Raw genomic sequence first — 119859 nt, forward strand, 5'->3', positions numbered from 1 at the left:
CCTCACCACAGCAACAACCCAAGCCGCTGCAGTGACAACACCAGATCCTTAATCTGTTGTGCCACAGGAGAACTCTGTGGCATGGAATTTTAAAAAAATTAATGGATTTCAATTTTTATAGTGGTTTTAGGTTAATAGAAAAATTGAATGAGAGTGCAGAGAGTCCCCATATACCTCCCCCCGAATCAGTTTCCCGCATTATTAACATCTTGCATTACTGTGATACATTTTTGTTACAATTGGCAAATGAATAGTAATACAAGATTATCAACTAAAATTCATAGTTTACACGCACTCTCTGTGTTATAGAGTTCTTTGAACTTTTTTTCACTTTTAAAAATTGGGGTGGGAGTTCCTGTCGTGGCTCAGTGGTTAACGAATCCGACTAGGAACCATGAGGTTGCGGGTTCGATCCCTGGCCTCGCTCAGTGGGTTAAGGATCTGGCGTTGCCGTGACCTGTGGTGTAGGTCGAAGATGTGGCTTGGATCTGGCGTGGCTGTGGCTGTGGCATAGGCCGGCGACTACAGCTCCGATTAGACCCCTAGCCTGGGAACCTCCATATGCCGCAGGAGGGGCCCTAGAAAAGGCAAAAAGACCAAAAAAAAAAAAAAAATTGCAGTGAAATAGAAAACTAAAATTTACTATTTCAAACATTTTTAAAGTGTATGATTCAGTGGGCAGTGTGTACTCTTGTATGTGGCTTCTGTCACTTCTTTTTTTATGAGATTCATCTACAGAGTTGGGGGGAGTTGTAGCTCAGTCTCATTGCTGTTTGGTGTTCTGTTATAATATGAAAGCACAGCAATGTATTTATCCACTCAACTGTCCATTGACATTTGGGTTTTCTGTGTTGGGTGATGATGAGACCTGCTGTTGTGAAATTCTTGCACATATTTGGTATGCATTTCTGCTGTGTATAGACTTAATGAGTGGAAATGCTAGGTCATTACTAACCATGCTAGCCTAGGCATGGTTTAGTGCTAGTAGAGTCTAGCTATGAACACTTTTCCAGAGTAGTTGAACCAATTCTTACTTCTGCCAGCTGTGACTGAGGGTTCCGATTGCTTCTTCTGCTCACCACCTCTGGATTATTTTTTTTTTTCTTCACCACTGGATTATTTTTTTTTTCTTCAGCTAAGATAGTAGAAGAGACAATTTATTGTACACGTGTTACATTCAGTCACAACTGAGAACAGAACTAGTCCAGAATGGGCATTTCTGTTGTGGCACAGTGGTTAACGAATCTGACTAGGAACCATGAGGTTGCAGGTTTGATCCTTGGCCTAACTTAGTGGGTTAAGGATCCGGTGTAGGTCGCAGATGTGGCTTGGATCCCTCGGTTGCTGTGGCTCTGGCATAGGCTGGTGGCCACGGCTCCGATTAGACCCCTCGCCTGGGAATCTCCACATGCCGCGAGAGCAGCCCTAGAAAAAGCAAAAAGACAAAAAAACAAACAAACAAAAAAAAAACAAAAAACAAAAAACTAGTCCGGAATGTCACAGGTCCAGAGCAAAGAACCAAAAGGAACTGTTTTTTTATGAGCAGGGTGGGTCTCAAAGATGGTCTAGGTGATCAGAATGGCAATGGCATTGAGTAAGTTCTAGACAGTAGGCATGGAGTGCAACAAATTGTACCAGTACCTCTGGCCTCTGGCTTTCCTTGTTTCTGTTCCTGTGGCTTCCACGGGTGTACAAGCTCACTTGGACCTCTGCCTCATCTTTCTTCTTTGCTCTTCAGCCTGTGAGTTTGTTTTTTACTCCGCTTTGCTCTCATGGCATTAAGGTTCTCAGAAGATGGTGACAAGGCTGCCAGCACCACTGGATTATTTTTAATCTTTTTCATTTCAGTTCATTTTGGAGTGTGTGTTGACTCCTCCTTAAAACCCCTCAATATTCCCCTTAGATTTCAGGATACAAACCAAATTCCTTTGAGACTCAAAGTTTTCAGCAGTAACTCTTGCCTGCCTCCCTGGTTCTGTTTGCCACCATGTCCTGCCTGACCCCTTCTCCAAATGTTAATCTATTTGCTTGAAACGTGCGGCCTACCCTGTGTTCTCTGAGCAACTCCTGATCCTCATTTTATACCCTGCTCAGCTGTCACCATACTGGTTGGGTTCTGAGTCCCTTCTCTGAGATCCCACAAGCCCTGTACTGCCCTCCTTGACAGCGCCTGTCATGCTGTTTCCCCCCTTAGACTCTGTGTTCCTTGAAGGTCAAGGCAGCCTCTGTTTTCGTTTTTTTGTTTGTTTGTTTTTTTTTTTTTTTCAGATCTCTAGTCTTTAGTACAGGGACTGACACAGAGCATGTATTCAGAGAAAGATTTTTTTTGGGGAGTTCTTGCTGTGGCTCAGCAGTAACGAACCTGACTGGTATCCATGAGGACTCGGGTTCAATCCCTGGCCTTGCTCAGTGGGTTAAGGATCCAGCATTGCAGTGAGCTGTGGTATAGATCGAAGATGTGGCTTGGATCCTGCATTGCTATGGCTGTGGTGTAGGCCTGTGGAGTTGTCATAGCAGTGGCTGGGTTTCTGTTGTGGCACAGGCTTGGTCCCTGGCCCAGGAACTTCCACCTGCTGCAGGAGTGGCCAAAAAAAAATTAATAATAATAATAAAATTAAATTAAATTAAAAATTAAAAAAAAGGAAAGAAAAGAAAAAGATTTGTTAACTCAATCAGTGTTCACAAGTGAGAATACTAACCTGTGTAAGAGCTTTGTGAAGACTGCTTTGGGCATTTTCCTGCATTGGTTTTATGGAAATTGCAAATAATAACCCTTACAGTTAAAATTTATTGAGTAACTACTATGCCCTCAGCTTGCCCAAATGGATGATGTCACCTCCCTGCCCAAAAACCTTCCCTCTGGGTTGTCCCCCTAGCCAGAACCCAGGGAATCTTCAGACTCCTTCTCTCATTTAACTGCTACCAAACTCTCAAGATTCTACCGCCTACGTACCTCTTGAGTCTGACCCCTTCTCTCCATCACCGTGGCACTTCCTGGAGAAGACTCTCAGTGCAACTTCCCACCTGGACTTTAGCAGGAACCTCCTACCTGATCTCGCTGACTCTAGCTAGTGTTCTCCAAGAGAACTTTCTGCGATGATGGAAAAGTTCTGTGTCTGTGCTAGCCAATAGGTAGCCACATGTGGCTACTGAGCATTTGAAGTGGCTGGTGCAACTGAAACACTGAATTTTTAATTCTATTTAATATTTATTTGTTTGTTTCTTTGCTGCATCTACAGCATATGGAAGTTCCTGAGCCAGGGATTAGATCTAAGCCGCAGCTTTGACCTACGCCACAGCTGCAGCAATGCCAGATCCTTAACCTGCTGCACCACAGGAGGAACTTCAATTTTATTTAATTTTAAATTTGAGTAGCCACATGTGGTTAGTGGCTACTGTATTGGACAGCACAGTTCCCCACCCCATCCCTTCAATCCATGCTCCACCCAAGTGAACTTTCTGAAATTGCAAGCCATATCCCTACGTAAAATCCCTTAGTACTGCTTTCTTAAGACATTCAAAACCAAACTCAAACTCCTTAGCTCAGCATGTGAGCCAGTTCCTACCCACTTCTCTTACCTAATTTCCCACTTGTTCCTCCCTTTCACGCATCTTTCCCACCACTGAGAAGGAAGCTCTTAGAATTCTTCTAGTTTTCTGCCTCTGTGCATTCAGACACTGAGCTCCAGGTTCACCTCCTCTGGGGTGTCCTGACCACCCACTTTGGTTTAAATTTTCCTTCTTCGGGCATAGCTCTCTCATGGCACAAACACCACAGTGCCATTTTGCTTTGGTTTCATTTGCCCTCTCTGGATTATGCACAACTTGAAGCAGACTATGTTCTTAGTCACCCAATCTTTATTATGGTGCCTGTCAAATAGTGGATGTCCAACCATATTCTTTTGAGTGTAAATTATGCTCAAACAGCCACTGTTTAAGGAGGAAATTTAAAGCAGTGAATAAGACAGAACTGGCCCTCAGAGAGGAGCCTGAAAACAAGTGAGCAAACAGATGAATGAGATCATTGCAGACCCAGATTGTGCTGAAAATCCTCTTTGTCCTCCACATCCACCACCACCCCCTTCTCCACCCTGCTCTAGGCACTGGGAGGCTTATCTCTGCAGACTATGTCAATGGGCTCCCTCATCCGTTGGCTACTTGTTGGTTGCAGTCAGTGGGAGGCATTGGCATGAGATGGGAGGGTGGGAGGAGATTGAGGTTAGGGTATTTTTTCTCTAGTCCCTGCCATGAGAGGCCACAGCTCCTGCCAGGCAACTCCCTTCTTCTTACAATTTCTGTCTCTCTGGGTTCCAGGAACAGATCCTTCCTCTTGTCCCTTCAGGCCCAAGAGAGTAAGGGCTCTTTTCTGTTACTAGTCATATGGTACCACACTACCCTGTGTTGGTTTCTCTATACCTTATCCACACTTTTGTAAATATTCCCTTTATTAAATTCTCCTCAGTGATTCAATTTGAGTGGATCTTAATTCTTGCAAGGGCCCTGAATGATAAACTGGTCCTCCGCAAATTTCTACTGCGCCATCATTAGAGTATCCACCTTTCCCCTAAGCTGTTTCCCTTAAGGTCACAGGATGGCTGCTTCAGTTCTGGCCATCATATCCAGACATGACAAGGGCCAGAGGGACAAGAATGTATCTCTTGTCATATATCCTTTATTTATTTATTTATTTAGCTTTTTAGGGCTGCACCTATGGAAGCTCCCAGGCTAGGGGTCGAATCGGAGCCATAGCTGCCAGCCTATGCCACAGGAACAGCAATGAGGGATCCTTGCTGTGTCCGCAACCTATACTGCAGCTCAGGGAAATAGCAGATCCTTAACCCACTGAGCAAGGGCAGGGATCGAATCCGCAACCTCATGGTTCCTAGTCGGATTCGTTAACCACTGCGCCACGACGGGAACTCCCTGGATTCATTTCTGATGTGTCACAATGGGAAGTCCTTATCATGTATCCCTTTTAAGAGAGAGGAAACCTTTCCCAAATGCTGGTTCAGATCTCTCCTACGTAACATTGGCCAGAATCATGCCACAGATCCATGTTTAATCCAATCACCAGCAAGGTACCTGGGGCCACAAAGACTGGTTCAGACTAGCCAGGACCCACTCCCTGAGGTCAGCCTTCTCCCAAAGCACATACCTCTGGCAAGGAAGATGGAGGATACCTGGACAAAACTGAGGTGGGGAAGGGTGGTGGGAAGGAGGAAAAGTCAAGGTGGTGGGAATGGCTATTGGGTGTCTACAAGGGGTAGAGCAGTTGGAAAGGGAGTTTTAGGTTGATCGAGTGGCCTGTTCCTGGCTGATGGTGATAGGTCTGGATGAGGCCACCTCTTTGGCAGAGACTATGAGAGGACGTCCAAGAGCACTTGGCTGACACAGCAGGGTCCTCAGAGACCCTACTATGATGAGAGGACAAGAACGTTGGTTGTCAGCAAACCTGTGTTTACATAGAAAAGGACATCTCAAATTTGAAAACAGAACAGTCCCCTGAGCTGCTGAACATGACCTTCAGTAGGCCAAATATCTCCCTGCAAGGCTCTTTTCACAATTCACTGGCTTGGTAAACATTTCCCCAGCAATAAACACAACTGCCAAGATGAGCAGAAATAGCCAAATTCTGATATCTAACATGGGTCTAAATTAATGATATTTGATGCTGTTGAAGGAAGAAGAGAGAAAGTAAGAGGAGGGTCTGCCTTTATTTATACTGCCTTCTATCTAGGGCACCTCTGGGATAATCCCTCTCCACCCCACTTCTCCGGGCAGTGCCCCAGGGTCTGCATCCTCCCTGCCCTTCCCCACCCATCAAGACATGGAGTTCTCTTGTCCCAATCCTGTAGAGCTCCCTCTGCTGAGAGCAGCTACAGAAACTGCTCTCTGCTGATTATAGCAGGGGAGCTGGATTGTGGAGAGAGGTGCTGTGACCTCTTGAGGGAACCAGAAGTCTTTGAGATTGCAAGAGGTTGGGGATTTCTGGCGATCACGGCCATATGGTCGGTAGTGAGACCTAGTCCAGGCACTGACCCTGGACAAAAGTGAAGAAAAGTGAAGGTAACTTAAGGTAGGATATCTGAGCTGGGCCAGGCTTTTTTTTTTTTTTTTTTTTTTTTTTTTTTTTTTTTTTTGTCTTTTTAGGGCCACACCCAGGGCATATGGAGGTTCCCAGGCTAGGGGTCCAATCAGAGCTGTAGCCACCATCCTATGCCACAGCCACAGCAACGCCAGATCCGAGCTGCATCTGTGACCTACACCACAGCTCACAGCAACGCCAGATCCTTAAGCCAAGGCCAGGGATCAAACCCGCAACCTCATTGTTCTTTGTCGAATTCGCTAACCACTGAGCCATGACGGGAATTCCCGAGATGAGCTTCTTAAGGCAGGACTGTGCCTAACTGCTTGTCTTCTGGCAGCAAAATGAGTAGCACTCAGCCAGTGAGTGCTGAAAAAAGGATCTGGACTTGGTGTGGGGGATGAGGAGTTGGATTCCATTTAGCTGACCATCTTGGACTTGATGCCCTGCCTACCATGAAGACCCATAATCTCACAAGGCCTCTGCCATTTCAAACTCGGTATATTTTCCTATTTGGGGGTTTAACATGTTTCCATTCATTTATTTAACAAATATTCACTTAGCATCCACAGTGTGCTAGTGTGCCTTTTTTTTTTTTTCAGTCTTTTTGCCTTTTCGAGGGCTGCTCCTGCGGCAGAGGTTCCCAGGCTAGGGGTCGAATCGGAGCTGTAGCCGCCAGCCTACGCCACAGCCACAGCAACTCGGGATCCAAGCCGCATCTGTGGCCTACACCACAGCTCGTGGCAATGCCAGATCCTTAACCCACTGAACAAGTCCAGGGATCAAACCTGTAACCTCATGGTTCCTAGTTGGATTCGCTAACCACTGAGCCATTATGGGAACTCCTAGTGTGCCTTTTTTTTTTTTTTTTTTTTTTTTTTTTTTGCTTTTTAGGGCTGCACATGTTGCTAGCCCTGGGCTGCTGCATTGTTCCCGTTGATTTCTCTAAAGCTTGAACCTTAAGCAATTCACAAATTTCCTTTATTAAATTCTGCTCAGTGACTCCATTTGAGGAGGCCCTCTGTTTCCTGCAGGAATTGAACCTGACAAATACAGGGAAGGACTTGCCTGGTGTGACTCAGGCAGCTCTTGTGCCTGGAGAGGAATGGGCTGAGGAAGGGGAGTAACAGGGGTGGAGGTCAGAGAGGTAAGGGGAGCCCCATCTGGAAAGGCTTTGCCTGCTATTGGAAGGACTGTTTCCTCTGAGATTCTTCAAAAACTTCCTCCTGAAAACTTCAGCTTGGGGAGAGGATGGCATCTCTTCCTCAGCTAGGATCTAGGAGGGCAAATGGGGCACATTCTTTCCCAGGGTGTCCCTCAGCCAGGAAGCCTCCAGCCAACAAGGTGCGAGCGTTAGCTCCCAGCCGGGTGAGGTGGCACAGCCTCCTCTGATGATGCCTGCCTCCTCCTGGGCTCTCTCCAGGTGCTCCCTGGTCAGCAAGTCCTCAGTACCAGCATAGGGTCGTCTGGAGATAAAACTAGCCTCCCGTGGTGGTGCCAATGGTGGAATTTTTAGCACAGGGGAAGACCAGTGGGAAGCTTTTAGACACGAGTAACTTCTTAGGATTCTGTCCAACCTGTCTAGGCCTCTTAGAACTGCCTCAAGTGCTGAGATTTAATTACTCAGAGAGTGCTGCTGGGTAATCCTCTCGGGCCTGCAGGGTTTTGTTATAATTTTTTTAGTTGCCAACCCCTACATTCAACTCCTACTAGAAGAGAAAGATGAGGGGAGGAGAAGGTGAGGAGGAGGAGGTAAAGGATGAGATGGGGAGATGGTGACGATATTGAGTCATGTAACAGATGTTCTATGGTGAACTTCATTGGCTTCAGGAACAACTGGATCTAGGTATTCAATGTCTTCAATTCTTGCCCTCTCTCCCTCCCCTCATCTCCTGATTCTTCTTTCTTCTAATGAGTTGTCTTGAAAAATGGCCACTGGTAGGTCCAGAATTATTTTTCTAGCCAGCTTAGCCACCCTTGGTAGGCTTGGTAGAAAGAGAACTTCTTTTCCAGCAATTTCACTAAAACCCCTGTAGGGCTCTCACTGGCTTGGCCTGAATCATGTGCCAGCCTGGTAGCCTGGGGCCAGGTGAGCTCCACTAAACCTATTGACCTAGAGTAGGGTAGGGTAGTCCTCAAAGGACCATGGGCATAGTGTTTCCTAAGAAGAGAGGATGAGTGTGGGGCACACAAAACCTTTTACGTGTTTACGGTCACTGAGGTAACCATATAATTTATTGCCCAAGCCAGGACTCTTTTGAGAGTGAAAGAAGGCACTTTTAATTGCTATACCAAGACAACAGGTTAGACCAAGACTATCCTGGGAAAGGATATCTAAGAGCCAGGGAGCCAGGGGCTGCCTCATCTGAGCCCTGGATCCTACAAACCAAATCTCTCTGGCTCCTTGGACACAGGTAGGAGAAGGGAAGGTGCTCAGGGCTCAGATCTCAGGTGGGGTGATGGGTGGCTTGGTGGGGTGAGGACACCTTGGTAAACAAGTCCCAGTTCTCTATCTCCATTCAAACTCCACTTTTCTCAAACTGCCTCCCCTCACCCTCCCTCTCCCACCCTTTGTTCAAGTTATACCCCCTCCTTGCACCAGAGATACCCTTCCTGCCCTCCTCATCCTCTAGGACCCTTCTCTAGCCTTCCTCTCTCCCTCCGGGACCTCAGCCTTCTCACAGCTCCTGTAGCATTTCCAGATTCAGCATCAGCTCTTGCTTGGGCATGGTTCCTGCTTCCACCATGGGGCAGGAGATTTGCTGTGGGCCTTGCTATCTCCCCATTCCCCTCGCCACATAGCCCTCAGCACTACTGACCAAAGACTCCAGGCTGGATCCCTCTGCTGGGCCAGGACCCTTACTTGTCTCTCTCCCTCCAGCCCAGAGCCCTCTCCTTTCTGCACTGCCCATCCTTCCTCTGTGTTCCTGGTATTGATCTCTAGGAAATCCTAGCCAAAGAGTCTCTCACGCAAAGGCATGCAAACTTTGACCCAGGATTGGCTGTTTGGCTCTAGGCCAAGGTCCTCTAACCTCTCGCCTGTCTCCCCCTTTCTCTTCCCTGTGCTCCTGAGGGCCCCCTTATGTCTTGGGGGCTGTGAAATGCAGGGCTTGGTGCTGAGAAATGCAGTGCCTCCTGTAACCCCAGTGCACCAGGCCCCTGTCCAAGAAGATGGGGAGTTGGGCAGCCCTGACCCAGGGGCTGAGCCTGTCAACCTTTGGCCTTCTGGGACTTTCCTGATAGTCTGGGACAATAAATCATGGAGGGAAGAGCCCTGACCGAGAAGCAAGAGGCTAGATCTGGGCTCTGCTTTCCCTGGTCATGTGTCCTTGGGCTTTCTTTCTGGCATCAGTCTCTCCAGCTGAGAAGTGGGAGAGGAATTAGCTAATTCTAACTGATTCTCTGGGAGCAAGAAACCTTTGAGAATTTGAGGGAAACAATGCGTCTTCCGCCAAGAGAAGGAGTTTTCTGGGTCTTGGTTAGGTGCCCCGCAGATGGTCTTCTAGCTCTGATGAGCAGGCTGCTGTGGTTCTCCAGAGCTCTAGGGCATTGGTGGGGACTCTGAGAGTCTAGGGAGAGATTGGGCTGCAGAGCAGGGTGATGGATCTGGGAATGCCTTGTTCCCCAGTTCCTTGCCACAGCTTCCACACCGATTCTTTACATTCTTTGTGGCTCTAGCTCCAACTGTGATTGAAGGACAGACACAGACCTCTCTTGGGTACCACAATGCTTCTCAGACTGAGCCAGAGATGCAAAGGTGAAATGAATGGAAGGATGCTGGACAGAATGGAAGCCCATCATTCCTTGTCTCCTACCTGTTCTGTTGCCTAAATTCCACCATTATAGCATCAGCGCTTTGTGTTCAACATCACCCTGGTCATGTGCCCCATTCATAATACAGCTGGATTAACCCATTTGCCAGTTATTAGCAGTTTCCCGCAGTGGGTTTTCTGTGTTGCTTGGAGGAAGGGGTGACAGGCTGGATCAGGGTCCTAGCAAGGGACAGATATCCTGAGAATTACCATGGAGAAGTGCTGGAAACAGACCAGGAAAAACTTAAATTGCTATGGAAAGGATCGAGGCAGACTTCTTAGAGAGGCAGTGATATTTTAACTGAGACAAAGGTGGGGTGATTAGAAGTAGCAGTGGGCATTCCTAGTAGATTCTGCTAAAGATTCTGGTTTCTTTTATTTTTCTTTTTTTTGTCTTTTTAGGGCCACACCTGTGGCATATGGAAGTTCCCACGCTAGGGGTTGAATCAGAGCTGTAGCTGCTGGCCTACACTGCAGCCACAGCAATGCAGGATCTGAGCCATGTCTGTGACTTACACCACAGCTCACGGCAATACCAGATCCTTAACCCACTGAGCGAGGCCAGGGATCGAACCCACATCCTCATGGATACTGCTCAGATTCTTAACCTGCTGAGCCACCACAGGAACTCTCTAAAGATTCTGGTTTCTATTCAGATGGGAGCTACTGAAGAGACGAGGTGGCGATGAAATGAGATTTTTGCATTTTTTGAAAAGACCACATGCCACAGGATGGAGAAGGGAGATGGTACCCAGGCTTGGAGGCTGGGAGCAATGATGGGAGCCTGGATGAGGATGTGGCAGTGTCGCTGGACAGACATGAAAGTGGAGAAATGTGTCCTTTACCCCTTTAGTCTACTCTCAGCACAGTAGTCAGTAGTCTTCCTTGATTCAGACTCTACAATGTCTCTATCTCAAAGGAAGTCCCATGTTTCTCAGCAAGGTGCTCCCTGAACCTGGGACAGGACTGTCCCTCACTCATCCCACTCAACTCCAGGACAATTCACCAGTCATGAGACACTGCACATTTCCAGTGCTCCTAGTACTGCTCCCTCCCTCAAGGACCACTGTGTAGGGCCTTTGAACTTGCTGTTCCTTCTGCCAGGTAGTCTTCTTCCAGATATCTGTGTCCCTTGATTGTTGCTCTCACCCTCCTGCCTGGGTTGGGTGTCATTTTCTCAATGAGGTCCTCCCCAAGCAGCCTGTGTTGAATTGCAGTCTGCCCCCACATGATTTCTACCCCTTCTCTGCCTTATTTTTCTCTATAGCACTTTTCACTCTCTGAGATTCTGTAGATAGTTTCTGTCCTCACCTCCCACTCCTCTTGCCCTACAATATAAACCAAGGTGAGCAGGAGGTTGTCAGTTTTGTTCACCTCTATGTCAATTGCCAGCAGAACAGTGTCTGGGACATTGTTGGTAAATATTATTTTGTACAATGCATGAGGTGGCATCTGATTGGAATGGGAGATGAGGGGATAGGATGAGGCTCTCTTTTCTGACCTGGGCCATCAGCTGGTGGTGCCACTCTAGGGAGGCCGGGTGATGTGGTTAGTTGGGGACACGTTGAGCTAAACACGCAAATGAAACTTTGTCTCTCCCAACTTCCTACATCAGGAAGGCTCGACAGGGGCCGGGACAGCGTTGGAGGCAGCTGGCCCGGCGACCTGGGGGGCACTGGGCTGCGTGTCCAGCTATAGGCATAGACCAAAAATACAGACACACTCAGGCACCCGCTTGTTTGCAAAAGCCCAGCTCCGCACGCAAACCTGGACCTTTTGCACCCATCCAACGAGGCTTCCGCCGCTCCTCTCGCTCCATGTCTACCCCCACGCTCCGTTAGAGACTGGCCCTTTAAGAGCCCCGCCTCCGACTCCCCTCCCCACCCCCCTCGCGTGACTGTATCGGACCGAGCCTGGCCAGGGAGTTGGGCGTCTGGGTGGCTGCGCGGGCCTCCGGGCCCTTCTCACGCAACTCCTGGGCACCGCGCCCCCGGCCAGGTGGGGCGGGGATGGGCCGCGTGACCTCTGCCCCCTGGAGGGATGTATCAGACACAGGCACGCTAGCCTGGGGAGGCATCGGCACGGGACTCCCTCCCTCTTTGGTCCTGGGGCCCCCTCTCTTGCCCGGCCCTCCCTCGCCGCCCAATTTCTCAGCGATGCCAAAGCGCGAGCAACCCGGGAACCTCAAGGGCCCGTGGGTCCTGGCTGGAAGTGCCCTTGGTTTGCAGCATTCCAAAGTGGCCCTAGAGGCAGCTCAACGTGTCCCCGCTAGTGCGCGCTCAGTGAGATTGCACATTCTCAGTCCATTCCTACCGCTCTGTCAGGGAGCACAGACTTCTGCTAGTGGCCCAGTCTCTGGGGACTTTAGGAGAAGGGGCCAGCCCATCGGCGCCTCGGCCTTCCGGTCCTGGCGACCTCGGGGCTGGGGTCGCCACGCTTCTCACGCGAGCCAGAAATCAATAACCCAGGTTAGGAAGTCATCAGCCGGCAGCTCCACCCCTGCCTGTGTGGCCCTTGCTGCTAGAGAGAGGGAAGCATTTACATGCCCAGTGTTCAGTGAGTGCAAAAATCAGGGTGAGGGGTCGTCTTGCCCGGGGCTGGGGCCACCCCATCACCCAATAGCCTCTCTTTTGGGCTATCCTGGGACTTCTGAAAACCCCTGCTCAGCAGGGCTCTGCAGCTGTTCATGGGGTACCTTGGAACTGGGGGTCCCAGGTGTCTGTAGCCCTCACCTTCCTAAGTGCCAGCACTTGAATGAGGCATCCCCCTGGTGTGTTCTTATCTATGTCCCTGTGTCCTTCCCCACGCTCCCCCCTCCATCCTGGGAAGACCGTCCCCCCCAACCCCAGGCTGCCCCTCCCTCTGTCCCATCCCAGAGCTCCAGGGGGCGTGGCCACACGCAAAAGCTGCCTATAAAGGTGGCAGTGCCTTCATCCTCACTCTGAAGGTGACAGTTCCTTGGGGCCTTCCTTGATCTTCTTTGGGGTCCCTGGCTCCAGAAACCACCCTTCCTAGCTCAGCTCTGCAGCCCTCAGAGCCGCAGGTGAGTGCTGGGGGCCTTAGGCTTGACCCTTCCCTCCCCCAAAAGGAAAATTTTGATACCTTCCTGTCTTCCTAGGTAGCCACCAGTCCAGCACCTCAAGAAAGGAGGCTAATAGTATCCCTAGTGAGGAGGCAGTCTGGCTCCCTCCCTAAGTGGGGAAACTGAGGCCAGGGGAAGGGCAGAGCTTACCCAAGGTCCCACAGTCAGTACCAGAACTCTAGATGTAGGTGCTCCCCTCAGGACTCTGGCTCCATCTCCCACTGACCACCTGAATGTCTTGGGGCTTCTCCATGAGGGCTACCTGGGAGGCTGGATAAGGAAACAGGTGTGGGAAGCTGGAAACAAGTGTAGCCAATCTTCAGGCTGTGTGAGGGGTGGGGGGCTTCTCCTGGGTGGTCAGGGTGGATGGAGGGGGCAGGGTGGGTTCCTACCAGCTGTACCCTGCCTTATTTAAAAGCTACCCCTGTCTGGCACCACCCTCCCAAGGCATAGCTTGTCAGGGCTGAGATGTGCTGGCCAGACAAGGGAGGCTGATCTGAGTGGGAGTGCTGGACCCTGCCCAGGGACCCTCTCTGTTCCATTGCCTGTCTTCTCTATCCTCTGCTGTGGGCAGGCAGTGTGAGAGACTGCCAGCTGCAGAAAGCTGGACCCTGAAAACTCAGCAGTAACATTTCTTTTTGCCTCCTATCACCTTACTAAGGCTAGGGGTCTTTGAGGCACCGGGGGTGCAGAAGGGAACACCATGGCACACTGAAGCCTAACGATGTCCCCATTTCACTCAGGGAGTGGGACAGAAGTGTGCTTTGGAATTTAGCTCCTCCAGGAAGCCTCCTAGACAGAGGCTGTAGCAGTTGAGGTAGGAACCACACAACCTCCCCATCCTGGGTGGCTTTTCTGTGGGGAAACCTCACTAGTCAGATGGTATAGTTTCCCAGGTTAGGTCTGGGTTTTCTTTTCTCTGAGATCCAGCTGGTCACCCTGAATCAGAGATCACATCCCACCTCCTCTCTCAGATGAGGCGACTGGAGCCCAGAAGGGTAAAATGACCCGCCCAAGGCCACATCCTAGAGCCTGGAACACTGGTGTTCTGACCTCCAGTCCAGGGCACCGGAAAGATGCCCCAGTCAGAGCCTCCTGCTTGGAGAGAATAGTCCATGAATTTGTATAACTTTTCTAGACCAAACCTAGAGACAAAATAGTGTCTTAGCATCTGTGATGTTCAGATCCATTCCTAATTTTCTGCATTCCAATCTGGAGTTTGCTTGTAGCCTTTGCCTAGTGGGAGCCTTTCATTTATTCTCAGCTCTCTAGTGATTGGCAAATGGGGGAGGCCCAGACTATTCATTCATTGAAAACTGAACCCAATGAAAACCCTGGCATGGAATTCTGTGACCAGGAGCCTCAATCTGGCTGGCATCTAGCTGCTTTTAAACTGTGGGTCAGTTGAACTCAGAGAACTGGGACTAAGGGCATTATGGCTTAGACAATAAGTAAGGGGGTAGTCCCCTGTCCCTTCTCTACCCTGCCCCAGAGTCTGGCAGGATTCCCAGATCCTGGGTTCGAGGAGTAGAGAACTAAGGGTCCTGGGAAAATTCCTTTTCATCAACTGATCTGACCACACTTCAAAGGGAGGTACCTATGGCAGGAATTGGAAACTTCCCCGGGAACTTTCCCAAAGAGAGCTGAGCCCCAGCTCAGTCTGTGTGCTGGGTGCCTTTAGCCAAGTCAGTGTCCCCTTGGAGGTCAGTTTCCCCACATGTGAAATGAGGCTGAGGAGTGAATGATCCCAAGTGTTTTCCGCAAGTGTGGTGGATAATACTCAAGGGGAATTGGATGATACACACCGATTATGTGTTAATTTTAATATATGTTAGGGGAAAAAGATCAAATCTGTTCTTTCACACAGCTATTATTATTAGGAATGATGCTAAGTGGGTGGATTTAAAGTTGATTTTAGAAAAATATGAAGTAAATAATAGTATAAATGCTTTATGGAAATCACAGACTGACATAGATCAGTGCAGCAGTTAAGTAGATGTTCTCAATTTAGGCAATTTGGGTTGGAATTTGGATTCTATACTTCCTGGCTGTGTGACCTTGGGCAAGTTACTTACCTTCTCTGAGCCTCCCTGCAGCCTACCACATATGCTGTGGCCAGAACTGAATGAAGAATGATTGCAATTCTTGGCACACAGTGGCAGTTCAACAAGCAGCTTCTCCCACCTCCTCCCCTTCATGCCCAGTGAGCAGTTCTGGATAAAGTTTTCCTTTCCCTTGATGAGCATGATAACACATTAGGACATTGCCTCCTCCCATCTCCCCTTTTGATGTTTTGACCTTTTCGTCTTGTCCCACCTCTCAGCAGCCACCTTGGAATCTCTACGCCGATCATGTTCTCTGTGTTTGGACTCCCCATCCCCATCTCAGCCACAGAGCTGCTCCTGGCCTCTGCCATCTTCTGCCTTGTATTCTGGGTGGTCAGGACCTGGCAGCCTCAGGTCCCCAAAGGCCTGAAGAGTCCACCAGGGCCCTGGGGCTGGCCGCTGCTCGGGCACGTGCTGACCTTGGGCAAGAGCCCACACCTGGCCCTGGCGAGGCTGAGCCAGCGCTATGGAGATGTGCTGCAGATCCGCATTGGCTGCACCCCTGTGCTGGTGCTCAGCGGCCTGGACACCATCCGGCAGGCCCTGGTGCGGCAGGGCGACGATTTCAAGGGACGGCCCGACCTCTACAGCTTCACTCTGATCTCTAATGGCCAGAGCATGACCTTCAACCCAGACTCTGGACCAGTGTGGGCCGCCCGTCGGCGCCTGGCCCAGAAGGCTCTTAACACCTTCTCCATTGCCTCAGACCCAGCTTCCTCCTCCTCCTGCTACCTGGAGGATCATGTGAGCAAGGAGGCCGAGTGCCTCCTTGGCAAGTTCCAGGAGCTGATGGCAGGGCCTGGGCACTTCGATCCCTACAAGTATGTACTGGTGTCAGTAGCCAATGTCATCTGTGCCATATGCTTTGGTCAGCGCTATGATCATGACAACCCAGAGCTGCTTAGCCTTATCAACCTGAGTAATGAGTTCGGGGAGGTGACTGCAGCTGGGAACCCAGCCGACTTCATCCCTATCCTCCGTTACCTGCCCAACACGTCCCTGGATCTCTTCAAGGACCTGAATCAGAAGTTCTACATCTTCATGCAAAAGATGGTCAGGGAACACTATAAAATCTTTGAGAAGGTAACCCTGGGGTGAGGCACCAAGTGGGTGGGTAGGGAGCAGGTAGGGCCAGGGGTCAGGAAGTCAGAGACAACTAGAACAGTATAGGGTTTGGCAGGCTCTCATGGGCTTTCACCCTAGGCTTTTGAAGCCAATAGTAGAGGGGACTCCATCCTTGGCAGGGAAAGAGAACTTTTTCTTGACCAGCCCTTCTAACTTCAGACAGCAATATTTCCTGAATAGCCAGCCCATGCAGGACCCTAGGCCAATTGTTGTGGGGACCAGGAAGAGTTAAAGAGTTAGTCTTCTGGCCTCATGGGAGAGAAAAGGGTAGAGAGTGTGTTGGGGTGATGATGGTACTAGAGTCTATGACCGATGTCCCCTGAGTTGGGGCTGCAAGTATTGTGAGTCAGGAGAGAGCCTTGGAGAGGCAAGAGTAGTTGGAAGCGCAGCTTGGAGGTGGGAGTGGTCCCCTCTTGAATGAAGGTGCTAGGGATGGTGAGGGACCGGTCCTGAATGGAGAGGCAGGTCTGGGTTTGGGGTCTTGCTCATCTGTGAGGCTTGCTTACCCAGGGGCGCATCCGGGACATCACAGACAGCCTGATTGAGCACTGTCAGGACAAGAGGATGGACGAGAATGCCAATATCCAGCTGTCGGATGAGAAGATTGTGAACATTGTCATAGACCTCTTTGGAGCTGGTATGAGCTACTCCGTTGTGCCCTTCCTGTGCCCAGCTGCCCTGACCCACCAAACACCTAACGTCTCTCTCTCTCTTGGCTAGGGTTTGACACAGTCACAACCGCCATCTCCTGGAGCCTCATGTACCTGGTGACAAATCCCAGCATCCAGAGAAAGATCCAGGAGGAGCTGGGTAAGTGGTAGCTTCCTTCAGTGCTCAAGGCAGGGGGCCTGGCCAGGGTCTGAGCGGCCCCTTCATCTGTCTGTCCTCTGCGTTCTGCAGACACGGTGATCGGCCAGGCGCGGCGGCCCCGGCTCTCCGACAGACCCCAGCTGCCCTATATGGAGGCCTTCATCCTGGAGCTCTTCCGACACACCTCCTTCGTTCCCTTCACCATCCCTCACAGGTGAGGCCCCATGGATCTGCTGCTGTCTGAAACAGGGCTTAATGCCAGTCCATATACCTGATCAGGGCAGTGGGAGGGACATGGTACGGGGGATGGGGGGATCTCCTTGTGGCCCCGAGCCTAAACGAGCTTCCTCTCTCCTCAGTACCACAAGAGACACAAGTCTGAATGGCTTTTACATCCCCAAGGGGCGTTGTGTCTTTGTGAACCAGTGGCAGATCAACCATGACCAGTAAGTTGAGAGTGGACAGGGGAAACTCCACCCTCTCCTGAGCTTCAGACTCTTGCTGTCCCTGGGCCAGTTGCCAAAACCCTGTTCTTTTGGGCTGGAGCTCAGCCCACATGATGGTTCTGAGCCCCGAAGCTGCCACTTTAGCTGCCTCTCTCCAATCACAGGAAGCTGTGGGATGACCCCTCTGTGTTCCGGCCAGAACGGTTTCTCACTGCCGATGGCACCATCAACAAGGCACTGGGTGAAAAGGTGATCCTGTTCGGCTTGGGCAAGCGGAAGTGCATCGGTGAAACCATTGCCCGCTTGGAGGTCTTTCTCTTCCTGGCCATCCTGCTGCAGCAGGTGGAGTTCCGCGTGACCCCTGGTGTGAAGGTGGACATGACCCCCATCTACGGGCTGACCATGAAGCATGCCCACTGCGAGCATGTCCAGATGCATGTGCGCTCTTAGGCGGTGGAGAGCCCTGCAACCTAGACTTTCTCCTGCCTGTCTGGGCAGCCAGGCCAGGGGACTGACCTGCGGGACCTGAGCTTTAGCCCAAAGCCCACAGATACTGTCTGGCTGATTTTTTACTGTCTGGGCTACAGGCAAGCCTGAGGGATCATACCCGTCCCCCACCCTGGACTCATCCCTCTGCATGCTGACCACAGGTAGCAGGGGCCACCTGGGAACTGATGGAGCCTTCCGAAGTTGTGCTTAAGCTAGGAGGTCTAGGAGCATTAGGGGGTCCCCAGGCCTTCAGAAAGGAGCTCTCTGGAGGCCCCTGGGCCCTGTAGCTGGCTGGTTCTCTGTGGGGGCTGACTGGCTTGAGAGATGTCCTGCCACACCAGGACCTATGCAATCTCTTTGACAATTAGGAGCTGCCAAGAGTGGGGGTGGGGGGGAGGTGAGGCAGTCCAGGATACTGGCACAAGGTGGTCTCCCCGCTTAAACAAGGATGAGCAACCAAATCACAAGAGTCTGGAATACTGTACCTGTGGGATCACCTTCCTCTTTGCAGGCAGGAACAGGGCTGCCTCCTGGCCTCGTAAGGCCCCTGCTCCTGTCTAGGATGGGCTGAGGACTATGTGTCTAAGAGGAGCAGAGAGCAGAGGGAGTGCCCAAATTCAGGCGCCAGGACCATGTCAGGAAGGAGGACAGCAATTCAATTGCCTTCAACTGGGTCTCCTTCTCTACGCCATGTCCTTTTAAAATGTTAGCATGCAAAGAGTGTTTTCTTTTAGCCTGTATTGTACTTGTATGTTTGCATTTATCACATATAAAAGCTTTAGAACAGTTTATTGAGTGCAATGGAGAAAATTCTAACCCAAGTATCCAGAAAAGTGTAAGAAACATCCACCTGAGCTAAATAAAGATACTATCCAGAAGTCCCGTAGGTGGAGATTTTTTGAATCGTGAGGGAAGCCACTCCCATCTACATGCCCACTTTGAGCCCAGTTCTGTTGGGTTTTACTGTGGGAGGACGAAGGGGAAGAGGCAGAGGTGAAGTGGTGAAACTGCTTTCAGGCTACTCACAGTCTGGCTGGGGCACAGGCTATCACTTCACTGCCTTCCTTCTTCTCTAACTGATCACATGTTGATGAAGAGCATTCTCTGGACCAGGCTCTGGGGGGATAAAGTGAATAAAACACTGTCTGCCTTCAAGAGCCTCCTAAGCTGGTTGGGGGGAACTAGCTCATTAAGACATCGTCCAATTCATTGTGATCAGGGCTGTACCAGACAGATGCATGCGGAGGGTGAGGCCCAGAGGCAGAGCAGGCTGGGAAGGTGAGGGAGTGTGCGCTGGGAGAGGTTACCAGGTCTTGGGGATATCTGCGTGGTGCCCTCCTTGATGAATGGAAGGCACTCTTATTTGGGTCTCACAGCATTAGATGCTCAAGTTCAGCAGGTGGACTCTGGTCATGGTGTAAGGGGAGGGGAAAGGTCCTCAGCTCAGAAGTCATGGTCTGCTCCTCTCTAGCCATGCCCCATTCAGGTCCTGCAACCCTATTAGACTCCACAGCTGATCACAGATGGAGAACAAGATGTTTCATTGTTGGCATTCCTGTTGTGGCTCAGTGGGGTAACACCTGACTGGTATCTATGAGGATGTGGGGTTCAATCCCTGGCCTCATTCAGTGGGGTAAGGATCCAGCATTGCTGTAAGCTGTGATGAAGGCTGACAGCTGCAGCTCCAATTCGACCCTAGCCTGGGAACTTCCATATACTGCAGGTGCTGTCCTAAAAAGAAAAAAGAAAAAAAAAGATGTTTCATTTCTGGACCCCACAAGCAGACTGTGCCCCAGATTTCAAAGCTTAAATCATCCCTCTCCACCTGGAATGGCAGAGTAGTTGTGCCAGTGAGCATAGAGGTTGGCCCCACATAGCTAGCAGCTGTTCTGGCTGAGGGACCAAGGGGAGGTGCATCTTGGGCTATGACTCCAGCCCAGCTTTCTTCCTGAAGTGTTGGCAGTGGCACATTGTGCAACACTAATGCACTATTCTTTCTGGCTTCCACTCACCAAAGGTTTCAGGCTGCTGTGAAAATGAGCTGAAGTCATCTGGAGCAACTCTGTTTATGTAGGAGGATGGGGAACCTGGTGCCCAATCATTCTCCTATTGATTTAATTTTAACTTAAAAATAATTTGTGGGAATTCCCTTTATGGCTCAGTGGTTAACAAACCTGACTAGGATCCATGAGGTTGAAGGTTCGATCCCTGGCCTCACTCAGTGGGCCAGGGATTTGCTGTTGCTGTGGCTGTGGCATAGCCTGGCAGCTGTAGCTCCAATTTGACCCCTAGCCTGAGAACTTCCATATGCAGTGGGTGTGGCCCTAAAAAGCAGGGGGTGGGGGGGAAGAAGAGAAAAAATAATTTGTGTTAAGGTTAAGGATCCAGCGTTGCCATGGTCACAGATGCGGCTTGGATCCTGCATTGCTGTGGCAGTGGCATATGTTGGCAGCTGTAGCTCCGATTGGACCCCTAGCCTAAGAACTTCCATGTGTGGCAGGTGCGGCCCTAAAAAGCAAAATATATATGTATATATTTTTTTATGTGTGTATATATATATATATATATACACACACACACACACATATATAGTATATATATAATTATATAAAATTATATAATATATAGTATATAAATAATTGTATTATATATATAACATATGTACATATATTTCTAAGTGTTAGAAACAATGACCAACTAAGAGCAATGAGCATCCTAATGCCTAGGTTATCATTCAGGGCTTTTTTGAAGAAATGCTGGTTATAAATCTGGGGCAGAAAATGTGAAAGATGGGCCTTGAATAGTAGCCTTTACCAGACAGCGAAGAAGCCACAAACACTACCAGGAGTGGATCAGACTGAAGAGGCTCCAAAAGGACAAAGATAGGACAACTTGAGAGTCAAAAATGATAATTGCCACTGATTAAAACCTGGAAATACCTTTGAATCCGAGTTCATAAGGATATATATACATATATATATATATACACACATACATACATATATATATATTTTTTTTCTTTTTTGGCCACAGAGTTCCCAGGCCAGGGATCAGACCTGAGTCACAGTTTTGGCCGATACTGCAGCTGTGGGCAACACTGGATCCTTTAACCTACTGTGCCAGGCCAGGGATCGAACATGCGTCCAGGTGCTGCAGAGACACTACTGATCCATTGTGCCACAGTGGGAACTCCTATATATTTTTTAAAATTAGTCTGTCATCTTCAGAAGAACCAATTCACTATCTTAAAAAGTGAAAAAGGCAAAGAATAAAGCATTCATCCTACCTTTCCTATATGAACCATACCTACAAATAACCAAATAGTAGATAAGAAGCATCTCAGTAAAATTCTCCAATTAATAAATGAAAAAGAAATAATAGAATTAGAATGTCACGGAGTTCCCGTCGTGGCGCAGTGGTTAACGAATCCGACTAGGAACCATGAGGTTGCGGGTTCGGTCCCTGCCCTTGCTCAGTGGGTTAACGATCCGGCGTTGCCGTGAGCTGTGGTGTAGGTTGCAGACGCGGCTCGGATCCCGCGTTGCTGAGGCTCTGGCGTCGGCCGGTGGCTACAGCTCCGATTCAACCCCTAGCCTGGGAACCTCCATATGCCGCGGGAGCGGCCCAAGAAATAGCAACAACAACAACAACAACAAAAGACAAAAAGACAAAAAAAAAAAAAAAAGAATTAGAATGTCACTATTGGGGTTCCCATCGTGGCTCAGCAGTAACAAACCTGACTAGTATCTGTGAGGACTCGGTTGGATCCCTGGCCCTGCTCAGCGGGTTAAGGATCTGGCTTTGCTGTGAGCTGTGGTGTAGACCACAGATTCAGCTCTGATCCCAAGTTGCTGTGGCTGGGGTGTAGGCTGCCAGCTGCAGCTCCAATTCAACTCACAGCCTGGGAACTTCCATGTGCTGTGGATTTGGACCTAAAAAAAAAAAAATGTCACTATTTTGCATCCACCAGTAAATTAAGGATCTGGGCATTGTGTCCAACAACTGCTAGCGTCATAAAAAGAGAGAAAACCAGATATGTGCCTGATGAAAGAAACCAACACTGCCCACAGTATCGCCAAAGGGATTGAACCAGAGCCTGGCCGAGCCTCAGGATCCAGCTGTCATTTCGCAATAATACAGAAGATGAAGAAATGTGCTGAATGGAAACATCAGGGAGCACTTGTAAAATTCAGACTTCGGAAAATTCTAAAAAAGTCGAAAGCTATGGGGTCTTCACAGAAAAACTGTCAGGAAAAGAAAAAGATGGAGAAGATATTTGTAGATTAAAAGAAACTTTAAAAGACATCGAATTTAAGAAATAAGCAATACTATACTATAGTGTCTAGGAATATACACTTGGTGATAAATCTTATAATAATAAGGTAATTTTTTTTTTTTTGTCTTTTTGCTATTTCTTGGGCCGCTCTCACAGCATATGGAGGTTCCCAGGCTAGGGGTCGAATCGGAGCTGTAGCCACTGGCCTACGCCAGAGCCACAGCAACGTTGGATCCGAGCCGCGTCTGCAACCTACACCACAGCTCACGGCAACGCCGGATCGTTAACCCACTGAGCAAGGGCAGGGACCGAACCCGCAACCTCATAGTTGGTAATTTTTAATATTAGCATTTGGAAAGTGGTTACTTTTGGATGGAGGGAGTAGGTTATCAGGTTATCATTGAAATGGGATGTGCGGAGGGCTTTTAGGATGGTTGATAAAGTTCTATTTCTCTCTCTCTCTCTTTTTTTTTTTTTTTTTTTTTGCCTTTTTTTAGAGCTGCACTCACAGTATATGGAAGCTCCCAGGCTAAGGGTCAAACTGGAGCTGCAGCTGCTAGCCCACACAATAGCCACAGCAATAGCAATGTCAGATTCGAGCTGCCTCTTCGACCTACACCATAGCTCACGGCAATGCCGGATCCTAAACCCACTGAGTGAGGCCAGGGATTGAACTCACATCCCCATGGATCCGAATCAGATTCGTTAACCACTGAGCCACGAAGAGAACTCCCAAAGTTCTATTTCTTAATCTGGGTGTCATTCAAGGATGCTTGTTTTATAAAAGTGAGGAAATAATAGAAATAACTTGTATTGCTTATTTCTTTTTAGAAGAATAATTAATATGTTAATGTCCTTTGGTCAAACACCACCAACCGTACACACCTGCAGTTAAACAAGCTGAGTTTCTTATTCAGCACAGTAAAGGAGAACACACACCATACAGAATGGTAGAAAGAACTCACACGATTTGGGTTTTGGCTGAAAGATTTAGGGGAGGGTTAGTTCTAAATTGGATGCTGTCAGAAATTGGGAATAATTCTGCAACAGGGAATTTGGTGGGTATCGTTGTGACCTTAATTTATCTGTGCTTAGGCAAAATTATAAAGCAGCCTTTTTTTTTTCATTTTAAAAAAGTTGGTAAAATATGCACACAACATAAAATTCACTATCTTAAGCATTTTAAGTGTACAGTTCAGTGGTATCAAGTTCATTCCATTCATAATGTTATGCGATCATCACCACCATCCGTACCCACAGCTCTTTTTAGGTTACAACACTGAAACTCTACACCCATTAAGCAGTAACTTCCTATTCCCTTCTTTCTGTGGCTATTCTACTCCTGACTCTATGAGGAGTTTCATTTTATCATGTTCTCCAAATAACCTGTATGAGGCTGGTGTTCTATGAGAAAAGAACCAGAGAAGGGGAGAACAAAGTGGCCTATAAGCAACAGACCAGTCTGTAATAATCTTGAGGTCCAGCTGTGAGCATCAGGTCAGTTCCAGCTATCAAGGGCTGCTCTTTCTCCAACCCCTTTTTTGGTCAAGAAAATTAGGTCTCAGAACATTTGTCCATTTATCCAGATTTTCCTCATTGCCAGAGTTTTGTTAAGATCAATTTGCAGATTAAGAACATCCACTGGAGTTCCCATTGTGGCTCAGTGTTTAACGAACCCAACTAGTATCCATGAGGACGTGGGTTCGATCCCTAGTCTTGTTCAGTAGGTTAAGTATCTGTCATTGCTGTGAGCTGTGGTGTAGATTGCAGACGTGGCTGGGATCCTGCATTGCTGTGACTGTGGCACAGACCAGCAGCGACAGCTCCAATTCAACCCCTAGCCTGGGAATCTCCATATGCCGCTGGTATGGCCCTAAAAAGACAAAAAAAAAAAAAAAAAAAAAAGAACATCCACTGAATGTAGTCTATGAGTGAACAAGGATTAATCTTCTGTTATAGGATGAGTTATTGGACTATCTGATATGACAATGGCTATGCTACTAGTAGTGCCCCAACATGTGTGTATGTGTATGTATATATATATATTCATTTGTCTTTTGAGGGCCATACCTGAGGCATATGGAAGTTCCCAGGCTAGGAGTCAAATCACAGCTACAACTGCTTGCCTACATCACAGCCAGAGCAAAGCTAGATCTGAGATGCATCTGCGACCTACACCACAGCTCACGGCAACGCCAGATTTTTTTTTTTTGTTTTGTCTTTTTACCATTTCTTGGGCTGCTCCCGCAGCATATGGAGGTTCCCAGGCTAGGGGTGGAATCGGATTTGTAGCCACCGGCCTACACCAGAGCCTCAGCAACGTGGGATCCGAGCCGCGTCTGCAACCTACACTACTGCTCACGGCAACGCCAGATCCTTAACCCACTGAGGGAGGCCAGGGATGGAACCTGCAACCTCATGGTTCCTAGTCAGATTTGTTAACCACTGAGCCATGACAGGAACTCCGATGGCAACGCCAGATTCTTAACCCACTGAGTGAGGCTGGGGATCGAACCCGAATCCTCATGGATACTAGTCAAGTGCCTTACTGCTGAGCCACAATGAGAACTCCCTGTGTGTATTGTAATATAGGTAATTGTTGGGATCAAAATGACTGTTAGGCTTTTGATAGGTCTAGAAGCCAAGGACCTAGACTATTAAATACATACAATCAAAACATGTCCCAGGGGTTCCTGTCGTTAACAGCAGTAATGAATCTGACCAGGATCCATGAGGATGCAGGTTCAATCCCTGGCCTTCCTCAGTGGGTTAAGGATCTGGCGTTGCCATGAGCTGTGGTGTAGGTCACAGACAAGGCTTGGATCTGGTGTTGCTGTGGCTGTGGTGTAGGCCAGCAGCTGAAGTTCTGATTTGACCCCTAGCCTGGGAACTTCCACGTGTTGTGGGTGTGGCCCTAAGAAGAAAAAACAAACAAACAAACAAATAAAGTAATAAAGATATGTTTTCCCCTTTGGGAATTTCCTGAGCATCTCTTGGTGAGTCCTCCATAGAATAACCTCAATCTATTAAAAAGAAGGAAAGAAAGGAAGGAAGAGAATCAAAGAAAGAGCAGAATTGTGAAGTAGTCCAAAGCATTCTTGGGTTTATCACAAAGTTTGTTTAAATGCTTTTACCCTGGGAAGTTCCCATTATGGCTCAGCAGTTAACGAACCTGACTAGTGTCCATGGGGATGCGGGTTTGATTCCTGGTGGGTTAAGGATCCAGCGTTGCCATGAACTGTGGCATAGGTCGCAGATGCAGCTCGAATCTGGTGTGGCTGTAGCTGCGGTGTAGGCCAGCAGCTGTAGCTCCCATTCAACCCTAGCCTGGGAACTTCCATATGCCATGGGTGAGGCCCTAAAAAGCAAAAAAAAAAAAAAAAAAAAAAAAAAAAGTTTTTACCCTGTATGCAAAATTATTCATTTACTTCCCACTTTCTCCAGCCCTTCTCTTGCAGAGGGAAAATCAGATATGTCAGGATGTGGCTCTAAGGTAATGGAGGAGGAGGAGAACAAGGGAGATATGCAGCTTCCAATCTTTACCTGTTTGGGCAAGTGGGGAACAGGCACAAGTGTCCTGAACTCCTAAACATTCTGCACAATAATCTGACCCTTGAGGTGTGCTTGGGGAGGACAGCTAGCCTCTAAGTCCTCAGGAACACACTGAACCTGGAAGGCTCTGCGTTTGCCGTGATGAGCTAGGAGGGGTTCCCATCCAATCCCCTCCCTACCAACCTCGGGGTTCTGTTTGGTCCACCTCTGTGTCTGCAAGCTGAGATCGCCTCTCCTGAATATTTTAACAGTTGACTCTGTGAACTGGAGATCAGCACTGGCCATCTGCCTTTACTGCAGCTGCCAACTCTCAACACCCCCTGAAAGGAGCTCAGGGTGGAGATCAGGAGTGAGGCACTTTGTGCTCTGGGAAAACTGACACGTCTTCAGATTGTTAGATATTTTCAGGAGAAGATTTTATGAGCCCAATTCTTGCATCTCCTCATATCTACAAAAACACTAAAAATCCTTCACGGTGACGTCTGCTCCTTGTTACTAGCAGTAGCCTTCACTAGACTAGCAGCAACTTCTGTAAAATGTGTGCGTGGTTGCATGAACCTCCCCTTCCATCAAAATCTCATATATGCTGACATTCTCCCACCCCCGCGCCCGCCTCTTTGGAGTATTTCAGAGCTATCTGAAATGCTGCCTCCTGGGCTATAGTCCTCATTTGCCCCAAATAAAACTTAACTCTAACTTTTAAGCTGTGCATATTTTTTAAGTTGACAACTCACAGGTCCAGGTGAGGAAAATCAGGAGCTTCTGGGTCTGCATGCAACTCTTTAGGCTTTGCCTGGGAACCTGAGAGTTGTAAAGTCGAATGTCCTGAAACCATTTAAAGCCCTTGGGCGAGAGTAAGAAGTGGCAACTCAGCAGTAGCATCTGAAAAGGCCAGTTGTTGCTGAGCTGGTTTCTCTCTGAGTATCCAAGGAGGGGAAGGGGAGGCTGAGTGGCTGGAGCTGGGAGGGGCCTCATGCCTGAGGCAAGGCTGCAGCCACACCAGTGGCAGTTGCTGTCTGGTCTCTTTTTGGAGGTCTTTTCAAACAGGAAGCCCACCCTCTCCTATTATCTGGCCCAGTTCTAGATTCCCTTTGTTCTTCCTGCTCAATATCTATCCCTGCCCCATGTAGAAAATTAAGATAATTCTCTCTAGCTTAGACATAGGGAAAGAAGCTTGAAAGAAAAAATCGAGGATGTGGTAAGGATCACAGGGTGTGGTGGGAGAGGTGGAACAGGAGGGAGAACACCGCATGGTGGGAGAAGGTTTGTAGCTGTGGCTGGCGGACCACAGGTGCCTGGCCATGACCCTCCTAGTTCAGCCTCATCTGCAGTGAGTCAGGATCCCTGCTTACTGCACGGACGCCTGTTTTATGCATTTGATTTCACCAAATTGGGATAGAAAGGAAAGGCAATTCCCAGATGATTTCAGCCAAAATGCAAAGCTATCCCTTGAAAAATCTGAATGGTTTGTTTGGGGAGTTCTTGTTTAACCAGATGAGGAGGAGTTCCCGTCATGGCGCAGCGGAAACAAATCAAACCCCACTAAGAACCAAGAGATTTCTTAAATGTTGCTCGGCGGGTTAAGGATCTGGCATTGCCGTGAGCTGTGGTGTAGTTGCTATGGCTGTGGCTGTGTCTGTGGCCGGCAGCTGTAGCTCCCGTTAGACCCATAGGCTGGGAACCTCCATGTGCCACAGGTGCAGCCCTAAAAAGCCAGAAAAAACAAGTAACGAGATGAGGAAATTGCAACAATTTTGGTGGTGAGACAAGGTTCTATGAGACAAATCCATTTCCCTATTAACTTCCAGTAAAACTGATGGTATCTATCAAGTACTTTGCCCATTTAAATTAAATTAATTAATTATTTTTAGGGCCGTAAATGCGGCATATGGAAATTCCCATGCTAGGGGTCGTTCAGGAACTGTATCTGCCAGCCTACGCTGAAGCAACTCAGGATCCAAGCTGAATCTGCGACTTACACCACAGCTCACCATGACGCCAGATCCTTAACCCACTGAGCTAGGCCAGGGATTAAACTCCCATCCTCATGGATACTAGTTGGGTTCGTAACCGGCTTAGCCACAATGGGAACTCCTGCCCATTTTTAAATTGAGTTGTTCATCTTTTTTTTTTTTTTTTTTTTGTCTTTTTGCCATTTCTTGGGCCACTCCCAGGGCATATGGAGGTTCCCAGGCTAGGGGTCGAATCAGAGCTATAGCCACCGGCCTATGCTACAGCCACAGCAGCGACAGATACGAGCTGCAACCTACAGCACAGCTCATGACAATGCCAGATCCCTAACCCACTGAGCAAGGCCAGGGATTGAACCCGCAACCTCATGGTTCCTAGTCGGATTTGTTAACCACTGAGCCACGATGGGAACTCCTGAGTTATTCATCTTTTTGTTGTTGAGTTCTGAGTGTTCTTTATTCTGGACACTAGACCCTTATCAGATATATGATTTGCAAATATTTTCTCCCACTCTGTGGGTCTTTTTACTTTCTTGATATGTCCCTTGAAGCACAAAATTTTTAAATTTTGATGAAGTACAATTTATATATTTTTCTTCTGTTGCTTGTGTTTTTGATGTCATATTTTAGAAAGTCTTGTGTAATCAAAGCTTATTATTATTATTTTTAAAAAAATGTTTTGGCCACCTCACAGCATATGAAATTCACTAGCCAGAGATCAGATCCAAGCTGCAGCTACAACTCTGGATCCTTAACCCACTGTGCTGGCTGGGACTAAACTGCACCTTAGTGCTCCAGAGATGCCGCAGATCCCACTGCGCCACAGCAGGAATTCCAGGTTATTATTATTTTTTAATCCTGACCTTGTTTAGCATTTTAGAGTCTGGGACCTGCTTTCATGTACTTCATCTCACTTATAAAATGACATGTAAGAGTTTAAGACACTTAAACCTTTGAGATCACATGAAAGAAAAATAATCTTATAAGTAATTAGCATTGCTGGCCTAGCCCCAACTTTATGCTATATAAGTAGGGTGACTGTAAAATTTATTGTCTAAACCAGAACACAACTGAGAATAAAAGCAAGTGATAATAATTGTTATGGGTAACAGGTGTGAACTGAGACTGTTTTAGGCAAACTGGGATATATGTTTTCCTGAAAGGGTAAGTAATGGAGTCCCAATGTTGGATCCACCATTAACTCGTCAAGTCCTCACCCATACAGTAGATAATTTCTAAGGTTCCTTTCAGCTCTACCATTCTAGAACGCCATGTACTTTCAAGTCAAGATTAGTGCCTTTTTTTTTTTTTTTTGGCCATGCACACAGTGGCTTGATGTGGGATCTCAGTTCTCAGACCAGGGATTGAACCCAGGTCTCAGGGATGAAAGTGAAACTGACAATGATCATGACTTGAACCTAGCCAGAAGCCAGATTGGGACTTGAACCCACAGTTTTTTGGATTTACTGAAGTTCAGGTTCTTTGTGTCTCAGTGCAGAAGGAATTCAGTGAGAGACAAAGTGATAGGCAAGACAGATTTATTACGATAGGAAGGTTGTGAGAGATACAAGTGGGCCGGCAAAGAAGTTTGGCCCTGAGGATTGAGTGGGCTACATTTTTATAATCCAAGGAAAGTGGGTAGGTGGGAAAAGACCAGCCTCTTTCTCTCTCTCTCTCTTTTTTTTTTTTGTCTTTTTAGGGCCACAACCCACGACATATGAAGGTTCCTAGGCTAGAGGTCGAATGCTAGCTGTTGCCGCCAGCCTTCGCCAGAGCCACAGCAATGCCAGATCCAAGCCGCATCTGTGACCTACACCACAGCTCATGGCAATGCCAGATCCTTAACCCAAAGGTCGAGGCCAGGGATGGAACCCGCAACCTCATGGTTCCTAGTCAGATTCGTTTCTGCTGGGCCACCATGGGAACTCCTCTTCCTCTTTCTTAGAGTGGATGTCAGGCTTACATCATTAGCTCCCTCTCTGTATCCAGTAAGAGAGTATCTGACTATATGACATCAAACTAGGACTAACATGATGCTTATTCAAATCAGCAGAAGGGTGGTAACATATGCTAAAAATGTTGAATCATCTCAGCTTTCCGTATAATGAGGGTCTTCTACTTTGGAATGTCATCGTTCCCTTAAATTCCTTTCCTTGATCCTAAGAGTCATTATCTTTTTTTTTTTTTTTTAGGGCCACACGTGCAGCATATGGAAGTTCCCAGGCTAGGGGTCGAATTGGAGCTGCAGCTGCTTACCTACACCACAGCCACAGCAATGTAGAATCTGAGCCTCATCTGCGACCTACACTGCAGCTCATGGCAACTGGGGATCATTAACCCACTGAGCTAAAGGCCAGGGATGGAACCTATGTCCTCACAGATACTAGTCATGTTCACTACTGCTGAGCCACAGCAGGAATTCCCTAAGGGTCATCATCTTGCTGAACTTGAATGCAGGCCTCATTTTATCTTTCACTTAATGATATGAGGCATATCATATGCTTTTACTTATGGTTTTATAGTTAAGCCTGCTTTGCTCTGATGGCTCTGATGGCTTTCGTGAATGATTATTAACTTACAGTAGTCTCCCAAGGGGCCCTAGGTTCCCCTCTCTGTCTATGGTCCCCTTTTGGGACTTCTATGACTACCTGTGTGGCTATCCTGCTCCATCCCTATCAAAAGCACTGACCACCACCAGACCACTAGACTGCCAGGGAACCCCCAGGGCTGTGCTGTTCTTGACCTAAGAATTTGGTGGTTGATATCCTTGTTAGATACTCTTATTATGGTCTGCAAGTCTCGTTAAAACATATGCTCTTTTCCATACGTCAGGAGAGGCAAATGGGTGTTGCTCACTAGTTTTATCTATCAGGGATTCCTGGAAACTTGACTCCAGGGTCCACCCAGTTCAAGTAACTGTGAATAACCAGCAACACCTGGTGGAGTTCTGTGACTTGGGAGTTTAGGGAGGCTTCCAGAGGATTTGGTGAGTGATAAACAGCTACCTTGTAGTTACTACTGTATCTCACTTCTTACCTTCATAGTCAAACTTCTCCAAGTTGTCTACACTCACTGCTACCACTTGATCACCTCTCATTCTCTCCTCACCCACTGACATTTGATTTCTGGCCCCTTCAGTCCATTATGGAACCCTTGTCAAAATCACCAGGCACCAACTGGGTGCTAAATCTAATGTACATTTTTCCCCCCCAGTTTTCTTCTGATTTGAACTCTTTGTAGTATTTAGCACTGTTGTACTATTCTTTTAAATGCTCTCTTTTCTGGGTTTCTTTGGCATCCCCACTGCTGTGTTTTCTTCTGTAGTCTTAGCTGCTGCTTCTCGATTTCCTTTGACTCATTCTCTTCCTGTGTGTATCCCTTAAAGTTGGTGTTCTTCAGAGTTCTGTTGTTGGCCTTTGACTCTTCTTATGCTATGTGTTATCCCTGGATAGCCCATTACTGGAACTTTTCTTTCTGCCTGATTATTGATGAATTCTAAATCTCATATCTCTTTCCTGAGCTTATCCATATATCCAATTTCCTTAAATGAGTGTGACCATAAAAAGTGCCTCTGTTGTGGTCAGCCTGGATTCCTCCTCTTCCAAGCTCTTTGGAACGTTTTCCGGATGCCAAAATGCTGTGTACTAGAATTGTCATGCCTTATTGTCAGTCTGGAACTACTTATGTCCTTCTTCAACTGTCACTCTAAATAATTTTTAAACAATTGCAGATTGCATTGCTATTAGGAGGCTTTGTTTTCCTTTAATGTTCCCTGTAAACAGCTGGTATCCTGCTCCATTTATTAAGCTAGGAATTTTCTCACTTCGTGGGGCACTTGGGCTTGCTAATGGCATCTGGGTTCTCAGCGTCCTGATCTATGTTTCTAAGCCCTGAATTTTTTTGATTCTTCAAGGTGCTGAGGTGAACGGTGGGCTGCTGCAAACTCCCCATTTGGTGGGTAAAGCAGGAAGTAGCTCTTTGATTGGAATCCAAGTTGTAAAAATGGGCTTCCCCACTGATTGCCAGTGCACATGAAATTACACTTTTCTGATAGCTTTAACACACATTTTTCTGCATTGATAACCAACGCCCCATTCTGATCAGCCGGCTCTGGCTTTCTCTAGAGTAGGTGGGTGGAGGTGGTGAATGGAATGCCCCGAAAATGCTCCATGTTACGACTCTTTGAAAAAAGATTTTTTAAAAAATATGTATGACATGGCTGTACCTGCAGCATATGGAAGATCCCCGGGGCAAGGGTTCAAATTGGAACCACAGCTGCAGGCCTACACCATAGCCACAGCAATGCCAGATCCAAGCCACCTCTGCGATTTACACTGCAGCCCCGTGGCAAGGCTGGATCCTTAATCCACTGAGTGAGGCCAGGGATCAAACCTGCATCCTCATGGATACTATGTTGGGCCCTTAACCCGCTGAGCCACAATGGTAAATCCTGAAATAATTTTTTGTTTTGTTTTGTTTTCATAGGGCTGCACTCGAGGCATATGGAAGTTCACAGGCTAGGGGTTGAATCAGAGCCATAGCTTCCGTCCTACACCACAGCCGCAGTAACGCCCAGTCCAGTCCAAGTCTGCAAACCACATCACAGCTCATGGCAACACTGGATCCTTAACCCACTGAGCAAGGCCAGGGATCGAACCTGCATCCTCATGGATTACCAGCCAGGTTCGTTACTGCTAAGCCATGACAGCAGCTCCCTGAAATAATTTTTAAAAGTTAAAAATTTTTTAATTACACATAATCTTTGTAAAAATTCAAACAGTAAAAATAATATGAGAACTTCATATTATTTTTTAAACAGACATCATATGATTTCATCAGGAAATATTTCAGTATGTATTTCCCAAATGACTTTCAAGAAACAAGACCATGCTGGAGCTCCTGTCGTGGCTTAGTGGTTAATGAATCTGACTAGGAACCATGAGGTTGCAGGTTCGATCCCTGGCCTTGCTCAGTGGGTTAACGATCTGGCGTTGCCGTGAGCTGTGGTGTAGGTGGCAGACTCGGCTCGGATCCTGTGTTGCTGTGGCTCTGGTGTAGGCTGGCGGCTACGGCTCCAATTAGACCCCTAGCCTGGGAACCTCCATATGCCGCAGGAGTGGCCCAAGAAATGGCAAAAAAAAAAAAAAAAAAAAAAAAAAAAAAAAAAAAAAGAAAGAAAGAAGACCATGCTTAAAAATTAATAAAAACTTAAAATCAGTAAATGTCCAAGGTGTGTGAACTTCCTGTTATTTAATAAGTCACAAAAACATCACTTAACAGTATATTTTAAAAAGTAGGTTCCAAACAAAATCTGCATATTGATTGGTTATCTTTTAAGGCTTATGTAAACTATATAGGTACACCCTTCTCTTTTTGTTCCCTCTTGAAATGTGCTGGAAAAAAAAAAGGTGTTTGTCCTCTAGAATTTCTCATAGTTTGGATGTTGCTTACTGCATCTCTATGCAGTCATTTAATGTTTCTTCGTCCAATGTATTTCTTGTAAATTGATAGTTAGATCTAGAGGTTTGTTCGGCTTCAGATTTGATTTAGGGGGGCAAGTTTACTCCATAAATAGTATTACATTCTTCTATCCAGCAGTATTTAATGCCTGATTGTCTTTCTTTCATGATGTTAACAGCTGTTAATGTTCAATGCCTAGATCATTTAGTTCATTAGAGGTAGCAAAGTGATATGCTATCATTTCTTCTTCATTTACTAGCTGGAATACTTTTTCTTTTCCCCTTTTTTTTCTTTCCTTTTTATGGCCACACCTGGGGCATATAGAAATTCCAGGGCTAGTGTTTTGAATCAGAGCTGCAGCTGCCGGCCTGCACCACAGCCACTGTAACACGGGATCCAAGCCACATCTGCGACCTGCACCACAGCTCATGCCAATGCCAGATCCTTGACCCACTGAGCAAGGCCAGGGATCAAACCTGAGTCCTCATAGATACTAGTCAGGTTCATTACCACTGAGCCACAATGGGAACTCTTAGATTTTCTTTTCTAGGAACTCCCTGGAATACTTTTTCAAAGAGAAACTTCCCCGCCTCTCTTTTGTGTACTCAATAGTACAGATGGCATAAGAAAGGCAGGCTAGGAGTTCCTTCTGTGGCTCAGCCGGTTACAAACCTGACTAGTATCCATGAGGATGTGGGTTCAAACCCTGACCTTGCTCAGTGGGTTAAGGTTCTGGTGTCTCAATGAGCTGTGGTGTAGGTCTCAGATCTGACATTGCTGTGGCTGTGGTGTAGGCCAGCAGGCGTAGCTCCGATTTGACTCCTAGCCTGGGAACTTTCATATGCCAATGGTGCACCCCCGCCCCCCAAAAGGCTGGCTATATGCTGATTCTTTCACTTCACTTATTTGTTTTCAAAATAATGTGTTAGTTTCTAGCATCCTCCAACAGTTACCTATTGTTTTTGGGTTTTAGATTACTTTATTCTTCCTATACTACAAGTACAATTAATTGATAAACAGCTAAGAAAATGATTCTTTGTGGGATCAAATGTTGTAATCTAGTTTAAAAATTATTTTAAACTTACATATGATAAAATTCACTCTTCTTGGTGTAAATTCTATGATTTTTTTTTTTTTTTTTTTTTGTCGTTTTATCTTTTAAGGCCATGCCTGTGGCATATGGAGGTTCCCAGGCTAGGGGGCCAATTGGAGCTACAGCTGCCGGCCTACACCACAGCTCACGGCAACCTGGGATCCTTAACTCACTGAGCAAGGCCAGGGATTGAACCCGAGTCCTCATCGATGCTAGTCAAGTTCGCTAACCACTGAGTCACTACGAGAACTCCCATTCTACACATTTCTTTTTTTTTTTTTTTTTTTTTGTCTTTTTTGTTGTTGTTGTTGTTGTTGTTGTTGCTATTTCTTGGGCCGCTCCCGCGGCATATGGAGGTTCCCAGGCTAGGGGTTGAATCGGAGCTGTAGCCACCGGCCTACGCCAGAGCCACAGCAATGCGGGATCCGAGCCGCGTCTGCCACCTACACCACAGCTCACGGCAACGCCGAATCGTTAACCCACTGAGCAAGGGCAGGGACCGAACCCGCAACCTCATGGTTCCTAGTCGGATTCGTTAACCACTGCGCCACGACGGGAACTCCCCATTCTACACATTTCTTAAATGCATACAATCAAGATTCAGTTTTCACATCCCCTCATTCCCTTGTGCTTCCCCTTTGCAAACTTCCCATTCCACATGCTCAGGTAAATCCTGGTTTCTGCACCTATAGTTTTGCCTTTTCCAGAGTGTCATACAAATAGGATTATAGCATATAGACTTTTAGGTCTGGCTTTCACTTAGCGTAATGCATTTGAGATTAATCTATTTTTTTTTTGCATGTACTGATTTGTTCATTTTTATTGCTTGTATGGATCTACCAAGGCTTGTTCATCCATTCTTCAGCTGAAGGGCATTTAGATTGTTTCCAATTTTTGGCGATTATAAATAAAGCTGCCATATACATCCCTGGGCTGGTTTTTATGTGGATAGATTTTAATTTCACTTGGGTAAATAAATAAGAATGGGAGCACCAGGTATATGGTTAAATGTTGCCGTTTAAGTGTTTAAAAATTATCGTTAGTGACACATGGATCCTAATATATTTGATGAATTTCTACTGTTTTCACTGATGCCCAAATTGTTCTACTTTTGGCCAGTGGGAACCTCTTCAAGTTGCCATCTGAGTTCTTTTAACAAAAATCTAGTAGTCTTTGCAGTTTCTTAATATCTTGTATGATAAGATGTTTCAGGCATATGGTATTTCTTGTCCAAACCAGTGTTTGAATTTAACACATAAGGAGTATAGCCCATGACTGTAGCAAGGACAAGGGGTTTGGAACAATGTCACAGGATGACTCTCCACCTTCTCTAACTCTGTAAAATGCCAATCTTTAATCTGAATTTGTTGTGCAATTAATGAACACCTCAAATTCTAGATTCTGCTGAGAGAACAAGCCTTTTGTGCAAAACTGAATATGCATTTGTGTGGAGATATCATAGCCCAGAGGAAAAGGCAAAAGAAAGAATTAGGCTTTGGAGGAGTAAACCTTGTCAATTTCTGTATGTGATTTGGACATGGAGTGGTGGTGGGAGGTTTGGAGAAGGAGCAGTGATGCTAGGAGGATGCCATCTTTTCTCTGTTAAGCAAAGAACTTGATGTGGCACCAAAAGTACAGTCTTCCAGCCACAGCATCAGATCTCCCTGTCAAAATACAGATTCCTAGATTCCACCCCAGATTTCCTGAGTCAGACTCTTGAGAGTGAGGCCTAGGAGGTGTAAATATTTTTTGGCTGTACCCTTGATATACGGAAGTTCCTGGGTCAGGGATTGAACCTGAGCCACAGCAGTGACAACACCAAATCCTTAACCACCAGGCTACCAGGGAACTCCCTAGAATGTGTTTTTGTTTTTTGATTTTTAGGGCCGCACCCCAGGCATATGGCGATTTCCAGGCTAGGAGTCCAATCAGAGCTACAGCTGCTGGCCTACACCACAGCCACAGCAACAAAGAATCCGATCCGAGTCTGTGACCTACACCACAGCTCACAGCAACACCAGATCCTTAACTCACTGAGCAAGGCCAGGGATCGAACCCACAACCTCGTGATTCCTAGTCAGATTCATTTCTGTGGTGCCACAATGGGAACTCTGAGAATATGTATTTTTAACAAGTAGGATACAACTAGTTTGTGGTTTCTGAAAGAACTTAAATAAAAGTAACTCTTATACACTCAGGTCAGGAAGGGAAACAATCCCTTTCTCAGGGAGAATCTTTGAGATTCTCAAATGACCAGCCCTTAGAGAAAGAATGGAATGGACACAGATTAGAGAAAACAATGATTCTCTTTTCCAATTCTGAATGTATTTGCCACTTTTTGTAGGCCAAAGGAGAAACTTAATGCTTAAAATCATGAAAAGATTTAAAAGTCTGGGTGATTGATCCTTCCATGAGATGAAAGTTCAAAAACAATATAGCATAATTCTCTAAGCAGAGCAATTCATTTAATGGAATTAAGGCGGATATTGATCTCTTTTCCCAAGTGTAATGGCTGGCCAACTAGGACTTCAGATCTGACTAGAGCTTCCTACTCTGAGCTCTGAGGAAAGTCCTATATTGCCTCAGAGCAATCTGTTCATTCATTCAACAAACACTTATTTTAGCACCTACTATTTGGTAGGCACTGTGCAAAGTGATGGGGATACATGAGCAGACAAGCATCCAAATGACCTTGGAGGCTACAGCAGTGCTTGCAGCAGAGAACAACCACAAGACGAAAGATTGATTCTCTTGTGAATTTGGACAACTACGCTGCCCTTCCAAGCAGTGGTTCCCAAACCAGGTGTCAGACTTCAAGATGATCTTGCAAACTCTAAAATTCCTCATTTACACTGTCTTGGCCCTAAACGTCCGCTCTTTTCAAAATCAAGACTAAAATACCACGGAAAAGAGAGCGGCACTTTTCCTCCCAATGAACAATGGGGGTGGGGATGGGGGTAGGGAAGCACAGGAGAATTAACTACTCTTACTGGCTGACATTAAGCCCAAAATGAGCTGGAGCTGATAAACTCTGAAGATAAACAACAAAGGGAATTTTTCGTTTCCTTTAACTCACCACTGGGATCTACTTATTGCACCCCACAGCTGAAAATGATCAAAGATGAGGTCCCTGTCACTAGGCGCAAGCCCCGCCCCTAAGTCTTCTGCCCAGCTATTAGCGTAAGAGGAACTGGAGGAGTTTTTAATTAAGACTAAGAAAGATAGGAATTCCCGTCGTGGCTCAGTGGTTAACGAATCCGACTAGGAACCATGCGGTTGTGGGTTCGGTCCCTGCCCTCGCTCAGTGGGTTAAGGATCCGGCGTTGCCCTGAGCTGTGGTGTGGGTTGCAGACACGGCTCGGATCCCGCGTTGCTGTCTCTGGCATAGGCTGGTGGCTACAGTTCTGATTCGACCCCTAGCCTGGGAACCTCCATATGCCGCGGGAGCGGCCCAAGAAATAGCAAAAAGGGAGTTCCCGTCGTGGCGCAGTGGTTAACGAATCCGACTAGGAACCATGAGGTTGCGGGTTCGGTCCCTGCCCTTGCTCAGTGGGTTAACGATTCGGCGTTGCCGTGAGCTGTGGTGTAGGTGGCAGACGCGGCTCGGATCCCGCATTGCTGTGGCTCTGGCGTAGGCCGGCAGCTACAGCTCCGATTCAACCCCTAGCCTGGGAACCTCCATATGCCGCGGGAGCGGCCCAAGAAAGAGCAACAACAACAACAACAAAAGACAAAAAAAAAAAAAAAAAAAAAAAAGGATAAGAAAGATAGGAGTTCCCCTTGTGGCTCGGCGATAAGGAACCCGACCAGTACCCATGAGTAAGCGGGTTTGATTCCTGGCCTCGCTCAGTGGGTTAAGGAGGGTTAAGGATCTTACGTTGCCCTGGGCTGTGATGTAGGTCGCAGACAGACACCCACTCGGATCTGGTGTTGCTGTGGCTGTGGCTTAGGCCAGCAGCTACAGCTCCGATTGGACCCCTAGCCTAGGAACTTCCATAGGCAGAAGGTGTGGCAGTAAAACACATACACAACACGCTAAGCAAGATGGACTTCCCATAGGGGCGCAGCGGGTTAAGGATCCATTGCAGCAGCTGTGGCTAGGTCACAGCTGTGGCTGGTATTGATCCCTGGCCTGGGAACTTTCATATGCCCCGAGTGCGGGAGACCCTCTACTCGAAAACAGAATCCACTTGACAGAAGTGGGGCACGCAAAATGGGCTCGCAGGAACGATTCCGGAAAGCCTCAGAGCTGCCGGAGGCCAGGTTCTCTCAAACTCTCAAATTTCCCGGGAGCCCCGCCCCTCAACAGCCAGCTCTTCGGTATCCGAGGCGTCGCGCCGGAAGTGACCTAAGGACGATGGTGAGACGCTGGGCGCTTCCGGCGGCGGAGGCGGCCGCGGCCCGGGCTGTGTAGGTGGGTGGAGGAGCCTATCCGTCTCAGGTCTTCGAGTGCTTCGGAGCCGGCTCCGTGTGGTGTGCGGAGGAGGCGTAGGCCCGGCGGCGTGGAGGTGGGAGCGAAGGGGAGGCGGGTGGCTCTTGGGCGCTCGTGGGAGGAGGCTTCCGGGGTTGCCAGGAGGGTTTGCTTTTAGGTTTCGTGGTTCTAGGCCTTGGACCTTTATAGAGGCGAGCACGAGCTGGGGGCCCATTACTAAGGCTTGCTTTGGGGATGTGGTTTGAGGTGAGAGTCGGAGGGGAGCGGGATTCAGAATAGTCGAGGAATTGTGGGAGGTGTGAGCCATTAGTGGCCTATGCTCTTAGTTTAGTCTTGTTGATGGCTGCTGCAGCCCGTCCACTTAGTGCTCCGTGCCTCAGTTTTCTTTTGCACAGTGGGGTCGGGTGGCAGGGAAGAGCGCGAGTGCCACATAGCTGGAAGACAGAAGTGAACTGGGGTCTGAGAGAGAAGGGTGGCTGAGAAAGTAATGATAGTTGGCTCAGGGCACAGCTTCTGCTGAATCCTAGGGACTTTCCCTTGTTTTTTTTTTTTTTTTTTTTTTTTTATTGCTGTTGCTATAAGTTTGAATTTGTGCTCTTTGTGTGATATTGGTTGATTTGGTCAGCAATTGACTTGTTGAATGGTTCATTTGGCGTGTGGGAGGCGTGGTCCTCACTTGCTTGGCCAGGTGGTTGTCAATAAATCTAGTTCCAGAGCTAGGAGCCCTAACAGTCCTCTCTTGTGGTTACAGATGAAGAACTCGAGGCCTTGAGTGGTTTTTGTTCTCTTTCCTAGCCACAGACTAAATTCAGTTGTCTGTGGTCTGTCAAATACAGGTCTTAATCTCATCAAAACAAATGTCTCTGACAGGTTACTATTTCAGCTGGAAACCTCAGGTGGATTCTAGTCTTTATTATGAATGGAAGATTAAGTATATTGAGCACAAAATTGATACTTTTTTGTTTTCTCTGTGTGAAGTGGATATGGTTACAAATACAAAGAACATAACTTTTTGACTGCTGAGAATTTTTGAGTGGAGCTTTCCTGAGGCTGTAGGGCTATGGGACTAGCATAGTGTCTCTCAAACTTTTTTCACCTGTGATCCACAGTTAATGTATTTTACATAGTGACTCTCTGTGATCCCCTCATGCATAGAGTGTGTACACACAAACAAAAGTTTACTCTTTCTACATATGATGCCCTCTGACATTTTCTATTTCATTAAAATAAAAAAAAGTTGATTGTAGCCACTAAATTGACTCTGACAGCTAATGAATCTGCCTGCTAAAGACCTGTAGTTTGAAACACATTGGGCTAGAAAATGTTTAAGATCTTTGTGATTCCTGAGATTCTCTAATGCAAGGTGAAAAAGTGTATCATTTTTCTGTTCTTAACCACAGGATCAGGGTTGCTAGAATTCTTCAGCCAGAACAACAGGACAGAACATCCATATTTGGTGTCCCAAAGGAGCACAGTATCCATAGTGATAGTGTGTCAGAATTTTGGCAAGGCATTTAAGTCTTTTACAATGACCTGGTGGGTGAGATGGGGTATTTGCCAGATTGTGATAAATAGATGAAGTCATGTCTCTAAGCATCTGTGTCTGGAGGGATTTGATTTACACAACTTACAGCTGGGATTTTGGTGATTGGCATTGAGGCTCTTTCACTCTCTTTATACACAGTGTGTATTTGAAGCCTTATCTGGAGGGTGTGCTTATCAAATTTGTTGCCTTTTTGACGTGAAGAGAGAAAGTATTAGCTGGTTAATCTCAAGATTTGCCCAGTGTAGTTTAATGAAATGGGAGGGTCATCATAAATTTAAGTAGATAAATATTTAATTTTAAATAATTTATGTTGTAATTTCTCACAGGTAGTAAATATTGGCTTTTTAAAAATAGAATTTCCCACCTATAATAGACATTTGGTGTTTTAAAAATATGCAAATAGGAGTTCCCGTCATGGCGCAGTGGTTAACGAATCTGACTAGGAGCCATGAGGTTGCGGGTTTGATCCCTGGCCTTGCTCAGTGGGTTAAGGATCCGGCGTTACCATGAGCTGTGGTGTGGGTCACAGACGCGGCTCGGATCCCACGTTGCTATGGCTCTGGCGTAGGCCAGAGGCTACGGGTCTGATTAGACCCCTAGCCTGGGAACCTCCATATGCCGTGGGAGCGGCCCTAGAAAAGGCAAAAAAGGACAAAAAAAAATGCAAATAACCTTTTTTATATTAAAAAACTCATGGAGTTCCCGTCGTGGCGCAGTGGTTAACGAATCCAACTAGGAACCATGAGGTTGCGGGTTCGGTCCCTGCCCTTGCTCAGTGGGTTAAGGATACGGAGTTGCTCTGAGCTGTGGTGTAGGTTGCAAATGGGGCTTGGATCCCGTGTTGCTGTGGCTCTGGCGTAGGCCGGCAGCTACAGCTCCGATTAGACCCCTAGCCTGGGAACCTCCATATGCCGTGGAAGCAGCCCAAGAAATGGCAAAAAGACAAAAAAAAATAAAAATAAAAATAAAATAAAAAACTCTTAAGGTAGGGATATGTATGAATGGTGTATTATATATAATACTTGATTTTCAGATGTTAAGCCAATCTGTGTTCCTAGAATGAATCCCATTGAGTCATGATGTAGAATACTTTGTATGTATATGTTGCCAAATTCAGTTTGCTCATCTTTTGATAAGAATTTTTTACCCACATTCATGAGGGATATTGGTCTAATATTTCCTTATGTTGTCTCTGGCTCACCTTAGTATCAGAGTAAAAGTACCCTCATACAATGAGTTGGGAAATGTTCCTCTTCTGTTTTCTGAAAGAGTTTGTGTAGAATTGTTATTTCTTTCTTTCTCTGTTTGATAGAGATTATCAGTGGTAAAGTCCTCTGGGGGAAGATTTTAAATTACTAATTCACTTTCTTTACTTGGAATAGGTCTATCTGATTTTCTATCACTTTTTTTTTCCTACCTGCTGATATTTATTTATTTATTTTTTATTTTATTTTATTTTATTTTTATTTTCCCACTGTACAGCAAGGGGGTCAGGTTATCCTTACATGTATACATTACAATTATATTTTTCCCCCACCCTTTCTTCTGTTGCAACATGAGTATCTAGACAAAGTTCTCAATGCTATTCAGCAGGATCTCCTTGTAAATCTATTCTAAATTGTGTCTGATAAGCCCAAGCTCCCGATCCCTCCCACTCCCTCCCCCTCCCATCAGGCAGCCACAAGTCTCTTCTCTATCACTTCTTGAGGCAGTTTTGATGGGCAGTTATGATAATTGTATCCTTCTGTCCTGGGAATTTGTCCACTTCATATTTTTTCCTTTTTTAATTTAATTTAATTTTTTGCTTTTTTAGGGTCACACCCATGGCATATGGAGGATCCCAGGCTAGGGGGCAAATTGGAGTTGTAGACCCTGGCCTACACCACAGCCAGAGTAAGGCCAGATCCAAGCCTCATCTGCAATCTACACCACAGCTCACAGCAATGCTGGATCCTTAACCCATTGAGCAAGGCCGGGGATTGAACCTGCATCCTTATGGATCCTAGTCAGATTCGTTTCCACTGTGCCACAACGGGAACTTGTGGCCACACCTAGGGATATGGAAGGGCCATATCCCACACCTGTGGGATATGGAAGTTCCCAGGGTAAAGGTTGAATTGGAGCTGCAGCTGCCGGCCTCTGCCACAGCAATGCCAGATCCAAGCGGTGTCTGCTACTTGTGCCACAGCTCCCAGCAATGCTGGATCCTTAACTCACTGAGCGAGGTCAGGAAATAAACCCACGTCCTCATGGATGCTAGTCAGTTTCATTACCGCTGTACCACAGTGGAAACTCCATTCCCACAGAATTTTATCCTAAAACAGATGTCAGCAGGGGAGTTCCCATTGTGGCTCAGCAAGTAAGGTACATGACTAATATCCATGAGGATGTGGGTTTGATCCCTGGCCTAGCTTAGTGGGCTAGAAAACTGGTGTTGCCAAAAGCTTTGGTGTAGGTTGCAGATGGGGCTTGGTTCTGGCGTGGCTGTGGTGTAGGCTGGCAGCTGCAGCTCCAGTTCGACCCCTAACCTGGGGACTTCCATATGCCACAGGGGTGGCCTGAAAAAAGAAAAAGAAAAAAAAGTCAGCAAACTTTTTCTGTAAATGGCCTGGCCATATCGTCTCTGTCAAAACTACTCATTTCACTGTAGAGCAGAATAGCCACAGACAACAAGCAAGCAGCTGCATGTGGCTGTTCCAATACAGCTTTACTGGTGGTGGGCCAGATTTGTTACATGGGCCATAGTTTTCTGACCCTTGTTTGAAAGTAACAGATTTTGAGGGAGTTCCCATTGTGGCTCAGTATAAATGAGGATGCAGGTTCAAGCTCCGGCCTCACTCAGTGGCTTAAAGAAGCCAGCATTGCCATGAGCTGTGGTGTAGGTTGCAGACACATCTTGGATCTGGTGTTGCTGTGGCATAGGTTGGCAGCTGCAGCTCCAGTTCGACCCCTAGCCTGGGAACTTATATATGTCGCACTTGGGGGCCCTAAAAAAAATGATAACAAATTTTGTGGTTCTCATTGTGGCTCAGCAAGTCAAGGAGCTGACAGTGTCTCTATTCAGTGGGTTAAGGATCTGGTGTTGCTGTAAGCTGCAGTGTAGGTCGCAGATGTGACTCAAATCTTATGTTGCCATGACTGTGGCACAGGCCCCGGCTGCAGCTCTGGTTCGACCCCTAGCCGGGGAACTTTCACATGCCGCAGGTGTGGCCGTAAACGGAAAAAAAAGTAGCAAATTTTATGGTTGAAAATCTTTTATTAATAATCCAGTTGTCCAGGCAGATCAAGTTTATGAAAGAATAGCTTGGAAATTGATTCTCTCGCTTGTGTATCTTTGTGTATCCCAAAGGATATATGTACTGCAATTTGAAGATTGAGACTTCGTTTCCAAGATGTTGCAGAAGTAATTTAGGCATTTTTGTGGTTTTGTTCAGGTGATGAGGAAGGTGGCCCTCATAGTAGAGCCATAACTCAAATCTCCTATCTGGCCAAGTATTCCTTCTGCAAAAAGGAGACTTTCAAAATAAAATTTGCCCTATGGTAGAAACTATATAGATTATCTCTTTTAATCTTCACCATGGTTCTATGAGGTGATAGTATAGTTAGTATACAGTTGATTGGAACAATTCGGGGTTAGGGCCACCAACTCTGCAAAAATCTGCATGTAACCTATAGTCAGCCCTCCGTATACATGGTTCTGTATCTGCAGTTTTGCATCTCAGATGCAACCAACTGCCCGTTTTATACTGCTTTAGTATTTAGTGAAGAAAATTGGCACGTAAGTGGACCTGTGTCATTCAAGCCCATGTTGTTCAAGGGTCAACTATAATTCCCATTTGTAGTTTATACAATTGACGCTCAGATTAGGATAATTTGCTCATAATGCTGGCCTGTGATGTCTGCCTTCAAAAAGTCCCTGCCCTTTTCACTATGCTGCCTTTTGTGGAAGCTAAGGACTAGATGTTTCCTTTTAAGACCTTTGCCATTCCCAACCTTTTGATTCTACAAACACCTTTCTGCATAGATGTGTGGGAAAATACCTACTTTTTCAGAAATCCATAACTGACAACTCACTCATCCATAGCTGTTGATTTAATTGTCCTTAGCAGACCAAGGGATTGCTCCTTGGATCTGAATGCTGTGAGTTCTGTCTGATGTGGTAGATGAGATGGAAGTTTGTAGGTCTGTGATTGCCAAGTTGTTTTTGAATCATTTCGGCAACTGCCTCAGTTGCATAACTTCGTTATCTAAAGGCTTTCTTACAAGGGAATTCCCATTGTGGCTCAGTGGTAAAGAACCTGACTGGTATCCATGTGGACTTGGGTTTGATCCCTTGCCTTGCTCAGTGGGTTAAGGATCCAGCATTGCCATGAGCTATGGTGTAGGTTACAGATGTAGCTTGACTATGGCGTGGCTGTGGTGTAGGCTGGCAGCTACAGCTCCATTTGACCCCTAGCCTAGGAACTTCCATATGCCATGGGCGCAGCTCTAAAAGATTAAAAAAAAAAAAATGCTTCTTACAAGAGAAATGATTCAGTAAAGTTTCATACCTAGTGGGGAATTCAGTAGTCTGGAAATCCTGATGGCATTTGAGCAGAATTGTCCCATATCTACTCCTATGTAATATGCCCAACATAAATGGGTACATTTGTCCACCACAAAGACGTATGCAAAACTATTTAATTCTTTATTCACAAAACCCCCAAACTGGAAATAATGCAACTATCTGTCAGCAGTAGAATGGATAGGCGTTCCCATTGTGGCTCAGCAGTAATGACTAGTATACATGAGGATTTGGGTTTGACCTCTGGCTTTGCTCAGTGGGTTAAGGATCTGGCATTGCTATGGCTGTGGTGTAGGCTGGCACCTGCAGCTCTGATATTCTACTCCTGGCCTGGGAACTTCCATATGTCATGGGTATGGCTCTAACTTAAAAAACGGGGGGTGGGCAGTAAGAATGGATAAATACATTGAGGCATAGTTATATAACAGAATACTGCATAGCCTTGAGAAAGAATGAACTATTGCTGCATGCAACAGGAATGAATCTTACAGATGTAATATTAGGGAGAGAAGCCAAACACTCACAAGAGAACCTTTATGATTCCATTTATAGGAAGTTCAGAAACAGGCTAATGAATCTTGTCGTGATATTAGAATAATGGCTACCTTTGTGGGAACACATGGAACCTTCTGGGGTGTTTAAAATACTGTGTTTTGATTTGGGTGGTGGTTATTTGGGTAAAATAATATGTAAGAACTCATTGGGTTATAAACTTAAACTCTGTAGATGTACTATCTATGTTGTACCCTGATAGAAAAGTGGAAGATAAAAGGCATCAAAGATGGGTCTGCTTGTAGCTGCTAGATCTTCTGTTCCAGTGGTAGCTCTTTTTTTTTTTTTTTGACATGAGGTGTTAGTAATTGACGAAGCCCCCTCCCTGAATGGTTCATCTGATTAGAAACCCAGGTGTTGGCACTCAATTTGTTTTAGATTTACTGTTTTCAGTTAATAAAGGACTTTTCTTGAAGATTCTTAAAATTTAAAGTTCCCATCTTGGCACAGCGGAAATGAATCCGACTAGGAACCATGAGGTTGGGGGTTCGATACCTGTCCTCACTCAATGGGTTAAGGATCCAGCATTGCTGTGAGCTGTGGTGTAGGTCGCAGACGAGGCTCAGATCTGGTGTTGCTGTGACTGAGGTGTAGGCTGGCAGCAATAGCTCCAATTCCTAGCCTGGGAACTTCCATATGCCGTGGGTGCAGCCCTAAAAGGACAAAAAAGATTTTAAAAAATCTTAAAATTCCATGATATAAACTTTAATGTATAACTTTAAAGATGGATGTGAGTCTGTTTCTGTTTTGTAGATGGGTTCATTTGTGTCAGAGTTTAGATTCCACATATAAGTGATATCACAGGGTATTTGTCTTTCTCCTTCTGACTTCTCTTCATATGAGAGAGACCAGGGATCAAACCCGCATCCTCACGGATGCTAGTCAGGTTTGTTAACCACTGAGCCACTGCAGGAACTGCTGATAACTGTAGCTTTTTAATATTGTCTGAAGTCTATGAGAGTTATGCCTCCTGCTTGCTTTTTTCTCCTCAAGATTGCTTTGGAAATTCTGGATCTTTTATGGTTCCATATAAATTTTTGGATTGTTTGTTCTAGTTCTGTGAAAAATATGGGTAATTTGATATGGATTGCATTGAATCTGTAAATTGCTTTGGGTTGTATGGCCATTTTAATGATATTAATTCTTTGAATCTAGGAGCATGGAATATCTTTCCATTTCTTTGAATTCTGTTTAACTTCCTTGATTAGTGTTTTATAGTACTCAGCGTATAAGTCTTGTACCTCCTTGGTCAGGTTTATCCCTAGGTATTTAATTTTTGGAGTGCGATTTTAAAAGATATTGCATTTTTATATTCCTTTTATAATATTTTATTGTTAGTATACGGAAATGCAACTGATTTCTGAATGTTGGTCTTGTATCCTGCTACTTTGCTGAATTCGTTGATCAGTTTGAGTAGTTTTTATGTGGAGTCCTTAGGGTATTCTATATATAGTATGTTATCTGCATAGAATGACAGTTTTACCTCTTCCCTTCCAATTTGGTTACCTTTTATTTCTTGTGTTTGATTGTATTCAAAGTTGTAGCCCCAACAATGTTGAATAAAAGTGGTGAGAGTGGGCTTCCTTGTCTTGTTCCAAATTTTATCGGGAAGACTTTTAGCATTTCTCTTGAGTACATTAGCTGTGGGTTTATCATAACTGGCTCTTATTATGTTAAGATATGTTCCCTCTATACCCACTTTAGTAAGAGTTTCTTTACTTTTTTTTTTTTTTTTTTTTTTTTTTTTGTCTTTTAGCTTTTTCTAGGGCCGCTCCCACGGCATATGGAGGTTCCCAGGCTAGGGGTCTAATCGGAGCTGTTGCTGCCAGCCTACACCAGAGCCACAGCAACTCGGGATCCCAGCCACGTCTGCAACCTACACCACAGCTCATGGCAACGCCAGATCCTTAAACCACTGAGCAAGGCCAGGGACCGAACACGCAGCCTCACGGTTCCTAGTCGGATTCGTTAACCACTGAGCCACGACGGGAACTCCAAGAGTTTCTTTTATGAATGGATGTTGGATCTTGTCAGATACTTTTTCTGCATCTATTAAGATGATCGTATGGTTTTTGACTTTTGTTAATGTGGTGTATGACATTGACTGATTTGTGTATGTTGAACCATCCTTATGAACTTGGGATGAATCCCACTTGGTCATGGTGTATGATCTTTTTATATGTTGTTGGATTTGGTTGGCTAAAATTTTGTTGAGAATTTTTGTGTCTGTATTCATCAAAGTTATTGGCCTATAATTTTTTTTTTTTTTAAAGAGCCACACCCACAGCATATGGAGGTTCCCAAGCTAGGGGTAGAATCAGAGCTGTAGCTTCCGGCCTACATCACAGCTACAGCAACGCTAGACCCATGCTGCATCTGCAGTCTACACCATAGCTCACGGCAGTGCTGGATCCTTGACCCACTGAGCGAAGCCAGGGATTGAACCTGCAAGCTCATGGTTCGGATTCATTTCTGTTGAGCCGCAACGGGAACTCCTAATTTTGTTTTTTGGTAGTATCTTTGTCTGGTTTTGATAATAGGGTGATGGTGGCTTTATAGAATGTCTTTGGGATTATTCCTTCTTCAGTCTTTTGGAAAAGTTTAAGAAGGATAGGTATAAGTTCTTCTTTCATGTTTGGTACAATTTGCCTGTGAAGCCACCTGGTCCTGGACTTTTGTTTGTAGGGAGTGTTTTTATTACACAGTCAATTTCATTTCTAGTGATTGGTTTGTTCAGTTGATCGGTTTCTTCTTCTTCTTTTTTTTTTTTGTCTTTTTTGTTGTTGTTGTTGTTGTTATTGTTGCTATTTCTTGGGCCGCTCCCGCGGCATATGGAGGTTCCCAGGCTAGGGGTTGAATCGGAGCTGTAGCCACCGGCCTATGCCAGAGCCACAGCAACGTGGGATCCGAGCCGCATCTGCAGCCTACACCACAGCTCATGGCAACGCCGGATCGTTAACCCACTGAGCAAGGCCAGGGATTGAACCCTCAACCTCATGGTTCCTAGTCGGATTCGTTAACCACTGCCCCACGACGGGAACTCCTGATCTGTTTCTTCTTGATTCAGTTGTGGTGAGCTCTGTGTCTCTAGAAGGCTGTCCATTTCTTTTAGGTTGTCAAACTTATTGGCATATAATTGTTCATAGTTCATAGTTTTTTTTTGTATTTCTGCAGTATCCGTTGAGATTTCTTCTTTTTCATTTCTTATTTTGTTTATTTGAATTCTTTCCTCTCCTTTTGGTTAAGTCTGGCCAGAGGTTTGTCAATTTTGTTTACCCTTTCAAAGAACCAGCTCTTGGTTTTATTGTCCTTTGGTTTCTTATTTCACTTGGCATAATGTCTTCAAAGTTCACCTGCATTGTAACATACATCAGAATTTCTTTTTTTCTTTTTTTGGTCTTTTTGGGGCCACACCCATGGCACATGGAAATTCCCAGACTAGGGGTCGAATCGGAGCTACAGCTGACAGCCTCTGCCACAGCCACAACAATGCAGGGTCTGAGCCATGTCTGCAGATCCTTAACCCACTGAGAGAGGCCACAGATTGGACCCGTGTCCTCATGGATACTAACTAGTTACATTCATTAACTGATGAGCCATGACAAGAAGTAACAGAATTTCTTTTTTTTTTTTTTACATTGACATGTTGTTGATTTACTGTGTTGGTTTACTGTGTTAGTTTCTGGGTACAGCAGAATGATTCAGTTATACATATATATGTATTTCTTTTTCATATTCTTTTCCATTATGGTCTATTATAGGGTATTAATTATAGTTCTCTGTGCTGTATGGTAGAATCTTGTTTATCTGTTTTATACATAGTAGCTTGTATCTGCTAATCCCAAAGTCATAATTTATCTTTCTCCACCTCATTTCCCCTTTGGTGACCATAAATTTTTCTGTGTCTGTGAGTATGTTTCTGTTTTGTAAATTAAGTTCATTTGTGTCATTTTTAAAGATTCCATGTATAAATGATATCATATGGTATTTGTCTTGCTCAGTCTGACTTTACCTACTTTGATAATTTCAAGGTCCATCCAAGTTGCTGCAAATGGCATTATTTCATTGTTTTTTTATGGCTAATATTCCATTGCGTATATGTACCTCATCTTCTTCATCTCTTCATCTGTTGATGTACTTTTAGGTTACTTCCATACCTTGATTATTGTAAATAGATACTGGGGTACATGTATCTTTTCAAATTAGAGTTTTCTTGGATGCACAGGAGTGGGGTTGCTGGATCTTATGGTAACTCTATTTTTAGGGTTTTTTTTTTTTTTGGTCACTTTGTCTCTTTAGGGCCACACCTGTGGCATATGGAGGTTCCAGGCTAGGGGTCTAATCAGAGCTGTAGCTGCTGGCCTATGCCACAGCCACACCAGATCCGAGCCATGTCTGTGAATTACACCTCAGCTCATGGCAATGCTGGATCCTTGACCTGCTGAATGGGGCCAGGGTTCGAACTCACAACCTCATGGTTCCTAGTCACATTCGTTTCCACTGCACTACGTAGTAACTCCTATTTTTATGTTTTTTTGTTTGTTTGTTTGTTTTTGTCTTTTTTGCTGTTTCTTGGGCCACTCCCGCGGCATATGGAGGTTCCCAGGCTAGGGGTCCAATCGGAGCTGTAGCCACCGGCCTACGCCAGAGCCACAGCAACACGGGATCCGAGCCGTGTCTGCAACCTACACCACAGCTCACGGCAACGCCGAATTGTTAACCCGCTGAGCAAGGCCAGGGACTGAACCCACAACCTCATGGTTCCTAGTCGGATTCGTTAACCACTGCGCCACGACGGGAACTCCCTATTCTTAGTTTTTTAAGGCACCTCCCTACTGTTTTCCATGGTGCCTCACCAATTTACATTCCTACAAACAGTGTAGGAGGGTTCCCTTTTCTCCACACGCTCTCCAACATTTATTATTTGTAGACTTTTTAATGATGGCCATTCTGACCAGTGTGAGGTGATGCCTCATTGTAGTTTTGATTTCCATTTCTCTAATAATTAGCAATGCTGAGCATCTTTTCATGTGCCTCTTGGCCATCTGTGTGTCTTCTTTGGGAAGTGTCTATTTAGGTCTTCTGCCCCCCCCCGCCCCCACTTTTTAGGGCCAAACCTGTGACATATGGAGATTCCCAGGCTGGGGTCAAATCAGACCTATAGCTGCTGGCCTACAACACAGCCACAGCAACACAGTATCTGAGCCTCCTTGTCTGTGACCTATACCGCAGTTCACTGCAATGCGGGATCATTAACCCACTGAGCAAGGCCAGGGATGGAACCCGAAACCTCGGATTCGTTTGTGTTGCACCACAATGGAAACTCCTTCTGCCCATTTTTTTATTAGATTCTTTTTTTGTTATTGAGTTGTATGAGCTGTTTGTATACTTTGGCAATTAGGCCCTTGTTGGTTATATCGTTTGCAAATATTTTCTCCCAGTCCATAGGTTATCTTTTCATTTTGTTTATGGTTTCTTTTGCTTTACAAGGACTTCACTTGTAGCTGACAGCATAACTACTTGGGGAAGCTTCTACACTGACTCTGGTTCCATCTCTGGCCTCTTCTGTACAAAAGCTTTTACGTTTGATTAGGTCCATTTGTTTATTTTTACTTTTATTTTGATTGCCTTGGGAGACTGACCTAAGAAAACATTGGTACAATTTGTGTTACAGAATGTGTTGCCTGTGTTCTCTTTTAGTAGTTTTATGGTGTTATATTTAAATCTTTAAGCCATTTTGAATTTTTTTTGTATGTAGTCTTTTTAGGGGTGTACCTATGACATATGAAAGTTCCCAGGCTAGGGGTCTGATTGGAGCTGCAGCTGCCAGTGTATGCCACAGCCACAGCAACCCCAGATCCTTAACCCATTGATTGAGGCCAGGGATCTACTGCATCCTCATGGATACTAGTCAGGTTTGTTACTGTTGAGCCATAGCGGGAACTCCCATTCGGAGTATTTTTGTATTTTTGTGTTTGGTGTTGAGGGTATGTTCTAACTTCATTGATTTGCATGTGGCTGTCCAGCTTTCCCAATACCAGTTACTGAAGAGATTGTCTTTTCTCCAACATATATTCTTTTTTTTTTTTGCTTTTTAGGGCCGCACCCACAGCATATGGAAGTTCCCAAGCTAGGGTCTAATTGGAGCTACAGCTGCTGGCCTGTGGCACAGCCACAGCAACGGAAGATCCAAGCCGAGTCTGTGATTTACACCACAGCTCATGGCAACTCCAGATCCTTAACCCACTGAGTGAGGCCAGGGATCGAACCTGCATCCTTATGGATGCTAGTCAGATTAATTTCCACTGAGCCACGACAGAAACTCCTACTTTGTCTAAGATAAATTGACCTTAGGCTTGTGGATTTATTTCTGGGCTGTCTATTTTGTTCCATTGATCTGTATATGTCTGTTTTTGTGCCAGTATCACACTGTTTTTATTACTGTAGCTTTGTAGTATTGTTTGAAATCTGGGAAGGTTATGTCATCAGCTTTAGAACTTCCTTTCTTTTAAAGACTGAATGATATTTTATATATATATATATATAATATTTTATAGTGTATTTTGTTTATTCCCTCATCCATCATGGACATTTGGGTAGTTTCATTGTGTTTTGGTTTTCATTTCCCTAATAATTAATGATGATGAACAGCTTTTCATGTGTTTATTGGCTATTCATACAATTTCTTTTGCCTGATTTAAAAAGATGTGGTGTTTCCTTTTTATTCCTGATTTGTAAGCCTTCCTTATATATTCTGGATACAAGTCCTTTATTATATATATATCTATTGTGAATATTTTCTCCTTGCTTGTGACTTACCTTTCCTTTTTTCTTATTTTGGGGGTGATTATAATAGAAGAGGTCAGAAACATCTTTTTGCCATTCAAAATCTGGATGTTTTCTTGAAATGCTTATCTGTCTGGGATTTTTCACTGGAGTGATTTTGAGATGGGCTAGATTGTATGGAATACCTTCCTAAATATTTTAGTACAGTACCATTATTTTAAATGTATGACTATCTGAACCCATCCAGAGAATGACTTGGTTTGAAAAAAAGATAGTTTTCTGCTCTGGTATATTGTAATCAAAGTTAGGTTGTTTTTCCTTTTGATTGACTAGGCTCTATCCTAAGAAAATAATTTAAGACAAGCACTGAATGAAATTGATCATTGCTATATTAACTACAATTGTGAAAAATAGAATTATCTAAACGTCCAATTAAAAGAAAACTATAATATGTAAATTCAGTATAATAATATGTATAGCATGGAAAATATGCCATTGTACTAAGAAGTTGCCTTTGTCTCTGCTTACAAGTGTGTAAAACATTCATTATAATCTCTGTGTTTCAAATTCCCCATCTGTAAAATGGGATAGTAAAGTAGTTTCCTTATAGGGTTGTTATGATAAATGAAGAAAGAATGCCCTAAAGTTTTAGCTCATTCTTGAGACATTGCAAGTATGCAGTAAATGCTAGCTGCTGCTGTTGTTATGCAATATGATGGTATGTGTGTAAAGACTGTGGGGTTTTGTGTGTTCTGTTCACCTTTTGTTTTTTTCCTCTCTTCCTCCTTCTCTTCCTCCCTCCCTTCCCTTCCCCTTCCCTGTACTGGTACTCACAACATATGAAAGTTCCAGGGCCAGGGATTGAATCCGAGCTACAGCTATGACCTATGCCACAGCTGCCCTACTGCACCAGGTCGGTGATTGAACCTGTGCTACCACAGAGACAACACCAGATCCTTAACCATCTGTACCACAGTAGGAACTTCCACCTTTTGTTAATAGTGATTCACCCCCTCCCTTCTGTTATCTACCATATTAAATCATCACCAAATTCAAACCATCGTCTTTATAAGTGTTGAGTCCATCAGCTCCTTTCCATCTCCATTGATTCTATCTAGTCCAATTTACCTCCTTCTCTTTTTTTTTTTTTTTTTTTTTTTTGTCTTTTTTGTTGTTGTTGTTGTTGTTGCTATTTCTTGGGCCGCTCCTGTGGCATATGGAGGTTCCCAGGCTAGGGGTCCAATCGGAGCTGTAGCCACCGGCCTATGCCAGAGACACAGCAACGCGGGATCCGAGCCGCGTCTGCGACCTACAGCACAGCTCACGGCAACGCCGGATCGTTAACCCACTGAGCAAGGGCAGGGACCTAACCCGCAACCTCATGGTTCCTAGTCGGATTCGTTAACCACTGCGCCACAACGGGAACTCCTACCTCCATTTCTTAAATTAACTGTTCTAGTTGCTTCCCAGCTGGTCTTGCTGCATCTTTTTTACACTTCTTCCAGTTTGTATTCTTTGGTCAACTTTTAATGACAGCTTTTAAATTTTGATGAAACCATGGCGTTCCTGTCATGGCTCAGTGGAAACGAATATGACTAGTATTCATTAGGATACAAGTTCAATCCCTGACCTTGCAGTTGGGTTAAGCTCACCTCGTGAGCAGTGGTGTAGGTTGCAGACACCACTCGGATCCCTCATTGCTGTGGCGTACGTAGGCCAGAGGCTACAGCTCTGATTTGACTCCATATGCCTCGGGTGTGGCCCTAAAAAGACCAAAAAAAAAAAAATTTCTTTTTTTTTATGAAATCTAATTAATCAGATTTTTCCATTATTTATTTATTTTTGCTTCTTAGGGCTGCACCCATGGCACATGGAGGTTCCCAGGCTAGGGGCGAGTTGGAGCTGTAGCTGCCAGCCTACGCCACAGCAACGTCAGATTGGAGCCGTGTCTCTAACCTACACCACAGCTCATGGCAGCATTGGATCCTTAACCCACTGAGCGAGACCAGGAATCAAACCTGCAACCTCACGGTTACTAGTCGGATTCGTTTCCACTGCACCATTATGAGAACTCCAGATTTTTCCTTTTTTATAAAAAAATCCTTTTAGGCCCGCACCTGCTCATACGGAAGTTCCCAGGCCACGGGTTGAGGCCTACACCACAACCACAGCAACGGGGGATATGAGCTGCATCTGTAACCTATAGCACAGCTTGTGGCAATGCCAGATCCTTAACCCACTGAAAAAGGCCAGGGATCAAAATATATCCTCATGGATGCTAGCTTGGTTCACTACCCCTGGGCCACCATGGGAACTCCTGTGTTATAATTTAGATTCCACATATAAGTGATATCATATGGTAGTTGTCTATCTTTTTCTGACTTACTTAGTGTGATAATTTCTAGGTCCATCCACATTGCTGCAAATGGCATTATTTCATTCTTTTGTATGGCTGAGTAATATTCCTGTGTGTGTGCGCATGCGTGCGCATGTGTCTTCTTTATCTGTTCGTCTCTTGATGGACATGTCTCAGCTATTATAAATGGACCCAGGCTAGTGGTTAAATTAATATTTATGTTTGACCCACAGATCAATTTGGGGAGAATTAACATTAAGCTCTTCAGCCTTTGAATGCAGTATATCCCTTATCTCTCCATTTATTTAGATCTTTTTTAAAATTTTTAAATTTTTTGTCTTTTTGTCCTTTTAGGGCCACAGCCATCGCAAGTGGAGGTTCCCAGGCTAGGGGTTGATTCAGAGCTGTAGCCGCCGGCCTACGCCAGAGTCACAGCAATGCCAGATCCAAGCCACATCTGCAGGCTACACCACAGCTCGTGGCAATGCTGGATCCTTAAACCAGTGAGTGAGGCCAGGGATTGAATGCACAACCTCATGATTCCTAGTCGAATTCATTTCCACTGCACCATGGCGGGTACTCCAGATCTTCTTTTAATTTTTCTCAGTCTTTCATAGTTTTTATCGTAGAGATCCTACGCATTTTTCATTAGATTTATTCCTGAGTATTTTATATTTTAATATTATAAATAGTATTTAAAATTTTTATTTGCTGTTGTTTCTTGCTATTATATAAAACACAGTTGTTTGTTTCATATTGAGCATCTATCTGTAATTCTAAAGTCATTCTAGGGAGTTCCCGTCGTGGCGCAGTGGTTAACGAATCCGACTAGGAACCATGAGGTTGCGGGTTCGGTCCCTGCCCTTGCTCAGTGGGTTAACGATCTGGCGTTGCCGTGAGCTGTGGTGTAGGTTGCAGACGCGGCTCAGATCCCGCGTTGCTGTGGCTCTGGCGTAGGCCGGTGGCTACAGCTCTGATTCAACCCCTGGCCTGGGAACCTCCATATGCCGTGGAAGTGGCCCAAGAGATAGCAACAACAACAACAACAACAATAACAACAACAAAAAAGACAAAAGACAAAAAAAAAAAAAAAAAAAAAAAAAAAATAAAGTCATTCTAGAGCTGTGGTGTAGGTTGCAGATGCGGCTCGGATCCTACGTTGCTGTGGCTCTGGCGTAGGCCAATGGCTGCAGCTCTGATTGGCCCCCTAGCCTGGGAAACTCCATATGCCGCGGGAGCGGCCCAAAGAAATAGCAAAGAAAAAAAAAAAAAAAAAAAAAAAAAAAAAAAAAAAAAAAATAAAGTCATTCTAGCAGGAATTTTTATTCATCTTTTTTTTTTTTTAAGGGCCTCACCTGTGGCATGTGGAGATTCCCAGGCTAGGAGTCCAATCAGAGCCATAGCTGCAGGCCTACACCACAGCCATAGCAATGCAGGATCCAAGCTGCATCTGCATTCCACACCACAGCTCATGGCAATCCCAGATCCTTAACCCACTGAGCAAGGCCAGGTATTGAACCTGAGTCCTCATGGATGCTCGTCATATTTGTTAACCACTAAGCCACGACAGGAACTCCAGGAGTTTTGTTTTTTTTTTTTTCCTGATACATTCCTTATGATTTTCTTCTTACACATCATCAATATAATTACAATTAAAGATAACTTTACTTCTCCTTTTCCAGTATTTATGCTTTTTATTTTTTTCTTGTTTTATTGAACTGCCTAGGACCTACACTATAGTGTTAAATAAGGAGTAGAAGTGGTGAAAGTGGACTTCTTTGCCTTGTCCCTGTCTTGGGGGAGAAAGAGTTATTGTTTCACCATTAGTAGGATGTTATAATTGTTTTGTTTTTTGTTTTTTTCTTTTTGCCATTTCTTGGGCCGCTCCCGTGGCATATGGAGGTTCCCAGGCTAGGGGTCGAATCGGAGCTATAGACACCAGCCTATGCCAGAGACACAGCAACGCAGGATCTGAGCCACGTCTGCAGCCTACACCACAGCTCACGGCAACATCTCTTTTTTTATACAATGGATGGATGTTAAATTTTGTCAACAAAATTCTTTTCTGCATTTATGGGCATGATCGTACACGATTTCCTCATTTCCTTTTTTTTTTTTTTTTTTTTAATGTGGTAGGACATTGATTTTTTTTTTTCCTAATGTGGTAGGACATTGATTTTTAAAAATTGACCTTTTTTATTTGAGATAACTGTAGATTAATATGCACTTGTAAGAAATAACACAGGGAAGTTACCAGTAGCTGTAGCTCCAATTCAACCCCTAGCCTGGTAACTTCCATATGCCACAGGTGCAGCTGTAAAAAAAGTAATAAAGCAGGGAAGGGGATAAGACAATGCTGGTGGATTGGGTGAAGGGCAGCAATAGTAATAATGTACTGCGGTTCTGCAAGACGTTACTAATGGGGAAAACTGGGTAGTCTATATGGAATCCCTGGATCATAACAATCCAGTTTCACAGGATTTCCATCCCATAACCCAAGCACATACCCCCACCCCCAAACTGTCTCCTCCGGAGACCATGAGTGTTTCAGAGTCTGAGTCAGCATCTGTTCTACAAAGAAGTTCAGTCTGTCCTTTTTTCAGATTCCATGTGTCAGTGAAAGCATTTGATGTTGGTGTCTCATTGTATGGCTGACTTCACTTAGCATGATAATTTCTAGGTCCATCCATGTTGCTAAAAATGCTGGTATTTTGTTCCTTTTAATGGCTAAGTAATATTCCATTGTGTATGTGTTCCACATCTTCTTGATCCACTCCTCTGTCGATGGACATTTAGATTGTTTCCATTGAAAATAGTGCTGCAGTGAACATCAGAGTACATGTGTCTTTGTGAGTCGTGGTTTTCTCTGGATGGATGCCGAGAGTGGGATTTCTGGATCAAATGGTAGTTCTATTTTTAGTTTTCTGAGGAACCTCCATCCTGTCTTCCACAGTGGTTGCACCAATTTACAATCCCTCCAAAAGTGTAATGGGGTTCCTTTTTCTCCACACCCTCTCCAGCACTTATTGTTTGTAGACTTTTTGGTGATGGCCATTCTGGCTGGTGTAAGGTGGTACCTCATCATGGTTTTGATTTGCATTTCTCGAAGAATGAGTGATGTTGAACATCTTTTTCATGTGTTTTTGGCCATCTGTATGTCTTCTTTGGAGAACTGTCTGTTTAGATCTTCTGCCCATTTTTGGATGTGGTTGTTTGTTTTTTTGGTATAGAGCTGCAGAAGGTGTTTATAAAGTTTGGAGATTAACCCCTTGTCAGTTGATTCACTTGCAAAGATTTTCTCCCATTCTGTGGGTTGTCTTTTTGTGTTTAGGGTTTCCTTTGCTGTGCAGAAACTTTTAAGTTTGGTTAGGTCCCATTTGTTTATTTTTGTTTTTATTGTCATGACTCTAAGAGGTGGATCTGAGAAGATGTTGCTGTCGTTTAAGTCAGAGAGTGTTTGGCCTATGTTTTCCTCTAAGAGTTTTATAGTGTCTGGTCTTATATCTAGGTGTTTAATCCATTTTTAGTGTATTTTTGTGTATGGTGTTAGGGAGTGTTCTCATTTCATTCTTTTCCATGTGGCTGTCCAGTTTTCCCAGCACCCCTTATTGAACAAGCTGTCCTTTCTCCATTGCATATTCTCGTCTCCTTTGTCATAGATTAGTTGGCTGTGGGTGCGTGGGTTTAATTCTGGGCTTTCTATCCTGTTCCACTTATCTCTATTTCTGTCTTTGTGCCATTACCATGTGGTTTTGATGACTGTTGCTTTGTAGTATATTCTGAAGTCTGGGAGCCTGATTCCTCTAGCTCCATTATTCTTTTTCAGGATGTTTTTGGCTATTCTGGGTCTTTTGTGCTTCCAAACAAACTTTAAAATATTTTGTTCGAGTTCTGTGAAAAATGTCCTTCGTAATTTGATAGGGATTGCATTGAATCTGTAGATTGCCTTAGGTAGTATATCCTGCCTGTTTTTGAACGGGACCTCCCTTTCTATTTCTTCTTGTATTAGTTTTGGTAACTTTTGTTTTTCAAGAATTTCTCAGATTCCTGTCATGGCACTGCAGAAATGAATCTGACTAGAACCATGAGGGCGAAGCTTCAATCCCTGGCCTCCCTCAGTGGGTTAAGGATCTGGCATTTCCCTGAGCTGTGGTGTAGATCGCAGATTCAGCTTGGATCTGGCATGGCTTGGCTGTGGTATAGGCTGGCAGGTGTAGCTCCGATTCAACCCCTAGCCTGGGAACTTCCATGTGTCACAAGTGCAGCCCTAAAAAGAAAGAATTTCTCTGTTTCATCTGAGTGGTCAAATTTACTGGTGTAGGGAGTTACCATTGAGGCTTAGCAGGTTTAGAATCCAGCTTGTATTCTTGAAGATGTGGGTTCGATCCCTGGCCTCAGTGGATTAAAGATCCTGTATTACCACAAGCTCTGATTCTATCCCTAGTCTGCGAACTTCCCTACGCTGCAGGTGTGGCCCTAAAAATAAATAAAATTTACTGGCTTAAAGTTCTTTTTTTCCCTTAGGGCTGTACCCATGGCATATAGATTCCCAGGCTAGGGGTCCAATCGGATCTACAGCTGCCAGCCTATGCCACAACCACAGGAACCCCAGATCCAAGCCATGTCTGTGACCTCCACCACAGCTCATGGCCATGCCAGATCCTTAACCCACTCCTAGTTGGATTTGTTTCTGCTGCACCACGATGGGAAGTCCAAAGTTATCTTTTTAATGCATGTGATGTCCCTTTGCTTATTCCTGACACTGACAATATATGTTGTATCTCTTGGTTAGTCTAGTTAGGGATTTATCAAGTTCATTAATGTTTTCAAAGAACTGATTTTTGGCTTGATTTTTATTTCCTGTTTCATTTATTTTACTCTTTAGTTCCTTTTTAATAACTTTGGGTTAATTTGCTCTTTTTTGACTAGCTTCTTAAGATGGAAGAAAACTTTCTCTTTTTCTAAAATAAGCATTTAAATTAGAAATCTATAAATATATATAAACTTCCCTTCAAGCTCTACTTTTAAGTGCATCTCACAAATGTTGATACATTCTATTTTCATTTTTATTGTTTGAATTTCTAACTTCCTTTTTGATTTCTTTAACTGATAGTTTATTTAGAAATGTCTTGCTTAATTTTCAGATATTTGGTGTATTTGAAATATTTTATCAATTTCAAATTTAATTCTTTGTGGACAAAATATACTCTGTCTAATTTCAGGCCTTTGAAATTAATTGATACTAACTTAAGGCCCAGCGTATGTTGATGAACATTCCACGTGGACTTGAAAATATTTATTCTGTAGTTGTTAGGTGTAGTGTTCTGTAATGCCTTCAGTCAGTTTTTTTTTAAACAAAAATTTGTCCAGAATTTTTCGCTATCTTCAGCAAGAGGGTTAGTCTGATAATGAGCTACTCAGACATTACTAACATTATTTTTTATATATTATTTCTTAATTATCTCTTTGAAAGCATTCTGATGGCAGATATATTAAAATATAATACATTATAAACAGGTGATAATTTGTGCAATTTAATGTCTAGGTAAATATCTTCAGCCAGTACATGTGATTTAAAGTAATTAAAGATCTTTATATATACATTAAATGATACTGCTTATTCATTAATATGCTTTACTCCAATGAAAAAAAGTTTTATTTTTTATGCTTTATTATCTCAAGGATGTGACAGAATGTGTATTACCAAATAACACCTGGTACAGAACCTAATAGAATATTTGCTGAATTGAATTAAAGATGTGTCTGTTTCTTAAGGTGCACTGCATGGTTCCTTGTCTCCACGGTGGCCTTACAGCTGAAACATGGCTACGGATTGGCTGGGCAGTATTGTGTCCATCAACTGTGGAGATAGCTTGGGTGTCTATCAGGGAAGAGTATCAGCAGTTGATCAGGTCAGCCAGACCATTTCTCTTACCCGGCCTTTCCACAATGGAGTGAAGTGCCTTGTGCCAGAAGTCACCTTCAGGTGAGTATCCTGACTAATTCTTCCAAATCCAGCCTGGTGGTCTGGGGAGCTTGAGCCTGGGTCTTGTTGCCAATATTCTCTTGCATAGGGCTATTTTTGAGTAGAGTCTTGTCAAGGGTGAGATTTTACAATCAGATCTTATAGTCCTGCTGCTCTTTTCAGCAGAGACTTTATGTTATAATTAGCTTTTAGCTAATGATTCAAGGTTTATGAAACATTTTTATTATCTCTGTCAAACTTATGCAGTATTTCAATGTGTCAGACTCTGAATAATCTTTCTGTTTTCTTTTATGGTTTCAGATTTCTTTTGTCAGTTCTGAATTGTTTGCTCTTTCTTAAATCTAAGGTCTTTATTGACTTCTTTCCTCCCTGTGTAACTATCTTTCTTTGCAGGTGTGTGTTATAATTTCTCTCCAGAGAACACACTGTAGCCAATAGCTAAAGTCCTTAGCTACAGGAATAAATTTGCCAAAGATCTCAAGCTTAGATGTCTTCACATCCCTCCTTTATAAATTTGGCAGATAACCTCCCTTTCTTATGTTTAAAAAAAAAAAAAGTCTTGAGCTAGAGCTTCCTTGACTTCCTACGTAACACCCACACATAACCTTTTCTGTAGGCATATCAATTCTTATTTCTTATCTCCTCTGAAGTCTCCATGGAAGGAATGCCCTTTGTGTTCAGGGCCAACCTTATCACATATGCTTTATGAGCTATGCTTTCTTATCTCCTTTGAGACCCTGCTCCTTTTCTTTTGTGTCTTCACTTTCAACCTTAATACTGGCTCTTTTCTCTTCTCTTTCTAACATTCTCAGGCCTCCCCCATAGTATAAACACTACCCTTCCACACACCTTACATTTGCCCTAGGTATTGCCCTGTCGGTTTCCTTCTCTTTAGACTCACAGTTCTTTTCAGAGTAGAATACAGTTGGCCCTTGAACAGTGAGGAGGTTAGAAGGCCAACCACCTACACCATCCAAAATCTTGGTGTAACTCTCAGTATCCATGGTTCTGTATCTGTGGATCATGTGGTACTGTAATATGTATTTTGTTGAAAAAAAAAATCCACGTTTAAGTGGACCTACACAGTTCAAACCCATATTCAAGGGTCGAATATAGTCTCCTTTTACTCCCTTTGTGTCTTAGTCTAGCCTCTTTCTACCCCACCATTATCTTTTTCTGTCTTTACCATCTTGCTGAACTAGCTGCTTTTGTTAATTTGTTTTGTTTTTCTTTTGGCCGCCCCATGGCATATGGAGTTCCCAGGCTGGGGATCAGATCAAACTGCAGGCTGGGGATCGAACCTGTGTTGCTGATCCCATTGTGCCACAGTGGGAACTCCTGAGCTAGCTTTTGCTGAGATTAAAAATGACCTAATTGCCAGATTCAGTGGCAGTGTCTTAGTTCTAATCTAATCTTATTCAGATGTTCCCTAACCGTTGGAGTGACCTCTTCTTTTAGTTTCTTTGTTACCCCTTTGGGTTTTCTTCCCAAGTATTCCTCCATTCCTTTATACACTTTTTCTCCCCAGCCCCACAGGTTCCTTTTCTTCTACTCACTTTTTTTTTTTTTTTTTTTTTTTTTGGCTTTTTAGAGCCACACCTGCGGCACATGGAGGTTCCCAGGCTAGGGGTCCACTCGGAGCTACAGCTGCCAGCCCACACCACAGCCACAGCAATGCAGGATCTTAGTTGCGTCTGCAACTTACACCACAGCTCAGGGCAGCGCTGGATCCTTAACCCACTGAGGGAGGCCAGGGATTGAACCACAACCTCATGGTTCCTAGTCACATTCGTTTCTGCTGCGCCACCACAGGAACTCCTCTTCTACTCACTTTTTAAGATGGATTTAGTCGGAGTTCCATCTTTGATTCTTTTCCTGGTCTGTATTCTCCTTAGACAATCTCTTGTATACCTTCTTACACATTAATGAGACCCCAGATTTTTATTAGACCCATTATCTGTGTTATATACACTTTAATTGTCTACTGGTCATCTCCAAGTGGCTATCCTACAGATATCTTAAATTTAAAATTTTCGAAGCTGAGCTGACTATGTTACCTGCACATTTCTTCCTCCAAAGTTCTATCCTTAATTAGTGACTGATGACACCTTTCACCCAAGTTAGAAATTTAGGAATCATAATAAAGTCTTTCTCTTGATCCTCATGTTTAGTTAGTCACCAAATTCTGTGGATTCCTGGTATTTCTTGGTTCCATCCTTCCCACTTCCTTTGCATTGTCACTTGCCCTGTTCATCCCCATGTTCTTTATCTCCTAACCAGTGCCCCTGCCTCTAATTTCTCCACCTTCCCTGTAGCCATCAGGAAAATCCATTGTGATTATGATCTGGTCCCTAATTTCCTCCACAGCCTGACCTCCTAATGGCCCTGCACAAGCTTTCTTCCCTTTAGTAACCCTGTCACATTTGAAGTTCTCCAGATGGCCCACGTTTTCTCCATCTCTGAGCCTTGGCCTGAGGTGCCCTTCTCCCTACCAGACTGTTTTGCCAACTCTTTGTTTTCCTCCCCAGCCAGACTTAGCTTAAGTGTTTGATCCATCTCTGCCAAACTAACATATATTTTGCTTTGGGGTGCATTGGTCCCCAGTGCACACCTTTTGTCATGGTTTTTAACACTTGTGATTACCTACCTGAATTTTCTGCTGACTAGACTGTGAATTCCTTGTGGGCATGTATTGCTTTTCATCTCTGTATGCTCCACTCGTAATACAGAACTTAGCACATTGTGAGTACTCTGTATATACCTATTGAATGAGTAGATGAGTGAATGAATGAAAAAAAGCCATTAATTAAGCATTCTAGAAATCTAAGATGTTAATAATAGTTGTGTGGTTAACAGTAGGTCTCTTTAAAGGCCAGTGCTGTGACAGTTGAATGTTGGTGGCCGAGCCTTATCTTTAAGTACTCTACCACCTTTTCTAGTTTTTGCCTTTGATGACTCATTGAAATGCTGCCCTGCTATGGTATAACTGGTTCTTTTTGATCCCATTTTCATCACTGTTATCACTATTATAGTTTTGACTTGGGCTCTTTTGTGTACTTCAGGGCAGGTGACATTACGGAACTAAAAATTCTGGAGATACCAGGTCCTGGAGAAAACCAACATTTTGGAGACCTTCATCAGGCAGAATTAGGCCCCTCTGGTGTTGGGTGCCAAGTAGGTATTGGTCAGAATGGCATGGGCAAGTTGGTTAAAAAGCCAGCCTCTTCCAGCAGTGCCCCTCAGAACATCCCTAAGAGGACAGATGTCAAGAGCCAAGATGTTGCCGTTTCTCCCCAGCAGCAGCAGTGCTCAAAGAGCTATGTGGATAGGCACATGGAGTCCTTGAGTCAGTCCAAAAGCTTCCGGCGTCGGCACAACTCTTGTAAGTTGGATTGAGTTAATATTTCTTTTTTACCTGATGTTTCATGTCTATAAGCTCTTATTCATTGCTAGTCTTTAAATAAATCCTTTATTACCCTAATAAAAAAAGATGCTGGCAGAGCTTCACAAAAATATAGCATGGTTCTTTCATTCTGGAACTATTTCCTCAAGATAATAAGGGAAAGGAAATAAGCTGTTAGAGACTCACACCAGCTCCTCGCCCTCTCTCACCACTTCCCTTCCTTCCAAAAAAAGTCATTCATCTGTCTTGAGTTCACACAGACAAAAGCGATGTTGTTTTTAATCTGCTAACTGGTGGTAGTAGTGATACCTGGGTTGAACTTACACTTAAGCTGTTCTAGGGGATTCTCAAATAAGTTTTCTTCTTGTATTTTAATTCCCATCCTTAGAAGAGAGGAAGCGATGGGCCTAGACATCTCTGTGATCTTAAAATATCTGACATACTGACAATTTTAGATTTGCTGTATTCACTCCCTGCTAGCACATCAAGGAGAGCATGCACTGGTGTGTGTATTTGTTCCCAGTTTTGTTTGGTACTAATGAATTGTTGAATGCCATTTACTCGTTATAGACCATAGTTAATTCACTAGAATCTGGTATGCTCTTTAACATATTTACTAGAGTAATGTTACAGTAGTGAATTATAACAGATCCACTAGACTCTGTGTGGCCTTTCAGGACCCAACATTTTTAAGTTTTCAAAATGCCTGATTCTGTGAATAAGCTACTGACATTTTGATTTTTTTTTTTTTTTTTTTTTTGTCTTTTTGCTATTTCTTGGGCCGCTCCTGCGGCATATGGAGGTTCCCAGGCTAGGGGTCCAATTGGAGCTGTAGCCACCGGCCTACGCCAGAGCCACAGCAACACGGGATCCGAGCCGCGTCTGTGACCTACACCACAGCTCACGGCAACGCCGGATCGTTAACCCACTGAGCAAGGGCAGGGACCGAACCCGCAACCTCATGGTTCCTAGTCGGATTCGTTAACCACTGCGCCACAACGGGAACTCCCTGAAATTTTTTTTTAAATGTATTTTGAGGCACTTTGCCTCAGTACATCTTAAATAACTATATGAATTGACAAATGAAGACCTGAACCTGAAGTTGAATTGTTAGTTCTTCTGTGTCCTTTGAAAAATTGTAAAATGCTTAGATAGAAAATGACTTTTTCCGTTTAGACTTTAACATTTTCTACTTTGCTTTATTCTCTTAAAAAAAAAAAAACTTTTTTCTTTATCAAAAAATTGACTTGTTTATTAAAAGTTCAAATATTCAAGCAATTTATAATTGTACTGTACTTGGAGACAGTGCCTGTTAGCAATTTGTAAATTTTTTTCTGCATATTTTCTGCCTATTATTAACATCTTACATTTTTATGACATATTCGTTACAGTTAATGAAACAGTGATGAGACATTAACCAAAATCTATATTTTATTCAGATTGCTTTAGTTTTTATTACCCAGTGTCCTTGTTACAGGCTCTCATCCAGCATACCATGTTACATGTAGGAGTCACCTTTTCTCTTGACTTTGACGGTTTCTCAGACTTTCATTGTTTTGTGATGACCAGGACAGTACTCGTCAGATATTTTTGTAGACTATGCCTCAATTGGTATTTGGTTTTTTTGTTTGTTTGTTTTAGGGCTGCATCAGTGGCATATGGAAGTTCCCAGGCTAGGCGTTGAATCAGAGCTTACACCACAACCACAGCAGTGCCAGATCCGAGCCACATCTGCCACCTGCAGCACAGCTCACAGCATTGCTGGATTCTTAACCCACTGAGCGAGGCCAGGGATCAAACCTGTGTCCTCATGGATGCTACTCAGATTTTTGAACCACCGAGCCATGATGGGAAATCCTGATGTTTTTCTTATTATTAGACCGGGGTCATGTGATTGGGAAAGGAAGATCACAGAGATAAAGTGTCATTTTCATCATATATCAAGAGTATATACTAACAACATGGTTTCTGACTTTTTTACTTATTTCTACTGCTGCATCTGCAGTGCATGGGAGTTCCTGGGCTAGGGGATGAATCAGAGCTGCAGCTAAGGCCTACACCACAGCCATGGCAACACCAGATCCATCTGCGACGTACACTGCTGCTTGCAGCTACACTGGATCCTCAGCCCACTGAGCAAGGCCAGGGATTGAACCTGAATCCTCATAGAGACAACATCAATCCTTAACCCACTGAGCCACAATGGGAACTCCCTTGTTTCTGACTTTGATGTTGACCTCAAGTGCCTGGCTGAGGTAGTATATGTCAGATTTGTCCTCTGAAGTCATTCTGCAGCCCACCCCTAAGAAGTCGAGAGTCATGCAGAGTATCTACATAAATTATTTGGGATTTTTCTGTTCCAGAGATTTGTTTCTTCTCCCTCATTTACTTATTCAGTCATTTATCTTTATGAGTATGGACTTATAAGTATTTATTTTATCCTTTGGGTTATAATTCATTTCCACTTTATTTTGCTGCTCATATTGTTTCAGCTTTGGCCACTGGGTGCTCCTTCAGTTGGCTACTGTGTCCCTTTGGCATGCCCCCATTATACATTCCCTGCCTCCTGGAACTTCCTCCCTTTCAGGCACTGCAAGATGCTCTAGGTTTATCTGTGTTTTCTGCCCCAGCCCTAGGGACCTTGTTTCATTTTATTAGAGAATGGTATTACCACAATCTAGGCAGTAGATGTGCTTATTGCTGCTGGGTGTCACCCTTTCAGCTGACAGAGCAAGAAAATATATGTGTGTACTTAAACCAGTGTATATACACATATCTGTAAATACATTTTGTTTTTTTTTTTGCGGGGGGGGGCCATGCCTGCCTCATATGGAAGTTCCCTGGCTAGAGGTCAAATCAGAGCTGTAGCCGCAGAAACACTAGATCTGAGCTATGTCTGCAACCTACACCACAGCTCATGGTGACACCACATACTTAACCTACTGAGCAAGGCCAGGGATCAAACCCACCTCCTCATGGATACTAGTTGGGTTCTTAAGCCCTTGAGTCACAACGGGAACTCCTGTAAATAAATACATATATATATATATAACCTTCACTACTATATTAAGCTAAATGTGAATTCATGTTGATGTATCCAAGTCTAATCCATCACCACATGATTCATTCTAGCTTCCTTTTCTCATCTGTAACCTCTTACTCCCAACAGCAAGAAATCCATACTGTCTTTCATCATTGACTTAAATTATTTAATTCCAGTATACAGTATCAGAATTGCTAACTCTAACCCATGCCCCCATCCTCTTTATTGACTAGTCTCATATATTTGTAACAGATCATTTGCTTGCATTCTGCACTCCATCCTGGGCTCCTCCAACCTCCTCAATGATTTTTTTTTTTTTTAATTTACGTACATTAGGCTCCCTCTTTGTGCTCTAAAGTTCTGAAGGCTTTGACAAATACATGTTATTTTATATCTATCAATACAGTATTGTGGAGAATCCCTGTGTTTAACCTATTCAGTCTTTTCCATTTTCCCTCCATGATTGCTTCCCCACTCCCCACCAAGCAACTACTGATCTTTTTATCATCTATCTCTGTAGTTTTGTCTTTTCCAGAATATCACATATATGTAGTCTTTTCAGGATTCTTTATTTTACAATATGTATTTGATTCATCCATGTCTTTTTGTGACTTAATAGCTCATTTCCTTTTATTGCTTAATAATATTCCATTGTGTGAATATATAAAATTTGTTTATCCATTTACCTATTGAAGAACATCTTGGTTGCTTCCAGCTTTTGGTGATTATGAATAAAGTTGTTATAAATATTTGTGGTTTTATATGGATATAAGTTTTCAGATGAGTTGGGTAAATACCTATGGGTGTGAATGCTGGATGTTATGAGACTATTGGTTTGTTTCTTTTTTTTCTTTTCTTTTTTTTTTCCCCTGTTACTTACAGTTGTAGCAGCTTCTTGAAAGAGTACAGTTAAGTTCAAAACAAGTAATTTAGGAGTTCTCTTGCGGCACAGCAGGTTAAGGACCCAGCAACTTGGGCCACCACTGTGGCATGGGTTCTGTCCCTGTCTGGGAACTTCAATATGCCGCAGGTACAGCCAAAAGAAAAAAAAAAAAAAACAACAACCAAGTAATTTATTAGCTCTTTATCACGTCACTCTAGTGTAGTAGAACATGGGGTCATTCTCAAAAGTATACTCTGGTTGATTCTGCTTCTGCTTTTGCTATTTGGTCCATTCCCTTTTCCTAGATTAGTAACAGCTTGTAAATAAGGTAAAGCGATCATGATCAGTAAATAAGGCAGTAAAATGCTGGATTCTCTTTCTGAGAATTTCTTTTGATCCTGGATTTGTGTGGAAATGTCTGTAGCCTGGGAATTTGATGATGAAATGTGTCACAGAATTGGTTTGTCATAGTAAGCAGAGTAACTTTTATTCGTCTGATTGGTGAACCCTGTAAGATGAGTAGAAAAGTCTGCCAGAGATTGACTTATTACTTAGCATTTATGTAGCATTTTAAGGATACCAAGGAGATAGGTTGGTTTCTTCCCACCATAGTTGTAATGTAGATTATCGATGTTTTTTTCATTGATGAGTGAGAAATGGATATTAAGTATTTTTCTCATTAGAGATCTATAAATCACATTTTCTCTATGTACATTGATGTTGAGGCCAGTAGATTGATAAAGCTATAGGAGTATAATCTCTTGTAAATTCTGGCTTTTAATTGATCTTTCAGGGTTAGTAATGAGTTTTTGAGGAGTTTGTTGATTCTGGTTCCTTAGTCCAACTTGATGAGAGATTTAGCACAAGCAGATTTTAATCTCTTCTTTTAGGCTTGGTGGTAGGAGGGTGGTTATAGTTTCTATAACCTTGGTCATTGAACTGACAACTCAGAATATTTTTCAAGTAGATAAATGGAACATCAGCCCCAGGGAGCAGAGGGATGCCTCTTGAGGCCTGTTAAGGATACATGTCTGTGTATATCGTCTGTTCAGTGTAACAGTGATCCCACTGAATGAGGGCAGAAAGTTATTTTTTGCTATGTTTTTGTGGTCCTTCTGAGGTCCTAATGTGACTTTTTAACCTCCTTAGATGTGCTTCATATATTCAGCAGACTTGGAAAAACCCCGTGGTGCTGCTGTTGGAGCCAAGACGTTGACTGATTACTGACCTAGAATTTGGGAGTTGAAAAGAAGGTCCCAGATACTCTCAGAAACCTCCTCACAAAGCCCCTCTAGTCTGGCACTAAAACATATGTAGGAGTTCCTGTTGTGGCTCAGTGGAAATGAACTCGACTAGAATCCATGAGGATGAGGGTTTGATCCCTGGCCTTGCTCAGCGTGGGTTAAGGACCTGGCGTTGCTGTGAGCTGTGGGGTAGGTCTCAGATTCGGTTTGGATCCTTGTGTTGCTGTGGCTGTGGCATAGGCCAGCAGCTGCAGCTCCAGTTCAACCCCTAGCCTGGGAACTTCCATATGCCACACCTGCAGCCCTAAAAAGAAAAAAATAATTGTAATTTGACCTTCATGTGCCCTTTAGCGTGCCAAGTGCAGGACAGAGTTCCCCTTTACAATATGTGTGTGACAAAAACCAATAAATAAGTGGCATTGAGGGTTACACAACAATGGATTTGTTATAAGTTGTCCTGGCCAAAGGACCTCTGTGCCAAAGGCTGGCAGCAAAATGGCACAGGAAGGCGGCCAGCCTCTAGTGTTAACATACACTTGGCCCTTGAAATTGAAAAGTAAAGAAATCTGGGAAGCATTGTTTATCTTTTCCAAGGGAAGTGGTTTTCTCTCCTACTGGACAAAGGCCACTTTAATATAGAGCCCAGCCCTTTGAGCTGAGTAAACCAAGTATTGAGACAGCCTATTCACCCAGAGCTTCCCAATATTTGTATCAAAGTACAAGGCAAAGGAAGAATAAGAGACAACTGAGGCAGAGCCTGCTTGCATCTCTCACAAGCATCTTAATCTATTTCTTGCCTATCAAAAAAAAAAAAAAAAAAAAAAAAAAGGGCAACTGAACATGTTAGCCTGCCTTTCATTTGTTTGATATTCTCTTAACTTTTTCTTGCTGACCTGTGATATCAGAATTTCTTCCTGGAAATTTTTTTCACTGATGGCTTTCCTGACGGTATTTGGAGCATAGCTAGTTCTCAGTGTATATTTGTCAAATGAATGAATGGAAGACCTATATTCAGTAGGAACATGAGAAAATACCTGATACTTTCTGCAGTCACAACTGTGGGTTTTATTGTAAGTTATGTTTGTAGAGTCTGTGGCCGAGCCAAAAATGATTTCCCGTTTTGCTTCTTTTTTTTTTTTTTTTTTTTTCCTGGTCTTTTTAGGGCTGCACCCAAAGCATATGGAGGTTCCTGGGCTAGGAGTCTAATCGGAGCTGTAGCTGCTGGCCTACGCCACAGTCACGTCATATCCGAGCCGCGTCTGTGACCTACACCACAGCTCACGGCAACGCCCCATCCTCAACCCACTGAGCGAGGCCAGGGATCGAACCCAAAACCTCATGGTTCCTCGTTGGACTCGTTTCCACTGTGCCATGATGGGAACTCCCTGTTTTGCTTCTTTTATCCTGTCCTCTCTCCCATCGATTAATTGCTTATCTTCCTCTATCAGTGTAATAGGTCCAGGATAGTTCATTGTCAGTTTGTACTGGACTTGACTGAGCTCTGTTCCTCTGAAGCTCTTGTCTCATAGTCCCCTTGTATTATTGTTGACAACTTTATCTTCCTGTCTCTTTCAGTCACGCAACACCCTTGGCTTAGTTTTTGTTGGCTCCCTTTCTTTCTCATAGTTAGTCTCAAATTGTCTTTTATAACCGCTTTAGACTATTTTGTTGTTTATTTGGGGGGTTTTTGTTTTGTTTTTTGATATGTCTGCTTTGATTTTTTAATTCAGCAGAGATTTGTGTACTTATGGTGGAGCAGGCATGGTATCGGGTGACAGAACTGAATGACATGGTTCTGCCACTCTTTGGCAGAACTGGTTCTGTGTATGCCAGAGAGTAAAACTGGAGACTGGAGCCCACTGGCAATGCAATGTTGGTGCAGTATTGAGCAAATAAGAAGGAGGAAGTCCCATCTCCTTCTTCTTTCCTCCTACTCTCTTCAGGTACCGACTTCTGGTGGTAGAAGCTAACAGGAAGCCAGCTAAGGAAGGGAAAATGTAGTCTTTAGAGTTCTAGCTGGTACCGCAAAAGGTGAGTGTGGTGTTGGAAGACAGTAGTTTAATAAGTGACGCACTTAACACTTTGAATAAAACGAGATTCAAAGAACTCTGGTTAGGTACAATTAATTAATAAAAAATTTTTTTTTAATTTAATGGCAGTCATAGCTGGAAAGAATGCCTTTCTTTCCAGCATGAGAGGCATGGTGTAGAGCAGGGTGATGAAACTTTTTCTGTAAAGGTTCATACATTAAATATTTCAGGCTTTGCAGGCCATAAGGTCTCTGTCTCAAACATTTAACTGTTTTTGTAGCACAAAAGCTGCCTTGGACAATATGTAAACAAATGAGCGTGACTGTTATTCCAATAGAACTTTATTTACAGAAGGTCTTTTGCACAACAGGTTAAAGATCCTGTGTTGTCACTGTAGTGGCTTGGGTCACTGCAGTAGCATTGGGTTTGATCCCTGGCCTGGGAACTTTTGCATGTTGCAGGCATGGCTAAAAACAAGAAAACTTTAGGAGTTCCTGTCATGGCTCAGCAGAAATGAACCCGACTAATATCCATGAGGACATGAGTTTGATCCCTGGCCTTGTTCAGTGGGTTAAGGATCTGGTGTTGCCATACCTGTGGTGTAGGTTGCACACATGGCTTAGATCCCATGTTGCTGTGGCTTTGGTATAGGCCAGCAGCTGCAGCTCTGATTTGACCCCTAGCCTGAGAACTTCCGTGTGCCTCAAGTGTGGCCCTGAAAAGACAAAAAACAAACAAACAAACACAACCCTTCATTTATAGAAATAGGCAGTGCGTGAGCTGGATTTGGCCCTGGGATATGAGTAGAGTATATTCTTAGGGTGAAGTTAATCAGTGGTAGTCCATATAGATTCATGTTTAGAATAACCTTGATTACTTTTTAATTCGGAAGACCATCTTCTCAGATGTGATAAGATTAAATTTTTTCTTTTTTATTCTTTTCTTTGGCTGCACCCACAGCATATGGAAGTTCCTGGGCCAGGGATCAAATCCAAGCTGCAACTGTGACCTACTCCACAACTACAGCAACACCGAATCCTTAAGGCATTGAGCCAGGCTGATGATCGAACCTATGCCACCACAGAGACAACACTGGGTCCTTAACCCCATCCACCACAGTGGGAACTCCTTGATGAGATTAATTTATTTTATTTTTTGCTTTTCTTCCCCCTTTTTAAATTACTTAATGAATTTTATTAAATTTGTAGTTGTACAATGATCATCACAACCAAATTTTATAGTATTTCCATCCCAAACCCGCAGGGCATATCCCCACACCCCAACCTGTCTCGTTTGGAAACCGTAAGTTTTTTAAAGTCTGTGAGTCAGTAGGTGTTCTGCAAAGAAGTTCATTGTGTCTTTTTTTTTAGATTCTACGTGTAAGTGGTAGCATTTGATGTTGGTATCTCATTGACTGACTTCACTTAGTATAATTTCTAGGTCCATCCATGTTGCTGCAAATGCCGTTTTTTCTTTCTTTTTAATGGCTGAGTAACACTCCATTGTGTATATGTACCACATCATCTTTAGCCCCTCCTCTGTCGATGGGCATTTTGGTGGTTTCCACATCTTGGCTGTTGTATATAGTGCTGCAATGAACATTGGAGTACATGTGTCTTTTCAAGTCATGGTTTTCTCTGGATAGATCTGAGGAATCTCCATACTGTTTTCCACAGTGGTTGTACCAATTTACATTCCTACCAACAGTGTATTAAGGTTCCCTTTTCTCCACACCCTCTCTAGCATTTATTGTCCGTAGACTTTTTGATGATGGCCATTCTGGCTGGTATAAGGTGGTACCTCATAGTAGTTTTGATTTGCATTTCTCTAACAATTAGTGATGTTAAACATCTTTTCATGTGTTTTTGGCCATTCGTATGTCTTTGGGGAATTGTCTGTTTAGATCTGCCCATTTTTTTGTTGGGATTGTTTGTTTTTTTGGTATTGAGCTGTAGAAGGTGTTTATAAATTTTGGAGATTAATCCCTTGTCAGTTGCTTCATTTACAAATATTTTCTCCCATTCCGTGGGTTGTCTTTTCATTTTGTTTAGAGTTTACTTCGCTGTGCAGAAACCTTAAAGTTTAAGTCCCATTTGTTTGTTTTTATTGTCATTACTCTAGGAGGCGAATCTGAGAAGATGTTGCTATCGTTTATGTCAGAGTGTTTGGCCTGTGTTTTCCTCTAAGAGTTTTATAGTACCTGGTCTTATATTTAGGTCTTTAATCCATTTTTTTAGTAAGTAAATTTTATTTTATTTTTTATTTTTTTGGCTTTTCTAGGGCTGCACCCGTGGCATATGGAGGTTCCCAGGCTAGGGGTCTAATTGGAGCTGTAGCTACTGGCCGACGCCAGAGCCACAGCAACTCGGAATCTGAGCTGCGTCTACAGCCTACACCACAGCCCATGGAAATGCCAGATCCTTAACCCACTGAGTGAGACTAGGGATCAAATTCGAAACCTCATGGTTCCTAATCGATTCGTTAATCACCGAGCCATTATGGGAACTCCTTATTTATTTTTTTAAATTTTATTTTATTTTTTAAATTGTTTCCCCAATACAATTTTTTTTCTAATGTACAGCATGGTAACACATACATGTACACATTCTATTTTTCTCACAAAGTCTTTAATCCATTTTGAGTTTATTTTTGTGTATGGTGTTAGGAGGTATTCTAATTTCATTCTTTTTTTTTTTGTCTTTTTAGAGCCGAACCCATGGCATATGGAGGTTCCCAGTCTAGGGGTCTAATAGGAGCCGTAGCTGCCAGCACAGGATCCGAGCTGTATCTGTGACCTACACCACAGCTCACGGCACTGCCAGATCCTTAACCCACTGAGCAAGGCAAGGGATCGAACCCACAAACTCATGGTTCCTAGTCGGATTTGTTTCCGCTGTGCCACAACAGGAACTCCTCTAATTTCATCCTTTTACGTGTAGCTGTCCAGTTTTCCCAGCACCACTTATTGAACAAGCTGTCCTTTCTCCATTGTATATTCTTGGCTCCTTTGTCATAGATTAGTTGACTGTAGGTGCATGGGTTTAATTCTGGGCTTTCTATCCTGTTCCACTGATCTATATTTCTGTCTTTGTGCCAGTATCATACATTTTTGATGACTCTAGCTTTGTAGTATAGTCTGAAGTCAGGGAACCTGATTCCTCCAGCTCTGTTTTTCTTTCTCAGGATGTCTTTGGCTGTTCTGGGTCTTTTGCGCTTCCAAACAAACTTTAAAATATTTTGTTCGAATTCTGTGAAAAACGTCCTTGGTACTTTGGTAGGGATTGCATCGAATCTGTAGATGCCTTGGGTATATAGTCATTTTGATAATATTGATTCTTCCAATCCAAGAGCATTGTTATGTCTTTCCATCTGTTTGTGTCATCTTTGATTTCTTTCGTCAGCATCTTATACTTTTCAGAATACAGGTCTTTTGTCTCTTTAGGGGTTTATACCTAAGTATTTTATTCTTTTTGATGCAATGGTAAATGGGATTGTTTCCCTAATTTCTCTTTCTGATCTTTCATTGTTAGTATATAGAAATGTAGTCGATTTCTGTGTATTAATTTTGTATCCTGTGACTTTGCCAAATTCATGGATGAACTCTAACAGTTTTCTGGTAGAGTCTTTAGGATTCTCTAAGTATAGTATCATGTCATCTGCAAATAGTGATAGTTTTACTTCTTCCTTTCCAATTTGGCCAGGGATCAAATCCAAGCTGCAACTGTTACCTACGCCACAGCTACAGCAACACTGGATCCTTAAGGCATTGTGTCAGGCTGACAATTGAACCTGTGCCACCACAGAGATAACACTTGGTCCTTAACCCCTCCACTACAGTGGGAACTCCTCAATGATATTAATTTTTTATTTTATTTTATTTTTATTTTTTGCTTTTTAGGGCTGCATCTGCAGCATATGGAGGTTCCCAGGCTAGGGGTCGATGGAGCTGTAGCTGCTGGCCTATGCCATAGCCATAGCAACTTCAGATCTGAGCCGCCTCTGCAACCTACACCACAGCTCATGGCGATGCTGGATCCTGAACCCACTGAGGGAGGCCAGGGATTGAACTTGTGTCCTCATGGATGGTAGTCAGATTTGTTTTCCTTGAGCCACGACAGGAACTCCTGAGATTAATTTTTGAAAAACCTCATTTTGGTTAAAGAAGGCTCGTAAGAGAAATAGGAGAAGCCTTGTCCTTGCCATTCTTTTGTTCACTTACAATTGCATTATTAATATTATTTTATTACATAGCTTCTTTTTTGTGGGGGGGCCACACCCATGGCATGTGGAAGTTCCCAGGATAGGGATCGAATCTGTACCACAGCAGTGATGACACTAGATCCTTAATCAGCTATGCTACAAGGGATAGCTTCTTTATAGCTTCTTTATAGGAATCTTTTAAGCCACTTACTAATTTTTTATGCTTTAGTAGTTAAAAATGCATATAGTTGCACAACAATGTGAATGTACTTAATGCCATTGAATTGTATACTTTAAAGTGGTTTAAGTGGTAAGTTGTATGTTATGTATATTTTACCATAGTGCTAAACATTTGATGTAAATCCACTTGCATGGACACAGGTTTTTCCCCCCATTTTTTGAAGTTTTATTGAAGTATAGTTGATTTACAATGTTGTGATAATTTCTTTTTTGGGGGGGGGTCTTTTTAGGGCTGCATCCACGGCGTGTGGAAGTTCCCAGGCTAGGAGTCAAATCAGAGCTACAGCTGCTGGCCCACACCACAGCCACAGCAAACACGGGGTCCGAGCTGTAGCTGCGTCTTCGATCTACACCACAGCTCACAGCAACACCGGATCCTTAACCCACCAAACGAGGCCAGGGATCGAACTTGTGTCCTCATGGATACTAGTCCGATTTGTTACCTCTGAGCCACGCCAGGAACTCCTGCTCTCCCATTCCTAATCCAGCTCTGCTTTCTCATGCTTATTTCTATATACTTTATATAAACTTCTACTATAATTCTGACTATATTGCATTTTAGTTAATTGCTTATATCTCTCTCCCCCTTCCTCTTTGAGTAACATGTCTTAGTTATAAACTGTATTCCTAGTACCTAGCTGTGGCATACAGCATGCTCTCAATAAATGTTTTTATCTAATTATTAGAACTAGAATTAACCCAAACTTTGACAAGCATCTCAGTGGTTCATAATCTCAACTCTTTATGATGGCTCAACTAACTCTTCCTCCCCTTCATAATTTTGGTTAGCCTTGAGTTTTTTCAGCAGCTTAAATCTCATCTTTACTGCCAGCACAGCCTTTTTTCATACCAGTATTTGGCATTAGGAATACTTGGATGTGAGTTATATTTGCATAGTACATATCTTTCAGAATAATTACTGTAATTGATCTTGCTGATGTTGATTGTTAAATATTTATTGACTGCCTGCTGTGTGCTAGAGGGTACCACATTGAGTATTTTATATACAAGGAAATTATGAAATTGGATGATAGATACAAGATCCTGTAACATGTTAATGACAGAACTGCACCTAGATCCTAGGTCTCTTGACTTGTGGTCCATTGGATAGAAGGGAGTTGCTGTGAAAAGAGTTAAGTAGTAAAGTTGGGATGGTATGTGTGAGAGAGGGTTTGCTTATGATCATTCTAACCTCTACTTGAGTATTTTCAGTAATTGAGAAGTTAAGACTCAAAAAAGGAAGTACATTAGGAGTTCCCATCATGGCTCAGTGCAAACAAATCTGACTAGCATCCATGAGGACGCAGGTTTGATCCCTGGCCCCGCTCAGTGGGTTAAGGATCCAGACTTGCCATGAGCTGTAGTGTAGGTTGCAGACGTGTTTTGGATCTGACGTTGTTGTGACTGTGGTGTAGGCTGGCAGCTACAGCTCTGATTTCAATCCCTAGTCTGGGAATGTCCATATGCCATGGGTGTGGCCCTAAAGATTGAGACCCAAAAAAAAGGAAGTGCATTGTGTTTATTCAGACTTTTGGAGGTTCAGTTTAATCAGTTTGGCATACCTTTCTGGGTGATCGGATGGACATCAAACTGTAAATTCAGTATAGGATGCTCTGGGAAGAGATGGTGTGGGGTCTTCTGCCTTGGCTGCTATAGAAGTAGTTGACTGATGTGTGGTAGCCAAATAGAGTCTCAGAGACAGAGGGTGACTGACTGCTGTGGTGTTGTATGTATCTTGGTGGCCTCTACATGATACGATCAATATGGTCCTTGTCATTATTTGATGGTTCAGAAATAGCTTACCCAGAAATAGTAAAATTTTGAGAAAAAAGATCACAAAAGATCTAAAAGCAGGTCAAAATATATCAACTTAAAGTGGTAGATGTGTATCTGGCTCAAGATCTGGAATCTGTCTAAATAGGGATCCCTTCCTGCTGGGTCTAGCCTGAGACCAGGTTTAAAAATCAAAATGGCATTGGCGGCTCTGGAGTGCTGAGTCACAGGTTCAACCCCTGGCCTGCATGGTGGGTTAAGGATCCGGTGTTGCTGCAGCTGGATGAGGCGTAGGTCACAACTGCAGCCTAGATCTGATCCCTGGTCTGTCTTGGTAAGGACAGAATTTAGAGCCACTTGAATAGTGTCTTCCTATGAGCTTCAGGTTATGAGGACTTGGCCTTCTTTTACTCTGGGACTAGTTCTCTCTTAATCAGCTGCTGGACATTCAAAAGCAAATCACTCAGATCTGTGGGAAGAGACTGCTATATTCTTGGCCTTGCATTGTTTTGATATTCAGTTGTCAAAAAAGCCTGGGTTATTAACAATTTCCCTATGAAGGGTGGAGCTTAAGATTGCCCCAAAAAACGGAAATAAGAAAAAAAAATAAAAAACAAGATTTCCAGGAATACTGTTTATTTCATATTTACTGTTACTTGGGTAATATATAAGATCTATTATTCTATGAAATTTGTGGTAGTTTATGCTACTTTTTTTTTTTCTTTTTTGTATTTCCCACTTCTGCTGAGCACTTTCCGTGGGCACACTGACTTTAGTCCCTATTTTTTTCTCCAGGGTCATCTAGTAGCAGGCACCCAAATCAGGCAACTCCAAAGAAAAGTGGCTTAAAGAATGGCCAAATGAAGAATAAAGATGATGAGTGCTTTGGGGATGATATTGAGGAGATCCCAGACACAGATTTTGATTTTGAAGGGAACTTGGCCCTTTTTGACAAGGCAGCTGTGTTTGAGGAGATTGATACCTATGAGAGGAGGAGTGGTAGCCGTTCCCGGGGCATCCCAAATGAGAGACCTACTCGGTACCGCCACGATGAGAACATCCTGGAGTCAGAGCCCATTGTCTACCGACGGATCACAGTGCCCCACAATGTAAGCAAGGAGTTCTGCACAGGTAAGTTAACCCTACATCTCACTGGCTGGTCTTCACTTTCTTTCTTTTTTTTTTTGTCAGTTTAACTTAATTTTTATTTTATGTTGGAGTATACTTGATTTACAGTGTTGTGTTGGTTTCAGGTGTATGGCAAAGTGATTTAGTTATGCATATATCCATCCTTTTTCATATTCTTGCCATATAGAATTATAGAATGTCAGAGTTCCCGTTGTGGCTCAACAGTTAATGAACCTGACTGGTATCCGTGAGGATACGGATTTGATCCCTGGCCCTGCTCAGTGGGTTAAGGATCCGGAATTGCCATGAGCTAAGGTGTAGGTCACAGATGCGGCTCGGATCTAGTGTTGCTGTGGCTCTGGCGTAGGCTGGTGGCTATAGCTCCAATGGGATCCCCTAGCCTGGAAACCTCCATCTGCTGTGGTTGCAGCCCTAAAAAGACAAAAAGACAAAAGAAAAAAAAAAAGAAATACAGAATGTTGAGTAGAGTTCCCTGTCCTTTCCATTAGGACCTTGTTGTTTATCTGTTTTATATATAGTAGTTTGTATTTGCTAAATCCAACCTCCTAATTTATCTCTCTCCAACCCTCTTGCCTCTTTGAAAGCCATAAATGTGATTTAAAAAAATTTTTTTATTATAGTTCATTCCATAAATGTGTTTTTTATGTCTGTGAATCTGTTTCTGTTTTGTAAATAGGTTTGTTTGTATCTTGTTTTAGATTCCACATATAAGTAATGGATAATATTCATCTTTGTGTGACTTTACCTGGTATGATAATCTCAAGATCCATCCATGTTGCTTCAAATGGCATTATTCCATTCTTTTTTATGGCTGAGTAGTATTCCATTGTGTGTGTATGTCACATGTTCTTTATTCATCTGTCGATGGACTTCTAGGTTACTTCCATGTCTTGATTATTGCAAATGATGCATCTTTTTTTTTTTTGCTTTGTTGAGTTAGAGCTGTAGCTGCTGGCCTGTGCCACAGCCAGAGCAACATGGTATCCGAGCCACATCTGCAACCTACACCACAGCTCACGGCAACTCCAGATCCCCTACCCACTGAGTAAGGCCAGGGATCGATACTGGTTGGATTCATTTCCACTGTGCCACGGCGGGAACTCCGCATATATCTTTTTGAATTAGAGTTTTCTTGGATACCCAGGAGTGGGGTTGCTGGATCATATGGTAACTCTATTTTTAGTTTTTTAAGGAATCACCTTACTGTTTTCCATAGTGCCTCACCAATTTACATTCCCACCAACAGTGTGGGAGGGTTCCCTTTTCTCCATACCCTCTCCAGCATTTATTATTTGTAGACTTTTTAATGATGGCCATTCTGACCAGTGTGAGGTGATGCCTCATTGTAGTTTTGATTTCCATTTCTCTAATAATTAGCAATGCTGAGCATCTTTTCATGTGCCTCTTGGCCATGTGTATGTCTTCTTTGGAGAAATGTCTCTTTAGGTCTTCTCCCCATTTTTTGATTGGGTTCTTTTTTTGTTATTAAGTTGTACGAGTTGTTTGTATATTTTGGAAATTAAGCCCTTGTCAGTCATATCGTTCACATGTCTGTATGGATGATTTCCTGCCTTTACTGTATGTTTGCCTTTAATGGTGAGCCTTTCCATTCATAATTTTCTTGTTTCTAGTTGTGGCCTTTTCTTTCCACTAAGAGAAGTCCCTTTAGCATTTGTAAAGCTGGTTTGGTGGTACTGAATTCTCTTAGTTTTTGCTTGTTTTTTTCAGACTGATCTCTCCATCACATCTGGATGAGAACCTTGCTGGGTAGAGTATGCTTGGTTATAGGTTTTTCCCTTTCATCATTTTAAATATATCATGCCATTCCCTTCTGGCCTGCAGAGTTTCTGCTGAAAAATCAGCTGATAACCCTATGAGGATTCCCTTGTATGTTATTTGTTGCTTTTATCTTGTTTCTTTTAGTATCTTCTTTTTGTATTTAATTTTTCTCAGTTTGGTTAATATATGTCTTGGTGTGTTCCTCTTGGGGTTTATGGGACACTTTGTGCTTCCTGGCCTTGAGTGAGTGTATCCTTTCCCGCGATAAGGAGGTTTTCACCTATTGTCTCTTCACATATTTTCTCAGGCCTGTTCTCTCTCTCTCTTCTCCTTCTGGGACCCCTACAATGTGAATGTTGGTGCATTTAATGTTGTCCCAGAGGTCTTTTAGACTGTCTTCATTTATTTTTGTTCTTTTATCTTTATTCTGTTCCTTGGCAGTGATTTCTACCAGTCTGTCCTCCAGCTCACTTATTTGTTCTTCTGCCTTATTTATTCTGCTATTAATTCCTACTAGTATATTTTTCATTGCTGTTATTGTATTGTTCATCTCTGTTTGTTCTTTAAATCTTCTGGCTCTTTGTTAAATATTTCTTAAATCTTCTCTGTGCATCTGCTGTTTTTTGAGATCTTGTATCATCTTTACTGCCCTTATTCTGAATTCTTTTTCAGATGAAGTGCCCATTTCCCTTGCTATCTGTTCTTCTGGGGTTTTTATCTTGTTCTTTCATCTAGAGTATAGTTCTCTGCTATCTCATTTTGTCTGACACTCTGTGTCTGTGGTCTCCATTCCATAGGCTGCAGGAATGCAGTTCCTCTTACTCTTGGTGTCTGCTCACTGGTGGGTGAAGTTGGTCCAGGGGTTTGTGCAGGCTTCCTGGTGGCAGGGACTGGTGCCCGCCCACTGGTGGGTGGAGCGGGGTCTTGTCCCTCTGATGGGCATGGCCATGTAAGGGGTGTGTTTAGAGGTGAGGCAGCTGTGGGTTCAAGGCAACTTTAGGCAGCCTGTCTACCAGTGGTTGGGGTTGTGTTCCCACCTGTTGGTGGTTGGGCCTGAGACGTCCTAGCACTGGAGCCTTCAGGCTATTGGGTGGAGCCAGGTCTTGGTGCCAAATGGTGACCTCCAGGAGGTCAGTGGATATTCCCTGGGGCTTCTGTGACCATTGTTATTGTCCCCACTGAGCCACAGCCAACCCACACCTCCCCAGGAGACCCTTGAAGACCTATAGGTAGGTCTGGCCCAGGCTCCTGTTGAGTCACTGCTTTGCTCTGGTCCCAGGGCATGTGAAACCTTGTGTAAACCCTACAAGAGTGGAGTCTCTATTTCCCTCAGTCCTGTGAAACTCTGGCACTCAAGCCCTGCTGACCTTCAAAGCCAAATGCTCTGGGGGCTCCCAGTTCTCCCAGGCTGAGGAGCTTGACATGGGACTCAGAACTCTCACTCCTGTGGGAGAATCTCTGTGATATAATTATTTTCCAGTTTGTGAGTCATCTGTGCAGTGGGTACAAGATTTGATTATATTGTGAAAAATGCCCATTCTGCCGTCTTGTTGTGGCTTCCTCTTTGTCTTTGGATGTAAAATATCTTTTTTCATAGTTTCCAGTCTTTTTTGTCGATGGTTGTTCAGCAGATGTTTATTTTGGTGTTTTCATGAAGTGAGCTCAAGTCTTACTCTGCCATCTTTTCTCTGATCCCTTCCCTTTCTTTTATATTTGAAACAGAGTGACCCAGATTCTGAGTCAGAGTCTTGAAGTAGGAATTAACTCAAGTGGCATGTTGACTGGCCCATTATACTATGTTGTCTCTTGGAGATTGTGGCCAGTGTAACATCCTGCCTACCACTAGGTTGCAGGTGAGGGCTGACTTCTCTTCATGTCCATTTATACCCTGCACCTGGAGGAATCTGGTCTCCTATTTATTAGGTATGTTATTAACAACTAAAGACACAGAGGCCGACCATCTATATTCACATAATCAGGTCTGTTTTCAGTTGGACTTCGCTGTTACTGCCTGTTGATTTTACAAGAAGTTCAGCTCTTTTTCACTGGTTGTTTGCTGGGGTAAGAAATAGTGGAGCTGGATGGTTAAAAACACTGGCTGAAATTAGAGTTTCAATAAATTACATTTGTTTACTATACCGTCACCTTCTCCTGCTCACCTTGGTCATTGAGTGTTGGCTGTGCATGATGGTCATGTGACACAGCAGTGCCTTGGTAGTTACGAAGTCACTGTGTGTGATAGCCTAGTCTGTTACCTTAGTGCTTTTTAAGTTTCTTTTTCCTTCTTTCTTTTTTTTTTTTTTAGCATTAGAATCTTTTCTTCAAACATGGCATTTGAGGCAGCTGTGGGAGGGGTGATCTACCTCATCCCTGCCTCTGTCCCTTCTCTAAACTTATTATTAACTGGACTTCTTGGAATACAGATTGAAACCATTGTTACTAAGTGATCTTAAGACCTAAAGGGGGAATCATAATCATTTTAATAGGTAGGGAAGGAACTGAGTATAATCATTTAAGCTTGCAGTTTTGAATATAGGGAATATAAATCTTGAATGCTAGTAGCAGCTACAGGGAGATTTATGGAGACAGCTTAATTACATTTAGAGGAAAATCAGAGATAGGGCGTGGCATTTTGTAAACAGTAAGGCTCTGTTGTATTTGGTTTTGCTGAGTATAAAAGCTTCCATGCAAAAAAAATAAAGCAGATTGTCAAGTTAAAAAAGACTGCTAAATTGTTTTCATCTTCCTCTGGCAGGCGTGCCTCTTTTCTAAGGTAGTTTCCTTAAGTGACATTGACAGTACGACTTGGTGAACTCCTTTAATTTTTATCATCTGTGTTAAGACAAACAACCTAGTTTAGAGCCAGGCCTATATATATTTTTTTTATATAATAATTTTTTTAAATTTTCCCACTGTACAGCAAGGGGGTCAGGTTATCCTTACATGTATACATTACAATTACAGTTTTTCCCCCACCCTTTCTTCTGTTGCAACATGAGTATCTAGACAAAGTTCTCAATGCTATTCAGCAGGATCTCCTTGTAAATCTGTTCTAAGTTGTGTCTGATAAGCCCAAGCTCCCGATCCCTCCCACTCCCTCCCCCTCCCATCAGGCAGCCACAAGTCTCTTCTCCAAGTCCATGATTTTCTTTTCTGAGGAGATGTTCATTTGTGCTGGATATTAGATTCCAGTTATAAGTGATATCATATGGTATTTGTCTTTGTCTTTCTGGCTCATTTCACTCAGGATGAGATTCTCTAGTTCCATCCGTGTTGCTGCAAATGGCATTATGTCATTCCTTTTTATGGCTGAGTAGTATTCCATTGTGTATATATACCACATCTTCCTAGTCCAATCATCTGTCGATGGACATTTGGGTTGTTTCCATGTCCTGGCTATTGTGAATAGTGCTGCAATGAACATGCGGGTGCACATGAGAGCCAGGCCTATTTTAAATTGACAGGTTTGGAGTTCCCATTGTGGCTCTGTGATAATTAATCCGACTCATATCCATGAGGATGTATCCCTGGCCTTGCTCAGTGGGTTAAGTATCCAGCGTTTCCACGGGCTGAGGTATAGGTCACAGACTTGGCTTGGAACTGGTGTGGCTATGGTGTAGGCCAGCAGCTGCAGCTCCAATTCAACCCCTGCTTGGGAACTTCCATATGCCGAAGATGTGGCCCTAAAAAGCAGAAAAAAAAAAAAAAAAAAAGCCAGGTTTGGAGTTCCCGTCGTGGCACAGTGGTTAACGAATCCGACTAGGAACCATGAGGTTGTGGGTTCGATCCCTGCCCTTCCTCAGTGGGTTAAAGATCCGGCGTTGCTGTGAGCTGTGGTGTAGGTTGCAGACGCGGCTCGGATCCTGCGTTGCTGTGGCTGTGGCGTCAAACGGCGGCTACAGCTCCAATTGGACCCCTAGCCTGGGAACCTCCATATGACGAGGGAGAGCGGCCCAAGAAAAGGCAAAAAGACCAAAAAAAAAAAAAGCCAGGTTTTAAGCATTTCAAAGGCCGCTCTCTCGTTGTGTCATAGGCCTGCTGCTGAAGCTCTGATTTGACCCCTAGCATTAGGAATTTCCATTTGCCATAGATGTGGCCCTAAGAAGAATGAGAGGAAAAAAGCAGCTCTCATCCAGTAGGTCTGATAGTATACTCAGATCCTGCCATCCATCCACCTTTGATTGTTCTCCTTTTTATTGCCCTCAGTAGCCAAATGAGCTGCCTCTATTCATAACTCTCTGAAAGCTCAGGTGGTTGGGTCTTGCAGTGTGTGACTTCTCTAAAATTCATGAGCTTGAGGAAATTTAGCCTGCCTTGGAGGGAAGTGGCTAAAAGAGAGAGAATGATAGTAAGAATTAGGAAAGATTCTTAGATCTAGAAGTCTGAGAAAACATTTGCCAAGTTAGACAAGAGGAGAGGTGGGTATTTTTCCCTACTACATACTCCATCTTCCCAGCTTAATCTTCCAACTTGCGCTTTTTTTTTTTTTTTTTTTTTTTTTTTTGGTCTTTTTGCTATTTCTTTGGGCCGCTCCCACGGCAAATGGAGGTTCCCAGGCTAGGAGTCCAATCGGAGCTGTAGCCACCGGCCTACGCCAGAGCCACAGCAACACGGGATCCGAGCCACGTCTGCGACCTACACCACAGCTCACGGCAACGCCGGATCATTAACCCACTGAGCAAGGCCAGGGACCGAACCCGCAACCTCATGGTTCCTAGTCGGATTCGTTAACCACTGCGCCACGACGGGAACTCCGCACTTGCTTTAATTTAATGACGGAAGTCAGAGTTCCCTCCTCTCATATGAAACTATTTTCCCAGAATAGCCATTAACAGACATACTACAAAGCACATGTGCTGGACCTTGGCCAAGAACTCAGGTTGGACCTTGGCCAAGAACTCAGGTGTGGCAGCTGCCAGTGTGTAGTGACCAGTTGCATTCACTGGAGCATGACAGAGAGGAAACAGGCCCTGTAGCCTCATGCTGTCTGGTTTCTCTTTCTTCTTAACAATGGTAAGGAGTAGAAATGAAGTCTTTTTGCCAAGCAGGGTCTATGCTGGAAATAGAGCAAGCAAGCAGTTATCTTGCTGAGTAGCTTCTATAGATGATTTTTATCTCTGATCTGGCTCCAGGGCATAAGCCTCAAAGCAGATTTTCACTCAGGGTTATTCAGGTAGTGCCTAACTAATTTTCCAGTTGGGATCTACTATTCAAATGTTAGTATCAGAATAAGGCACACTATCTGGAATATGTGGAGAAACAACCTAGGGCCCCAAAATGTTAGTGTTGGGTTACTTGATCAGGTAGTATAATTTTCTCTTTTTACAGATGGAGAACATTGAGTTCCAGGGAGGTAAAGGCTCTTATCTGTCACATTTCCATTCCTTTTCTGAATGCGGATAAGTTAAAAAGAAAGAAGACTATAGTGTAAGAAGAGAAGGACGGTTTAATGGCAGTTAGACTGTCTAGCCGTCTCTCTTTAGTATTCCCCAGAAATAGGTTAACTTAAATCAGCACTTGTACCGTAGCTAGGCCAGCTCTCCAGTCTAGCCTTGTAACCTTCATGTTCTAGAACTCCAAATTACCTTTTTTTCTACTAATTCCCAGAATAGCAAAAGAACATCATGTTTACTACCCATTTGGTAATGGCTCGGGTTTCAGGATTCTGGCAGCCTGCTGCTGGTATTACCATTACAGTGGTCTTGCACATTGACTGCATGCTAAGTGGCTAAGTGGTGTCAACAGTTTCTAATCCGTTATACTCCTAATTGCTCATATTTCTTTTGGCAATACTCCTTGCCAACTGTGTGTGTGTGTGGTGGGGGGGGGGGTGTTATAAAAGCTCTATTGATTGGGAAGACACATTTGGGAAAACACATTCAGGAAGCAACTAAATTTAGCACCCAAATTTTTTCTCTCTGGAAAGCCACTTTGGGTTCTTAAATAGTATTGCTGCCTCAAACGTTCCTCAGACGTTCCTTCAGCTTGGACCTGCGCTGCTAAATAATAGTATCCAGTGGTCACATACATGTTTGTTAAGTTTGGCTATAAAATGCTGGATGCATGCGAGCCCCCTGTGTTCAGAGGTGAGAAGTCCCCAAAGAACACTATTTGGGAGAGTGGTAAGATTTTTCAGAGAGAAGAATCTTTGCTAAATACTCATGTAATATTCTAAGAAGTAATACTTAAGGCAATTTGGGTCAGTCAGAATACTGTGGTTAGAAGTTTCCGTTGTGGCGCAGTGCAAATGAATCTGACTAGTGTCCCTGAGGATGTGAGTTTAATCCCTGGCAGGTTAAGAATCTGGTGTTGCCATGAGCTGTGGTGTAGGTCACAGGTGCGGCGTGGATCCCGTGTGGCTGTGGCTCTGGCATAGGCTGGCAGCTGGAGCTCTGATTCGACCCCTAGCTTGGGAACTTCCATATACTGCAGGTGCAGCCCTAAAAAGCATAAAAAAAAAAAAAAAATACTGTGGTTATTATGTGTAAGTCATTCTAAGACAGTTGTAGCATTCAAGTTATTAAAGTTTGCTGGTAAATGGAAAGATATCATATATATCTGGAGTTCACTGAGTGCAGACATGAAGTGCACTGGCTGTTGAGAGACAGGGAGAGGTCCTGAAGCCTGGGTTAATCAGGGAAGGCTTCACAAAGGGAGCAGGACAAAAGCCTTGAAGCATGGGCAGGATGTCACCAGAGAAGAAGAGAAGGAAATTCAGTTAGGCTGGGCAAGTGCTGGTGAATAGTGTGAGTAAAGGACCATATAGGAGATTGGCCATTGACTGGTTTGGCCAGGGCAGAGGTTTTGTGGGGAGAGTAGCAGGAATTAAAAATAACTTAAAGAAAAAAAAAAAGAGGAGTTCCCATCGTGGTGCAGCGAAAATGAATCCAACTAGGAGCCATGAGGTTGCGGGTTCGATCCCTGGCCTTGCTTAGTGGGTTAAGGATCCAGCATTGCCTTGAGCTGTGTAGGTAGCAGACACAGCTCGGATCTGGCATTGCTGTGTTTGTGGTATAGGCCGGCAGCTACAGCTCTGATTAGACCCCTAGCCTGGGAACCTCCATATGCCACAGGTGTGGCCCTAAAAAGCAAAAAAAATAAATAAATGAAATTAAAATTAAAATGACTTCAGACCAGAGCTCAGAGAGCCTGTGTACTGGTGTCGTCTCTGTTTTATGGCCATGGGGAACAACTGAAGGATTCTAAAAATGACATGATCCAAAGTCTCTTTTAGGAAGACGTGTTAGTCTTTTTTTTTTTTTTTTTTTTTTTTTTGTCTTTTGTCTTTTCTAGGGCTGCTCCCACGGCACATGGAGGTTCCCGGGCTAGGGGTCTAATGGGAGCTGCAGCCTCTGGCCTATGCCAGAGCCACAGCAACGCAGGATCTGAGCCGCATCTGCGACCTACACCACAGCTTATGGCAACACCGGATCCTTAACCCACTGAGCAAGGCCAGGGATCGAACCCGCAACCTCACGGTTCCTAGTCGGATTTGTTAACCACTGCGCCACAATGGGAACTCCAGGAAGATGTGTTAGTCTTTAGGAAGACTGATCTCATGATAGAATTCAGGGTATAATTTGAGGAGAGAGAGATCAGAACAGGAAGATAAATTAGGCCAATGAAATAACTAATGTTCCAGGGCTTTGGATCTTTGAATGGAGAGGAAGACAAAAGATGTGAGGGAAATGACCAAGGGGAATTTGATAGGATTTGATGCTTGAAAACAGATCAAAAGGGATTGAGTGAACAAGAGGATTCAAAAGCATTGAATCTGAGGGTCATGAAGAAATGGCAGTGAGTCTAGTTGTGGTTAGATTACATGAGTTTATAATAGGCCAAATCTACATGGTTTTGTGATTTTTCCTCCTGCTTTGTGGCTGAGCCGAAAGAAAGCAGATACTTTCTTTACCACAATGAGGGACTTATTAATTATTACAGGCTTCAACGAGGGGCTTCTGCAGAATCAGAGAATTTAGTTATGTAGCCACATGGGGACTACTGAGCCTCTTTCTTTGTCTGTAGAGTGGGATAATACTTGTCACTGTATTATCTCACTAGTAAATGAGATCACGTGGAAAGCAGGTAGTATAATGCCTGGCTTATAATTATTATTTAGTTAATATTTGACTTTAATGTGAATTACAGAGTCTGCCTCAGTAAAATTACTTCAGAGCATCAATGTTTGCAAAATTTTTCCCTTGTGCCAAGCACTATTCTAGATACTCTAGTTAAGTCATTGCCCATAACCTCAGGGACCTTAGAGTATAGGGCACCCAGATGTGTAAACAAACAAATAATAGAAGTGTGTCAAGATTTAGAGGTAGCAGAAAGCAAAGGGTAGGGCCTGGTTCAGGAGAAACAACATTATAATCAACATCATAATATTAAATGTTCGTTGGGTGTTTACTAGTCCTGGGCACCATTCTAAGCACTTCTCGTGCTTGTCTCAGTTAATGTTCATAGCATCTCTATGAGGTTATCCCGATTTTGTTATATCCTCATTTTGCTGGAGCTAAGTGTTCCAGTAAATCTTTAATCAGGAGTGACTTTAAAGTGTCTGAAACTCTTCATTCCTGGGCTCTGAGAAATTCTTCTCAGGTATGTTTATTCAAGAGCCCTTCCTTTTTGGTAGATTTCTGATTTAACTTCCACCATTTGTTTTCCACTATGTAACCTTCTCTTGTCTTCAAGTGTGTAGAAGCCAGATGGGAGGCACCAGGGTGCCCTTGGTACTGGCACTGAATCTCCACAGTTGTCCCATTGGCTTTGCCTGAGGATGTTCCTCTGCTCCACACTATGTGTCTGCTGAGATGTGGAGAGCAGCAAGTGTGTGATCTGAAGTTGAGTTTACTGTTACTGTCTTGAATGACGAGGTCACAGTTTGAGTGAGACACTTTGGTCTAAGCTCCCTTATTTCGGCACCACTTACCCTGTACTCATTTTTCTCAGTAAAAGCAGTTCTTGTTCCCACTCTGAAGCACCTGGCGAAGCCACAGTTGGTTTTTCCTGCTGTTTTGTGGCTTTTGTCTTGATTCTTCCCACCTTGGCTAGCCAAGTCTTTGAGCTTCAGTGGGGATGTATCTTGCTCTCAGGACAAGCTGGCTTTCACCATGCCATCTGGCAGTTGTTTTCCACAGCTGGCATTCCATTTCGAACTCCCAGCCCAGGCTGCCTTCTGCTGCTGCTTATCACCAAGAGTCCTTCAAGAAGTGTCCTAATGTGGAGTTCCTGTCATGGCGCGGCAGAAATGAATCCTACTAGGAACCACGAGGTTGCGGGTTCAATCCCTGACCTCGACAAGTGGGTAAAGGATCTGGCGTTGCCATGAGCTGTGGTGTAGGTCACAGATGCGGCTCAGATCCAGCGTTGCTGTGGCTGTGGTTGGTGCAGGCTGGCAGCTGTAGCTCCGATTGGACCTCTGGCCTGGCAACCTCCATGTGCCATGAGTGCGGCCCTAAAAAAAGAGGCAAAAAAAGAAGTGTCCTAATGCTTTCAAGACCAGCAGTGTGTTTATTTCTTAAAGAATAAGTAATTAGGAAATCTCCTTTGCCTTTGCTTATACGTTCAAAAGGAACTCAGAAAGAAATACATCTTTTAGCTTAGAAGTGGCCGTTGAAGAATTTTACCCTGAGGGGAGTGAAGACTGCCTTTAGAGCCCCTTGTGCTCTTCAGGAAGATCCTTCTCCTGTGGAGACTCCAGTGTCTGCTGTAGTGGAACTGGTCATGATCTCATTGCTTTTTCAAACCATCGGCCCACCCCATGTAGGTTCCTGCCTTGATCTCCCTTCAACGCTCATTCCTTTTCTCATGTTTACAGAATAGACCATGTCCCATGCCCAGGGAGGTACCACTCCAGCATTTCTTCTCTTAAGAGAGCCCAAGGGAGACATGAGGTAAATTCTAGGAGGACCTGAAAACCTGCACTAACAGAATCTGTGCTCCTGAACCACATGCCACTGTAGCTTTTAATTGAGCAGAGCTTCTGAGCCTGGTTTCTGAAATTGTGTCTCTGCTGGCAGACTTCCTTGACAATGACTTGATTGATTTGGGGAACTTCTGGTTCTAGCAGATCCTCTCGTGCCAGGAGTGGAAGGAGTAGTCAGTCCTTTAAACGTGGAGTCCATCAGAGTTTATGGGCCTGAATAACCAGATGGACACTTGTCATCAGCACGATGGGCTTGGTTCTGGTCGTTGGCACTTTCATGAGGCTTTAGAGCAGTACTGTCAAGACAGGTATCTTGGCTTAGACCCTTTTCCCAGTAATGAACTCTTGTGCTTCCTACAGTCTTGGAAAGCGTCTCGTGGCAACTTATTGCCAGGTGTTATTTTTTGGTTTTTGGGGCTTGCACCCGCAGCAGATGGAAGTTCCCAGGCTAGCGGTTGAATTTGAGCTGCAGCTACCAACCTACACCACAGCCACAGCAATGCCAGACCTGAGCCACGTCTGTGACCGACACCACAGCTCATGGCAACACTGGATTCTTAACCCACTGAGCGAGGCCAGGGATCAAACCCACATTCTCATGGATATTCGTTGGATTTGTTACCGCTGAGCCACAAAGGGAACTCCAATTTATTGCCAGTTTTAATTTAAGATTTTAAGCTCTGGAGTTCCCGTCGTGGCCTCACGAAAATAAATTTGACTAGTATCCATGAGGACGGACATAGATTCGATCCATGGCCTCACTCAGTGTGTTAAGGAGTGCACGCTCTCTCCTATCATTGTGACTATAATCCTGCCTGGCTCAGAGTGAGAATTTGATTCTTCTTGCAGCTCCTGGTTTGAAATCCATACTTTGCACCTGTGCTCAAGATAATACAGTTGGTTTTATATTCTCTGATATCTGCATATATATATTTTTTGTTGGTAGCTAGGTTGTAAGACTGGGAACATGGTTTGTTTTCGTATTCTTTTTATTTATTCTATTTCCTGCCACTCCCACCACTGGCTTGATGTATTATTACTCAGCAAACATTTGTTGATCATATTTGGAGACATTTGACTCTTTTTTTCTCCCCCAATTTTTTTTTTGGCTGCACCTGTGGCATATGGAAAAGTTCCTGAGCTAGAGATTAAATCTGAGTTGCAGCTGCAACAGTGCTGGAGTTAACCAGGCCAGGAATCAAGCCTGTGCTTCTGCAGAGATAATGCTAGATCCTTAACCCGCTGTACCACAGCAGAAACTCCTCCCCAACATTTTTTTTTTTTTTTTTTTTTTTTTTTGGTCTTTTTAGGGCCGCACCCATGGCATATGGAAGTTCCCGGGCTAATGGTTCAATCGGATCTGCAGCTGCCGGCCTACACCATAGCCACAGCAATTTCTGCTGCTTATCAGAATTCCCTCCAACTTTTTATGTTGAAAAAAATTTCAAACTTTTCAGAAGAGTTGCTAAAATGGTATAATGAATGAACAGCCATACATCCTTCACTTAAATTTATTAATTCACATTTTGCCACATTTATTTCACATAAATACATACACACACACCTGAACAATCTGAGTTTTAGTTGCACTCATTACATTTCACCCCTAAATACTTACATATGTCTTCAATAGGATGTTGCTCTATACAACTGAACTATAAGATTGCTCTCAGGGAAGAGTTCCCATTGTGGCTCAGTGGTAACAAACCTGACTAGTATCCATAAGGACGTGGGTTTGATCCCTGGCCTCGCTCAGTGGGTTAAGGATCCAGCATTGCCATGAGCTGTGGTGTAGTTGGCAGACATGGCTCAGATCTGGCATTGCTGTGGCTGTGGTGTAGGCTAGCAGTTGTAGCTCTGATTGGAGCCCTAGCCTGGTAACTTCCATATGCCACAGGTGTGGCCCTAAAAAGGCAAGAAAAAAAATTGCTCTCAGAGAATTTAAAATTAGTACAAAAGTATTATTTAATACACATTCCATATGCAAAACTTTCCAGTTACCCCAATCGTGTCCTTTATAGTTGTATTTTTAATCAACTATTGTCTGTTACATTTAGTTGTCATATCTCTTTCTTTTAATCAGGACAGCACCCACAACTTTTGTTGTCTTTTGTGATATTGACATTTGTGAAGAGCCTAAGCCAGACAGTTTACAGAATACCCCTTAGTTTTGATTTGCTGATTGTTTTCTTTTGATATAATTCATGGTAAATATTTTTTCCAGGATTTTGGTGGGGCTCTCTCTTGGGGCATCATGTTATAGAGGATACGATGTCAGTTTGTCCCATCACTGAGGTTGGTTTGATCCCTTGGTAAGGTGTTGTCCAGCAGTTTCCTTCCTTGTAAAGATACTTTTCCCCCTTTATAATTAATGAGTTAATCTTGTCAGGAAGTCCTTTACCTCATGAGTCCAAAGCTTGTTCCAGTAGAGCTTTAACCCAAAGGAATGAGGTCCAGTGTGGATAGGAGGTTTGTCTAGATTTTAAAGGGGGAGGAAGAAGTGGGGAAAGAGAAACATCTCACCCATGCTTGGCTTTGCCTACAGCTGGGCTCTTACCCAGTTGCAGAACGCCCTGAGGCTGTTGGGTAGGTTTCCCCTTCGCTCATTCAGCATGTGTTCATGCAGCCCCTCCACTAGGCTCTGTGCTAGCACCGAAGACACCGTGGAGAAGAAGGGTTCACAGCAGTGAACGAGACAGGGTTACTGCCCTCGTGGCGCTTACAGTCTAGCAAAGCTATAGTCCAAAAAGAAAAAAGAGTCACTTACAGGTTGTATTAAATACAACGAAGGAAGTAAGCAGCATGCTGAGTCTGAGGGATGTTTAAATTGAGCCTAAAGAATGAGGAACTAGCCCTGTGTGGGGTGGGGGAGCGTTGGAAGAGAGAAGAGTGCCTGAGGAGGGAAGGCTTTTGAGGGGCCATGCTTTCTGAGGCCAGAAGACCCCCAGAGTACTTGGAAACAGAAGGCAGCCAAGATTCCTGGAGCATGTGGGGATTGAGGTCCAAGGCAAAGAGGCTAAATAGTGTACAGGGGCCAGATCATGGGAGGCCTTATGGACCCTAATAGAGTTTTAAGAGTAGTTAGGTTTCTTGTAACCAATTCTTGTTTCAGAGATATTCCTGACACCAAATTGAGTTTTGTGGTAGATTTAATTTAAGTCTATAAGGGCTGTATGTACATTGTGGGTCTGAAGATATGAATTTACCAGTGGTTTTATACCCCCCCCCAAAGAACCAATATGAGGAATTCACGATCCTAGAGGAATACCTGTGCCCTTTACTGAGTTGTGCTCCTCATTGCTAAGACATAGGACACACACAGCCTTTCCAATTAAAAGGCCATGTCACTATGAGGATTGAGTTTGGATTTGCGATGCCATTTTGTTGTGGGAGTCTTGTTAGACAACGCAAAGGCCGGGAGGTTTGCAGGACAGGGGAGGGATTTTGAGGTTACTGGGGAAGGCTTAGATGCAGCTCTGGAGGGTGTCTTGAGTGTGGGGAGGTGCAAGGGAGGATGTGAGAACGTGCACAGGTGTCCACTGGGGAGAGAAAGGCCTGAAATAGTCAGATAGAAGAATCAATGCAGGAGTGGCCAAGACACGTGGGAGGGACAGTCTGTAGTGCTGGGCCACAGGCTCTATGGCCCTGCCTCAAGCTGTGGAATGATTGTCCTGGCCTGTGCTGGGTGTGCTTAAGCCGTTTTTCTTGATACCCTGAGGTTAATCAGATCCTAAGAAGTGTTCTGCTTGTCACGAACGGGCTATAATTATCTCTCTCTCCTGTTTCACCAACAGCTGTAAAATACATATTAATATTAAGAGAAGCCCTAACAACTGATTTTACTGCCTTGGTTCCCAAACAATAAAGATCCACCTTCCAACCCAAACATAATTAGGCTTGGCCCATGTTCAGGCTTTGGCGATGTTATTGTTTGCACTTTACACGCTATGTTCTTGGTTCCCTTCCTTTGGAGTTTATTTTATTCCCTCTGCCTCTTTCTGATAAGCCCGTCTGACTGGTTGGCTTTGTGTGTAACTGTTGTTGAAAAGGAACATTTTGTGGTGCTTGCATGTTCCTTTCAGAGAAACAGAGTGCAGTGGAGTCCTAGACCCTGCAACTGGCAGACTGAACAGAAAGCATTTCTGGCCTTGTCTTTCCCTAAGCTGCAAAACATGCCAATTCATCACAGAGGCCCCTCCCCCCAGCCCAAATCAGTGCAATATAGCAGACGCTGTTTCCAGCTGCAGCACTAGCCAGCCAGAGCGGGGTCTGTACCTTGAGTTTTATACCCTTAAGGACTGTGAGGAGAAAAGTAGCAGGAAATGCTCAGCCTGCCCCCACGGAGCCCTTAGAACTAGAGAGTGGGTGCCTGTACACACGGCACAAGACCTAGGCCCAGAAAGAAAGTTTGATTTGTGGGGCGGCAGGCCCAAGACTCACAGCCCTGACCTGTTTCAAATTCAGCAGAAAAGGAGTAAGTAGGGGAAGCAATGCCCAGACCCAAGGGGAAGCTCTCCCTTGCGTGACTCTGCAGGTGAAGACAGTCTTTGAAGTAGGCAGGTGCGTGACTTGTCTAACAGGTTTAGGGTTGTTAGTAGCTGGGACTCTTGAGAATTCATTCAGCTTTTTCACAATGCTATCAGTGGTTCCTAATTAGTTCTGATAATATGTGCATGTCTGGAGCAGGCCATAAAAAATGGCTGTTTTAATCAGCTTTTGACATGCAAGGTCAGACTACAGCTGCCAGCATCGGCACCTGGGACATCAGTGACTGACATTTCTGAAAGGGTGAAGGAGAGGCAAAGCTTGTGATGGCACTTTTTGCTGTTTCTGCCCCAAGCGGGGGTAGGACTCAGGTGGAGGGGATCAGTTGACCAACAGGATAGTGTTAATTCTGACATGTAGATGGTTTTTATTTTGTTATTACATGATTGTTATTTTGCCTTCTCTTGAGAAGATACAGACCGGGGTGCTTTAAGTTCAGTCATTGTGCTTGTATACCTGTTGTTAAAATGTACAGCCGCAGCCTAATTGTGTGTGGTTTTAAGAATCTATATAATATAGCAGCATTAGACACCAGATAGAACCGCAAGACATTTCTCCTGAAGTGATCAGTGAGGAAAAGAAGTTTTTCTGTACAGGACTTTGAAGCCAATAGGATGATGATGAACTTTCTGAAAACATCTGCCTTAGAGTTAAGCCACACCAGAAATAGCAGTAGGTTTGCATCATTCATACATTTGCGTACCTGATAAGAAATTGCCTCTGTTGATAGATAAATACAGCTAAGACAGTGTAACTGAGGTGGGGGCTGAGGAAGTACAATTCCCTACTTTGAGGAGTTTTCAATCCAGTGTAAATGAGGATACAGGATCTAAAAAGGCGTGTGGTCCAGCCAGACAAGACTAGTTACATGCTGGCCCATAATGACCTGCTGGTTGAAATCCGTGTTTCTTGGTCAGCCAGTGAGGCCAGATGGGGCTCTTTGGCAGAGCTTGCTCCCTTGGGGCCAGCCCAGTAACTTCAACATTTGTTTTTTATTTTTTATTTATTTTTTTGTTTTGTTTTTTTTAGGGCTGCATCCTCGGCATATGGAGGTTCCCAGGCTAGGGGTCAAATCGGAGCAGAGCTCCCATCGTGGCTCAGTGGTTAACGAATCCGACTAGGAACCATGAGGTTGCAGGTTCAATCCCTGGCCTTGCTCAGTGGGTTAAAGATCCGGTGTTGCCGTGAGCTATGGTGTAGGTTGCAGACGTGGCTCGGATCTGGTGTTGCTGTGGCTCTGGCGTAGGCCGGTGGCTGCAGCTCCGATTTGACCCCTAGCCTGGGAACTTCCATATGCAACGGGAGTGGCCCAAGAAAAGGCAAAAAGACAAAAAAAAAAAAAAAAAAAAAAAAAAAAAAAATCAGAGCTGCAGTTGCCAGCCTATACCACAGCCACAGCAACCCCAGATCCAAGCCGCGTCTGTGACTTTATACCATGGCAGCGCTGGATCCTTAACCCACTGAGATCACAATTTTTTGACTTTGCTGTTCCTTTCCTGTTCTGGTTTTCTGGGCCCTGAAACAGTTCCTTGATAATGATATATTTAATGCTTTAGACTCGTTCAAGTGCACCAGCTGCCGCAGACTTAGGCTTTGTAAAACCAAGTACTCTCCATGGTGTAGTTTCAATGACTATGATCTCCTAACCTTTACAGAGTTCTGTTTATTTATGATGAATAAATTAAGATTCTTCTGAGCAAGGCATTGGTTGCTTTCCATGTAACTTTCCCCCTGTAGTATGAGTATTAGGTTGCAGTCACCCAAAATGGGGAGTAAATGACAAATTATTTGAGAAAAAAGGTTTCTAGTTGTACTTCTTCCGCCAAAAGGAGGGGCTGAGTAGAGGAGAGTGGGAGGAGGAGGATGTGTGGAGCAGATAGGATGAGCAAGTCCTCTTATCTTGAAATTGAGCAGCAGGGACCAGAGGGTCAGGAGGGTTTGCTGGTATCTGTTCCACTTTGGGGCAAGGATAAGGGGTCTGCTTGTGAGGAACACCCCACTGCCAGGAATGGCGTTTCCCTCACTTTGAGAAAAGCCTATTTTTTGCTAGTGTGGCTGATCGAGTGCAGCCTTTTCTTGCTAGTACCAAATACAGCATGGTGGATTTGGCCTTCGTGTTCAGAGCTGAACTTCTAGGAGAGCTTAACTTCACTTCTGCTCTCTGGAAACCCGAACAAATGGTTACTCAGTTCCCCGTCCACTGCTTGAACTCTGGGGCACAGCATAGCATCCCTCCGTCCCAGCTTTGGTGGCTGGGCTGGGGAGGGTCAGTCTTAGAGTCTTGGCTTTCGTAGATCAAGTGCACTCGTTTGTGGCCCTGGTTGCCCGTAATTGCTTTCCCTTTCTCTTCATGTCCTTTTGAACTGCAGACTCTGGCCTGGTTGTCCCAAGTGTTTCCTATGAGTTGCATAAAAAGCTGTTGTCTGTGGCTGAGAAACATGGCTTGACCCTGGAACGGAGACTGGAGATGACAGGTGTGTGTGCCAGCCAGATGGCACTGACCCTGCTTGGAGGACCCAACAGGTAAGTGCCTCCAGGTCGGCGGGGCCAAGTGTGGGTGATGCTACTCTGCCTCAGCTCCACCACAGCACCTCACACATGGTTAATTGGACAGTTGCTGCTCTTCTCACATGAGTACTTCTAGAAGTCACTTTCCTGTCTGCTACAAGGTTTTTGTTGGCCCCCCTCACCCATGTCCTGAAAGTCCTCGTTCTTCTCCCATCAAACCACCCTTGGCCCTTCCTTCCTGGGGACAGCTGGCTCTGACTTTGGCTGACTGCCAGAGGCCTGCCTGCTAAGGACCTTCGGAGACCCAGCCTTTGGAACTCATCATTCACTCAAAGGGTCTAGGATAAAAATCAGTTCTGAGTTCCATACCTGAGAACTTCTAGAATCACCGTGACCACTGAGTGTGAGAGCTAGACTGGTACCTTTCCACTACTGTTTGGGCTGATGTATCCGGAGCAGTGCTTAATTTTATTTGTGGATGTTTACTGGTACCATGTACCAGTCCTTGTGTTAGGGCCAGTTTCACAAAGAGAAAGAGACTGTGCTCCTGCCCTGCAGTAGCCTAGCGAGGCCTCCAGAAAGTGCAGTGCTGTAGTGGAGAAAACAGAAGACTCTCTAGGAGGCTGCATTTCTACTTAGAACAGTGACATCCAAGCCAAGTCCTTCAGAGCAAGGACGAGTGCACAGGGGCGAGCAGGAAGGGGGAAAGTAGTCTAGGTCTAGGGAGCAGCGTGTGCCAAGGGGCAGAGAGGATGGAGAGACTGTGAATCAGTCAGTCATTTTGTGTGGCTGAAAAGTAGGGCTTTGGTATAGCTGAGCAACAGGGAGCTGCTGAAGGGATTCCAGTAGGGCTGTAACATGATCGGTCTTGTGTTTTAGAAAGATGACTTTGAGTAGATTGAACGGAGGCAAGACTAGAGACCATGAGACCAATTGGAAAACTGTAACAGAAAACTAAGGCAGGGGCCAGATGAGAAGTGATCCAAACAGGGAAGTACGGATCAGAGAAGTGGGTGGATGAGGGAATTTCTTTAAGGTAAAACAACAGGGCAGGATAATTGAATGGATGTGGGAGGTGATAGAACATGGAGCGCCGATGATCACGGAACTTAAAGCTTTCCAGGAGTTCCCATCGTGCTCCTGTGCTCCTGCTCCATAGCTCAGTGGTTAATGAATCTGACTAGGAACCATGAGGTTGCAGGTTCGATCCCTGGCCTTGCTCAGTGGGTTAAGGATCTGGCGTTGCCGTGAGCTGTGGTGTAGGTTGCAGACGTGGTTCGGATCCCACATTGCTGTGGCCATGGCGTAGGCCAGCAACTACAGCTCCAATTAGACCCCTAGCCTGGGAACCTCCATAGCCGCAGGAAGCGGCCCTAGAAAAGGCAAAAAGACAAAAGAAAAAAAAGCTTTCCTGCCTGGACACCTGGTCAGGTAATAAGGAACGTGGGGAGAGGAGCAGGTTTGGGGGAGATGGTGGATTTTGTTTTGGATGTGTTGAGTTTAGGAGGCCTGTGAGATATCTGAATAGATCATTAGCAACCCGAATCTGAAATTTAGAAAAAGGTCTTAGCAGAATATAGAGATCTGGAGGTCACCACCTAGTCCATGGTATAAGAATTAAGGAGGGGGTGGATAGTGAGGAAAACGTATCACCATTAAAGCATGGTTACGAGATGAGGAGCCTTCCAAAATGGCTAAGAAAGTTTAAAGCTGGAGCCGTAAGAGAACCAAGAGGGTTGTGTTTAAGACCCCCGAAGTGGTGGTGAAGGAATAAAGGCACGGTCAGCAATGGTTCTGCTTAGAGAGCAAGTACCGTTAGAGTTGACAGGCGGCTGCTGGGTCAGCAAAGAGGAGGAGGACGGCAGCAGCCTTGTGGGAAAGTGTGGTCAAAGGGATCCAAGCTGGTTGTGAGATTTCCCCTCCTTGCTTCTCCACTCTCTTTGCCTAGAGAGTTGTGCTTATTCCTCCTTGGCCAGTGATTTAGACCTACTTCTCAACCTGGATCCCTTGCCTCTGCTGTGCCAGGAAGAGCCACTGTAGACCCCAGAGTGTGGTAGGGCAGGCTGCCTCTGAAGGAGCATCAGGCCCTTGGGTCTGGCAACTGCTGAACCTCTTCCCAGAGCAGCTGCTGGGGCATCTCTCGGAATAAGCTGTTCCTGGGAGTATTTAAGGCTATAAAGTGGCTTCCCAGAAATAGCAGTCTGGGGGCAGGATCTGAATGTCCTCACCAAGTCACCTTCCTCTCTTGTCAGCTTCTTGGGGATGGCTGTCCTTGTGCCTGTCTATTCTCTCTCTGTCTGAACTCTCCAAAGAGCCGCTTCCTAGCCTTTGTAGCAGTTGCCGGTTTTCTCCTAAGATTCCCCCAGTGAGCAGTTTCAGGTGTGTCCAGTGCCATGCGTTTCCCACTGTGTTGCACAACAGCACTTAATTTGACCCTCATAGCTTCACCTTGAAGGTGAGTCATGACTCATGCTTTAAGATGAGCAAGCTAAGGCTCAGAGCGGACATGTGACACTGCTGGTGCACAGTAGAGCCAGGTCTCCAGTGCCTGTACTCTGACCCCTGCTGTTGGGTACGTGGGGGCTGTGGTCAGCTTTGAGTCCTCTCCTGGGGGGATGCCTCTGTGAGAGGGAGAGTCCATTTAGGGACTAGACATAGGTGAGTCAGATGCCAGAACTCCGCAGTGTCTGTGTGAAGGGATGCCAGTGTGGTGGGGGAATGCATGGCTTAATGAATAAGTAGAGTACAGTGCCAAAAGTCCTGCAAATTTATTGCGAGGGTGGGGGTTTCCTCTTTGTCTTGACATCTGTCTTCCTCCCTTTGGGAAACCAGTAAGTGGCGGTCACTGCTCTGCCCCTAAGCAGGGACCTAAGCCTCTTTCTTGTGGTTCATCTCCTCTTCTTGCCTAGGGGCAAACTGCACTGCGTGTGAGTTGGGCGCAGCTCTAGGGCTAATCCTCCAAGCCTCTTTACTTGTGACTTCTCTGAGACCAGAGAGGTCTCAGCTTTGAATGGCTGGAAGCGACTTCATCCAGAAGGTCGGTATCCAAGGCAGCTACCAGCCTAGGAGGCTGGGAAGGCCCTAACCTGCTGCCTCTTCTGTGTCCAGTACTAAAATGATGCCAGCATTGATTGAATACTCTCTCTGTGTTGGTTCCTATTTCAAGTGCTTTACATCCATTAATCTACCCGGCATCCTGTGAAATAGATGCTATTAAGAACATTGCTGTTATTAGCTTACTGGCGGCTCAGTAAAGAACTTGGACTGGCAACTGATTGAGGATGATGTAGAACTATCTTCTTTGGTACTTGCTGTGAGTTTCTTCAGAGTTGAGCCATGGTAATACTAGAAAGGGTAGGTCAGAGTTTCAGAGATGAAAGGCTTTCTGGGCAAGGGAAGTAGTTTGAGTAGAAGCAATAAAGAACCTAACAAGTGCAGGAGAAAATGATGAGACCAGTCTTCTTGCTGCAGTGGAGCAGGCATGTTGGAGAAGAAGAGCAAAGAAGGCTGTAGAGGTGGACAAGGCTCTTTGCTAAGGAGAGTTTGGACCTACTAGGTCACACAGTGAGAACATAAGTGTTCTTGGTCAGAAAGCAGCCTTCTGCGAACAGTGTTATATGGAACAAGATCTGGGTGAACTACCTAGTGAGAGGACCCAGCAAATGAAGTGACACTCGGGTGTGGGACAGTGGGAATGCCACCGTATAAACCTAACCTGTAGTGGATTTTGTCCCCCTCTGAAACTGGAACTAATGAGAACTTCGAGAGCAACAGGTCTGAGAGGCACTTGTCTGGTATATGGCACCAGGGATTGGCAGACCTGCTGCTAATAATGCTCCTTTACTTTCTGTTCCAGATTGAATCCCAAAAATATTCACCAGAGGCCTACAGTGGCCCTGCTATGTGGGCCCCATGTGAAGGGGGCTCAGGGTATCAGCTGTGGAAGGCATCTAGCTAACCATGATGTCCAGGTCATCCTCTTCCTTCCCAACTTCATGAAGATGCTGGAATCCATCACCAACGAGCTGTCTCTCTTCAGCAAGACCCAAGGCCAACAAGTATCTAGCCTCAAAGGTGAGCACTTGGACAGGGCCAGGCCGAGGCCCTCTCCCTCCTCCGTAGTTTGATGGTCTGGCAGTGCCACCCAGTGGCGGCAGGTGGAAAAGCACCACAAGCATAGTGTTCTTTCCCTGTGAGTGGAGTTAGTGTCTGAGATAAATAATTTTGGTGCCAACCGGCCTACTTCCCATCCCTTCACCTTCCTCGTTCTCCACTCAGATGGAGAGGTTGGGACCCATTTATTCATTTCACAAATATTTACAAGATGGGCACCGTTCCTGACACTTGGGGATATTGGCAGCAGGTTTTGTTCTTTTGGATTTTTTTTTTTTTTTCCTCTTAAATCTGTGTTTCCATGGAGCTTACATTCTGGTTAGGATGGGCCACAAGTAACATTTCTATCCGGTCAGATGGTAGTAAGTGTTAATGGAGACAAATAAAGCAGGGAGGAGTTCCTGTCGTGGCTCAGCAGAAACAAATCCCAGTAGTATCCATGAGGACACAGGTTCGATCCCTGGCCTTGCTCAGTGGGTTAAGGATCCAGCGTTGCCATGAGCTGTGGTGTAGGTTGCAGCTCAGCTCGGATCCTGCATTGGTGTGGCTGTGGCGTAGGCCAGCAGCTGTAGCTCTGATTCCACCCTGCCCAAGGACTTCCATATGCCTCAGGGCGGCTGTAAAAAGAAAGGAAGGAAGAAGGGAGTGGAGGGAGATAGAGATTGTTGGCGGGTTGGGTGAAAGGTAGCAGACTTAAACATTTAGGGTCTAATCATAGATTATTGTAAGGATTTGACCTGTTACTCTGGGTGAGATGGAGAGTCAATGGAAGGATAAGAAGAGAGATAATCCAGCTCAGGTTGCAGATGATCATTTTAGCTGTTATTTGAGAGAAGATTGTTACAGTGAGCGGTGTGAAGGCTGTTGGGGTAACTGGAGAGGGAAATGATGTGGCGGAGGCAGCATGGTAGTGGTGGAATCAGTAAAAGGTGGCCCCTGCAGCGTCATCAGAGTGGTGGAGTGGCATCACTCTTGGGGCCACCTTGGTTCTGGTCCCCTGCCTGGGCTGCTCTCTGATTCGTAGGGGTTTTCAGATGGCACTCTTTCCACCTGCAGATCTGCCCACTAGCCCTGTGGACCTGGTGATCAACTGCCTGGATTGCCCCGAGAATGCCTTCCTGCGGGATCAGCCCTGGTACAAGGCAGCTGTGGCCTGGGCCAACCAGAACCGAGCGCCAGTACTCAGCATAGACCCTCCTGTGCATGAAGTTGAACAGGGCATCGATGCCAAGTGGTCGCTGGCTCTGGGCCTGCCTCTGCCTTTAGGGGAGCATGCCGGCCGCGTCTATCTGTGCGACATCGGCATTCCCCAGCAGGTGTTCCAGGAGGTGGGCATCAACTACCACTCGCCCTTTGGCTGCAAGTTTGTCATCCCACTGCACTCCGCCTAGAAGGGCTCTAGGCAGGCTGGACCTTGCGGTCCCCCCGCTGCTCCTGATACTGAACTTGACAACGAACGCCTTAAGGATGTGAAACTTCATGGACCTTGTTCAATTTTTTCGTTTGCATTTGTTTCTTTGAGAGAACAGATGGTATTTAAAACTGACCTGTCACCTGCCCTTAGCCAGGGAAGGCCTCCCCACTGGGTGTGCGGGGCAGGTGGCAGGCTGAGTGGATGGTGGGTCCAGGGATCCATACACTCAGCCCCCGTGTGGTCAGATGGGGCTTTGTTTACAGACATAGGCAGCTCACAGACTGTGTTTCAGGTTTACAGCCACTGGACCTGGACGAGCGCCTCATGGGGTGGGGCAGTTCTGTTTAGGGGCCTGTGCTTGCTCTGTTTCAGAGCTTGTGGCTTTGTCTCCCCTGCTTCCTCCCCCCAAGCAGCCCTTACCGATCATGTAGAACTGGCTGTGCTGCAGTTGCCCACTAGAGGGCAGACTTGCGTCCTCCATGTAATCTGAGGGCTTTGAGGTCTTCTCTGAGCCCCACCATAAGTTGATTTGGGGGCTTTTGACCCTTTCTCCTGAGCTGATCTAAGTTTTATGCTGGAGTTTTGTTTTTTGTTATTTTTTTTTTCTAAGATTCCTTCCTCCTTCCCACTCCATCACTCTGAGAGGCAGAGAAGTGGGGGTGGCATCAGAATTGTTTTACTATATTGGAATTTTTTACTGTTTTTCTGTTGTCTTCAGTACAGGTAGTATAAGGTTATGTTACTAGAGAACCACAGTGCCCATCTTGCCAGCAGTGCCCCCCGCCCCAAACCCATACTCTCTAGCTGGGGGCTGAGCCTTTGCCTAGTCTGGGGCCAGACCCCTCAGGGTGCAGCTTTAATGTTTAGTATTGGGGAGGCCCCAGGGGGAGCCTGGTGCTGAGCCAGAAGAGGCTCCCTGGTGCTTCTGTCCTAGGCCACCACTCCCCTCCGCTCCCTGCCTGCACACACATACCCGTCTTCTCTTCTACCCCCTCTGCCCTTCCTCTGCAGTGGTCCTCTGCAGCTGTGATCCCAGAGCAGGGTGCATGTCTCTCCCCTTTGGGCTCCACCCCAGCTTTTACAGTGTCTGGGCCTTGAACCCTCTTTGTCCTTTCTAGATGAGTAGGCTCAGGGCCAGCGCCCTGTCTCAAAGATGCCAAAATGAGGCTAGTTCTAGATGAGCTAGCTGGGGGGTGCTCAGCCTGAAGAACATTGTGCTGCTCAGATCCTATGCACTGAGCCCGTGGACATTCACAGGCCTAGGCCCTGGAGGCTGGCAGGACAGGAGCCATGCCCCGAAGTTTCTGGGAGAGGCTCTTGCAAAAGGCTTGTGCTTTAAAGCCTCTTTCAGGGCTTCAGGCTTCTGCTCTGTGCCCACTCACTCTGGTTAAGGGGGTGAGTAAAAGGGCTTGGCAAGGATTGTGGACACAGGGTAGGCCCTGGCACCATGGGTTTCAGGCTACTTTCACTTTCTTATAGGAGCATAGCCAGGAGCAGATGAGGCAGGGCAGAGGGCTGGTCCCTCCTTTCCTCCCATCCTCCTTCAAATGCTGAATTGTCTCTAGCAGTGGAAGGTCAGCGACTGTGAATCCCGTGCTGTATATCCTTCCTGAGCCTCTGCTTACTCTCAGGGCCAAGAAGCTCCCCACATGGGGCCCTCTCTTTATAGAAGCAGGGCTGTAAACTGAGGAGCAGTGCAAGATTACAGGCATTTTGGTAAGCAGTCGTTAACCCAGCCCTGGCTTCCGGTTAATGCAGGTAGGTCCCCTGATTGGGTGCAGTGAAAAAGAGCTAGAAGAACCCTGGCCCAGAAGACTCTGCTTGCTCCAGTAAGTCACAGTGGCCCTGGGGTGCTGGCCTTGTGTTGAGGAGCCACAGGGAATTGTTAGTGGCCAAGGCTTTCCCTCTTTTCTCTCCAGGCAGCATTGGAGCCTCTCCCCACCCCGGCCTGGGCCTTCCCCAGTGGTGTTAGAGAAAAGCATGTTCCTCTGTTGTCAGCTCTTTTCAGGGGCATCCTGCCCACGATGCTCAGTCCTCAGTCAGGTGGCTGAGACCATCACTCATGCAGCTTCTGGGGAACCAAAAACCAGCACTAAAATAAAGCTGAGTGACCGAGTCTGTGCTCTGGTGCATTGCTCTCTAGGCTGCAGTGAGGTACTGCCTCCCCAGCCCTAGGAGCCTGCCTTGATTCTTTCTTACACTTGACAGCTTTCAGTAAACCAGTTATTGGGCACATACAGCCTCAAGCCCCAGCCAGGGACAGGCCTGGAAGGATAGGTACAACCAGGTGCTGCCTGGCTGACTACAGGGGGCTACTGCTTACATTCCTTGGGGGCTGAGAGGGCCAAGGGCCAGCAGGGGAGCAGGTGCCTTTCAGAACTATTTAGCAGACCTACCACCTCAGGGCTATAACTGCTCTTCTGGGCCCCAAGGGACCTGAGCTGCTGGTCTTTTCACTGGCTAGCCCTTCTGTGCCTGGCCCAGTTCACACTTAGCTCTCCACAAGCTCAGCTACTAAGAAAGACTTTATTAATAAAGTAGGGAAGGGAGAAGGCAGGGAGCCTGGAGACGGACACACTGGTACCAGGGGTTACAAACAGTAAGAAACACTTTATTATAACTTTACAACATATAAATAGCTTGGGTCAAATCTGTGCTTTCTGGCAGCTGGGCATCAAGTCTCCTCCCCTGCAGGCTCCTGCCTGCCTTCACATTGCACTGTTCGTGGGTGGCTCTGGCCCTGGGGCCAATGGTAGAGGTTGGAGAAAAGGGCCGGGCAGCCCAGTCCCACTCTCCATCTCCTGGCGCAGTGGCCTGTGCCTGTCATCTGCTTGGGTTGCGGCTGGTGTGGAAGGACCGCTCCTCAGGGGTCAGGCCAGCAAAGAAGGGGTGCAGCAGGGCCTCCGCCAGTGTAATGCGCTGGGCAGGGTCGAATTCTAACATCTTCCTCATCAGGTCAAACAGCTGCACGTGCTCCAGCGAGTCTTGGAGCATGTAACTCTGCTCAGGGACACAAGGTGCCTCAGTGTGATGACAGGGCCATGGGAAGCCTTGCTGTGTGGCTGAGGAGGCAGTGGTACCTCCCCGCCTGGAGGACTACTGCCCTCTCGGACTGAGAGCAGCTCTTCATGCCAGTAATCATGTTTGCTCTGAACTCGGCAGGCTACTAGGTGTCTCCCTGGCTTGGTGCCTCTGCCCCACACGCAAAGTTCAGACAGGTGAGTAGGGAGCACCTCTGTGAAATCCACATCTGAGCACCAAATGCAGTTGACAGCGGCTTCCTGGCCATGTCTAGGTCTCCCCCCATCCCACCTCAGTCCTGCTTAAGTTCTTCCCCAGATTGGGGGGGGGGGGGCAGGAACTAGAAGGGCTTCTGACATCTGGCCCCCCGGGTGCTCCCCGATTACATTCACAGCCACCTTGTGGGGATGGGGTAGGGCTAAGGGGCCCTCTGGGGCAGTCTGCAAGAAGCCCCACTGCCAGCACCCAACTCCCATAGAGCTGGAGTGAGGAGGCAGCCTTTGGCTGCCTGGCCTGTCTCGCTGCTGTGTGTCTGCCCAGTGCCTGGGGTCCCCTTGGCATGCATTGAACTGGGGGAAGCCAGAAACTGACCTTCAGAGGTTTGCAGTTCTCCTTCACATACCGGCCGTCAGAGCTGTTCTCATCCCAAACCAGGCCCCCTTTGTAGAAATACTTCTGTTTCCTGAAAATGAAGGACAGGAAGGGTCAAGTCTTCAGTGGAAAAGACAGCAGCAGCCAGGAGCCCAGCAGCAAGGCCAGGTGGGGGATCCTGAGCTGACCTGGCAGGAAGGTCTGGACAGCAGCTTTGCCAGGTCTCTCTAAGGAAGGAAGGAAAGGCCCCGAGCCGAGGCCTCCTTACCTGGTCCGGTGGATCATGTGGGATGGGATGGGCCCTAGGATCTTTTCCATCATCACCAAATGTTCTCGATTCTCATGGGTCTGTGGAAGGGTGGGACAGAGCAACCAGGGGTCAGTGCCAGCCTTAGCCCCCTCAGAGAAGAAGGGGCAAAAGTTTCCTCCCTGCCCCAGGAGATGGAAACCTACAGCAGTCCTAGCCTTTCTGACCTGTGGCAGCCTGGGGCCAGGGATGAGGCCAACCTATTCTCCTTGCAAGGTCAGGGTCGGACTTCTTGACCCTCCCCGTTCAGGTGAACCCCATGAGTTCATTCCTGCTCCATTCCTCACTCCCCAGAAGGTGCCCATCTCCATGCCCTCGCTCATAGCTGTGCCCCTTTGCCTGGAATGCTCGTTCCTCCCATCCCAAGCCTCCATCCTGAAAGGCTGATCACAAGAGTCCCGGAGTGTTCCGGCCACCCTGATCTCGTCCTTCCCCTGGGCACCTAGAACCCTCAGGGGTCAGTCTCACACCATGCGTGCTGGTAAGCGGTGGGAGGGCTTCCCACACTAGGCCGCTGCAGCCTGTCAGAGCAGCAGTGCTTAAGGCAGTGGGGGGACATGGGAGAGGCCATACCTGGAAGAGTGTGAAGCCCCGGTAGTACTCAAACAGAATGCAGCCAATGCTCCAGACGTCACAGGGCTGTGCCCAGCCCAGCTCTGAAAGCCAAGATGGGAGAGGCTATGAGATTCAGCCCTGGGTTCCCAGCCTGGAGGTCACAGGGCAACTACCACACTGCCTGGCATGATTCTTGCCCCAAACTCTGAAGTCCCTTTCTTGATAAGGCCAAGTCAACAGCCACAGTGACTCAGGACACCAGCCCCAGGTGGCAGACAGGCACCATACCTTCCAACAACTGCCCACTTTATCAGGGTTGGGAGCTACACAGTCACTTACCGAGGATGACCTCAGGTGGGCGATAGTGACGGGTGGCCACGATAGTTGTGTGATGCTCGTGGTCAAAGGTAGCACTGCCGAAGTCAGCCACTCGGATGCTGGTGTTCTTCACAGACTTCTCCTCACAGCTCTGAAGGGCAAGGAGGGGGAGCCGGGTCAAGAGTCTGCCCTGGTGGGTAACCCAACCCTGGAGCAGGGGCTTACTCCTTCCCCCTCCAATACCTTGTGCTCATTGTAGAGGGTTTCAAACTCCGAGTTCACAAACAGGATGTTCTCTGGCTTCAAGTCTGTGTGGGTCAGTTGGTTCTCGTGTAGAACTGGGGAAGCAGGAGAGGAGGGAAGCGGATGCTGGGAACCTGGACTTTTCTCTGGCCTCGCTGCAAGCGCTGGGCCAGATCCCGCCCCCAAAGCCAGCCTGCCAGAGCCTCTCAGCCCCTAACCTCAGCAGTGAGCCAGCGGGCAGACTGAACTGCTGCTGCACTGGCTTTTTTTTTTTTGTCTTTTTCCTTTTTTTAGGGCCGCACCAGAGGCATATGGAGGCTCTCAGGCTGAGAGTCAAATTGGGGCTGGAGCTGCCAGCCTACACCACAGCCACAGCAACGCAGGATCCGAGCCGCATATGCAATCTACACCACAGCTCACAGCAACGCCAGATCCTGAACCCACTGAGCGAGGCTAGGGATCAAACCCATGTCCTCATGGATGCTAGTTGGGTTCGTTAACCGCTGAGCCATAATGGGAACTCCTGCACTGGCTTCTTTCTCCAGAGTTCTCTGTGCTTAGGACCTTGAAGCATTCTGATACTTGAGAAGTGGGGATACGGCAGACTTTTTTCATTTAGAAAACCTCCCTCCATCTGTCTGTGGGGGACCAGGCCTCCTCAGCCTGTCTCACCAGAGTTGCAGCATCAGCCCTGGGGTGGTTCCCACTCCCCACCACGAGCTACGTAATATTTGAAGTCCAGGGCAAAAGGAATATGCACGTCCCCTTATTCAAAAATTACTAAGAATCTCAGGGTGTTCCCCTGGTGGCAAGAGGGGTTAAGAATGTGGCACTGTCACTGCTGTGACTTGGGCCGCAGCTGTGGCGCACGTCTGATCCATGGCCCAGGAATTTCTGCATGCTGAGGAATTTTTCCCCAGCCAGAAAAAAAAAAAAAAAAACCTCAAGATGATATGAACAGGAGTTCCTGTCGTGGCACAGTGGAAATGAATCCAACTAGCATCCATGAGGTTGCGGGTTCAATCCCTGGCCTTGCTCAGTGGGTTAAGGATCTGGCATTGCCGTGAGCTGTGGTGGAGGTTGCAGACTTGGCTCGGATCTAGTGTTGCCGTACCTCTGACATAGGCCGGCAGCTGTAGCTCCAACTGGACCCCTATCCTGGGAACCTCCATATGCCTTGGGTGCAGTCCTAAAAAAGACAACAAAAAAGATGATAGCAACAGAGCATTAAACCAACATAGGGCCACCTACAAAGCCAGTCCTGTGCCTCATCCCTAGCCCTGAGTGGGGGCTCGGAGTCCGCCTTTTTCATCCAACCCCCATCACACTGATGGCTGTACTCTGTCACTCACCACTTTCCCCACCTGGCACTGAAGACCCTCACAACGGTGCAGCCCACCTCTCCCAACACGGGCCCTCTCTTCACCAGAGTGAGTTTCAGCACCTGCCAGGCTCTGGGCCATCACTAAGCGGCTCACACTGCTTGGAATGCTCCCCCGTCCCATCATCTATGCAGGCCTGGCAGTCTAGCTCTAGGTCTATCCACCTCCTCTCCAACTAGCCTCTCTGACCTGTTCCAACCACTGCAAATACTGCAGTGCCGGGCATAGGCACCAGCAGATATGCTCTGTGAGGTTGGCAGACAGATGGGAAGTGTGGTGAGACAGGGTGTCTATGTGGTGGGTGGGATCTGTCTGCCAGGTTAGTCTTTGACCTTTTCATCCTAAGCAGGAAGGTGGGAGTGGGGGGGGTACCAGGCCTATTTCAGAACAGCTCTTTGCTTTTACCTCTTCCCGAGTGCCTGGGGGCAGAAGATTGCTCAGGAGGCCCCTGGAGGGGACTGCAGCCTCTCCATCCCCACAGTCGCCCACTTCAAGGCCTTTCAGCCAAAGTGGCCCTGGTGTCTCAGGCTCAGCAAATAGTTAGCAACGTGCTGGTGTGAATGATGGGGAGCAAGACTGCCAGGTGACTTGGCTGCAGCTATGTGGCTGCCCCATGCTCCACCTGAAGGTGGAAACTCACATCTAAGGGCGTGGCAGAGCTGGTAGGCCATGTGCCGGACATGCGGTAGAGGGTAAGGCTGGAAGTTATTCTCCTTCAGGAACTCAAAGGTGTTCTTGCCCAGGAGCTCAAAGGCGATGCACATGTGACCATGGAAGTTGAACCAGTCAGACATCAAGACGCACAGGCTGGAGGAGAAGGATGGGTGGGGCTCAGGGTCCGTGCTGGGGGCTGGCTGCCCCACCCCCTCCTTCAGGTGAAGCCATCCCCGCTCTCTCCCAGGCCACTGGGTCACACACAGGATGTGGATACATGCCAAGAAAATTATGGACATAATCCCTGCATCTCAGAAAGAGATGGGATAAGACCAGTACACTCCACAGACCTGCACTGCTTTCCTCCAACTCCCTCAGCTGAGCTTCCTGACAGCTTGCAGGGCTCAGCACAGCGCCTGTGTGCCCAAGGCGGCTCTCCTCCGACTACCTGAGAACCCCACTGAAGCCCCAATAGAAAATACAAGCCTGGGAGGCCTGCCTCAGAACACAGAGCTGGTTGTGCTGGAGCCTGTACTGAAATCCAAAGGCTCCTTCCAGCGAGACTCACTTGACAAACTCCCCCGGCTCTGGGCACAGGGAGAAGGCAGGGTGCCAACCACGTCAAAGGGCACAGCTCAGCCCCAGGGTGTCTGGGCAGCTGGGGCTGCAGTGGACGCGGTACCCTTAGAAGCGTCCCTCCTCTTTCCTGCTGACACTCACAACTTGTTCTCTTTGTCCTTCTCCTTGATTTTTTTAAGCACATTGATTTCTAGCCGGGCGGCCTCCCGGTACTTGCCCACGTTGCGGATGATCTTCAGGGCAACCTGAGACTTCCCTCTGGGATCGAGGAAGGAAGCAAAAGTTCTCATGAGAAGCCATGCCGCCCTTCCCCCACCCTCCACCCCAACCCAGCAACTCCTGGCAAACCCTGCTCAGGACTCCAGGAATAGGGCTTGCCCTGAAGAGAGCAGATTCTTGACACGCAGCCTGCCCCATGCAACACCATACCTCTACCCTCCCAAGAGCAAGCTGCTCTTGGCATCCATGCCAGCCTTAGGCTTTTATGACCTTGGCCACTGCCAGCTCCCAGGGGGCGGTGTACAGAGGAGTAGAGCCCTATCCTGCTGACGAGTGCCAGGCCAGAACTCACTCATGACCCAACCTGCAGGCAGTCGGTCCTGACCCTGGCTAGGCCACCCCACTCAGAACCCTCTTGCGGCCCCCACGCCCCTCCTGGAGCACACTGACACGTCTGGGCAAACAGCTCCCCCTGGGGCGGGAGTTCCAGGATGGAGTGAAAGCCTGGCAGGCAAGAGGGTAAGGGTACCAATGATAGGTTCCTCTCACTGGGAGCCTTACCACACCCCGTGCCCCCGGCCCCGCCTGCCTGCCTACCAGCCATAGTATTTATCAGAGATCACTGAGTGGCCAGGAGCCCTTGTTCAGTGTCCAATCAGGATTCTAATAGTTCCTGCTCTGCACATCCCTTACCCTCAGCACCACCCCTGTAGGGCATTTGCAAGATGCCAGCAGAGAAGAAAATCTGCTGAGGTTAGGCTGCCAGCCCCAAAGCTGTCAGGAAGGGACAGCCAGAGGTCAAATGTCCAGTGGGGGACTCGAGTGATAAGCCCTAACCTGCAAGGGAGTGGCCTGACGGCCTCTGGGAAGGTGGCCTTGGTGCCTAAAGAAAGGTTCACAGGCCCCAGGGCAGAGGCATATTCTAGTGAATACGCCCCCTTTTCTTTCTTGAACCCATTTTCTCAGATTTTCAAGACAGGAAAGGGCCTCAGAGGAAAAGCCACCCCTCCGTCTTGCTAGAATAGGATTCCTCAATGGCTTTTCGAGCCTCGACAGAGAGCTCATCACTTCCACACAGCTACTACCAGGGTTGGACGCCCTTCCTTTTGCTGAGCTGAATTCCGTCTCCTCACAAGCAGCCCACTGGCTGACTTCCTCTGGACCCCCTAAAGGTCCCCAGAGCCCTGTGCCTGCCCATTAGCAACTTCAAAGGCTCACTTCCCCTCTAGCTTCTCAGAGCAACACAGCCCAGAGAGCCCCTAGGTGGCCCAGGTCTCAGATCTGCCACCTCTCTCCCCGGTCATGACACGGTCTACATTTCCCTCTGCGCACGGGTCCGGGCCACCCTCTTAGGCGACACCAGGTCTGAGGGTTGTTTAAATGGGATCTGGGCACCTAGGGAGGCTCCCTCAGTAAAAACCTCTACCTTAAACTGAGGCCACATGGCTGGCTGGACCGCTGGGTCTGTCCTTTCGGAGCACCCCTCTGCACCCCTCTGCATGGGGGAGAACTGCGTATAGTGGCTCCGCCACTCAGTTTGGTGGGGGAGGAGGGACAGGGATACAGACAAATGCTGAGCAATGTTTCCCCATCTCTAAAATAGTACAAGGCATGTACAGGCTCAACTGAGACAGCGAGGACACAAGCACTTTGTAGCCAAAGCAATGAGAGGGCCGTTAAGGCAGGAAGGCCATGTGCTCGCAGGAGGCAGGCCCCCAGCCTGAGGTGGAGAAGGCGAGAGTTCTGACCTTGAGGGATGACAAGGGGACAAAACAGTATTTCACTGTTGAGCCCAGAAGGGAGCAAGGTCCCCCCTGCAGCATCCCAGCACATGCAGGTGTACCCCTGCTCTACCTGAGCACGCTCAAAGGGGCCCACCCTTCTCAGCCAACCTGCAGAAGGCAGCAGCCTGCTTTCTCAGCCCAAGGTCTTGTTTCTCTCAACTGGAACCTGCACAGCCTCTCAGGCAGACCTCTTGCTGGGGGCTAGGGGTGGGGGGTACGCTCATGCTTGGGCTGGACTCAGCAGTACTCTCAACCCCCTGCCAGGCCCAGACCCTAAAAGAAATCACAAGAAGCACTCCAGACCACTAAGGAGCCAGAGCCTTGCCCTGTTCTGATACCCACCACCACAGCCCTGGGGAAGTGGGGAAGCCGGGAAGCCAGGGCAGTGCTGCTCACTATCCAGCAGCTCCTGGGCAGGGATGCCATCTGCCTATGAAATCCCAGGAGTTTCAGGGGATCAGCAAAACCCCAACACGCACAGGACGGAACTCTGCTTTGGTGCTACCCTTCCAAAAGAAAAAGGTTAAGCTGTGCCACCACCTTCAAGAAACTCGGGCCAGCTCTTTCCAGGAAGATGGCTCACCTGGCATGGTCCAAGCACTCCACCACCTTGCCAAAGGTGCCTTCACCCAGGTTCCCCACGATCTCATCTAGGAGAGAAAAGAAACGGGGCATGAGGGTCTGGAAGACAGAGGGTCGGCAGCTCCTGCAAGTTCACAGCATTCAAATTCTCAAAAACAAAAAAGGTTTCTCTCTCACTGCTACACTCTTAAAAACAGAAGTTGCTAGCGTCTGTGTCATTCAGGCAATTACTGGTGGCCCCGCTAAGGCGCCACGCGCACTAGAGGCCCCTCCGGGCGGGAGAGGTCTCGTCTAACAAGGGGGGTAGAAAGTAGAGAGGTAAAGTTTTACGAAAGGTGGCTGTACATCGCTCTTGGAGCCAATCGCCGATCCGGCACACCAGGTGGCCCTCCTTGTCATCTTCCACACTCCGGCTGCTGCGCTTACTGCTCTGTTGGCTTCTCTGCATGCACCGCCCCCCGAAACGCCATCCGACCAATCGCATGGTAGGCGGTTCCGATTGACAGATTGAGGTGTCAGTCAAAGGCAGAGGTGGAGACGGTGAGGAGCCGGTGGGTTGGTTGATTGGATTTTCCAGATCCCAGCATTTCATAAGGCACACAGCATATATAACGATAGGGATATTGCAAGGGACACGTCAAGACACAAACTGACTTCAAAAACAGAAAAGTAAAAACAGCTACAGGTATGTAAAGAAAACTCGGACATTATCTAAGAGAAGGACGCCGCAAATGCTCAGAAAGACCACCAGCCTCTGCTGCTGTGGGGCTGGGCCGTGTAGAGAGGCACAGCCCTGACTCCCTCCTCCACTGAGTCTCCCCCTCCCCGGCCCTCCCGTGATGGCTTCGCCAGGGTGAAGTCGCAGTGAGAACAACGGCGCAAGAAGACGGCCGGCCCAGCCTGGGTCCGAGCATCCAGAACAGTCAGAGGCCACTCTGGCTTCAGCTGCAGAGTGCCCAGCCTGTCCTTGTCTGCCTCTGTTCGCCCGCGCAGAGCTGCACGTGCCTGACAGCTGCCACCTGCCCCAAGACGGCATCCGTGGCCCAACTTAACTTCACTACCAGAAACGGCCTTCCATCAAGCAGCCCTTGTGCCACCAGCCTCGAGCAGGGAAGGAGCCCTGGATCTTCTGGGCCGGTCGACCCTCCAAGGCCTACCACCACGACGGCCCACACCGGCCCCAAGCCAGCTCCTGCCCTGGCCTTGGCACCTACGCTACTCACAGGTCAAGCCTACCCTGAGCCTCATGACAACCGAGGGCACCAAAAAGAGAAGCAGCAGAGCCACAGACCTGCACTACTATCCTACGGCAGTGTCCAGAGAGGCCACCAGGCCATGCCGGGCGCCCAGTCAACCCTCAACCCATGGCGACTCAAAGAAGTCACGTGAAAGCGGGGCAGAGAAGACACCTGGCCCCCTCCAGTGATCGGCCACCACTCCTCAGGGGCCTCAGGGCCGGGAGCAAGTGACGGAGGGAAGAGGGCTGGGGAGGAGAAGAGAACACCGCACACCCTCAGAGATCCGCAACTGGCCTTCCTTCCCCGAGCAGAGAGCGCAGTACGGGTTCCCGGTCTCAGCAGAGATCTCAACAACCCTCCACGTTAAGAATGCTGCCAGGCCCTGCTCTGGGTATGTGACCCGCATCTGGCAAGGCCTTTCTGCCATTTCTTCACATGCCCATCAGGCAGGCAGCTTGTCCTCCTCGCCTTGACTGCCCCTCAGGTGAAGAGGCTGGGCTGAAGAGGGCCTGACTGGAGGTCAGAGGGAGGCTTCCAGTCCGAGCTGATTGACAGGCAGACCCTCCCTCACCCGTGGGCGCTCCAGCCTCCGGGCCTTTGGGGAGGGGTGTGGAGACGAGACTGCAGAGGTGGATGCAGTCCACACCGGTCAGAGTGCTCTGCTGTGTGGGGACGAATCTCTGGGTGGGAAGGCCCAGGCCACACGGCTCCAGACCACATACCAGCAATCCTATTCAGGATCCTGAAGAAGTGTCCCTGGCCACTTGCACCATGTGGCCTGTGCCTGGGGCAGTGCGGAAACAGGCCAGAGGCCAGCCGGCGCCGGAACCAGAGCCCCTGCAGTTGCCAGTGCCCATGGGCCAGAAGACAGAGAAGCCGGGCCCCCTGCTCAGCCCTGCACCTGGACCAGACGACACATACACACACACATGCACACACACCAAATGCACGTGCGTGGGGCTGGCAGTACTCACCCAGACCAGCCAGCCTGAGAGAAGGCTAGAAAGAGAGGAGGCCTTTAAGCCCCAGCCAGCACACTCTGGCCACCACTCACCGAGGAGGCGCTGCTACAAGACCTGGTGCGGCGTTTGTGGCAGTGGTGGGCGTGCTTGCGGGTCCGGTAGGGCTCCCTCTCCCGTGACCGCCGTCGATGATGGGAACGTGAAGATCCATAGCAGTCCTCTCCAAAGGATGGGCTCCGCTCTTCACACCGGTATGTGTCGCTGTCACGGTGCTCCCTGTACCTCCTCTGGTAGGGTAGGCGGTCATGACTGCCAAGACAGGGACAGGGACACTGGTCAGATGGGGCCCTTCCTCCCACCAGCCAGGTTCCTGCTGCCGGGCAAGACTCGTGCAGTGGGGTCCCTGCAAAGGGCTCTCATGGGTAGCCTGCTGGAACAGCAGCCTCCAAACTAGGAGAGGTGGCGGGCGGGCAGGAGTGGGGCACATGTCCGTGAAGTCCAACCTCCAGAACCGTGGCTCCTGACGGCATCCCTCCGGTGCCGCACGAGGCAAGCACTGGGGAAGGTGAGTATGGCGGAGAAGCCTTTGAGGCTTCCACCGTCCTAGAGCTCTCCGTGGCCTGCGGAGTCTGTAATTTTGGTCAGGGAGCTGAGAGAAGTCCAGGGACCAACCTCTGGGAAGGGCCGAGGTGATGTTCCTAAGCCACACTGAGGAAGGCTCAGAGATTAGCAGGGGAGATGCTGGCCTAGAAAACAGGGGAACATGTCAGGAGAAAGAAGACTCAGAGAAAGCAGGGCGGCAAGGATGGCAGTGAACCTTGAGGCAGGTCGGGGGTGGAGGGGGCCTGAAGCAGACAGGGCAGCGATCTGGGCAGAGGCGGCCGTCACCTGAAGAGGCCCAGGGCTGCCACGAGCCTCCAGACTGTCTCGCTAGCCCAGAAGTGGGAAAGAGTCCTTTCTCTCACCCTAAATCCCTCTCACCTTCTAGACCGAGATCTTCGGGGCGGAGGCTCCCTTCGAGATGGGTATCGCAGTCTCCCTTCATGCTCCCGACTGTAAGACCTCCTCCTCTTCCATCGGTAGCTCAGGTACGGGTCTGGCTCAGGGGAGCGGTATCGCTTACAGTGATGCATCTAGGCCACAAGAAATAGAAAGCCCAGCTAAACATGCAGCCAGCCACGGGGCTCCCTGGGCAGCCTAAGTGTTCCTGAAGAAGAGGCCCATTGTTCTGTTTGGGGGCAGCCCCTCCCAGGGGTTTATGAAGTGAGGAAGAACTCTGAGGTCACACTGGTCAAACAGCAGACAATGGGTAACACCCACCTCTGCTAGTGAACAAACAGCTTCCTCCCCAGCAGAGCATCAGTGGCCTGGTGGTCTGAGCACTAGGAGAACTGGGCAAGCCAGGACAAGTGCTGAGGTAGAATGCAGGGAGAGGCTGGTGAGCACCTTCACAAGAGTCTGGGGCCAAGAAGAAAGGGAGACTCCTGTGCTCAGTTCCCTCCTGCCTGTCTGTAGGGTCCTAGGAAGTGCCTTTTCTGTCAAGCCAGAGGCCAGAGTCAAAAGGCTGCTGGCAGGAGTCAACACACAGGAGCAAAGGGTGAAAGTCCTCAAGTTTGAAAAGCCAAGTTGTCTGGCTGAGGCTCTGGAACTGGACCCTACACAAGGGAGCAAGGACCACAATTTAGTGTGAGGAGCCACTGGCAGAAACGAGAAGACCAGCCCTTGGAGAAAGAGGTACACGGGGCCCCACAAACATCCCTTGGGGTCTGGCCAAGCAGATATGGGGGTCTCTCCAGCCCTTCATGGTCTCTATTCAGTCTCAGCATCAATAAAGTCCTCAGAGCAACCAAGTTTCTTGCCTGAAACCTATTTAGCACCCTCAGACCACCTGCCACTGGTGCCATGCCAGGCAGTGCCTCACCTCTATCCCACTACTGTCCCCACTTCTATATTCTGAATTTCAGGAGGAACTAGAGGATCGGCTGTCTGGCAGGCTGTGTGCTTGGGAAAGCAGGCCAAAGGGGCCCCACCTCCCTATCCCTGGTTCAGTGTGGACTTACAGCCACCACAGGAAATTGCCATCTTGGATCAGCCATCAAACGAGAAAGATGGGTATGTGAGGCCAGCTCCCTGTTCCACCCACAATCCAAACCCTGACACTGCCTCCATAGGAAGGCTGGGCCTGAGCAATCCTTCCAGATAAATACTTTGTAACACCTCCTCAAGAGCTCAGACTGCTGCTCTCTTTTGGTGATCAGCTGACTAATGTTCACTGTTTCTCCCCAGTTAGGCTGGGTCACGTGACCAAGCTGTGGGATGAAGACGGTATCTCACATCTGTGTCACTAAGTGACATGGAAGATGCTTCAGTGGCCAGGGCAAAGGGCTTGCCCATCCTCACTGGGCAAAGCACCAGAGCTGGAAGTCACGGGGTCTAGTCCGTATCAGGCTAGACTCCTTCCTGGGACCTAGAAGATTCTTAGTGCACACATGTTCATGTTAGTGGAAAGAGCACAGCTTCAGTCACGCTGATGTCAACATGAATGCTGACATGGCCACTTCTAGCTTGTGCCTTTAGGCAGGTTATTAAACACCTCTACCCTTCAGCTTCCTCTTGCAACAAAGGAACAGTAATCACTTACAGGGTTTATGTCACATCTTAAAGTAACATGCCTAGTACATGCCCTTGGGTCAAATGCCTAGCATGGGTCACAAGAGATACTGAAGGCAGCTTTTCATTAAAAAGTTTCCAAGTAACACCTCTGGGTCTATGTTAAATGCCTTAAAAGCATTAAAGGTAGTTCATAAGTCCCAAGGGAGCAGAGGGGAGAGAGGTATAGGTAGAAAACCCTATACCTAAAGTAAATCCCAGTGCTGCCACTTGGCCTTGTGACCTTATACAAGTCACTCTGGGCCATGGTTACAATATCTGGAAAATGGAGATATGACCACCTCCCAGCCAAGTTGGCAAAGGGAATGACAAATATGAGAGATATAAAGTATCACACGCAAGGCAATCAGAGAGGACATAATCTCCCCTGTTTTAACACATTCTAGGCAGGTGAAATAATGGTAACACCAGATGCCCCTCATAATCCTCCCAGCTAGGGTTCTAGGGCCCATTTCTCCTCAATTATCTCTGATTCTCTGAGACCCCAGCAAACAGGTTGTAAAAGAAAAACAAGGGCCACAATTACGTTCCAGAAGGCTCTGCTTGGCACAATTAAGAAAAAGGTAATGTGAAAGAAACCAGGGCGAGGATGCCAGCTTTTCTCTGAGCACAGGCCTAGCTGTCTTCTCATTTGCTGTTCCTGGCCAGAGAACTGGGTTGACAAGAGCAGCCAGCCAAGTCAGCGGCAGCCCTGCCGGATCCCAGCCACCCCAGCGCCCCATGGTTATTTTTGGCTGACGCTGCCCCAACACTGCAACCTCAAACCTGCCACCTTGCAAGCCGCCACCACCGGGAGAAACGCTCCTCCTTTTCAAGGGCATGGAGGAGGGAAGCTGGAAGGCCGCCAACTCCGCCTCAACGGGGCCCTGGCTCAGGCGATTCCCACCCCAGCTCCACACCAGGACACCCGCACCCGGAACTAAAGCACAGAGACTCCTGGACCATGCAGCAGCCCGGGCATTTGTACTGTCAGCTTGGCTCGGCCCCTCCTCCGGGCTGGAGCGGCTCCATCATCACAACAAAACAATCAGGGGGCCCGCAGCCCTCGCTCGCGTCCTTCCTGACGCCGCGGGTCCCAGAGATCTGAGGCGGGTTCCTGGTAACCGCCGCCAATGGAGGCGAGGGGAGACCTGGGGTGGGGGAGGCGGGCAGGAGGAAAGCCAGCTTGGGCCGGAATCAGACTCCAAGCCGCGCGGAGAGGAGGAGTCTGCCGACCCAGCCTCGAGCCAGGGTTAGGGGAGGGGTCTGAAAGCCCCTCCAGGCTGTCGCAGGTAGGACCCTGACCCCATTCCGCGGGCAGGTATAGGGCCGAAGGTGGATCCCTGCAGGGCCCTCAGGGGCCTCTCACAGGTTCGGACTCGGACGCACAGGATCGAGAGACTGGGGTCTGCTGTGACCGCCCTCTGGGGGAGAAGCGGCAGGTCAGGGGTGAGAGGTCGGGGCCGCGGCCTGAGATGGGCCAAGAGAACGAAAGAGAGCAGACCAAGCCCGAACTAGAAGCCCGGGGACCCACACCCAGCGTACCCGCCCCTCTGACTCAACCCCCCGCTCCTCGTCGCGGGCCAGGGCCCCACACTCACCGTCTCCCAGGCTCCGGCTGAGGCTAGGCCCCACTCCCCGCTCCGAGCGCCTCTTCCGCTTCCGGCTCCGGCCTCCGCCCGTGGCGGGCCCGCCCCTCCCGTGACGCAGCCGTCGGTCGACTGAGCTCGGCGACTTGGCCCCTCTAGCCGTGAACTCGAAGACTCTGGAGGACCCGCCCTGTCCACCTGGGTCGCTGCGGCGGCGGTGGAACCTGGTTCCTGGAGGGCCGAGGGGATGTCCCCAGCCGCGGCCCGCCCCCTGCCGTGTCACGAGGCACGTAGGCCTCAAAGATGCGGCGGGGGGCACCGGTGGACAGGCGCTGAGAGCCGAAAGGTGGAGCCCCGACCCCGCCCAAGCCCGCTTGGCCTTTCCTTTCCTGAGCGCCGGGAGGAGG

The 119859-nt window shown here is 46.2% G+C and overlaps 3 protein-coding genes across 10 annotated transcripts; 2 read left to right on the top strand and 1 right to left on the bottom strand.

The window, feature by feature from the left end:
- On the top strand, positions 12841-19109 carry CYP1A1 (cytochrome P450 1A1). 2 transcript variants are annotated; one of them, XM_021098317.1, is made up of 7 exons: positions 12841-12940; positions 15306-16167; positions 16720-16846; positions 16930-17019; positions 17110-17233; positions 17379-17465; positions 17630-18833. In XM_021098317.1, exons 2-7 carry the CDS (start codon positions 15331-15333, stop codon positions 17913-17915), a joined length of 1551 nt encoding a protein of 516 aa, XP_020953976.1. In that variant the 5' UTR covers positions 12841-12940; positions 15306-15330; the 3' UTR covers positions 17916-18833.
- EDC3 (enhancer of mRNA decapping 3) lies at positions 38647-105429 on the top strand. Of its 3 annotated transcripts, none has more exons than XM_001927872.4 (7): positions 38647-38813; positions 60317-60527; positions 63590-63909; positions 78139-78474; positions 97114-97267; positions 101109-101326; positions 102422-105429. In XM_001927872.4, exons 2-7 carry the CDS (start codon positions 60364-60366, stop codon positions 102754-102756), a joined length of 1527 nt encoding a protein of 508 aa, XP_001927907.1. In that variant the 5' UTR covers positions 38647-38813; positions 60317-60363; the 3' UTR covers positions 102757-105429. The 3 variants fall into 3 exon arrangements, with proteins under 3 accessions (XP_001927907.1, XP_013833525.1, XP_020954712.1); XM_013978071.2 differs by having other exon boundaries at positions 38652-38719; positions 102422-104895; XM_021099053.1 differs by having other exon boundaries at positions 38662-38813; positions 60299-60527; positions 102422-104895.
- CLK3 (CDC like kinase 3) lies at positions 105361-119570 on the bottom strand. 5 transcript variants are annotated; one of them, XM_021099049.1, is made up of 14 exons: positions 119465-119535; positions 116535-116626; positions 116196-116347; positions 115307-115523; positions 113360-113456; positions 113016-113082; positions 110571-110687; positions 109837-110003; positions 107815-107909; positions 107593-107722; positions 107272-107354; positions 106660-106739; positions 106392-106482; positions 105370-105779 (listed from the first exon to the last, which is right to left on the bottom strand). In XM_021099049.1, exons 3-14 carry the CDS (start codon positions 116345-116347, stop codon positions 105603-105605), a joined length of 1473 nt encoding a protein of 490 aa, XP_020954708.1. In that variant the 5' UTR covers positions 116535-116626; positions 119465-119535; the 3' UTR covers positions 105370-105602. The 5 variants fall into 5 exon arrangements, with proteins under 5 accessions (XP_001927959.3, XP_020954708.1, XP_020954709.1 ...); XM_001927924.7 differs by lacking the exon at positions 116535-116626 and having other exon boundaries at positions 105361-105779; positions 119465-119570; XM_021099050.1 differs by lacking the exon at positions 116535-116626 and having other exon boundaries at positions 110419-110687; positions 119465-119507.

This window comes from Sus scrofa, chromosome 7 (genome assembly GCF_000003025.6).
Source record: "Sus scrofa isolate TJ Tabasco breed Duroc chromosome 7, Sscrofa11.1, whole genome shotgun sequence".
NCBI classification, from domain to species: Eukaryota; Metazoa; Chordata; class Mammalia; order Artiodactyla; family Suidae; genus Sus; species Sus scrofa.

What these genes read in the sequence shown, in the direction of transcription:
- CYP1A1 (XM_021098317.1), top strand. Translation starts at nt 15,331, where the DNA reads ATGTTCTCTGTGTTTGGACTCCCCATCCCCATCTCAGCCACAGAGCTG. An exon ending in CATAGACCTCTTTGGAGCTG is followed by an intron (nt 16,847 to 16,929) that starts GTATGAGCTACT and finishes TCTCTTGGCTAG; the next exon opens with GGTTTGACACAGTCACAACC. An exon ending in TGGCAGATCAACCATGACCA is followed by an intron (nt 17,466 to 17,629) that starts GTAAGTTGAGAG and finishes CTCCAATCACAG; the next exon opens with GAAGCTGTGGGATGACCCCT.
- EDC3 (XM_001927872.4), top strand. Translation starts at nt 60,364, where the DNA reads ATGGCTACGGATTGGCTGGGCAGTATTGTGTCCATCAACTGTGGAGAT. An exon ending in AAGCAAGGAGTTCTGCACAG is followed by an intron (nt 78,475 to 97,113) that starts GTAAGTTAACCC and finishes TTTGAACTGCAG; the next exon opens with ACTCTGGCCTGGTTGTCCCA. An exon ending in CTGCTTGGAGGACCCAACAG is followed by an intron (nt 97,268 to 101,108) that starts GTAAGTGCCTCC and finishes TTTCTGTTCCAG; the next exon opens with ATTGAATCCCAAAAATATTC.
- CLK3 (XM_001927924.7), bottom strand. Translation starts at nt 116,347, where the DNA reads ATGCATCACTGTAAGCGATACCGCTCCCCTGAGCCAGACCCGTACCTG. An exon ending in CCCACCTGAGGTCATCCTCG is followed by an intron (nt 107,355 to 107,592) that starts GTAAGTGACTGT and finishes CTTGGCTTTCAG; the next exon opens with AGCTGGGCTGGGCACAGCCC. An exon ending in GGGGCTTCACACTCTTCCAG is followed by an intron (nt 106,740 to 107,271) that starts GTATGGCCTCTC and finishes ACCCTTCCACAG; the next exon opens with ACCCATGAGAATCGAGAACA.